The sequence below is a fragment of the Salvia hispanica genome, chromosome 5 (genome assembly GCF_029641045.1).
Source record: "Salvia hispanica isolate PSC_SH4W2 chromosome 5, Shi_PSC_v1, whole genome shotgun sequence".
Taxonomy (NCBI): Eukaryota; Viridiplantae; Streptophyta; class Magnoliopsida; order Lamiales; family Lamiaceae; genus Salvia; species Salvia hispanica.
Window position 1 is genome coordinate 36,458,461 of NC_142696.1, and position 124,014 is coordinate 36,582,474.

The 124,014-nt window shown below is 36.2% G+C and overlaps 17 protein-coding genes, 1 non-coding gene and 2 pseudogenes across 22 annotated transcripts; 12 read left to right on the top strand and 8 right to left on the bottom strand.

The window, feature by feature from the left end:
* Positions 1 to 8,716: 8,716 nt before the first annotated feature.
* On the top strand, positions 8,717 to 10,848 carry LOC125187394 (uncharacterized). 2 transcript variants are annotated; one of them, XM_048083980.2, is made up of 5 exons: positions 8,717 to 9,090; positions 9,602 to 9,678; positions 9,766 to 9,848; positions 9,949 to 10,006; positions 10,623 to 10,848. In XM_048083980.2, exons 1-5 carry the CDS (start codon positions 8,993 to 8,995, stop codon positions 10,661 to 10,663), a joined length of 357 nt encoding a protein of 118 aa, XP_047939937.1. In that variant the 5' UTR covers positions 8,717 to 8,992; the 3' UTR covers positions 10,664 to 10,848. The 2 variants fall into 2 exon arrangements, with proteins under 2 accessions (XP_047939937.1, XP_047939936.1); XM_048083979.2 differs by having other exon boundaries at positions 8,721 to 9,090; positions 10,646 to 10,848.
* Positions 10,849 to 24,371: 13,523 nt separating this feature from the next.
* Positions 24,372 to 26,202, top strand: LOC125186895 (two-component response regulator ARR9-like). Its single transcript, XM_048083381.2, has 5 exons — positions 24,372 to 24,768; positions 24,912 to 25,015; positions 25,093 to 25,170; positions 25,469 to 25,539; positions 25,648 to 26,202. Exons 1-5 carry the CDS (start codon positions 24,663 to 24,665, stop codon positions 26,006 to 26,008), a joined length of 720 nt encoding a protein of 239 aa, XP_047939338.1. The 5' UTR covers positions 24,372 to 24,662; the 3' UTR covers positions 26,009 to 26,202.
* Positions 26,203 to 29,450: 3,248 nt separating this feature from the next.
* LOC125191406 (uncharacterized) lies at positions 29,451 to 32,548 on the top strand. 2 transcript variants are annotated; one of them, XM_048088959.2, is made up of 7 exons: positions 29,451 to 29,602; positions 30,516 to 30,653; positions 31,031 to 31,136; positions 31,328 to 31,510; positions 31,639 to 32,028; positions 32,112 to 32,195; positions 32,285 to 32,548. In XM_048088959.2, the coding sequence occupies exons 2-7, from the start codon at positions 30,606 to 30,608 to the stop codon at positions 32,344 to 32,346; spliced, it is 873 nt and encodes a 290-aa protein (XP_047944916.1). In that variant the 5' UTR covers positions 29,451 to 29,602; positions 30,516 to 30,605; the 3' UTR covers positions 32,347 to 32,548. The 2 variants fall into 2 exon arrangements, with proteins under 2 accessions (XP_047944916.1, XP_047944915.1); XM_048088958.2 differs by lacking the exon at positions 29,451 to 29,602 and having other exon boundaries at positions 29,609 to 30,653.
* A 1,859-nt stretch (positions 32,549 to 34,407) lies between these two features.
* Positions 34,408 to 37,374, top strand: LOC125190861 (uncharacterized; annotated as a pseudogene). The gene is made up of 6 exons (XR_016130385.1): positions 34,408 to 35,328; positions 35,694 to 35,799; positions 35,986 to 36,249; positions 36,375 to 36,845; positions 36,925 to 37,008; positions 37,098 to 37,374. The product of XR_016130385.1 is annotated as an uncharacterized LOC125190861 (transcript).
* A 116-nt stretch (positions 37,375 to 37,490) lies between these two features.
* Positions 37,491 to 40,840, bottom strand: LOC125186079 (cystathionine beta-lyase, chloroplastic-like). Its single transcript, XM_089058289.1, has 13 exons — positions 40,731 to 40,840; positions 40,039 to 40,189; positions 39,829 to 39,958; positions 39,555 to 39,626; positions 39,363 to 39,466; positions 39,090 to 39,167; positions 38,875 to 39,005; positions 38,688 to 38,784; positions 38,520 to 38,601; positions 38,268 to 38,385; positions 38,081 to 38,188; positions 37,896 to 37,998; positions 37,491 to 37,822 (listed from the first exon to the last, which is right to left on the bottom strand). The coding sequence occupies exons 1-13, from the start codon at positions 40,797 to 40,799 to the stop codon at positions 37,647 to 37,649; spliced, it is 1,419 nt and encodes a 472-aa protein (XP_088914415.1). The 5' UTR covers positions 40,800 to 40,840; the 3' UTR covers positions 37,491 to 37,646.
* A 2,274-nt stretch (positions 40,841 to 43,114) lies between these two features.
* On the bottom strand, positions 43,115 to 44,520 carry LOC125186047 (large ribosomal subunit protein uL2mz, N-terminal part-like). The gene is made up of 2 exons (XM_048082355.2): positions 44,314 to 44,520; positions 43,115 to 44,214 (listed from the first exon to the last, which is right to left on the bottom strand). Exons 1-2 carry the CDS (start codon positions 44,394 to 44,396, stop codon positions 43,323 to 43,325), a joined length of 975 nt encoding a protein of 324 aa, XP_047938312.2. The 5' UTR covers positions 44,397 to 44,520; the 3' UTR covers positions 43,115 to 43,322.
* A 2,353-nt stretch (positions 44,521 to 46,873) lies between these two features.
* On the top strand, positions 46,874 to 47,670 carry LOC125190306 (uncharacterized). The gene has a single exon (XM_048087577.2). It carries the CDS (start codon positions 47,288 to 47,290, stop codon positions 47,432 to 47,434), a length of 147 nt encoding a protein of 48 aa, XP_047943534.1. The 5' UTR covers positions 46,874 to 47,287; the 3' UTR covers positions 47,435 to 47,670.
* A 167-nt stretch (positions 47,671 to 47,837) lies between these two features.
* Positions 47,838 to 51,902, top strand: LOC125190305 (putative disease resistance protein RGA1; annotated as a pseudogene).
* Positions 51,903 to 53,545: 1,643 nt separating this feature from the next.
* Positions 53,546 to 53,774, top strand: LOC125191463 (small nucleolar RNA U3). Its single transcript, XR_007171145.1, has one exon. It is a non-coding gene; the product is annotated as a small nucleolar RNA U3 (small nucleolar RNA).
* A 2,863-nt stretch (positions 53,775 to 56,637) lies between these two features.
* LOC125191341 (Calcium-binding EF-hand family protein) lies at positions 56,638 to 57,613 on the bottom strand. Its single transcript, XM_048088882.2, has one exon. It carries the CDS (start codon positions 57,421 to 57,423, stop codon positions 56,821 to 56,823), a length of 603 nt encoding a protein of 200 aa, XP_047944839.1. The 5' UTR covers positions 57,424 to 57,613; the 3' UTR covers positions 56,638 to 56,820.
* Positions 57,614 to 61,241: 3,628 nt separating this feature from the next.
* LOC125190680 (triacylglycerol lipase SDP1-like) lies at positions 61,242 to 64,090 on the bottom strand. The gene is made up of 3 exons (XM_048088033.2): positions 62,524 to 64,090; positions 62,223 to 62,366; positions 61,242 to 62,139 (listed from the first exon to the last, which is right to left on the bottom strand). Exons 1-3 carry the CDS (start codon positions 63,934 to 63,936, stop codon positions 61,375 to 61,377), a joined length of 2,322 nt encoding a protein of 773 aa, XP_047943990.1. The 5' UTR covers positions 63,937 to 64,090; the 3' UTR covers positions 61,242 to 61,374.
* A 560-nt stretch (positions 64,091 to 64,650) lies between these two features.
* LOC125190438 (N-acetylglucosaminyl transferase component family protein / Gpi1 family protein) lies at positions 64,651 to 68,706 on the bottom strand. The gene is made up of 9 exons (XM_048087753.2): positions 68,324 to 68,706; positions 67,599 to 67,970; positions 67,366 to 67,506; positions 67,184 to 67,284; positions 66,885 to 67,106; positions 66,070 to 66,564; positions 65,390 to 65,811; positions 65,172 to 65,265; positions 64,651 to 65,057 (listed from the first exon to the last, which is right to left on the bottom strand). The coding sequence occupies exons 1-9, from the start codon at positions 68,507 to 68,509 to the stop codon at positions 64,919 to 64,921; spliced, it is 2,172 nt and encodes a 723-aa protein (XP_047943710.1). The 5' UTR covers positions 68,510 to 68,706; the 3' UTR covers positions 64,651 to 64,918.
* Positions 68,707 to 71,239: 2,533 nt separating this feature from the next.
* Positions 71,240 to 73,253, top strand: LOC125189162 (protein EARLY RESPONSIVE TO DEHYDRATION 15). The gene is made up of 3 exons (XM_048086409.2): positions 71,240 to 71,390; positions 72,078 to 72,445; positions 72,876 to 73,253. The coding sequence occupies exons 2-3, from the start codon at positions 72,106 to 72,108 to the stop codon at positions 73,022 to 73,024; spliced, it is 489 nt and encodes a 162-aa protein (XP_047942366.1). The 5' UTR covers positions 71,240 to 71,390; positions 72,078 to 72,105; the 3' UTR covers positions 73,025 to 73,253.
* Positions 73,254 to 74,441: 1,188 nt separating this feature from the next.
* On the top strand, positions 74,442 to 75,372 carry LOC125186407 (putative F-box protein At5g04010). Its single transcript, XM_048082766.2, has one exon. The coding sequence runs from the start codon at positions 74,529 to 74,531 to the stop codon at positions 75,279 to 75,281; it is 753 nt and encodes a 250-aa protein (XP_047938723.1). The 5' UTR covers positions 74,442 to 74,528; the 3' UTR covers positions 75,282 to 75,372.
* LOC125186406 (zinc finger CCCH domain-containing protein 39-like) lies at positions 75,330 to 77,178 on the bottom strand. The gene is made up of 3 exons (XM_048082764.2): positions 76,929 to 77,178; positions 75,868 to 76,635; positions 75,330 to 75,720 (listed from the first exon to the last, which is right to left on the bottom strand). The coding sequence occupies exons 2-3, from the start codon at positions 76,598 to 76,600 to the stop codon at positions 75,482 to 75,484; spliced, it is 972 nt and encodes a 323-aa protein (XP_047938721.1). The 5' UTR covers positions 76,601 to 76,635; positions 76,929 to 77,178; the 3' UTR covers positions 75,330 to 75,481.
* A 251-nt stretch (positions 77,179 to 77,429) lies between these two features.
* Positions 77,430 to 80,912, top strand: ARP (apurinic endonuclease-redox protein). The gene is made up of 12 exons (XM_048082762.2): positions 77,430 to 77,580; positions 77,653 to 77,827; positions 77,939 to 78,021; positions 78,099 to 78,160; positions 78,254 to 78,520; positions 78,594 to 78,901; positions 79,279 to 79,389; positions 79,768 to 79,905; positions 79,979 to 80,026; positions 80,165 to 80,245; positions 80,359 to 80,518; positions 80,668 to 80,912. Exons 1-12 carry the CDS (start codon positions 77,534 to 77,536, stop codon positions 80,787 to 80,789), a joined length of 1,602 nt encoding a protein of 533 aa, XP_047938719.1. The 5' UTR covers positions 77,430 to 77,533; the 3' UTR covers positions 80,790 to 80,912.
* Positions 80,913 to 80,946: 34 nt separating this feature from the next.
* Positions 80,947 to 82,793, bottom strand: LOC125186405 (AAA-ATPase ASD, mitochondrial-like). Its single transcript, XM_048082763.2, has 2 exons — positions 82,347 to 82,793; positions 80,947 to 82,206 (listed from the first exon to the last, which is right to left on the bottom strand). The coding sequence occupies exons 1-2, from the start codon at positions 82,695 to 82,697 to the stop codon at positions 81,103 to 81,105; spliced, it is 1,455 nt and encodes a 484-aa protein (XP_047938720.1). The 5' UTR covers positions 82,698 to 82,793; the 3' UTR covers positions 80,947 to 81,102.
* Positions 82,794 to 82,995: 202 nt separating this feature from the next.
* On the bottom strand, positions 82,996 to 85,450 carry LOC125187454 (uncharacterized). 2 transcript variants are annotated; one of them, XM_048084049.2, is made up of 4 exons: positions 85,062 to 85,450; positions 84,914 to 84,982; positions 84,684 to 84,734; positions 82,996 to 83,959 (listed from the first exon to the last, which is right to left on the bottom strand). In XM_048084049.2, the coding sequence occupies exon 4, from the start codon at positions 83,898 to 83,900 to the stop codon at positions 83,316 to 83,318; it is 585 nt and encodes a 194-aa protein (XP_047940006.1). In that variant the 5' UTR covers positions 83,901 to 83,959; positions 84,684 to 84,734; positions 84,914 to 84,982; positions 85,062 to 85,450; the 3' UTR covers positions 82,996 to 83,315. The 2 variants fall into 2 exon arrangements, with proteins under 2 accessions (XP_047940006.1, XP_047940004.1); XM_048084047.2 differs by lacking the exon at positions 84,684 to 84,734.
* Positions 85,451 to 87,586: 2,136 nt separating this feature from the next.
* LOC125187724 (putative UPF0481 protein At3g02645) lies at positions 87,587 to 89,518 on the top strand. The gene is made up of 2 exons (XM_048084350.2): positions 87,587 to 88,238; positions 88,533 to 89,518. The coding sequence occupies exons 1-2, from the start codon at positions 87,660 to 87,662 to the stop codon at positions 89,400 to 89,402; spliced, it is 1,449 nt and encodes a 482-aa protein (XP_047940307.1). The 5' UTR covers positions 87,587 to 87,659; the 3' UTR covers positions 89,403 to 89,518.
* Positions 89,519 to 90,201: 683 nt separating this feature from the next.
* Positions 90,202 to 91,952, top strand: LOC125187855 (putative UPF0481 protein At3g02645). Its single transcript, XM_048084504.2, has one exon. The coding sequence runs from the start codon at positions 90,436 to 90,438 to the stop codon at positions 91,831 to 91,833; it is 1,398 nt and encodes a 465-aa protein (XP_047940461.2). The 5' UTR covers positions 90,202 to 90,435; the 3' UTR covers positions 91,834 to 91,952.
* The last annotated feature ends 32,062 nt before the right edge of the window (positions 91,953 to 124,014 follow it).

The window sequence follows — 124,014 nt, forward strand, 5'->3', positions numbered from 1 at the left end:
CAAAAGTCACAAGGGAGCACAGCGAGACAAACTAGACCCCAAACCCTAGGAGTCTACCGTTTGCTACTTTGCACCGGCCACCTCTCACACGAAATCACAATCACAACTCAGAATCACCTCCGTAAGATCTAGAGGTCACAGATCTCTCAACGCACAAGGAATCGCCAGAAGATCTTCACCCAAATGCCAGATTCGAACTCAACCGTTCAAGATGGCTAACCGATCTATCAACACAGGAGTTGAAGGATCTACACTCTTCGCTCACTTTACCAGAGAGAAGAAGTCACCGGAGAAAAAGGTCGGCAAGAACAGAGATGAGAGAGAGATAGTTCTAGAGAGAAGGAGGAGCTCAAGCGTCTGAGAGAGCGAGAGTAACTGAATGAATGGAATAATAGAGAAGTCTCAAGACTTATCTCACAAAACAAATGTAAGAAAAACGTGAGGAAATTTGGAAAGCTTTAAGCTTTTCATTTTCCAAGTCTCTTGGCCTTTCATATGATGTAACCTCCAATATGTTTATGAGGTGCCTTAATGCCGAGACTTCTCGTGTGGCCACTCCTATCCTATAAATGGGTGTGGATTTGAGAGATGAGAACACACCAACAATCATTCTCTCTTCTCTCTAAGCTCAAGCATTCTAGTTCGCATCTTAGGAGCACTACATTGCTCGGTTCTCGCCTCCAATTCAAGTTCGCCGGAGCCTACGAGTTTAAGGTGCTTCAACTCGGTAGGAGGAAAGTCGTTTCATCTTTGGGGACGTTGCGCCAATCCGTGAGCACTAGCCGGGGCGTATCTCGTCTTGCGGAGAGAGGGTTACCTCGACTCGACTTGAAGAAGACAATAGTTTGCATCTTGTTCTCTTATTGTTTTTCTTTTGTTTTATTTACCTTCTAGTTTTGGTTCTTTTGTAATAGCAAGAGTTGCCCGTGTAAAGGCTACACTATTTCCAACAATCGCAAGACGAGATAGTGTACTCTTGCCGAAATCATGTCGACCGAAGCTGGAGGGAACGGAAACAACAACATTGGATCGTCTTCTGCATCCGCTAACACCTCAACGATGGCACCTGTTTCGACCTCAAGGGTCATGGCTCAAGCTGACAAGCCTGAAAAATTCAAGGGCTTGGATTTCAAGCGTTGGCAACAAAAGATGTTCTTTTACCTAACTACGTTGGGTGTTGCTAATTTCCTCAAGGAGGATGCTCCAACTGTACCGGAGGAGGAGACGGACTTTAATGTCCGGGCTGCCTATGATGTTTGGCATCAAGGAGATTTCTTGTGCAAGAACTATATCTTGAACGGCTTGGGGGATAGTCTCTATTCCATCTTTGCCGGGGCTAAGACCTCCAAAGCTTTGTGGGAGGCTCTTGACAAGAAGTATCGCGTCGAGGACGCCGGTACAAAGAAATTTGTAGTCGCAAAATTTCTGGACTACATGATGGTGGACTCTCGCTCTGTGGTAGAGCAAGCTGAAGAATTGCAAATCATTATTCATGATGTCCACGCTGAAGGGATGGCCTTGCCAGACCAGTTTGTTGTTGCATCAATGATCGAGAAGCTTCCTCCGTGCTGGACAGATTTCAAGAACTATCTAAAGCACAAGAGAAAGGAGATGAAGCCAGAAGACCTGATTGTCCGTCTTCGTGTAGAAGAGGATAATAGGCGTTACCATCAGAAGTCAGGAGGGCCTGAACATGCCAAGGCAAATCTGATGGAAAAGGGATGATCTTCCAAGCGTCCCCGCCCAAGGGAAAATGACAAGGGCAAGGGGAAGGTAGCTGCTGTCCGAAAGTTTGAAGGCAACTGCTTCAACTGTGATAAGCCGGGCCACATGGCGAAGGACTGCCGAAAGCCTAAAAGGATGAAATTCAAGAAGAGTGCTAACATGGTCGAGAGAGACTTCAACGATGATGACTTGGCTGCTGTGGTTTCTGAAGTGAACCATGTTGACAATCCGAAGGCTTGGTTTGTTGACACCGGAGCTACAGTGCATGTGTGCTCTGATCGTAGCCAATTTTCGACCTACAAGCAAGTAGAAGGGAAGAAGCTCCACATGGGAAACCAAGACTCGTCTGAAGTTGTTGGGATGGGAGAAGTGAAGCTCTTAATGACATCTGGTCGTGAGCTGAAGCTGAAGGATGTGATGCATGTCCCAGACATCCGCAAAAATCTTGTTTCTGGTAGTTTGCTTGTTAGTCATGGCTTTAAGCTAGTGTTTGATTCTGACAAGTTTATGTTATCTAAGTTTGGTACTTTCCTTGGAAAAAGTTATCTTTCCAATGGCTTGTTCAAACTTAATGTAATGGCCACTGGTCGTGTACCGAATCAAGTGAATGATAATAAAAATGCTTCTTCGTCTTACTTGCTTGAGTGCTCTGATTTATGGCATAAAAGATTGGGAAATGTTAATCTAAATGCTATAAAAAGATTAGTAAATCCTGATTTACTAAAAGTTGATGAGTTTAATTCACAAAAGAAATGTGAAGTCTGTGTTGAAGCAAAAATGACCAAGCTGCCGTTCCGCTCGGTAGAACGGAGCACCAAACTCTAGAGTTGATCCATACAGATATATGTGATTTAAAATTTGTGCAAACTAGAGGTGGTAAAAAGTATTTCATCACATTCATTGATGATTGCACAAGGTATTGTTATATTTACTTATTAAGAAGTAAAGATGAGGCAATTGAAGCGTTTAAAGCCATAAAAAATGAAGCCGAAAATCAACTTAATTGTCGAATTAAGTGTGTTCGAAGTGATAGAGGTGGTGAATATGTGGCGCCGTTTGCAGAATTATGTCATGCAAGTGGTATAATTCACCAAACCACGGCTCCATATTCTCCTCAGTCGAATGGTGTTGCTGAATGCAAAAATCGAACACTGAAAGAGATGATTAATGCTCTGTTGATTAATTCAGGTTTACCCCAGAACATGTGGGGGAAAGCTTTGCTAACCGCAAATTACATCTTAAATAAGATCCCACTAAAAAATAGGGATGTGACTCCTTATGAATTGTGGAAGGGAAAGAAACCTTCATATACATACCTCAAAGTGTGGGGGTGTTTAGCAAAGGTACAAGTGCCGCCTCCAAAACAAGTTGCAATTGGCCCTAAAACAGTCGATTGTATCTTTATTGGATATGCATTGAACAGTAGCGCATGTCGCTTCTTAGTTCATAAGTCAGCTATACCTGATGTAGCTGAAGGAACAGTAATTGAGTCAAGGAATGCTGTATTCTTTGAAAATGTGTTTCCTTGCAAGAAGCAAGATGATCATTCTAGTGAAAGAATGATGGATGAAACCACTAGTTCTAATTCTCCAAAAGTGACGAGGACAAGTCCCGAGGATGTAGAACCAAGACGTGGTAAAAGAGTTAGAGTTGCTAAGACTTTTGGTCCAGACTTCATAACTTTTATGTTGGATGGTGAACCAAAGTCACTATCAGAAGCATTGTCTGGCCCAGACGCAGTGTGGTGGCTAGAAGCTATCAACAGTGAAATGGAATCCATTAACACATGGGTGTTAGTAGACTTGCCGGAAGGCTACAAGGCCTTAGGATGCAAGTGGATTCTGAAAAAGAAATATAAACCCGATGGTACTGTAGATAGGTACAAAGCTCGCCTAGTGGTGAAAGGCTTCAAGCAGAAAGAAGGGCATGACTTCTTTGATATTTACTCACCTGTTACGAGAATAGCTTCCATCCGGGTGCTTCTTGAGATTGCTGCGTTGCACAATCTTGAGATTCACCAAATGGATGTGAAAACTGCGTTTCTGAATGGTGATTTAGAAGAAGAGATATACATGGAGCAACCTGAAGGGTTTGTTGTGCCCGGGCAAGAACGCAAGGTATGTAAATTGGTAAAGTCTCTTTATGGATTGAAGCAAGCGCCGTTGCAATGGCACTTGAAGTTTGACAATGTGATGTTGACAAATGGATTCACTATCAACGAGTGTGATAAGTGTGTTTACATTAAGAACACAGATAACGGGTTTGTTATTGTGTGTCTTTATGTTGATGATATGTTGATAATGGGCAGCAATAGTGTCATTATTAACGAGACAAAAAACATGTTGAAAAGAAAATTCGATATGAAAGATATGGGTCTAGCTGATGTGATTCTCGGAATCAAAATTTTGAGGACTAATGAGGGAATTGCCTTAACGCAAACTCATTATGTTGAGAAAATGCTTAAGAAATTCAACTCGTTTGATTGTAAGCCAGCAAAGACTCCTTTGGAGCTCAATGTCCATCTAAGCAAGAATATGGGTGAGCCTGTTGCTCAAGAAGAGTATGCAAATGTTATAGGAAGTTTGATGTTTATCACAAACTGTACTAGACCAGATCTTGCTTGTACGGTGAACAAGTTGAGCCGATTCACGAGCAATCCAAGCAAGGAACATTGGAAAGCTCTGTGCAGAATTTTGAGATACTTGAAGTATACTATTGGCTTTGGATTGCACTACACAAGATATCCCCAAGTACTTGAAGGGTACTGTGACGCAAATTGGATCTTTGATTCAAAAGACTCATTTTCGACGAGTGGGTATGTGTTCACTGTGGGGGGTGGTGCCGTTTCGTGGAAGTCAGCAAAACAGACGTGTATTGCTCACTCCACCATGGAATCTGAGTTTATCGCTTTGGATAAAGCAGGGGAAGAAGCCGAGTGGCTCACAAATTTCCTAGAATGTATTCCATGTTGGAAGAAATCAGTGCCCACAGTAGTGATATACTGTGATAGTAAAGCAGCTATAGGTAGAGCACACAGTGGCTTCTATAATGGTAAGTCTCGACACATTCGTCGTAGACATAATACCGTAAGGCAGTTGATTACAAGTGGTGTTATCGCAGTTGACTATGTTAAGTCAGTGGATAACATAGCGGATCCATTAACAAAAGGTTTAAACCGTGATCAAATGCATAGATTGCTAAAAGGAATGGGACTGTAAACCACATCTTAAAAGATGAGTATAGTGGTAACCCAACCATACGATTGGAGATTCCATGGGATTGGTTCAATGGGAAACAAAGCTATACAAATCTAGTTGTAACACTCAGAAGATTTTAATCTTCGCCCATTCTTCAGAAAGCATTGAGTGTTGTAACCTGCACGTGGTAAGAGGTTAAGTCTTTTGACTTTTAATGATTCTTGAAATCTCAGGGAGATGAAGTATGGCAGGATACTCATGAAAGAATCACCTATGTAAGTGAGAAGTGGGGCCGCTTCGTGTGTGTGAGTCACTTATGAATTCCAAAGAGGTGTTCCATGGCCGAAACGGACACAAACGTGAGAACTGATGGAGTTGAAACAATATTGTGTTGATGCTATTGACTAGGCATACACCAAGGAGGAATAGTTCAAGGCATCGCGTCCACTAGCCCGCCGGTATGTCCGATAGTGTTGGCTATGGAAGGTTCAAAACCACAAGTTACCTTTCCAAAGACAGTATCGTTTCTCGAGAACTGAGCAAAAAGTCTGCATACATGCATTTGTGTCTGGTGTTGGTTTGAGCTTGCAGCGCTCTAACCAATGTGGGGGATTGTAAGAAAAACGTGAGGAAATTTGGAAAGCTTTAAGCTTTTCATTTTCCAAGTCTCTTGGCCTTTCATATGATGTAACCTCCAATATGTTTATGAGGTGCCTTAATGCCGAGACCTCTCGTGTGGCCACTCCTATCCTATAAATGGGTGTGGATTTGAGAGATGAGAACACACCAACAATCATTTTCTCTTCTCTCTAAGCTCAAGCATTCTAGTTCGCATCTTAGGAGCACTACATTGCTCGGTTCTCGCCTCCAATTCAAGTTCGTCGGAGCCTACGAGTTTGAGGTGCTTCAACTCGGTAGGAGGAAAGTCGTTTCATCTTTGGGGACGTTGCGCCAATCCGTGAGCACTAGCCGGGGCGTATCTCGTCTTGCGGAGAGAGGGTTACCTCGACTCGACTTGAAGAAGACAATAGTTTGCATCTTGTTCTCTTATTGTTTTTCTTTTGTTTTATTTACCTTCTAGTTTTGGTTCTTTTGTAATAGCAAGAGTTGCCCGTGTAAAGGCTACACTATTTCCAACAACAAACATATCTCCAGATCCAATGGCTCAGGAGCATGATCCTCATGGAGTTGCCACGCGGCAGCAATCGGTTCTCCCAGGTAAGTAACAGGCCATAAAACAATTGGGCCATTGCACAAATTCTGGGCCTAGAATTAAATCAGTCCAAAGCATTTAATTCACCAAGCCCAAACATTTCATTGGGGTCCATTTATCTCACAATGTGGTTTTGGGTAATGAAACAAAACTATCTCAAGGGATATGATATCTTTTATGAACGACAAAAGATAATAAGACCTCAATAAGATAGGGTGATATGGTGTAATTCAACATTTGATAATCCTAACGTTATGTAGGAAGAAAAATGGACAAACAATAAAATATTTATTAAGTTGTACACATTACAAAATGTTCGATTCACACTAGTTATGTAGTTGATCCCTTAAGAACAAAAGTCTAAGTTAAAAGATTTGACAAAGCATGAATAGTTAGATTTCCCTTTGTCAAATTATAATACTACTACTTGATTAGCTGACATTATGACGAAGTTGTAACTTCGAGGAATTTCGTAAGCTTGTCGAAAATCTTGTTACTTAACTTGAGGTGGAGTGTTGGAAAAACTAAAGAAAATTCGGAGGCGACCAAGACAATTAGGTCCTTTATTTGTCATTAACTTAATGTTGTTGGAAATTATGATTAATCAAATTACGATACTAAGAAATATGATAGTGAAAAGAATAATATTTGTACGCAAATATAAAAAAAAATATTGAATTTCGAAAAATAATTAAAATACCACTTGGGAAATAAGAATCTTTTAAGTAGTGCCACTTTACTTATTTTTAGGATCAGTAGTGATTTAAAGACATAATGTCTCCAAGCCATAATACCCTTATGGCATTTTGACATAGATATATTTTTTATAATGACTACTTTACCCAATATCATATTAAATGGATACAAATCTAATTAAGTAATATTAAATCAAATTAAATATCTTTATCTAAATGCATATTTATTGATTTGATTAGAGATAAGCTACAATCATGCTCGAAACTTTTTACATGTTTACATATCATTTTTTTCATGTTAATTTTATACTATATTCATGAATTCAGATTATAAATTATTGATTATAATGCATACTAAATTATTATTTAATAATTAAATAATTTGATAACTTCATATATTATTATTTTTTTAAATAAATTTTTATCTAATCAGTGGATAATTTAATTATGAGTTATTTTCCTTTTTTTATGTAATACTTTTATAGCCGGTTAATTTTATTATTATTTTTTGTTAAATTTCTTATTCAAATTTGAATTGTATGATTAAATAATAATAGTAGCTATTATGATGAATCATTTATTTGCGTTATCTTTTGTATTTTTGTATTAATTTTCTTAACTTTTATCACATGTAATATTCTTTTTATGTTTTGATTGACAAGTACTAGTTAGACTTCGACTCTATAAAATGGGGAGTGTTAGGGTGCCACCACCTCTTAAAATAACACCATACCACTATTTCTAGCCAATCATTTGTACACGTGGACGAATAGTAAGCTGCCACGTGGCAAAAAAAATTTGAAAAAGACGGCCAGCAATTTCCTACACTATATACAACAATTTTTCTCGGACAGCAATATCCAACACGCTATACAGCAATCTATAGATTGCTATGTAGCGTTTATGATATTGTTGTGTAGCGCTTATAATATTGTTGTATATGTGGTGTCACGGTGTCACTTTAAGAGGTGTTGTCATTTTAACACAAACCCTATAAAATTATGCTTAGAAAATTAACTTTATAATGTTTCAAAAATAAAAAATTATTGTATTTTTGAATACGAAAATAATTGGATGAATCAACTTTTCCCATTTTAGATTATTTAATATATCGTACATCAACTAATATAATTAAGAATTAAGAAAATTAAGAATCGTAAGCTCCATTAATAATATCCTTTTTCAGTTAGTAATATTAATATAAGAAAATGAGAAGATTTTAAATATATAGCTTTAAAATGTTAAATATAGGAGTATTAGTTAAGAACATGTGATTTTTTTTTGTTGAGTTGTAATTTCAGAAATAATAGTAAAAATGAAATGTACAGGATTAATATTAAATTTTAAAAATTTTAAAATCAAAATTACGTACTCAATTAGTATTAAAATCAAAACTGCATCTCAAATAATTTTAAAATCAAAATTGCATACTCCAAATTTGTTGCTACATGGTATAGTAAAATTTCAATATTTAATAGTAAAGAAAAGTAAATATTAATCATGGTCAATAGAAGCATTAACAATGAAGTAAAAATAATAATAATTTAAAGTAAATATTATTTATAGTTTGAAATATAATTTAATTTTTCTTGATACAGTAAATTTAGTTAACAAACTCTATATTTTACAAATAATCAAATTAACCTTATCAAGATCTTAATTAATTACTACTTCCATATATAAATGCATGGACAACAAAGTATATATATAAAATTTAAATTTAATTTAAAATTAAATGTAAAATAAAATTACTACTTTAACCTCGTTATGTCTTATACATTATGTCTCCAAAATATTTTTGTTTTAAGATTTTGATTAGTGTTACCATAATCATACCAAAACAAACATGCCTTTAGAATTTTCTAAAATTATTTATTGATTCCTTGGCTACTCCTTTCCTTGTAGGATATGAATTAGGCTTATAAAACAGACGTAAATCTCCTTCCAAAAAGATCAAGTCCTGTTAAAGATACATAAACAATCGAAAAAGCTCTCCAAATCCCAACGTGTGAAGAGAAAGATTGTCGTCTTATTCTAGTGGAGAAATTGTATTTGTAGCTGAATTAGGAAAACCTTGAAGATGAATGGGCAGAAAAGGAAGAAATACGATAGCGAGGAAGAGGAATTAGTCGAAACATGGAAAAAATTGAAGACTGTGGTTGATGATATGCCCGGAATTCCGATTGCTCCGCTGGATACTGGGAATAACAAGCAGGGCGTCATCTTTGTCCTCGAAATGGAGTTGGGCAAAGTTGGCAAGGTTTGTTTCCAATTCAAAATTGTAATCGTCTAATTGATTTTTGTTTACAGACTTATCAGCTATTGAGATCAGACGAGCATGAGGAACAAAAACCGGAACCCCGCTGATTATCGCCCTGATATTGCTTTTCAGGTCTCAAAAATATTAAAATAAAAGTTTTATGTTTTGCTATACAATTTTAGGATATTACTCACATGAAAATACAATCTAGGAGCTGATGATAATACTATTTCTTCACCTTGTGTTCTCTAACATACTCAACATATTGTCAATTTTAGGCAATCCAAACAATTTTAGATAGTCGTGTGAACAAAACTGGGAGGCTTAAAGCACTATATGTAAGCACACAGCAAGGTGATCTTATAGAGATCAAACCTCATGTGCGTATGCCAAGAACATACAAGAGCTTCGCGGGTCTCATAACACTTTGAGCCACCACATTTTGCTGATCAATGTATTGTTTTTGATAGACAACACTTGTGATCTTTCTTACAGCACCACATTAATGCAGCCGCAGCGGTGAAAGGCTTTTACAAAATATCAAGAACCCTGTGACCAAGTACTTACCCTCCAACTGTCGTAAAATAGGTGGAGTGGATTTTCTATGCCCATCTGTGTTATTAGTGTTTTCTATTTGGTACTGAATTAACTGCAGCTGGTTTCGTTGGACCACAGGCTTATCACATAGTTCGGAAAAATTGGTGGATATGCACAGCTGCATTGCTAATATCAACGAAGAGATGGATATAGTTTTTGTGGTACGTTATCTGGCTTCTTCAAAAATTTATTCCTTGTTTCGTTTCACTTTCTTTATCAGTGCTGTTTATTCATTACTATCCTTCTATGGTGCATTGACAGTTAGGAGCAATGGCCTATGGGAGAATTGATAAAGATTATGTTGAAGATTATGTTTCAAGTAAGTGCCATACAATCCGTGCAATGTGCAAGTTAACATCTTTTGCAGTTCTTTGCTTGCATTTTCTGTTCCTTACATTTGTAAGGAAGAAAGAGGTATAAAAGTTGTCACTCATCTCATACCCGAGGGGCACATATACCTCTAAATTTTTAGGGTCCATTTAGAATGATGAACAACAGGACTTATATTTTCAAAAGACAAACAATAAGACACTTCTGTTGGATTGATACAGAAGACAACTTTTGCAGGCTGGGCAGGAGATATTACCATTGTCATAGCGCCTTTGCTTTACTTTCTACAAAATTGATTAATGAATTTAATTAGAGAAGGATAAGCCATGTGATTGATATCTAAGTGGAAGGAATATGCCTAAAACCCAACATGATCACGGGCCTTTTGGTGATCTACTCATTTAAAATCAAGAAAGTGAACACTAGACACAGGGGAATGTTAGTGATTCACCCGTTGTTTGTGCAGTCACTTCTCTTGTTCAGATTACTTGTTTGAATAACTACTCTTGGTACAGTGAAGCAACATATGCTCTTGATTAAAATATATCCAAATCCAGATTATCTAGTTTAGAAGTTATTCAGCCATATTACTTAATTAGCCAAAGATTATCTTGGTTTCTGCTTGCAGTCTCCGAATGCAATTTGAGTGCTGTGTACGCCATTTCGATGATTACAAATGCCGCAGAAAGGAAGTTCAAGATCTTGTAAGGTCGTAGTGAAAGCCCGGCTGTAGCTTGGTTTCATATACATCTCTTTGTTTGGTTATGACTTATGAGTTTTAGGTCTGTGGTTAATCTTTAATTGAAATTTTGCACATTTGTTTGTTAGCCATTCTGCTCTGGCGTTTTGGTAACCAGGTTTTGGTACTTTATATTTATAGTGATAAGAAGTCACTACACATGTAAATAAGACCCTCACTCAACTCAGACACCATTGATCATATTTTTTAAAAAGTGAAAAAAGTGATCGACAAACAATGCAGTATTTTTTCAATGAGTGAGAAAGTACATGTCCGACGATCTTTGGGTCCAAATGTCCATAGTTTTGCATGTTTGAAGTTCTTAATAATACAAATTTGTAAGTCCATAGAAGCAATTCTGCATTTGTAGGTTTTCCCATCCCAGTGACAGATTTTTCTTTAACTATATATAGAAACAAAAATAAAAAGTAAATGTTGTCTCTCAAATTCATAATATTTTATTGATCATCATTTGAATCACCAATCACTTAACAAAATAACATTTTCATGATATTATTTTAAATGTATGTATATTCTTGATATAAAGCAAAAGATAAGGGATTTGGTACAACAAACAAATTGCCCTCATGAATTGTACAAGGCACAGCATCTTTGCCCCAACATCTCTCCTTAAGGGCAACGTTAAATCGGAAGTATTATAATGTCTCCAACAATAAAAAGGTACCATATTCTCCCTTCCTAAATTAAATATTCTATATATTTATTACGATGGCAAAACACATTTATAAGTTTAATTAGCTGCGTTGCTATTGTCTAAATGCTATAAATCAAAATTTGTCATATAATTAAATATTCATTATTTGAATAACGTGGCATACTCTAAACTTATTTTTCATAGATTTTCTAGAATGACCTAGTTGGAGGAAAGCCCCCAAGAGAAAACGTGAGAAGAATAAACAAGCTGGCAACATTATTTTGTGGGTGGCCCTAAGAAAGATTTCCATTTATATTAATAATATTTGGAGAAATAACAATACAAAAATATGTATTTTACCACGCCAAAAGAAAAAATCAATATGCCATTCCTTATTGAATGAAAGTGTCTACAATCATTTCAAAAGCAAAAGTGATCTATTTTGTGCTATTTAAAATTAAAAAAAAACATTTATCCAATTTTTGTGAGAGTAATTTGGATTTGGTGAAATTTGAGAGTAATGTGATCAATTTAGGGGTGGCGAAACGGGTTACCCGCAGGTACTCGCGCCCGATAAGTCGGGCACCCGTATCCGATTTCAGCCAAATTTGTTGTCCCAATATCCGCCCTGTAACATATTGGGATTACCCGTGTCGGGTATCCTGTACCCGACCCGAAAATAAATTTATAAAAGAATAAAATTATGGGACATAAAATATTTGTTACTAGTTAACTAAAATAGAAAATTTGAAAACCCTAATAGCCGATAATATTTTCTAATTAATTTACTGTATTAATTTTGATGATAAGCTTTGAATAGATTATGAATAAAAGTGAGGGGAAACCCTATTGCTAGTTCCAGTGAGTTTTCAACTAAATATTTGTTGAAAAATATAAAAATGTTTTAAAAGATATCTTAGAACACTTAGATTCTATAAAGTATTAAAAGATTGTATATAGCTAATACTAATAATATCGGGTATTCTCGGGACGGGTATACCCGCTAGTCGCTACCCGCAAAACTCTAAAACATACTACCCGATCCCGCCCCATTTCCCGTTATCTCCAGATAGCGGGTACCTAATATCCGGCGGATATCGGGTAAAAATGGGTATTACACGTTACCCACTACCCATTTTGTGACCGCTAGTGATCATCATAAATTCTTGAGTTGAATGAATAAACAATTTATGTGTAGGCATATTGTTGGAAAGTAAATGATGATAAATGGATAGATGTATATATATTGGGGTGTATAGACATGGACACCTCATACCCCATAAGGGTAGGGCTTGGGGCATATTCTTGAAGGAAAGCCGACCTGACCCACAATACCCGGCAAGAATCATGATTTTGAAAACTCATAACCAAACAAACGAATCCTTCATTTTTAAGATCGAATCCTTTCTTGGAATTGGAGTTTCTTTGGACCATCCACATTTACCTTTTTTTTCTCTTTTCATCTTCTTCTTTATTAGTCAGGGTTAATTTACTAGAATTTGTTGTCCAAATTTTTAATGAAGTTTATTTTATGGTTTCAAATTTCAATTATCCAAATTATTATAAATACCTTAAATTTTGCTACCAATTTAATTTATAGTCTCAACTCTCAACTATTGAAAGTATTTTAAATAGTCACAACTTTGCTCTGTAATTTGGCTCATGGGTCAAAGTAATTTTTCGTGTGATTAGGATGTTCAACTTATTGATATAGAATTTTTTTTCTCATATATCATAACCAATATTTATACTATCAATGTGCATTAATTGAGCTTATTTATTGGCGATTTAGTTAGCTATATTATATAATTAATAATAAAATTTAATCATAGTAAGTTAGTAAATAATACTCCTATGTACTAATGTTATAACTAAAACGAAACTCGAACCTTTCTTATTATAATACTTCATATAGTTGTACCTTCTAGGTCTCATCCTGTCATCCAGGTGTACCACTTACAAATTACTATTAGTAATATTTATTTAAGTATTACTACAGTATAATTTGAAGTTAATAGGAATCACTTACAAAATAGTTGAACTATTTAAATCTAAAGTTTAATGCATGTGACAACGTGACGGGTTTTGATGCAATGAATTTGGGCCGTTATGACTACGCATATAACTCGATCGATTATTGTTGAAGAATGTCACGCATAAATTTTCATGACTAAAAAGACAAAACTCAAAAACAATATTTGAAATATTTAGGAAACGTAAGTATTCAGACAAAAAATATGAGTATTCGTATGCGTGCACAGTGCATATATAATTATATAATACAAACAAAAATGAATTGTTGGAAGCAATCAATTTCAATATTATACAGGTTTTTGGAGGATATATGTTGTATATTACCGAACCCAAGTTATTTAAACATTTACAAGTTTGGTTGGGAGCTACTAATAATGATCATATACAAAGTTTGTTGTACAAAACAAAGGTTTTTCCATTATATTGTTAGATTAGCTTTAGTTTATAGTTAGAATAAATAAAACAATAATAATTAAGTCAATCATATAAATATATAGTAAAAGAAGATTTCATGCACAAAGCATATCTATTAAAGAAAACTCGGATGAAGGAAGGTTCAATGCATCTCATTTGTTAAAATTTGTTTATTACTTTAAGAAATCGGTTCAACAGCTCATCTTAACATTTTATTGTTTTGTTACAACTTAAAAAAATACGATAAATTATTTAATTAAGTGCTCTATACACGAAAACATGTATGTTAGTGCGTGCGTGTGTGTGAGAGTGAGATAGAGATTAGATGGTTTGCTTTAATAACCTCGTAATGTAATTTCAAGCCTATTTACGCGATTCGAGACTTAAATTACTTAATTAAATTCTTTAGACATTTTGTCATATTTACTATTTCCTCTTTTTTCACAAGAATATGCACTATTTCCTTACAACAAGAATATGCATTTTCCAATGTTAAAAACTTTTTTTTCACTAATGAGATGAGACTCGTTTTCCACTAACAATATCTTTTTTATGGTAATAAACCGCAGGTAGCATCCGAAACAACTTAGCGAATATAAGAGCATCCCCCTCCGTGCTCTTAGCTAAGAGCACGGAAGTGGGCCCGGACCCACTTTTACTCCTTGTCCTTACCTAAGAGCACAACACCCACATCCGTGCTCTTAGCTAAGGACAAGCTCAAGGGTCCCACCATTCTATTATTCAATTTAAATACTCCAATTATTAAAAATATGTCTACATTATAAAAATACATTAAAAAATAAAAATTACATAATTAAAATACTAAAAAATAAAAATACATAATGTGATTCTGGAAAAAAGATGAGAGAATGTAGATGATGATAGAATAGATGAGAATGTGAGTTTTTTTGTATTGAAGTGGGGGTATTTATAGATGAAAATGTGAATTTTGGGGGAAAAAAATTTAAAAATAAATTAAAAATGGGGAGAAAACGGATATATTTTTTTGGGAAGTGGGAAAATATTTTTTTTATTTAAAAACATATTTTTTAATTAATTTCGCATTTTTTTAAAAATAAATAAATTAATTAAATAAGCTAACGGCTATGCCGTTGGCGAATAAGGCGACGCCACGTGTGCTGCTCAGCGGCACGGACGTGCTTTTAGCTAAGAGCAGCGCCATGCCGTTGGCACGGACGGACGCGCTCCATCAGCAGACGGACGAGGCGGTGCTCAGCGGCACAGACGGACGAGCACGAAAGTGTTTACCGCTGCGGATGCTCTAAGAAATATTAATCTATCATGAAGAAGCCAACTAACTACGAATGTCTTGTGGCGCCATCTCTAGAGCATGGAGTCCTCTACCAAACCCATAAGCAAAATGTGACAAATAATTGGCACCAAAATTCTCTTCTCAATGCACATGATGGATGACCATCGAATCAAAATCTTGAATCAAAGAACGTACCTTTTGCACAATGGCTCAACAACTAATAGAGACATCATAACGTCTCAAAATCATTGATACTCCAACAAAGTTGTCACTCTCCACCTCTAACTTTCGAAAACCTAAATCCGTTGCCAGTTATAGACCATATAAGATGCACCAAAGTTTTGCATACTTTAATTACTTTTTCTTTTTATCTCTCTCTTACTTTACAATTTTGCATTATAACTGTGCCGAACCTAAAAGTGCATATTCTTTAGGGACGGAGGGAGTAGTATTATTTGGGATCTAAACTGAATGAATAATTAAATACCATTAAAGCCTATTTAAGCAATGATTTTTATGTTACTATAACATAAAAATATACAGATTCTCTTAACCACATCCTCCCTCCCGATTTTCATGTATTTGCAGAGTAATAAATCATGAGGTATTTAATTTTTTATTTGTGAGCAACTCGTAACTTCAAATAGATGTGATAGTATATTTGATTTGATATTTGATTTATCATAGTCGTAGGCATCAATTGGATATTCCTCATAACAAAGTCCACGCCTATCTTTTCTTTCTATTCTGAATAATACTTTACGTACTAAAAATATTAAGGACGAACATTATACTTATACTAGTGTAACACCCGTGCTATGCACGGATCATTAATTTGTATATTTATCTAAATTTTAAAAAATTAAACAATACCTACATGCTATAAAGAAATTAATACAAATAAATATGTATGCAATAATTTAATCTAATACTACAAAATAATAGTAATAAATTTAAGAAATTCATATGGAATATAATACACAAATATTATGTATAAGTAATAAACCTAAAATTAAATTAAATTAAATTTTTGTATATTAATTACAGAAATAAGAATTTAAATTTCATAAATTCATATATTCATAAATTATAGTTTAATTCATTTATCACTCTACTTAATAATGTACACATACTTATCAGTGCACAAAGGTTATCAGAATGATAATTCTAATCACTGGTTAGGCAATGTCCTAATCCATTCGTGTAATAAAAATTTGAGATTTTATTCTCTTTCTTATGTTACATATTTATAATTCTATTTTTCATTATATAATTTATTCTTAATTGATTTCTCATTAGTCACCTATATAAATAGGTCATTCTATATTTATTTTGCATTAACTAATTTTCTTAATTTTTCTATATTGCTCCAACATTATTTTGATATACTATTTCGTATGTTAAAGTTAGATATCCATATAATATGTACTCTGTTTTTAGTACAAGTCACATAGAAATACATTGAATAAGATAATCAGTAAATAATATAATTCTATTTATTTATGTATTTTATGTGCTTTTAATATATAGTACGGAGTAATATTTAAAAGTAATATTACCTTTTATTACATATAATTCCCTATTTTTTTTCAAAATATTATAAATGGAAACCCAAATCCATATGCTAAAACTCAAAACCTGAATCTATATAGAAAATTATGGAAACCCAAAACTCTAAGACCTAAAACCTTCTACAATAATTTCTTAGCATTAAATAATTAATTAGCCAAATACATTTATATTACAAATATAAATTGAATTATATAAATTGAGCTAATTTATATTGAAACCCATTAATTGAATTAAGTTAACTAACAAATTGACCTATTTCTATTTAGTAGAGTCATCGAGGTTAAATAAATGATATACAACTTCCTCTTCTTCACGCTTAATAGCACCTCCATCTTCTGCCTCACGGTTAATCTTCTGCAATGTTCAAATCAAACATGAAATAGTCTAAATTAGATTATGTCAGGATTCACAAGTAATAGATGGTTATATTAGATTTTCAAACATATAAAGTATTGATAAGAAACGGAAACACAATAAGATATGAGCACCATTTTGACATCATGGACCATGAATCCTATTTGTGTTGTTATCGCATGTACTACTAACCTTGCAAGACGTTGCCATTTAATGCTCATTTTTCAATATCGTCGACATGGAGTGCATGCTTATTTGCATTAAGCCTTGCACATTAAAAGGACAACAAAACAAAATTTAGATAATAAAAAAGATAACACCCTCAAAAAATACGGAGACTGCTGCCACACAAAACTTCCTCCTTTCATTGCTCTCTCTTTTATTCCAATGTCATATCAATTGTATTCGTAGCATAATCCCTAAGCTCTAAAAGAAGACATAAAAGTGAATAAACCTAATTAGAAACATAAACAATTAAGAAAAGAACAAAAGAGAGAAAACTTGAAAGAAAATTACCATAAAAATGGAGGTTGAAAATGAGGACTCGATATTTAAATATATATATGAAGCAAAACAGTGAAATAATTGGGCATTATTAGCATTTACTAATATTAAATTTAATTGCGCAACAGCATCACATTGATTTAATCATTAATATGCAAATTATATTTGCAAAAAAGACGTGCACGATAGATTCAATTAAGTTTGGAAATTTGTAACGTTCAAGGGCGCTAAAATTGGTGTATAACAATATTTTTTGTGTGTCACCATTTTTCATCAATCATGTAAGTATATTTAATTGATAAATCTTGCTACCCACGTGTTTAATCTATATGATTTTTCAGTTATTCAATTACAAAAATCTATAGTACTCTTTTTTATAAATTAATTAGGATAATATTTCAAAAGTTTTCATTTACTCCACTTACAATAAGATTAAAAAATATTGTAATTTCCTAAGTTTAAAACTATTTTATTCCATATTATACATTACAAATTGGAATAAAGTTTAATATAATTTCAAAGGCTGATAGTCATGTGTGTATTTAATACATTATACTAATGAAAATTAATTTTTTATTTGAATGTTCTAAATGTGTGAGTGCGGAAATTAATACTACTGCATAATACATGGAGTATTCATAAACGGATGATTGGAAAAATTAATGCACATAGTGGATTACAGGATATATGAAACTGCCGTAAAAAATTAATGCACATAGTGGATTACAGGATATATGAAACTGCCGTATGTGATTTTAAAGTTGTATCTAAAATTAAATTTTGATTAATTGCAATGACACCCAAAATTAATAAATATTCAAAATTGTGCCCAAAACTCGGCTTTTATATTAGTATAGATTAACTGAAAAATAAAATAAGTGCTGACTTTCACCGAATCAAATCTTTATGAATTTTTTAGCTAAAATTTGTACGACTATGCTACTTTAGAGCACTCCCAATGGAGTTCCCTAAAAACTCCCTTATTTCTCCCTAACTCCTGCCACATCAGCGCCACATCAGCACCAAAATTTATCCCCAGTTTTTAGCCAAGTGCTACATTGGTTTCTCCCTTATTTCTCCCTTATTTCTCCCTAACTCAACATTTCATTTTTACATCATTATTTTTTATATTATTTAATTTTCCCTACAAATGTATTTAATAAATAGACTAATAATGAACAATTCATCGTTGTATTAATCATTGGAAAATATAATACAACGAGAAAAAAAAAACTACAAATAAAAAACGCAAATAAACAAAGATTTAAAAAAAAAAAATCTAAGACGGAGGGGCCGGAGGGGCGTCGGGATCGAGCCCCAGCGTACTCTGCAGGTGTTGGATGCATTTCCAGAGGGCCGCCTTTTCTTCAGGGGTCCCGCCGCCGGTGAAGTACAGCGTGTACATCTGGGTCAGATTGGCGACATTGCTCGAATAAGTGGCTTTTTCTAAGTCGATGACGGATTCCGACGCGACTTCCGACGTTGCGCCCTTCCCCTTCCGCCTCCCCTTCGCCTTCTTCACTCCCTCCGGGCGCTCGTGCGGACCATCCCCACTCAAGTCGATGTGGGCCGCGCTCCCCTCGCTCTCCGAAACGCTAAGTCGCGAGCGCACCGATTTCCCGTGCAGCGCGTCGTGCATTCCCGTCCGGAATTTGGGGAGATCCTTCAGCTTATCGTAGATGTTCCAATACTTGAAGCCCTTCGTCGACAAGTACTGGCTACTATACATCCGGATGGCCTCATCTCGGACCATGTGCTCGTTCTGGCCACTCGTCATGTGAGTCATCAAGTTAGAATAAATACCGTTGAAGTGCCCGCAGTCCCTCATGAGGCGCTCCCAATGCCGACGGATCGCCTCGCTGCCATGGTCCTTCATTGAGGCAGTCTTGTGGCTCCTGTACTTCGCGGCAATCCGCTCCCAGAATATGATCTCAGTCTGGTAGTTGCTGCGCTCCGCGTCCTGTGACGTGTCCGCCCAGCAGTCGGCTATCAGCTCGGACTCTTGCAGAGTGTAAGTAGTCCTTACCCGCTTCGGCCTCTCATCGGAACCCGTATCAGTCGCAGCCGACGACGCCGGCGCCTTCCCCCTCCCGCTCCTAGAAGGCGGCTCGGTGGGCGTTTCTTCCACCTCGAAGTCCTCCGCGCTCAGTGTCGCGGCCTGAGATTCTTGGTCGCCTGGGGTTGATCCGGGGGTGTCGAACTGGGGCCGATACACATCGTCGGCTGGAAAGGGCATTCTGCCGGCAGAGTTGAAGTACGGAGAAAGTCTCCGCGCCGGAGGAGTCTGCAAAGGAGACGGACCCCCGTATGGAAGTTGGCCGGGAGGAGAACCCATCGCCAACAACGACTGCATCCACTGCTCGTTTGCTTCATCCGTGTTGGGAATTTGTGAACTCGACTCTTTCCCCTTACCCTTATCCTTACCCGATCGGGAACTTTTCTTCCAAAAGCTCATAATTTTGATGAAAATTGAAGATTGGGAGAAGAGATTGAAAATGGAGAGAATGAAGATTGTGGGTGATGAATGGAGGAAGTGGAGGAAATATTTATAGGGGTGGAATGTAAAATAGCCGTTGGGTTCAAAAAAAAAAAAAAAAAATTTTAATTATCGCCGATTATCGCCGAGCGTCGCCACAGTGGCCGGCGATCGCTCGGCGATAATCCGGCGTTAGAACGCCACTCGGCGAAGCAACGGCAACATTATCGCCGAATTATCGCCGACTTCGCCACAATGGCCGGCGATAATTCGGCGATAACCGGCGATTTATCGCCGAGAATTCGCCACCTCCATTGGGAATGCTCTTATCCCCATTTGAGACACATTTATTCATCAAACAAAGAATGTAATAAACAATATCTTTATATGCATAAAAAATGTGACTTTTGGAAGGGAATATGATTCAGTAAACATTATTCGAATGCCTACGCAAGAATATACATTTTCAAATGCGCCCTTTTTATTGCTTTCCAAATTTGAGGATCGATCTAATTTATTTAAATTTTTTGACCAATCATTATTCTGTTACATAAAATCCACATACAAAGATGCAAATTAAATGATAACAATGTTTAGTATGATAACATTTCTAATGTTCCAATTGCTCACAATCCAAATTCTTATCCAGTACAAATTCTTATCCAGTATCACACACACATGATGATATGACATAAAATCTTAAATCTTAAAAAACAGTTCAATTTTTAGCTCACATTAAAATGATTATCTAGCTACTTATTCCACCTAACTCAAATCTATGTATAATCCACCTGGAAATTTTGTAATATCAGCTATAAATTGAACACATTTAATTTTAATTAGGATTTTAAAGTGAAAACAGAAATCGGCAACATTTTTAAGAGTTAAAAATTGCGTATACAAACTATATGTATGTAGTATATTTAACCCTATATATGTGCATATTTTTTGTATATCAATTATCAATTACTACATTGAAACGGATGAGTGCGATTTTACTCTCTAGATCCACCATTATACGCATCACATATATTATTATGGATAAACTTGAAATGGTTGAAAAATATATTACTCCTACGTTATAATTAGTAGATAATCATTTTTTCATAAAAATCAATTCTCGGTGGGTGAATGAATTGGGGAAGTGAATTTCTAGACTAAAATAAAGGACATATCATTATACTACTAGTATAATACTTGAAATTTTCAATATCACTAATAATAGTAACAAAACACATACACAAAAACACTTGGCATGGGCATACGAATGTCATCATCGTTGGTAAAATATTGTAGGGACAAAACAATGATGAAATTTGATAGAGAAATTTATGTAAGTTTCCTAATTGGGTGGACACAAATCTAGTGAGGGAATCTACTTGTCCTAAACATGGAGGGACACTGCCCCGATTGGGATATATCCATTTCTCAATTATTTTTCCAATTATATAGATTTCTCTCTAGAAGAGCTTCACTCACATCACATCTATTGAATTAAATACGTTCCTTTCCTACTCGTGGCAAATTAAGAAAACTTTATCGAAAACTTAATTTTTGAATTTCATAAAAATTAAAATTAAGATATAGGAGGGACCCCAGTCCCCTCAGTCTAGAATATAGAAAGTTAGAATTCAATTATAGGGGTTGAGACTATGAGTTATTACACATATCAAATTTATCATACAATAAGTTAATTAGGATGAAAAACTATGAGATATTACAAAATACTGATCGAATTAATTTAAAGGGATTTTTTTGCCATTTTATTGGATTCGAAGTTGAATCATGAACTCATTTAGCAAAACAATGAATCAAACATAAAATCTGACTACCTAAGAATTTGAAATGATTCATAATTTGGAGGATATATATATCTAACTCATTTGAGTCAATCGCAATAACGCTTTATATAATTATAAGTCGTAAAAATTTTATGCAATGCAAGAAGGCAATAATCGGATTTTCAATACAATTAATTGGTACATTTATTCTTTCAACAGAAAATTAACTATAATTACTTCCGTTACCATTTACCAACCCAAGTTAAATAAATGAGAAATCTTGGTATTTTATAGACGATGTAAACATAAAAAGACGATATATATATTTAAAATTGTGTATAATAAACTCCACGTTTATGCCGTAAATCGCAAACCACTCGCAATTTCGAATCTTATCTTTTATAATCAGTCACTGTTTTGTGGTCCTCATAAATTGACTTGTGATAAAAATAAAGTTGGTTGTTGCTCGTTTATTTTGATATACAAAACTACATATCTTGTGTAGAATTTCCCAAGCGACTTTTTTCTTTTTTAAATCGTGATATTGAATTTAATTCCCACTAGCTAGTTTTGGCTTAAATTCTTGTTACTCATTCTACTACATTAAAGCATGTGTCTGCGACATATATTTTCAATTTCCACATATGGATCCAAGGGAGGATTATTCCCTTGCACAAAACTTTAACTAGTCGCAAAAATTTTCAAATTTGACCGATGGAATAAAGCGTTGTGAGTTTTGAAAAATAATGGATTTGTGCAAATATTCATCTTTTATGATGTTTCAAGACTTCTCGGCCTCTCATATTTTATTTTATTTTGAACTCAAACTTTTAGATAAAAATAAAATAAAGAAAGAAAAGTCGGGAAAAATCAAGAATATCACTTTTGCCAATGGTCCCTTTGACTAATAAGTAAACTCGAGTCAATGATTCATTAGTAGTATAAATTAACAAAGGAGGCACTAGACATAGTGCAAATGTGAAATGAAATTACTCATGATTATGGTAATTGACATTGGTATTGGATTTCTAGATAGTCAAAGCTAAAATCATGGAGTACAACTTAATGCTTAGTATCTGCATTGCACCCTTTTCAAGGAACATTAATCATTCTAAACATCACTATATTGAAAATACAATTTGAGTTGGTTCTTTTCAATTTTTTTGGCTAATTCGATGGACAATAATAGCTTATAGAGGCAACAATGTCTTTCTAGTATTTAACTATTTTATTTTATTTTAATTTCCTTATAAAGCAACTCCAGCCAGAACAATAAAAATTAAGTATAAATTACAAATAGTGAGTAAAATTTATAAATGAGTATTTTTTTTATCAATTATCCTTTCACATAGAAAGCAAAATAAATACTGGTAGTATTAAATTTCCTAAATTAATGTGCCACGACTGCGATGTAAACAAAATGGCCCACCACAACACATTTTTCTGTGTGTAAATTACGACTTGAGATAACAAAATAAATTTTAAAAGCGATTTTGCCATAGATTTTGTTAGAAAGAAAATCACAAAAAGTATATTTCGATATCATGACAGCAGCGGAAAAACCTCTATATATATTTATTAAAATAATTCAGATCTAGTAGAAGGTTGACGGTTCTAATTGAAAATTTTCCCGTTATTAACGTATGTCATTAATTTGATTAATAGCGTAAGGAAAGGTTTAGTTGATACCTTTATGCGGAACCTGTTGAGAGACCTTCAAACTCTACGAAATTAAAGACATCATTGATAGTGGATAATTAAATTCGACGTTATTTTGAATTAAGACAATATTAACTTTTTACTTAGCACGCAAATAATTATCAATCTATCTATATATATACACGTACAAGTTACAACATATGAAGATGCTAACACTTGCTGATTCCTCTTGAATTTGATTTTCTTAAAAGATTACCACTCTAGCTCGTTTATTACTATTGGAAACATCACTTGTATTTCAGAAGTAAATCTTTTCATAAACCGAAATTTGTATAGTAGATAATCCAACTATCCAAGCAAAATTAAATCCCAAAATAGTTATGAATTAAAATTGAATTGATAACACATTGTTTCCACATTATTATGTTCAAGTCATGACAACGTGTATAGTACTCCATGATACAAGTATGCAATGTAAAATAACAACAAAAATGAGCCAGTGCTTACATCATATGTATCTCAATGGTGGATTTTGGGGGGTCCCCCACACACTCAAAGACCTACCAGAATGACCTTAATTATCAACCTAATTAATCAATTTACTTACATTAAAAGATTAATGGAGGAAATACAATAATGTGGTAAAGTGGTTAGTTATTTATCTTTTCTTGGGTAAATTTCCAAGTAAGGTACATTTTAACTTTTTAGTACTAGAACAAAACTGAGAGCCCTTGCATAGTAGTAGCATAAAAAACAACAAACAGACTTCTATGATTATATATCAAAAAAAGAAAATTAATTATTCTTTATTACTGAATAGTTGAAACACCCCACCTGCCCTAGAAAAATTTTAAAAAAAATGGAGTAATAACTAAATAAGTGTGTGAGAGAGGTGTAGGCTGTGTATATATAACATAGATAGAAAAAAAAAATGTGCAAGGCCACGTTCAAAGTTTTGTTTTCCCACAATTCTTTATTCTTTCTAATCTGTATTGCTTGCCTTGCAGTTCAATTCCAAGCTGGAAATATGCAACAAAATCTTTGGTAGAAATCTGGTCAGATCTTGCCTTCTGCCCCTCTTCATTTTGCTTCATTACAAATCTCCTTTTTCCTTCCCATTTTATCTCCTTCCTCACCTCACACAACCAAAACCAAAATAAGAAAACTTTGTAAAAAAAAGGAAAATGGGCATGGCAGCAACAGATGATCAATTTCATGTTCTTGCTGTTGATGACAGCGTTATTGATAGAAAACTGATTGAGAGGCTTCTCAAGACATCCTCTTTCCAAGGTGTGTATGTGTGTGTTTGAGGTTTCTTGGTTTATTTATGTTTTTTTGAAAGAATTTGATTGGTGGGCTTTGGTTTTTGTGGATATTTTTGGTGTGAATGTTTAAAAGATTTGATTTTGATTGTGGGCATTTTGTTGTGGCAGTCACCACAGTTGATTCTGGAAGCAAAGCTTTGGAATTTCTTGGTTGGCATGGAAATGAGATAAACATGTTCAGTGAAGCCTCTATTTCTCCAAATAATCATCAGGTAGAATTTGCTATCCTCACTCCCTGAATCTGTTTCCAACTTCAACTATCTGAAAATCCCATTCTTTCCTTTTTCAGGAAGTGGAAGTGAATCTTGTTATTACAGACTATTGTATGCCTGGGATGACAGGCTATGATTTGCTCAGGAAAATAAAGGTATTTTTTTCTTTTTCTTTTTTTGGGTTGCTAGATAGGAGCAATTTATCAATAACAAACTTTCCATTTCTGGAAAAACATGCCCCTCATAAAACAATTGATGTTTGTTTAAAAGTTCTGTCCTTTTTACTGCAACTTAATTCCTATGAATAGAAATCTTGTCCAAACACTTGCAAAGTTCTCTGAAATTTAAGTGATGATATTTGTTTTTCCCCAAAGGCCAATTAGATCTAAATTCATCTTCAAGGATTTTTACTTTTTCTTATACTAAATCATCAGCTCTACTTCAACTTGTCAGGAATCTGCATTGTTGAGAGATATACCAGTAGTCATCATGTCCTCTGAAAATGTCCCTTCAAGAATAACCAGGTAATTAACTTATTAAAGTAGTTTATTTTTTTAAATAAAAACAAAATAAATATATATATGTACATCTAAATATCTGATTTCTGATCATAGAAATATTAATGGTTACAGATGTTTAGAAGAAGGAGCAGAGGAATTCTTCCTAAAACCAATGAAATTATCAGATGTGAATAAATTGAGGCCTCATATGATGAGAACCAAATTGAAGAATGATATTATTGAAAATGGAAAGCCAGAAAATGAGGAAAAGCAAGAAAATGGAGAGGAAAAGCAAGAAAATGGAGAGATTATTACAACAGGAGAAGCAGATTCAGAGATGCAGCAGTTTCAGACAGCACAATCTTTGCAACAGCAGACGTCACAAAACAACAATAACAACAATGACAACAACAAGAGGAAATCTATGGAAGAAGGGCTTTCACCAGACAGAACTAGGCCCAGATACAGTGATCTCACTGTGATGTCCAATTAATCTTTTTTTTTTAATTTCTATAATTAAGTTTTTTTTAATTTGGCATGATGAAGAGATATATATGTATGTACAGGGCTAAAGACAACTATTTGAGAATCTTACTTGGGAAACTTTTGGTCCCAATTTTTTGTATTTACTAATTTTAGTGTGGAAAATGGGAAAAGACACGAGAAATAGTTGTGATTGTGGATCAATATGCTTTTTTGGATGCTGATTTTTATTTTTTTTTATTTTACTAATTTGGAAATTCCATCATTTTAAAATGAAGAAAACCATGTGAAGAAATACTTGATGTAGCGCCTATTACTATCAAACTTGAAATTCAATAATTAATGTGATATATGTACGATTGTTTTGTGTTAAAATGACAACACCTATTAAACTGACACTGTGACACCACATATCCAGCAATATTATAAATGCTATACAACAATATTATAAACAGTGACACCACATATTCAACAATATTATAAACGCTACACAACAATCTATAAATTGCTGTATAGCGTGTTGGATATTGCTGGCCGAGAAAAAATTATTGTATACAGTGTTGTATATTGATAGCTGAGATTTTTATACTTGAGCATTTTTTTATTGCCATATGGCCACTTATTATTCATCCACGTGTACAAATAATTGGCTAGAAATAGTGGTATGATATTATTTTAAAAGGTATTGTTATTTTAAAGCACCTCTATTTAGGGTTAATTTGTAGTATATGACTTTTCAGGGTTAATTTGTAGTATATGACTTTTCGACCCAAATTACTCTTAAACGAGTTGAGCCCAATAGTTATGAGTGTAAGTGGACTTTAAATAGCCATCAAAAAATAAAAGGTGATTGATTGTGCTTTTGGGCGAGTTTATTTATCATTGGGGGTGAGATATAAGGGTGGGTGTAAATATGATGATTATCATAAATCAATTTCTTATATTATTTTATTTTATTATGAATCTTAAGTCAGCTTTAGTGGCAATCAAGATTAGTTGTAATTGGGCATGTAGGGTATATAGTTGCACATGGGGTTCCAACTCTCTCTCTCTCTGCATATATACACAACTAATCATATGTGGATAATCCATTTGTACAATCCTTTTATATCTTCTTAGATTCGTTTTAGCTTTAGTGGATCTTCTCTTGAGAGGGACCTGGGTCTGTAGGGTTCGGACAATCATATTATTTACATATTTTTATATTTTATGTTCATTCTAATTAAAATTTTTGTTTTCAACCTAAAATTTGAATTGTGAGACATCATTACATCAATTCCTTAGCATCATGGTTTGGCTGTTCTGAAAGTTGGATATGTGACTAAAATTTGTGACAAATTTGAATTTCATCACCGCGACTTCATCAAATATTTATAAATCGATAGTATTGGGCTTATTTAAGATGGCGTATCATTTAGGATATGAAAACATTAATAAATCTTGATATGGTTTAAGGTAAATATAAAGAGAGAATTTTTTTTTTGTAATGACACGACTACAACATATTACAAAGAAAAAGTCACATAATTTATTATGAAGAAGCCAATTAAGAGCTATGAGATCCAGCGGGACGCCTCTAAAACATAAACTCCTTTATAAAAATTATTGAAAATGAACTGTGACTCCTATTTGCGGACGAAGGTAGTATTTTCTAATCAAAAGTGGACCATACAACAACAAATTTAATGATAATAACTTATAATCCTTGTTTTTCCTTATGTCTCCCTCTCCCTTCTCTTCTCATTCCTTCAATATTGGAATGGCAGCTTGGCCCACGCTAGATCCGTCCTCGACTAAAATCATGCAATATTCAATCAAATCAATATAAATCTAATTCCAAAAATGTGTAAATTCCGTGTGGTTAAGGAGGTTGTGTCCTCATGGAGTTGGTTAGCTGTTGCGAATGCCCAATTTTTTGTAGAAATTTTTTATAGAGTGTGACACGTCGAGTCGAGGGGCCGGAGCTTATGCAAGAAGGGTGACCCTGACCCACTACTTAATTTAGTAAGCAAGTTTGAAATCGTGCTTTATCCAAGTTGGCGCATGAAAAAGAGTTATCACGCTCGTCTTAGATATTCTACACTTTGGAACGTCGATTCTTAATTTGTACGAATTAAAAAAGTCTTCACACAATCACTTCTTACACCAATTCAACAAGAATTGGGCCATCAAAGTTATGTGCTATGACCTTGTAGGAATCGTACGAATGAAAAAAGTCTTCACACAATCACCTCTTCCTCAACCCAGTGGCTAAAATTGTCTAATTTGGCTCAGCCCATATATTAAATGGATCACTTTTAAAGCCCAATAAGTTTGCTCTACTTTTCTCAGAGTCGACCCCGACATATTTTTCAAATATAATACTATACCAAATGATTTTAGATAGTAGTACTAATTTTTATATACCAAAAACTGAATTTAGTTTTCAAAAAACTTAGTCTAATAAAATTTTATTACAGCCGGATGGTATAACCTCAAATCGAGACATGGCCACGGACGAAAAAGTAATCTTTGGTTTTGAAATTTTTGTCTTCTAATTATGAAATATTTTCATAGTATTTTTCATGATTAGCAGTATTTCATAACTGACGATAAATGATTAATCTAGTTTGATTGAAAATCAGTATGTACAAAAACACACACATTGTTTTTTGGTTAAAAAATGCAAGCAAGCACCCTCAACAATCCATACCCCCTTTATGATATGTGACAAGTGAAATACATCACAATCTTTAACAGTTCAAATTTTTTTAAAGAATGTGTTATTATTCTCAACCCCAATTAGGTACTCGAATTTATTGTATGCTCTAACTCACTCTTCATTTCCAGAAAGATCGATCAATGAGATTAGAACCTTGATTACATATTCATTAACTTTCCATCAAATCAGCAATTTGCAAAATGGGGAATGGGGTTGAATAAGAAATATAAAAACAAAATTACATCATCAGAAAATAGTATAGTCGGTTAACTCATAAATGTGGAGCATAAAATATGAATGAATTCTTGCCTGGCGTTTGTCACTTTCCTTTCAAATGAATGAGTATGCCAGCAGAGTTGACCACGCATAATGCTTGTACCTCCCGCACCTGAGGTTGTACCTTCATTTGTTGATAAATCGGACTGTAGCAGTAATAACAAATTGCATTTTTTGTAATGTGTGCATAAAGTGTGTAGCACTTAGACGTTACTTATTTTATGGAGGATTTAAAATTGATTTATAGATTAGTATGCCACATATTTATTCCTATGCAATAGTTTCGGAAACAATTAGCTTTTTCTTATGCAATAATTTAGGAAATACTAATAGCTTTTCCAAATTAAGTTACTCCCTATTTACAGATTTAGGTCAGGTTAACATATGCGCATATGTAAAATGGAATATTTCCAAACAAACATTATAAAATTAAAATATAGTGCATATAATTAATAAATTGATTTAAAAAAAACATTGGACGCAACCGATTGAGGCTTTTATAGCACTGCCACTCTGCTGCCAGTGCCCGCCATCACTTTCTCGCTCTATATATGAACGTCTCTCTAGATTCCCTCTCTTGTTGCTGCCGCTGCGAAAGAGAGCTCTCATAAACCCAACAAATTATAGGTTATATGTTTTGTAAATTAATGATTTTCCCCCATTTATTAATTGATTTGCGTTTCTGCATTGATTCTTTTGTTTAATCATGCCAGAATTTGTGTGATCTTGTGTTTTTTCCGTGATCCCTTTTTCTTCGCTGACCTAAAACGATGACTGATTTTGTGTGTGTGTTTTGGTGGTTGATCGTAGTTGAGCTTGAAGGCAATTTTGCTCTTTGTTAAAGATTTGATTTTTATGGTTTCGTTGCTTGTGTTTACTGGTGATGTTTTGTGGGATTTGTGTTTGTGAAAGGGGGCATGCTTGGTTTTTAGGTTTGAAGTTAATTTATGTCAAATTAGGAGTTGATGAGAAGAGACATGTCTTTCAAGTGTTTGTTCTTGTTTGGAAAGAGCTGTTTTAAAGCTTTTATTGCAGTATGTTTGGTTAAACTATGTGTTAGATGGAAGTAGGTTAGGTTGAACTTGAGAATAGTTAGTTTTCGTGTTTACACCTATTTCAGTTTATGGCTGAGAGACGGTGAGGTTATCAGTATGTGATTTATTAGAATAAATGATCTATGGGAAGTGAAAAGAGACTAAAACCAGAATTCCTCAGTTTATTTTAGAAACATGAAATTCCTTAGCCAATGGTAGAAGTTCACTTAGGTGAGATTTAAAATGCTCGGGTAAAAGTAGAGCTTTTACTTTCAGTGCAAAAATGGCGGTTTTCTCTTTGCGGGAAATCTGAGCTGAATAAAAATAAGAAAAGGGGAAAGAAACACATTATATTATACGTGCCGGCTGAGGTTGTTTTGATTATATGACACTTAAAATTCTGTCCAGACAAAAGTTTGTCGTGTTACTTAACTGATTCATTTTGGTTGGGGTTTGTCTTGCACGGATCACCTATTGTAATGTCTTTGTGTAAGTTATATGTGTAGGCTTGTGATCGAAGGAGCATCTCAGAACTCTGTGGCTTAGCTATTCGTGAACCGGCCAAAGTATTTAGCCCTCTTTTTGGAACTTGCAAAATGACAAATGGCGAAGTTAGACAAATCTCCGTACAGGACATACAAATGGTAAGTTTCATGATTATTTTTTATTTGTAAACACATTATTTGTCCATGTGGTTTGTCGTGTAACTGTAACGGTCAGGATCAGATGGTTTAGTTATTCTATTGAAGTTAAACATGTCCAAAAAGTACGATGGGTGCTCATGTGGGATCAGTCATGTCATTTATACCGGGAAGGAATAATGATAAGATAACCATTTTTGGCATCTATACTTTTTGAGCTATTATTGTAATTAATGCATATGGTCATATAATGACATTTTTAAGCACTGATTTACAACAAAACCGGAAAATTCCTTATATTTAAAAATCCCGTACCCCTCTTTTGGGTCTGTGGCATTTCTCTACCATATGTGCTAAACTCTTTTTTTAACTCGTACCAGGTTCAAATTCTTATCGAAAGATGCCTTCAGCTTTACATGAGTGAGAGGGAGGTTGTGAATACGTTGTCACGCCAGGCAAAGATTGAATCTGGCTTCACCGAAATTGGTAACTTTTATTTCCTCTTTTATTTGTCGGTCGAATCTTCATATACCTATTATTTCGATATGCACACTTTTTGTATTAATAAACGTTCTTCATCTTGATAATTCTTGAAAAATGTTTGTACCTGTCCCTGACGACTACCTTATTGACTATACTATATGTTCAGATTTATCTAATAATTTTCTTTCTTCCAGTGTGGCGAAAACTCGAATCAGAAAACCAGGATTTTTTTCGGGCGTATCATCTGAGGCTGATTGTGAAGGACCAGATATTAAGATTTAATCAGTTGCTCGAGAGACAGGTTGAGCTAATGCGTCAAGTTGGTCGGACAGGAGACACTTCTATGCCGTTGTCGAATGGATCTCAGATGCATTCAAGTGAGTTTCCTTTAGTCGTCACAGTGAACATATGCCACATTAAGCTTTTATGCATACATTTGTTTCTTTGGATCAAAACAATATGTTATTGGTTTTATTGATTAGTGAGTTTATTTTTCAAACTTCAGTAGTGCACAACAACTCGGGTTATCAAGTTCAACAGCCAGCTGGCTTGCAACCTAACATGCAGGTTCCAATCAACATATCTGGTCATGGTGGTCAGATCGACGTGCCTGGAAATATGCTATTAACTCAAAATTCCAGCTCAGGAATTGTGCAAGGGATGAACAATGTGATGATTAAATCAGAGGATGGCGACTCCCACTTCATGTTTGGCACAGAGAACAATCTTATACAACCTCGCAACACAACTGGAGAAGTGCCCGTTTCACCTTTCACTAGTGGTGATCCGAACAACCCCATGTTGGACCAGGAGACGAGCTCATTTGGATTCTTGGGACAGATACCGCGCAACTTCAGTCTCTCTGATTTGACAGCTGACTTTTCTAATAGTACAGGTGGGTTCTCCCGTCCCCGTTGTCCTTCTCTTACCATGTCAAACGGTTTATTTGTTTTGACTCATGTTTACCTGCTCGTTTAGATATACTCGAGAGCTACTCTAGATCGCCATTTCTGGGCTCGGGAGCGAACTTCTTGGACCCGCACATCAGAAGCGAACAACAAGGTACTATTTTCTTTGTGCGTTCAGTTATTCCCTGTTACTTGAAAATGGCGATCTTTGTTGATGTTTTAAAGCTATAACGCGATGGGCAGATGCTAGGAGATTGGACACCGTATCGGAGGGGTTGAGTTACGATGATTTCGCCAGGGATTGAATCTTCCGAAAGACCTAGCAAACTGGTACAAGCATGAAGACATTTAGATGCAAAATAATTGTTATCTTATCTCGCCCTTGTCTGAGCAAAAACCACAGTAATTTATTCTTCCTTTGTTGCGTTTATTGGTCCTTATTTATATACTACAAGTTTCTGTAAATACATTCAAGAATAATTCAAGGTATCATTGGTGGATTAATTATTTCACTTCTTTGCTTAGTTAGTATGATAAATTATTGTGAACAATTGTACATCTGAAATAAGGTTTTCCTGAATTTTGTGGAACATATTGTGCATGCGTCTTAAATCTTAATAATCAATCAAACATATATCTTGCCAAATATTATTCAATTACATGTTTTCTTGTGTAGTTGAGTGCATTAATAGCCCAATTAAACAAGCCAAAACACATTGCATATTTCTCAAACTTATTTACTAGTAGTAGTACTATTTGTTATCAAATTATCATTTTTTTTTCAAATCATCATCTTGTGTACACTCTATTTTTCTTCTCTAACATCAAATTTCACACACTAGTTTAAGTACAATATAGATTCCAAATTATACGTAAATGACTATATAGTGCGCTACCCTTCCAAATTATAAGTAAATGACAAAATTACAAATTCTAACACCAATATCTGACTAAATTACAAATTCTATCACCAATATCTGACTAAATTACAAATTCTAACACCAATATCCAACCAACTATGAGTCACATTGTCTAATATTCATACAAATTTTTTAAATTCAAATTCAACCTTAAAGCATTGTTAGACTCATTTGTACATAATATTTTGTCTTCATATGTTAGCCATACATATTGCATAAATGCTACTCTAGAATATGTATATGAAATATCAGAATTTTGAATTTGACGTCACTTCAATTTAAAATGTAATACTCCCCCAATCAAAAAAAAATAATTTTATTCGTGGACAACACAAGTTTTAATGCTAAATTCGTAAAGTAAGAAAGAAGAAGAAAAAAAAAATCGATAAAGTAAGAGAGACATGAAATTTTTTGTAAAATACTATGAAATAGAAACTTTCTATTTTTATAAATATAATTATTTGTTTAGACATCATAAAATAGTAAAATAACATTATTTTTATGTAGACAGAAGTAGTAGTACTAGTCTAAAATAATTTTGCATAAGGGATATTTTCACTTCACATGTATAAAACGGCACCTAAAACTCGATTTGCTTGTGTTATGAGACTTCCATATTTCACAAATTGTGTACAAAATTAGAATTTCATGTTTCCATATAAAAACGGAATCCTTATTATTGTGTTGGTCTTATTAATTATTCTGGCATACTATCATCCGTTTTATGCCTACACTTTGATAAAGATATCTTTACCAATATATAAAGGATGATATAATAAGATAATAATAATTATAAAAAAAAAATCGGTTTGGATAAAAAACAGTTTAAAATTTAAGGTAATTATGCATTTACAATTAATGTAAATTTTTCTCTATTCTAACAAATTTCATTCTGGGATTATTGAGTAAGGGGAAATTATAGAGTAGAAGTAATAAATGTTATATATTGTATAATCGGAGGTTTTGGTTATTTTGCACTTAAAATTGATATATGAATATTAAATAATTTAAAATGTATTAGTACATCATATATTTATTCTTATGGAATAATTTAGGAAAACAGTTGACTTTCTTACGCAATACTTTAGGAAATAATTAACTTTTCCAAATTAAGTAATTACATATTTAGGAAAAATTAACTTCCGCATTGCGTATTTTCAATCAAAATTAAAATCATATCTAATTTTATCTAAAATATTTCCACAAACATTTTAAAATTATATACTACAGATTTTTGGAAATATATTAAAAAGAGAATAATAAATAATATTACAACAATTTTAATAAAAAAAATTGATCTATATAAAATACATTGGTTGCGAGCGATTGAGGCTTTTATAGAAGAGCCCGCCATCACACTCTCTTTATATTTGATCGTCTCTATAGATTCCCACTCTTTCACTCTGAGCTGTGACAAACTCGGCAAATTACAAGCCCAGGTTAAAGAATATACTCCATGTTTTGTAGAGTAATAATTTTACCTCATTTTTAATTGATTTGTGTTTGTGTTTGTGTTTGTGCATTGATTCTTATGTTTAATCTAGATGATCTTGTGTTTTTCCGTGATCCTTTTTTCTTCGATGACCTAAAACGATGACTAATTTTTGTGTGTGTGTTTTGGTGGTTGATCGTAGTTGAGCTTGAAGGGCAATTTTGCTCTTGGTGAAAGATTTGATTTTTATGTTTTCATCGCTTATGTTTACTGGTGATGTTTTGTGGGAGTTGTGTTTGTGAAAGTTGGCATGCTTGTAGTTTAGGTTTGAAGTTAATTTATGTCAAATTGAGGTTTGTGTTTGTGAAAGTTGGCATGCTTGTAATTTAGGTTTCAGAGTTAATTTATGTCGAATTGGGATAGAAGAGAAGAGACATGTCTTTCAAGTGTTTGTTCTTGTTTGGAAGGAGCTGTTTTAAAGCTTTTATTGTAGCATGTTTGGTTAAATTATGTGTTTGATGGAAGTAGGTTAGTTTGAACTTGAGAATAGTTAGTTTTTGTGTTTAATTCCTTCACCAATGGTAGAAGTTCCTCGGATATGACCCCTATTATGAAGTGCCGGATGAAGTTTTCTTGATTATATGACACTTCAAATTATGTTTAAACAAAATTTTACTGTTGGTTGTGTTACTTAGCTTATTCTTTTTGGTTGGGGTTTAACTTGCACAACTCACCTATTGTAATGTCTTTTCTTGATGAACAATAATTTCACGCACTGTGAGTTATATGTATAGGCCGTAAGCGACGGAGCATCTCAGAACTCTGTGGCTTAGCTATTCGTGAATTAACCAGCCAAAGTATTTAGCCCTCTTTTTGGAACTTGCAAAATGTCAAATGGCGAAGTTAGACAAATCTCTGTCCAGGACATAGACACGGTTAGTTTTAATGTTATTTTTTATTCATAAACACATTATTTGTACATGTGGCTTGTTGCGTAACTGTAACTGTCGGGATCAGAAAGTTCAGTTATTAGGTTGAAGATATAGATGATCTGAATGTACGACAGGTGTGCACGTGGGATCAATCACGTCATTTATATCGATAAGATAACCATTTTTGGCATCTATACTTTATGAGCTATTATTGTATTTAATGCAGATGGTCCTATAATGGCATTTTGAAGCACTGATTTATAAGAAAACAGAAATTTTCCTTTTATTTTAAAATCTTGTGCCCTTCTTTTGGGTCTGTGGCATTTCTCTATCATATGTGCTGAACCGGTCTTTTGAACTCGTAACAGGTTCAAATCCTTATCGAAAAATGCCTTCAGCTTTATATGAGTGAGGAGGAGGTTGTGAATACGTTGTCACACCAGGCAAAGGTTGAACCTGGCTTCACAGCAATTGGTAAATTCAATTTCCTCTTTTATTCGTCTGTCCTGTCTTCATCTGCCTATTATTTCGAATCGCACTATTTATAACGGACTTGCTTCGTCTTGATGATTCTTGAAAAATATTTCTATCCGTCCCTACAACTACCTTATCGACTATACTATATGCTTAAATTTATTCTGATAATTTGCTTTCTTCCAGTGTGGCAAAAACTCGAATCAGAAAACCAACAATTCTTTCGGGCGTATCATCTGAGGCTGATTTTGAAGGACCAGATATTATGATTTAATCAGTTGCTTGAGAGACAGGTTGAGCTAATGCGTCAAGTCGGTCAAACAGGAGTCACTTCCATGTCATTGTCAAATGGATCTCAGTTGCTCGAGAGACAAGTTGAGCTAATGCGTCAAGTCGGTCAAACATGAGTCACTTCCATGTCGTTGTCAAATGGATCTCAGATGCATTCAAGTGAGTTTCTTTTATTCGTCATAGTGACCATATGCCACATTAGGCTTTTATGCATACATTTGTTACTTTGGATCAAAGTTTGTTATTGGTTTGATTGATTAGTGAATTTTGTTTTCAATCATCAGTAGTGCACAACAACTCGGGTTATCAGGTTCAACAGCCAGCTGGGCTACCTATAAATCCGGAAAACATGCACCAAGCTGTTACATTACCCAATGTCTACACTAATGGCGTGTCCGCCTTGCAACCTAACATGCAAGTTCCAGTCAACATATCTGGTCATGGTGGTCGGATCGACGTGCCAGAAAACATGCTTGTAACTTAAAATTCCAGCTCCGGAATTGTGCAAGGGATGAATGGTGTGATGATTAAACCAAAGGGTGGCTTTGCGGGCGACTCCAACTACATGTTTGGCGCAGAGAACAATCTCATAGAACATCGCAACACAACTGGAGAAGCGTTTGTTTCACCTTTCACAAGTGGTGATCCGAATGACTCCATGATGGACCAGGAGACAAGCTCATTTGGATTCTTGGGACAGATACCGCGCAACTTCAGCCTCTCAGATTTGACAGCAGACTTTTCCAATAGCTCAGGTGGGTTCACTGCTGCCCTTCTCTTACCACATCAAACATTTTATTTATTTTGACTCATGTTTACCTGACTTGTGTTCAGATATACTCATGAGCTACTCTAGATCGCCATTTCTGGGCGCAGATGCGAACATCTTGAACCCCCAGATCAGAAGCGAACAACAAGGTACTGTTTTCTTTGTGCGTTCGGTTATTCCTTTGTTATGTGAAACTGTGATCTCTGTTGATGTTTTAAAGCTATAACTCATTGAGCAGGTGTTAGGAGATTGGACACCATATCGGAGGGGTTGGGTTACAATGATTTCACCAGCAACTGAATCTTTCGGAATGATCTTGCGATGGCGCCAGTGACTGAATCTTTAGAATGATCTAGCAAATTGATTCAAAGTGATTCTTATCTAGCCTCATCTTTGCAAAACCACAGTAATTTCTTTTACCTTATTTAGCTACAAGTTTTTGTAAATACATTCTAGAATTATGAGTCTACAGAAGCTTGATGATTGCAGAATAATTCAAGGTATCATTGGTGGTATTTTTAGGTGAATATTTAGTCTTGACGTGATTCAGGTTAGGGAACGCAACGACCAAAAGCTAACGCGTTGCTTCCAACGCTTTGTGCTGTAGTTGATATGTTTATAGACATTGGAATCATGCAAAAACTAATTATATCAACTGTAATTATTAACATATCTGCAATTGGATGAACTGGTATTGAAAAAAAAAAAAAAACTTCATCTACAATCATGTTTTGAATTTTATCTCGAATAAATTTTCTAGAAACAAAAAAGGCCCGATGCAGATGAGTTATGCAGGCCCTGTTCGTAGGGCGTGGTCAAGATCAGCGATCAAGTCGTCAACATCCTCAATCCCGACGGATATACCTACGAGATCCTCGGTGAGGCCTCGTACCTCGCGTACTGCTACTGGTATGCTTGCGTGAGACATGAAGCAGGACAAGCTGATGAGGGACTTGACACTTCCTGGAAGTTCAATATTGTGCTAAGTTAAAATGACTGAAGAGCGAATCGGATAATGAACCAAGAGTGATCTTACCGAAGCTCACAGTTATGCTGAAATACTTTGTCGTTTCAACAACATGCTTGGAGAGCTCCAACGACCCCGTTAAGAAACTCAGCACGGATCCAGCACCCTTCGCCTGCACAATTTAGAGTAATGCAAAGATTGTAAGAATGCACGCTTTTATAACAATACTGGATATATACGACTCAGATTTGTACCTGAGAGTAATGCAATGATCGTCCCGGATGATCGGGAAGACCAGCATAATAGACCCTTTTCACACGAGGGTGAGGTGCGAGGAACTCAGCGATCTTTTTTGCATTTTCCTGCAAATTCAATGCTACTGAGTTGTAGCCATATAAGAAACACATTTGTTCAGGTTCGAAATCAAGTTCGTCTTACAACCTGTTGCTTTTCGACACGTAGAGCCATAGTTTTTATGCCTCTCAAACATAGCCAACAGTCGAACGGAGCTAACCATGTCCCCTCTGCATTCTGTAGGAAATATAGGTCTTTCGCCAAGCTAAGAAGCATAAAAAATGTGAATCTATGGATCAGTAACTAAAACTTTTTATTGAATGATACAAATGAAATTATCTCGAATTTTTTTTCTAGAAAGTTCATAAAAGCGTGTGTATACGCGTTTCATAGACGGACCTCTCGCCTTTGATAGCAAGCACACCAGCCATAAGGTCGCTGTGACCAGCAATGAACTTTGTAGCTGAGTGCATCACAATATCTGATAATTAATCGGAGACGCTAAGGTTCATACCTCATCCATTCGTGCATTAGCTCAAACTATTACTTAAGAAAATGTGTTGTTACCTGCTCCGAGCTCTAAGGATTGAGACAGCACAGGAGACATGATGCTGTTGTCCACCAACACAAGAGCGCCACGAGCGTGTGCAAGCTCGGCGATTCTCTAAAAACACAATTAGGAGAAGAGACGCACAAGTTAGTGATGTTGATGAGGGACGTAGTATACAAGGATTTTGGAGTTGAAGCAGCTTACACGAAGGTCGGAGATCTGCTGGCGAGGGTTCGTTGGACTCTCCAACCACACAAGCTTTGTGCGGGGGGTAATTGCAGAAGCAACATCTTCCAACTTTGTCGTATCTATTCGCCTGCAACATATATGTATATCTTAAGGTTTGCAACCGAATGGCTGAAAATTTCAGTTAATTTGAATGAAAATATTAACTTAACCACAATTCCAGATTTTGGAACTACCAGATTTTGGAACTACTTGCGACAATAAACGATCCGAACCACCATACATGTCACCACTAGAAACAATCTCCTCGCCTGTCAATTCATGACAAAAATAGAAAAGAAAAAATTTCCTATCAAAACCATAATCTCAAAAGCTTGAAACAGTTCAGCAAAACAAAATAGTAGTATGATAGAATGAATCTTTGATATTGCTTTGAGCAATGAAATCATAATTGGAAAATACTACTAATAAACATGATGTTTGAAATGGATAAAAAAGCCATATGCCACATGATGTAACTGTTGCAACAAGACGAGTAATAGCTGCTAAAGCTGCCATTCCACTGGTGAAGCATAGTGCCCGGTCTGCTTTGTCGAGCTTCGCAAGAAGTCTTTTATCAGATAACGAATTTTTAGACCTTGGTAAAGAACTAGAGCATTGATCATTGCTAAAAATGAGCATCTTGTTAAAGTTGAGACCTTTCTAGGGCATCCCGAGTAGGATTTCCACTTCTTGTATAATCATATGCTCCACCTTCCGTGGCTGAAGGCAGCACAACAACAGAGTCCATTGCAAAACAAAACCCGAAGTTTTTATAAGCATAACTTTTGATTTAATTTACTAATTCAGATACATTTTCTGATTTTCTAGAAGACTTCAATAACCCCCTAAACTTCAGAAATCATCTCAGTTTTCCTCCATCAGTTTACAGGAAGCCAAATAGATCTCAAAACGTTGAAGTGAGAAATCAGCTGCTTGAAAGTTGTTGTTTGATATAGTGGCGTGCTTAAAGCCTCGTAAGGATCAAAGTCATTGGAAAAATTCATCAACATTGTGGAAACACTTGGCTCCACTTGAAGATTTGTCTGTCTGATTTCTTCTTCTGTCACAAATGCACAATCTACTGTAAAGATAAAAATGTGTATTTTCTTTGAACAGCTTGAATATGTAATATACAGCTACCAGTTGTGCACTCGGAAACTCCATCAACCAAAGCAGACGTGCTGACGTCCATCTCTTTGTCTCTCGAGCACTTCAATTTAAGGTTCCGCCTGCCCACAGGCACTGTTGGTTTGTGCTCATAAAGCAATGAGAGGTGACTATCGAGAAAACCCTAAAGACCAATCAAGTTCTGTATCAGATTTAAACACCAGTCTTGAAGCCAAGCAAACACTCAGAAAGAGTAAGAACACGAGCCAAATGATCTAATATTAGAGCATGCATTGTGTCACATTGCACCAATTAAATATATATAAAGTAGTTATGTTTGTCACAAGATCATCAATATATGAATTAGGCTTAAAACAGTTCAGCTACACACGGATAAGATTTCAATCGTATTACGGCTTCCCATCCCCGATCTATTCATCTCTGAAATTTCTTGTCAAATATACAAATCTACAATTTAATATAAAAAAAATGAACCACAGGCTAAAATTTATACATCAGAAAAGATATAAGCTAAGAAACAGTGATTGCCATCAGCCATTATAAGTTTCAGAAGTTAACACTACAATTCTAGTTTCCAGAAAGTCAGTTCTTGAATAGAAATTCCTAATTTGCATTTGAACATTCTAAAGGTTGGTGTTGCCATAGAACTTAACCTAATATTTAGTGATGATATACACATTCGGGATAGGCAAGTATGAACTTACATTTTGATCAATTTGGTTGTTTTGAAGAGAGGTGAAGAATGATCTGAGAGATGGAGTAGCAGCCGCCATAATCGTCACTTGAGAGAGAATAATGAGTAGGAAACCAAATACTGTATTGTTAATGTATAGTACTCCCTCCGTTTTCGGCACGTAGATTAAGAAAAATTGTGTTAGGTGAGTTAAGTAAAGAGAGAATAAAGTAGAAAATGAAAAAGATAGAAAGATAAAGAGAGAAAAAAGTAAGAGAGAGTAAAGTATGTGTGGAAAAATGTGTTGACTTTTACTAAAAAGAGAAATGACTCTATTATTATGGAACGTACTAAAATTGCAAAATGACTCTATTACTATGGAACGGAGGGAGTAGTTATTTTCAACCCAAATCCATTCAGAATTTCATTTTTTTTCAAGCTGTCACAGTGTAAACCAAATTCTCTAGCCTCATTATTAACCATAAATGATTAAATTCAACCATAATTCAATTTTTTATTGTTCTCCAATATCATATAATACTAGTATTATTTAATTTTTATATTTATTACTAAAAATAAAAAATTATATAATGAAATTTCTTAAATAACATTAATTAAAAAGTGAACTACATAGAAATGAGCAAAAAATAATCTGACTTTAAAAATAGCATTCTCAGTATTTTTCACTTTTTGACTAATTTTGGGACCAAAATACCCAAAGGCATGGAAGACATTTTTTGGTCATTTAAAAAATTGGATAAATTTTGGGTATCTAGAATGATGGAGTAGTATTATAACGATTCACCCAAATATTGAATTTAATATTTTACTCGTATTTGGATACCTGAAATGGTATTTCAAATTTATCCAAAAAATTATCTAAAAATTTCTTTAATACACAAATAAGATTAATATAGTCATATTATTGTGCTTATTATTATTTATTAATACTATATGTATAATATTTTAATATGTAAAATAAAGTATGATGGAGATGCATCTAAGAAGATGTTCATCTTTGTTCAATCACTTATCCACAATCCATATAAATTGTGACTCTTTTTTCTTTCACACATGAAATAAAACGAAAAATCAATGGGTCGCAGCGCAGTTGACAGCGCGGAGCTGTGGTGACCATGAGGTCTAGAGTTAAAATCCCGCCACCCGCTGGGAGACTTTTGGCCTTAATCCGCAAGCCCGATCGAGCAAGATTAGTCGGATTCGGTATACCTGTGGTTAAAATAAAAAAAAAATAAAATATAACGGAAATAATTAAACATTAGAAAGGGGGATACGGATTCTTCAAGAAAAGCGCGGGAGCGAGAAATCAACTAACCATTGTTCTGTATACATAAAATTCTTTCAAATATTGTGTATATCAATATGCATAAAGTATAAATTGCGAGAAAACGCTTCCTTGGAGTTTGGCAAGGTTTGTTTGGAGTTAAAAATTGGAAGTTTTGTTCATTGTTTGTGTTTTGATGAGGATTTTCGTTTGATTTTTTTGGTGACAGACCTATCAACTTTTAAGATCGGACGAGCATGCCCCTTATTTGTAAATGAAAAGCTACATGCTTGAATAATCTTTCTTCAGCGACAAAATTAACTAAAAAAGCTCACTTTTAAACATTTGATAAACTTATTGTAAGCCAAATAAGACCACAAGAATTAAAAAAGCTTTGTGCATGAGCCTACCTATCATACAATCTCCTATTGCTCATGAAAATAAAACTTTGCTCAAACAATCCAACAGTCATCATACATCATCGTTGGTATCTGATGAACACAATGTATTAGGATTATTGTACAAGACTAAATATCAACAGGTTTCTCAAAACAACTAGAATCTTTGTCCACGCAGAAAATCTGCTAAAATCTTGGCATTTGAACAATCTAATTACAAGAGACTGGTAAATGCTTTTATTAAACTTCATTCAAGTAATCCAACAGTGTCATCATCATACACCATCACATCAAATTGATGTACACAACGTGCCAGGATGATCCATCGAAAACCAAGTTAACAAAATGTGATTGTTTATACTGAATCACATTTCATAAACATGATTAGACACTAAAATATACTAATAATCAATGGAAGCCACATTATACAAGTTTAAGCACTAGTTTTAGACTATTAAACCTAATGCACCAACACTTCCAGAGACAATTCATGAACAACAATTCAGAGAAAAAAAGAAACACCATAAATTCACCTCAACTGTTGCAAGATAGCTATGCATTTATGTAACCACTCTCTCCAGATGAATTAACCCAGGATCCAATATCCATACTAGATCAAGCATATCAGTATTCCCTATTCCACAGCATTTGGGTCAGAATGCCAAACCATCCACACCATGAAAGGGAATTCAAGAAAAAAATACTGTTACCACGAGAAGAAACAGAGAACGATGAAGCCAACACAATCTTTGCTTTCGCTCCACGATTGTTCCCCAGTGGCAACCGAGAAATGGTAACACAAGGCAATAAGGAAGTGCTAAAACATTGTGTATTACAATCATATAAAGATAGGTTCAACTAGAAAGCTTAACCAAAGCACAAGCAAAATTGGCATTTGTTATTCTTCTACTCAGTTCTCAATTTGCAATAAGAGTTAGTACTATCTATTACCATATTGAGCATATTGAGACGAGCTGCTACTCGAAGCTCCGGACCAATTCATCACCAGGTTGCCCTCTCCCAATTGATGACTAGCTATGATATAAGTGACAGGAACACGATCATCACCGATCTTCCCAGTCTTTGCCTTGCCACCATTCCTCGGCTTCGATCCCTTAGTCCCTAACTTCTCTTGCCCCATCAAACTAGACCAAGAAACTGCCCCCTTACGCTTGATCCTATGCATCCATCGAGCGCTATCCTTCTTCCACTTCTGTACCTCCCCAAGAGAGAACGCATCCTTCCCTCCTACTTCCTCTTTCTCTCCCAAAACGAAGTAAGCCGGCCTCGACCCAGCCACCGCTATCCTTGGGAAACCATCCGCATTCTCTCCCTTGGCCTTTGTAGAGAAAGCAGAGACGATAACATCCTTCCCGTTAGTAATTCTGCTTCTTGAACCTTCACTAAAGAAGCTTTTCGACGAAGGTACTCCAACCATTACATATGTAGACTTGGCAGTTTGCTTATTTCCTCCTTTGGAAGAGTAAGCTGAGCTTCTGTCATCCAGCAACCCCGGCAGGGAGGAGAAGTTGAACGCACCGGTGGGTGGGGCAACAGTGGATTCGAGGCTCTCCGCCGGCAGCGCGATATCCTCCGCCGCCTTGGATTTTCCTTGGAGAGCTCCGCCTTCCCATCGTACTAGAGCGATCCGCGAAGTTCGATTAGGATCGTACTCTATCCTTTCCACGATTCCTGTAGCCGAGGTGCTTCGCTTCATATCGATTCTGCGCTGAAATCGAAATTTCCTCGTCTTAGTTGAGAAGTTTCTTCCAGCTAAATTCCCGAATTGACCGAGGTGCGGAGAAATTGAAGTGCTCGTCTCCACAGGAGATCTAATTGCAATAATTCAGGTGTCAATTTGTGAGATCTGGTGATGAAAGTGCGATTATTGAAGGAGGTATGGGTGGAAGGCTCGGTGAGTAGACACTAACCTGAAAATGGAGGCGGATTGTGTCGCCGAGGCAATGCGAGTTGATGTGGCGGCGGAGCGGAGGAGTGTTCTGGCGGCGGCCATGTTGTATTGACAGTGCCCGACGATCGGAAAAACCGACGAGAAATGTAGGGTTTGTACTGTAGATTACCAGAGCGATCCCGTCTAATTTCCTAATATGCCAAAGAAATCCAAATTTTTGCCAATTTTAGAGAATATACTAGCAGTACAACTATGTCGATGATAGAAAAAAATATTATGGTGCAATATTTTTTACTTTTGAGAGTTTTTTGGATTATCGCAGTAAACTAGATTTTTTGGTTTCATTTTAAATTCTTGTAAAATACTAACTTAATTTTAGTTATTTAATGTCATTTACTTCAATCAATAATAGTTTTAAAAATAATAAATTGAATTAATAAATGAAAATAAAAATATAAGGAATTATGTAAAATTCACATAACATCAAGCAGAGAAGTGCAGTGCTCGGAATATAATATGGTGCAGTCACAATGATGAGAGTCTATCTCACAACCTATCTCATAGCCTATATCATTTCCTCCTGCCACATTAGAATTTTATTTCACAATCTATCTCCGTGCAATGGTATAGCCTATCTCGCAGGTAGTCCACCTCATTTTTACATCAGTACTAATTTTAAAAAATTTTATAGTAATTCTTTTTAAATACTTAGTATGTTATTAAGTTAGTTAAATTAAAATATCAAAATAATATATTCCATCCGTCTCACAAGAATATGCATTATTTTATTTTTCGTCCGTCCCATAAGAATCGATACTTTTAAAATTTGAAAACTTTTTTCTCTCTAACGAGGTGAGACTCATTCTCCACTAACATATACTTTAATTATTTTTCCTTTCTACTTCTCTCTTATTTTACCAATTATACATTAAAATTCGTATCCAACCAAAAATACATATTCATATAGGACGGAGGAAGTAAAACATCGTGAAATGCATTTTAGTTGAGTACACACATGCAATATATAATATCACAAATTATTAAAAAATTAATAATTACTATTGTGAAATGAATTTTATTTGAGTACAAACATGCGACAACTTATTAATTAAATAGATGGAAACCTAAATTGGGCTATCTCCAATCTAATTAGACCATAATATACTAAAATATTACTAGTATTTTCTCCATACATAAAAAAAATTGTCTTATTTTACCATTTTAAAATATACACAAAATATTGTCTCATTTTTACTATTTTGGAATGTACACAACTCTGCTTTATATCTTGTAGTAAAAAACTTCATCCATCCCCTATTAATTCACACCAATTACATCAAGGGATGTCAATGCATGTAGCCCACGATGCGTGGGCCGGCCTGAATAGCCGCCAAATTTACAGGGTTAGAGCTGAAAATTTCTAGCCCGATAAAATTACAGCCCGATTAGCCTGCACCCAATTAACCTACAACCCGTCAGGGCCAGATCCGAAAATCCGATGGGCTGGCCCGAAAACCCGATAAAATTTTTATCGTTCTATTTGTTTGACTCTAATTCGACACTTCATTGGTTATTTTATAATATAGATTACTAAAAAAATAACTTTTATTTTTATATATTAAATATATAAATTATATGTTAAATTTTTATTAACATAATAATAGATATATAAATTGGAAACTTCAAATTCACTAAAAAAATATATTTAAATTTCTAAAACATGCTTTAAAATTTCTTGATGTTTATGTTTTATTTTACATAAATCTCAAATATTAGTATTTGATCATGTTTATATTTGAGTTTAAGCATATATCTCAAATTTATCATAATTAAATATTTTACATTCTATAAATATAACTAATTTTCACCACTATTTATTGGATTGAACGCATGTTATGTTTATCGGTAGCAACCTGATTAGCCCGCTACCCTAGCCCGAAATCCGAGCTTTTAGGATTAGGGTTGAACTTTTATAACCCGAAAAAATCACAGTACGATTAGCCTGCACCCGATTGACCTACAACCCGAATAGAATTGGCCTGAAACCTGATGAACTAGCCCGATTGACATTCCTAATTACATCCCTAATTAATTAACACCCTTATTTTTCCATTCACTTTAATTCAAGTATATTTATTAAAATGACGTTCTGTGGGTGGAGGGAATATAATAAGTACTGGAATAAATCATACTCTATCTAGATCTACTACAATCAATACATATAGGTGGCGTTCGGTTGCCATGACTAATTATCATAGGCCTATCTATCTAGGATTAAGTTGTGGCTACAATCAATACATATAGGTGGCGTTCGGTTGCCATGACTAATTATCATAAGACTATCCATCTAGGATTAAGTTGTGGGATTATTTTAGTTGGAGGGGAAGGCTAAGACTAATTATCATGAGACTATCCATTTAGGATTAAGTTGTGGGGGTTAATCTTATGAACCAAACATGATACATATTTAATCATGAGATTTAGTCTTGCCAACGGAACACTCTCATGCTGGTTTATCATTAAATATTGCTAAAAATGTAAAATAAAAAGTCAATATCCAAATTTATTGGTAGGGGCCAATCGGAAAATTTCCAAATTTCCCATCAATCTTGACGCTATGGATATATTTTCCAATCAGCTTCCAGAAGTGCTCACAAATCACAATTTAGCTACTTTGGAGTTCTTTTTGATCGAGTGTTCTTCAATTTTGGATGAAAAAAAAACTGTTTCGAGCTGATTGAAATTATTTGAATGGGTTGTTTGTTAAATCAAGAAATGTCGCTTGCAAGGGTTTGATTCATAATCTCATTTGAAGAAATTAGAGAGAGAGATACATGAAGCTGCTGCCTTGAAATTTGTTCGACGCATATGGAGAAAAGCTTCTCGATTTCAGCTCGATACTTTCTGGCTAATTGAAAGAAAATAGAATTAGGGTTTCGGTTGAATCTGGTTTAAGATCTTGCATAATTGGGAAAGATTGAATTTTGGGGGCCATGGCAGTGGGATGGAGTGTGACACTCTGGATGGCAAGAATGGTGTGGTTTGCATTGTCTGGTTGGGTGGTTTCTTGCTTGACTGTTGCCGATGAATTGGCCGGCTCTCTGCGCTCCGGAGACATCGGCCCGTTCCATGTCGGTTAATTCGCAGGCTATTGTACAGAAACAGAGTTTATCGTTTGCAAGGATCTGGTTTCCCTAAATAGAGTTTAATAGAGTGCTTTTTTTTTTTTTTTGTCTTAGTTTGTGTTGATTGTGAGTAGCAAATTTGTGGTGCTTTGTTTTGAGTACACGTTAATCAGATGTTGGAATGTGATGTTTGATTAAGGATTGTTAATTGTTAATGCCTTAATGGTTAAATTGAGCTACATTTTCACTTATCTTGTTCATTGCAAAAGACAAAATTATTGATGATTTTACTAATTGTCCTGGAACTAATATGCAGAGCTATTGTGCAATCTATCTTGTGGAATATAGTTTCATTTCCTTTTTTTATTGCTTTATTGATTATGAATTCCAGTTGATGTTTAAGGATGCACTCTCCTTGAGTATTAATGATAAAGCTCAGAAACTTCGAGTTGATTGAGATCTCAAATTTGTCTTCTAGTCTTAGGAAGATTGAAACTAGAAGATTGAAGGCATGATAAGTTTGAGTTTCACTGATCAGAATTGATATCTGCTATATCAGTAAAGATGGTTGAGACTATACTGTTAATCATCCAGAATTTAGCTTTGACAGCCAAGTGAAAATGGAGAATTTATCGTTCAACTTTTCAATTCTAAAAGTGGAAACTTCTGTTTCCTAGTTAGGTCTAATCATGCTGTTCAGAAACCCCTTGTTATTTTGCTTATCCTATTCGGTCTATATGTGCATAAAGGATTCTATGTTTTTAGCTAGTTCTGGTGATTTTTTTAGAATAGTTGATCCTTTTTCTATCAAGGATATATCATTTGTCTAATCGTCTATATGGAGGCTCTCAGTATAAGTGTCAATATTTGGGATATACATTAAAAAGCATGTATACTTTTCTCACTATATATGTTTCATAATTGGTCTATTTATTATAGTTTCCAAGTGTGTATCTAGAGGAGCTCAGCTCAATCTTTGCCTAATAAAAGGGCCATGTTTCTTTAAATATCCATGTAATTTGACTATTCATCTTGTTTTGACTGAGATTTCTAACACCTGAGCTGCTGCTGTTAAGTGTTTTCGAGCTAGGATCATGATTTTCCTTCTTCCAACAATTAGGTTGGTCTATGAAAGCTAGCTAGAGTTGATTTATCTGCAGCTATGAACTCTCTGCCAGGTGAGTCCTCTGCCTTTTCCTGTGATGCACTTCTCGTTACCATGAAGCTTTCAGTAAGGAGAGTTGCGGTTGTGGTTTCCATTGATGAAAAACGAGGAACCCGATTGAAGTCCCCAAGGGTTTTGTTAGAGAAGATGGAAGATCTAGTGTTGTTAGCCACCTAATGTTTCTTAATTTTTGTTATTAATTTTTTTTAGTTGAGAAATGATAAGAATGAAGGTTTTGTCCAAGTTGGTAGTTGAGAATTTTCTACTGTAAATGCTAGCTTTATTGAGTTTGATTTGTATAAATTTAAAGTTGTGTCGTGGGTTTTTAAAAATCCTATCAGAAAAAGGACGTTTTGGTTGAGTTTTAGCTATATTTCATATTTTCATTTGATTCGTTTGATTGCTAATTATAGAATCTGGACTGAATTTGGTCTATTTCTGGATAATTTATTTCATTGGAACCTAACCAGTTGAACTTATACTGTATCAATATATAGTAATCTTTTATTTCTTTGATTGATGTTAATTTTATCATGATTTTTTTTGGCAGTGTAAAAAAGTAACTTTGGTCAGTTTGTTGGCCATTTTTACAAATTTTGATTAGTTTGTTTTTAAATCAAGCCTAACTAATGGTCTTTGGTCATCAATGACTCGCCATACAAAGGATTGTTGACTTGTCAAAGTCCACACACTCTCTATCTAATTGCATTAAGCTTTCTTCTTTCTTATCCATAAAGTTGCTGAAAGAATTCTGCAATTTGGAGGAACATGGCAGAAACATTCTTGTTCAACATCACTGAGAGTGCTCTTTCCAAACTTTCATCCCTTGCTGCTGAGCAGATCAGTCTGGTTTGGAACATCAGATCTGAGGTGAGGAGGCTCCACAACACTCTCTCCACCATCAAAGCAGTGATCTTGGATGCTGAAGAGCAGCAGTTGAAGAATCACGAGGTTCGGGATTGGCTCCAGAAGCTCAAGGATGCTGTCTGCAACATCGATGATTTGCTGGATGATCTCACTGTACGAGCTCCTCCGCAGAGAGACATGGAGATCTTGAACAAGGTAACAGGATTCTTTTCTGGCTGGAATTCTGTTGTATTTAGATTCAAGATCGTCATAGAATAAGAGGCCTGAGGCAAAAACTAGATGAGATTGCAGCTGATAGGAGCAAGTTTCATTTCACTGAGAAAACTCATACTGTGATATTCATGGATAACAATGTGAGAGAGCAAACCCACTCTTATGTAAGAGCTTCAGACATCATTGGTAGGGAAAGTGATAAAGAAAGCATCGTACAGATGCTCCTGAGCTTGGACAACTACAATAATGATGATCATCTTGATGTTATTCCTATAGTTGGGATCGGAGGTCTTGGAAAAACTACTGTTGTCAAGTTGGCGTATAATGATGAACGAGTGATTCAAAGGTTCGGTCTTCGAATGTGGGTTTCTTCTTTCTCTGAACATTTCACTCTAGGCAAAACTGTTGAGAAAATCCTGAAATCTGCCACTGGTGAGAGCTTCGGGCATCTTGATATGGACCAGATGCAGCGTCGTCTGGCTGCTGTGTTGAATGGCACGAGATATTTGCTTGTGTTGGATGATGTGTGGAACGTGGACCGGATCAAGTGGATGGATTTGAGGGAGCTGCTGATGAACTGCAGCTCAGGGAGTAAGATCATTGTCACGACTCGAAGCAAGGCTGTAGCTGTGGTTACGAGCACCAGAGACGCTTATGATCTGACTGGCCTCTCGGATGGTGACTGCCTCTCTTTATTTCTAAAATGTGCTTTAAGAGAAGGTGGTGATCAGCCTCCCAATCTAGTGGCAATTGGGAGGGAGATCGTGGGGAAGTGTGGAGGAGTTCCACTTGCTGTCAAGACGTTGGGGAGCTTGCTCTATTTGAATAGAGACGAGGATGAATGGGTACGTATCAGGAACAATGACATATGGGAGATTGATCAGCAGCAAAGTGGCATCCTGCCTATTCTTAGGCTCAGTTATGAGCAGTTGCCTTCCCATTTGAGGCAGTGTTTCGCGTATTGCTCCATGTTGCCTAAGGGTGTCCAGATTCCCAGAGAAATGTTCATCAACCTTTGGATCGCTCAAGGCTTTGTGCACTCAGACAACGCAGATAGGCAGGTTGAAGATGTTGGGAATCACTACTTCAATGAGTTGCTGTCAAGATTTTGCTTTCAAGAAGTGGTGGTGGCATTTGATGGGGAGATCTTGGCTTGTAAGATCCACAACCTCGTCCACGATCTTGCACAGTCTGTAGCAGGGATCGAGTATGGCAAAAAAGCCGTTTCTGATAGGGTTCGTCATATTTTTCTCCAAGATGAAGATCATCAGCCAGGAAAAGAAGAGTCTAAAGCATTGCTCGGATTGAGAAATGTGAGGTCTTTTAGGTGTGTGTTCAAGGTTAGGTCTCCTGATAAGGCCTTTGTCCGCGCCATTGCAACGAGCTTCAAACGCCTGCGCGTCTTGATCTTGATCTCACTGCAGCTCGAGGAGCTGCCTAGCTCTATAGGCAACTTGAAGAGGCTAAGGTATCTCGACCTCAGCCAGAACAGCAATCTCACATCTCTTCCATCGTCGTTCTGCAAGCTGGTGAATCTGCAGACGCTGAACCTCATCAACTGCGAAAGCCTTCGAGATCTGCCCAAATATCTCTTGCATTTGATCAACATCAAAACTCTGTACCTAACTTGCCAGAAGCTGTCTTTGGGAAAGAAAAGGTACCACAGCTTCAGCTCTCTAACGTTCGTACTGCTTTACAACTGTGACTTTGTGCAGTTACCATCAGGGCTTGAAAACCTCACTTGTATTCGTGTACTACATATATATGACTGCCCGAGATTAGCTACTCTTCCAGATAGCATGAAGCAACTGGTTTCTCTAGAGAAGCTGTGGGTCTGGAACTGTGAAGAGCTCGATTTTGGTGAGGGAGCCAGCGTTCAAGGGCTGACCAGCCTTGTGTCGTTGCTCTTGATGGGGCTGCCCAAGTTGGCCAGTCTTCCGATGGGGCTTACAAAGAATGTCGGTAGAACACTCAAATTTCTACGAATCGCAAACTGCGTTGGTTTTACAGAACTGCCAGAGTGGGTCCTGAGCTTCGGTTTGCTTCAAGGGCTGTATGTTGAAGATTGTCCAAATTTAGTGATGCTTCCAACCTTTACCCATACTCATATAGCAAAGGTGCATGTTAGTGGTTGTCCTAATATCCATTAACTTTCCACATTTTCAATCAATCTGCATCTAAGCCACTGGTGGTCTGAGAGATTCATGAATATTTTTGATGGAATTTGAGAATTTTGAATATGATTTGTAATGCTAATTTATATAGAAATTGCATCAAGTCAAAGACCATAAAAGGAAAGAATCTCAACACTTACAATAAATTGGGACATATAGAGATTATATCCACATCGGATTCATAGCTAAGGGCATCCACAATGGGACGCCCTAAGCATTTTACTTCTATTTTGTATTTATATTTTTAGGTTTGCAAATTAAAGGGAAATACTAAATTTACTTAATTTAAAAAAAAAAGTTACAAATTAAGAAATAAAAAAAACACTAAATACAAAAAAAAGGAGGCTAGTCTAGAGTAGTCCCAACTTGCGGCTGAGGCCATCGATCATCCGCTGGATGCCTTCGATTTGAGCCTGGTTGGTCGCCTGCATGAGGGCGGTGTGCGCGTCCAACAACGTCCTATAGTCGGAGGAGGCCGCCAAATCCGCGTAGGCATGGGCCGCAGTCGAAGTCGCGGACGGCGTCGAACTCGGGGTCGGCGACGGGGCCTGGTCAGGCGGTGCGGCGGAGGAGGATGTGGCCTTGCCCTTGCCCTTGGCAGCCTTGACGCTAGGGAGACGCCGGGAGGACATCGGTGTGCCTGAACTCTCATCCTCGAACACCGGACTGTTGAGGTCCATTGGAGACGCGCCGCTATTGCTACTTGTATAATCAACGGGGGTGCGCTTCGACGCCCTCCTCCTCGCCGCCGTCGATTGGGGAATCACACCACCAACGAACTTCTGCTTGTCCCTCAACAGCGCCCAGGACTGGTAGTGCTTGAAATCGCCGTACAATGAAATGTACGACTGCATCGCTTTGTCCCGCACATCCGCGAGACTCTCGCCACTGCCTTGCTCCCTCTCGCACTTCTCGTACTCCCCCGCGAACAAATTTACCTGCTTCTTTATTTTATCCCAGTGCTTGTGGAGCTGCTCCCTGTGGCGCTTGTACGCGTACGCCGGCTTGGCCTCGTTGTATTTCTCGGTGATGCGCTCCCAATACGCAGTCACCTTCTGGTTGTTGGCGTGCACCGGATCCTCCGAAACATCAATCCAACAACTCGTCAAGACAATGGATTCGGGGTCAGAGTAGTTCGTCCTTCCCGGGGAGAACTCTTCACACACCTCCGTTGTAGGCAACTTCTAGGGTCGTGCCTTGGTCCGCTTCTTCTTGGTGGCGGACCCAGACGCGGCGGCGGCGGCGGATGGGCGGTGGGGAGAAGGCTCCATGTCGGACAGCCCGTACGAGTCGGTGCTGAAGTCGAGATCGTACTCGGCGTTGGTGTCGAATGGCCGGTATTCGTCGGGCTATTCGGATAATCTCCGGAATCAATTTTGCTTGAAATGTAGAAAATGTAGTGAATTTGAGAGTGAAGTGAGTGAAAAATGAAGTGAAAATGAGAGGAATATATTGGTTTTGAAAATTTAATAAAATTAAAAAAAAAAAACGGAAACACGTCGCATCGTCCGTGACCCATCATCCGCGTCGTCCACAGTGGCGGACGATACAACGGACGATGGGTATCCTCCGCGCATCTTCCGCGGACGATGTATCGGGTGCAGACGATGGGTAACCCATCGTCCGCGATGCTGCAGTTGCGGACGATGCGACGGACGATCCTAATACCAAGTACTTAAGGAATAAGGATAGAAGAATATAAGTATCACGACCTTACTTGAACATGATCTGTTATATAGGCTCGTACCTCAGTATCCTTGATTTCTAAGGAGACGAGAAACCAAGTCTGGTGGATGAACTTGAACCATGGTTACTTGACCCGAGGAGTGTGATTAACTTAACCTTGTTGTAGCTGAAGTGTGCCCATGGTATAGTAGAGGATAGTTCTTAGTTCACTTTGTTGAGCTGTGTGGTCAAGTAGCTTTCTTAACAGACTAACTTTACTTTACTTTTTGAGTGTTCATAGCCTTGACTTTTCTGACGGAGATGCTTCTTTTGTGCCCTAATCACATTCAGTGTTATAACTAATACTTTTTGGTTGCCCATAAAAACATTTTTAATTTTATAAAAAAATCATAATCTAGATAAGAAATTCATTGAGAATTTTCTAACATAATATACAAGAAGTATTTGTATACTATAGTATCTAACCTTCCCTCAAAACTACACAAATTCTACAAGTCATACAATAATTTCAGACCTAAAATTTCTTTATAATGGGGAAATAAAAGAGTAAAATCAGTTGAACGAAAATTTCGTGGACCAAGTCGATACAATTTTGGCTTTAACTCATTAATTTTGATTTGAAATGAAGAAAAAAAGAGATGACCAATGGGTATATTTTGAAGTTTATCAATATCAGACAAAAATGCATTATTTGGTGTCATCAACGGCATTATTTGAAGAAAAATAAGGGTCAAATTTATTTCTACTATTGATAAGCACACAAAATATTCAAATTAAGTTATTTGATTCATGAAAGTATTAAATATCCTAAATATATTGCATTTTGTACTGTATTTTCAATATGAGTATTGGAATTTAGATATAAATATGTGTTTTAAACTCAATTTAGCTACGACTATATATTGGGTCCAATTTTTTCATAAGGGAAACTGTGTTGTGAGCATTGGTGTCCACATAGTTCACCATATTAGAATTTTAGGTCATTATTTTATTAAATTATCTTATGTTAGGGTGAATTACATATTTGTTGGTGGCAAACATGTTGTCACCAAACATGAAAAAGAGCACGTTAGCCTCAGTTCACGCCACACCCCCTTTTTTAATTTTTCTAAATTTACGACAAAAGGACAAAATGTGTTATTAATATTTTAATTAAGGTAATTAATAGCAGGTACAGCTCATAATATTTTGGATAAACTAGTATTGACTAATAATTTAAAATATTTAATTACTACTATCACTACACATATAACGGCATGTGTTGCACCGACCTAGAGATGATAAATTTTAAACTCCTATGTGTCTTTTGACGTTTATGAATGTGAATTTTGTTCTATTTGATCTACATTGACATTACTTTTTTTTTCCCCCCAATTTTAATGCTTTAAGAATATTAACAAATAACAATAAAGATCAACTATTAGAATTAAATTAAATGGATAAAATAAAAAAAAAAAACTAATAGTACTACTATATGAACTCAAATATAACTATATATGTTAATAAATCACTCGAAGGAGTACAATTTTTTTGGCCTTTATGCTATTATACTAATTTATATTCCGAATTACTACTTGATATTGACTTTGTGAAAACTCAGGTTGGCTTTTATGATATTATGATACATGCATGAATAAGTTGAAAAATTAATAAGTATAGATATGAGAATTCATAAGAAAAACACAATTATTACATGGCATGATGGCAAGTATCTCTTCCTCGTCTCATTATATATAAACTTCTAAGGAAAAATAAAATAAAATAAATATATAAACACGTCTTAAATAATCTTTTGGGGTATTTAACATTTTCTTAAATACTACTCCTATATTTCAAAATTATTGATAGATGATAGTACTAGAGAAGTTGTAATACAAAAGTAGTCAGTGGTAACTGGTAAATACATATACAGATATAATATTTATTAATTTCTGTATGCGAAGAGGAATCTTTTTGTGAAAGAAGTTAAATATAGAGTATTTAGATAATCTACTTTGGTTATATAAGAATATCTCTTCAAACATTCTCGCAAAGAATATATGTAACTTTATAATACATCCATCATTTTTTAAGCTAGGAGATTGATTATCCAATCTATGTTCATGCATTTGCTAATTCCGCGTGTGGTTGGTAAGGCGAATTTTCTCATTAATGCTACCCGCCACATGCCATTTCTTATTTAATTAAAATTCATCTATTAATAAATTTTAGAGTATATATTTTGAAACGGACATAAACTGCATTATTTGGATAGCTCTGAACCTGATCGTTACAAATTCAACTTCTTTCCTAATCTTCTTTACAAGAATAACATGTTCAATTCGTTAACGAAGTCCACGATAAAGTGAGAGCCAAGATGATGGTAAAAAGTAAAAACTAACATATGAACAAGAGATAGGAGGAAGGAGTGGAGTTGGGGGGTCCTCCACTGAATCCACCCGAGGGGCTTGAGAAGATAGGTGGGCCGTTGATGGGGAAGATTCTATTTGAAGTTTTTTTAAAAGGTTGTGATATTTAATGTCATTATTAATTTTTGAATCACTAAATTATGAATAGTACTCCAATTAATAGTGTCAATTACACATATTTAAGAATACTAGTGACTAATATTCTTTTCATTCTAACAAAAATGACTTCGCCTATTTTTTTTTAGGATGGAAGGAATATTTGTTTCAAAAATTACTCTTATTTAATGACACTTATTGGTTTTTAAAACATTGTGTCTTTTTTAGAATATTATTAATGGAGTACCTGTTTTCATCATTTTACTTCTAATCAGTATAGTTAATGTGAATTTTAGTATTTTTAAAATATAATCTAGAATTGAGTTATTTAGTTATAGGAGTTAGCTAAGATTAATTATTTTATGATTATTTATTAAGATAGAGTTCTCAATTTATGATTATTTATTAAGATAGAGCCGTGAGATTGAATTTCAAACAAACTACAAATTTAATCGAGAATATAATCTTGTTACGCTCTGGATTGATTCGTTATGTGGACACCTCATGCACCGGATTTTGACCGAAGCGCCCATTGGTTGGACCTTTAAATACATCAGCATAGCAAATTATTATTAACAATTTATTAGGAGTAGTATATAACAATTCAAATCAAGACAACGGAAAATAAAATCCCCAAAAAACAATTGTTACAGAAAAACAAATGAAAATAGAAGACTGAAGATCTATAGCAGCAAATTCATGGAGTACGAATTTCTTTTCTTTTGTTTCCCGGAAAGAAGTGGTAAAATGAAAAAAGAGGATTATATATTTATATATGAAAAATTTGAATAATCATACTTGCTGCACGTCCATCATTCTAGTAAAGTCCTGGAAGCACACGAACCCATCCCCGTTTCTATCTACCCCTCTTATCATGCGCCGGCACTCCTCTAACGTGCACCCCGCGTCGCCGATCGTCTTAAAAACCTCCAGGAGCTCCTCCGCCGTGATCCTCCCGTCGCGATCCGAATCGAAGAAGTCGAACGTTTCTCTCATCTCGCCGTCACACGCTGGCGAGCTGATTGCGTAGAATTCGTCGAGGCTGATGCAACCGTCGCCGTCGCTGTCCACCTCGTTCAGCATGAGCTTCAGCTCCTCCTGGCTCGGCGGCTCGGCCCCGATCCGGCGCAGGAGCCGCTCGAGCTCCCCCTTCTCGATTTTGCCGTCGCCGTCGCGATCGATCATCTGGAAGGCCTGTTTCAGGTCCAGGTGAAGGTCGGAGGGGAGCACGCTGTTGGGCGTGGTGGAGCCGATCGGCTTCTTAAACACGTCCTCCGACGAGGAGGAGGAAGAAGACGTCGCCTGAGAGCTGAAGGAGGGCGGATCGGTGTCGGATCTGGAGACGGAAGGGGATTTCCGGGTCTTGAAGAGCTTGTGGATTTTGGCGAGCTTCATGGCGGAGTAATCGGTGTTGGTGATGGTCCAAAAGCGCTAGTGCGTAGAGACGATGCGATGATAGAGATGAATTGAGAGAGGGTTGAGGCGTGATGGCTGAGACAAGGAGTGTGAAGGAGGGTTAAATGGAGGGAGGGAGTAGGAAGCCATAGTGAGCTTCCACGAAGCTTCGTTAGAGAGAGAAAGAGCTCTGGATTTTGATGAATTATAGTTTGATTTGATAGTCTTCGCATTTTATTTTATTTTACTTTTATTTTTTAAACGGACATATTGAATATTAATTAAAATCAAAATACTCACATCATTCCATTAAGAATTTAAGATTGTCTTTTTTTACCCTATAAAACTAATTTACTTATATTCTTTAATAACTTCTTCTCAAATCAACTTCATTCTCTATTAATAATATTTTTATTATTCTTTCATTCTACCTCTATTCTATTTAAATAATTATACATTAAATTCATATTATATCTAAAATTTCTATTTCTATCGAACAAAAAGAGTATTTATTTTTACGTCATAAATTTGAAAAGTAGCGTCAATAAAGAATCAATTATTTCAAGTGTAAGTACGATTTTTTCTTAATTCAAAACTACTACTGCTATTATCGTCTTGATTAATGATTATTGTATCCAAAACGATTAATAATCGTTATAAGAAAAATATGAGTAACTAATTATCGTCTTGATTAATGATTTTTGTATCCAAAATAGTTAATATGGTAAACTCCCGATTATGATTTTTGTTGAGTGTGAATATAGATAAAATGCTCAATTAACGACTAAGAAATGTCTTGATCATGAATCAATTATAAGCAAAATATATGGTATGTGAGGCCTACAAAGTTTCTTCATTTTGAGTAGTAATCAAAGATTCAAAATATAATCTAGTCAGTCGTCACGACTAATAAGCTTATGATTATGGATTAAATTAATACTAAGGGTAAAAGTGCCAAACTAAGTATATTTCATTTCATCGTGGTTGGCATATTTATCATCACAATAGCAGAACAAATTACAAATTATATCAATTAATACGGACAAAAGAATCAGCAAAGTATATTTCGATTTAAAATATAAATTTAGTAAACTACTACTAAGGGATTAATCTTTGCTTAAAATAGCCAATAGATAACCGCACGCCGGAAAAGGCAAAATCGACGGCGCCGTATGTTGCAAGAAGACGGTGGGCGTGGTTAACCAGTATTTCTCTAGATGCTATTTCAATATTCATCTAGAATGATGTTGTGACGTTATTCTAATTAGAAGAGGTATTTATAATTTATTATTATAATATTATATATTTAAAAATAAGTTGTGAGATTTAAATTCATAAATTATATATATACATAATCAATTACTATAAAATATAATCTTTTAAATTGAACATATACAATTTACTATAATATTAAATAATAGTAGTAATTAAAATAGTCCTCCCATTATGGAGAGCACCTTCCTCCTATCTCCCTCTTTACGAATGCTCTAATTAATTAATCTTTCCGCTTCAATTTTTTTTTTTTTTTTTGGAGTAAAGTAAGAGAATAATTATGTTATATTTTTATGGAATACTAAAAATGTTTAAGTCGAATACTCTAAAGAAGGTGGGACAGATGGGTATATACTATTTAAGTACTCCATTTAATTTGTTGTTTATCTATTTGTATTGATTATAAAATCTATTATTGCAAATTGAAGACATTTATATACTCCCAAACAATTTTCACGAAAGCACGCAGAAATTATGGCAGTCACCATCTAGGAGTTCCCTCATGTCACGTCCGAATCAAAAATTTATTTGGACATGTATGTGGTGCAAATAAATTTTACTATCATGGAATAAAATATCTATTTTATTTCATCTAGTTAAATTTGGAATGATCTACTGCATGTATTCATTAAAATATACTACTGCCAGGTGGTGTTCGGTTGCCATGACTAATTATCATGAGACTATCCATATAGGATTAAGTTGTGGATTATTTTAATTGGAGGGAGAAGGCTATAACTAATAATCATGAGACTATCCATCTTGGATTAAACAAGTTGTTGGGGTCAATCTTATGAATCAAACATGATACATATTTAATCATGAGATTTAGTTTTGTCAATCAAACACTCCATAGTAGATGGAATACATCGATCGGAGATCGAAATTATGATCGCCCGTAGGTATAATTATCACAATATCAAATCCAAAATAATGCTACTACTCTAATACAAACAAATCCATGGCATATATGCATTGACAAACAAAAACAAAAAATATACACGATGATTTGTTTTGTCCATCCCTACTCTTTGGAGTTTGGAGTATCTCACTTTGAACTTTCTTTTGATTGAGCCCTTCCACGTTGCTTGATATTTTAATATAGCCAATGAAAGAAAACCACAAGCACATAACATTTCTTAATTTTCGAATATTGATAAATCGAACATCATTTTTCTTAATTAAATATATACTATTTCATAAATTATTTGTTTTATCCTATTTACAAGTTATATTAAAACCAAATATTAAATGCATCCTTTTCCTCTATCCTCGAATTGATTAATATGGAGTAATAAATTAATTTTTTATGTATTTATAATGATTTTCTTATTATAATAGTATAAAATATAAATGAAAATGACAAATTATCAGAAAAATTATGAAATTTGATTAAACTCTGTCCCGTAATTTTGACTATCAACTAGAAAAATTATAAATTTAAAATTATTTTTAATTACTCTCTCCGTCCCACAAAGATAGTCCTACTTTGACCCGGCACGGGTTATAAGAAATGTAATGAAAAGTGAGTTGAAAAAGTTGGTGGAACGTGAGTCCTACTTTTAAAGTATTAGTTTCATAATAAAATGTTAGTATGAATGAGTTGGTGGAATATAAGGTCCACTACCAAAAATGGTGAAAGTGAAATGCAAACTTTGTGGGACGGACGAAAATGGAAAAATGGGACACTCTTTGTGGGACGGATGGAGTATTTTATAATAAATTTTGTTTTTGAAATTATATGATAACTATAAATTTGTACGTAGATGTCACTATCAATGACTAAACACTATTACCCGTTCACAAGAACAGATCTAAATTTCATAGTTTTTTTTAGTTGATTTTCAAAATTGCAAGTTACGAAGTAGAATTTTATCAAATTTTATGATTTTTATAATAATGTAACCTAGGAAAAAAGGATACAAGATGAAAAATGTAAAATCTATAGACAAGATGTTAGAGATAATCACATGATATGATAGCATAGCATGGATGACCAGTCACTTAGTTGTGATACATTGACAATCTAGTAGCATGTCCCAACTTGTCTATTCGTGCACCCCATTTGGACTTTGCTTCCTAATTATTTGTTCTAGTCCTGTGATTTGATTAAGATTTTTGTGGTATATATTGCCTTTGTTTGACTGGTTGATGAGAAACATACTTAAAATTAAGTTGCGTGATTAAATTGGATAATTTATTATAGAGCTATAGTCTCATAAATTTTCATGTACTTTCTTGACCATCGTTAACAATTGGTCTCCACACTTGGCACTCGATGCAAAACAAGCTATAAACTCTTATAACTACAAAAACTTGATCGACAACTACTATACTTTATCGAAGACATCGATTAATTCAGCACGAAAAAATTCATGAAAGTCCTCAACTAAGATTTATTTCGAGTCAGAATTAGGTAGCCTGAAATTTCGAGTTTTGACAGTAAATTATATTAATAATAATTTTTGTAACATAAATATTGCAATCTATTTCCATAGCTACTTACTAGTACAAAAATCCCACGGCATATTGGATGTGGTATGTACTTTTTCAAATATAGACTCACAAGTTATAATAAATAGGAGAGATATCCAAATCAAATTCATTTAATTTGTGACAAATTATCTTCTAGTCCTCAACCATCTCTCGCATGCCGATCAAGCGGAGCCCGGAGGCCGGTCAGAGTACATTTTCTCCGTCAATGCAGTCGTCGTCGCCGGAGATTGAACTACCTTCATCCATCTCATCATGTTGCAACAACTCAGCAACCGGCGACTCTTGAGGAGAAGCGCTATTGTGCTCGGAATCCAAACTCCGTGTCGGAGGCGACAACGTCACCGCCGACCTCTTCACGACGTTGAACACGATGCTTCCATTGTCGACCCTCTCCGGCTGCAGAAGATCCCCCTCCGCCACCACAATGGCGCTGGCGCTGGGGGGAACTCTCTCATCATCCGAAGTCGGGTTGGTTCTTGAATTCACCTCCAAACTCTGCACGTAATCCACGAACTTGTCCGCGGAGGTCGTCCTCATGAGGGGGCCGCCAGACCTCGTCCACGACTGGACGAGGTCTGAGCTATCGGACTCGCTGTCGCTGCCGTCGTGGCTGCAGCGGAGCGTGTGCCAGTTTCTGGTTGCGTGGTCCGCCATGAGGTCTTCCTCCAGCGACCCTGTTGAGTTCTCTCTGGCAATCACATTCCATGAGGGGATCCTCTTGGAGGCACTGAACCTGGCTAGGCGCGGAGAGGCGACAGCTGCGGCCGCTCTCTCCGCGCTCCTCTTGAGGCGGCGCATGTGGTTGAGCACCGCGACGCACTCGTCGAGGGCGAGCTCGATCCCGCAGTTGGCCCGCATGGCTGAGAGCTTCTCCCAAGTGCATCTCCTCCCCTGGTTTGCTGACTTCTGAAGCTCCACATATGAGGGATTCTGTATCACCTTTGATATCTGCAGATCCACACAACCAAGAATCAATAAAATGGATACTCCATTTGTGAGACCAAGAGAATAGATAAATATGGTAGTAGTACCTGAGCCAGAGTAGCAGGCATGACAACAGTGATATCACCCTCCCAATCCTGAGCAAAGAGCTTTGCCACTCCTCCAAGAGGAAATCCAAGCTCCAATATCTGGTTACATCTATGCTTCACCTCCATCTCAGCCAGCTGAGCAATCTACACAAAACAGAGGAAGGAACATACTAGTATGAGGTTCGACAATCCACACCCAAACTCACATTAGTATTAGTATGATATTGTCGGCTCAAAGTTACATTTATATATCACATTTTCTAATATTTCGATTTGGGATGGTTTGAACGCCAACACGTACCTTAGCACCGAAGCTGCCACCAAAGCCCCTGACCATCTCCTTCAACCTGAGCAAAGGCGCAATGTGCGGATTGGCCTGGCTCACAATATAATGGTTCACATTAAAAAGCTCCTTCAACTGCTTGATCGGAAGGTCAATCTCCAAGCTCCCATCCCTCCACCGCCGCGGCGCAACCCCCTTATCCGGATCCAAGTGAAACGGCGGGTGGTACGGCACTATATTCCCGCCCCTGTCCTTGGCCATGAGCTCCTGCGCCTCAAACAGCCCCGGAAACGCACAGGACGCGGTCACCGCGCTCCATATGACCACGTGAGGCGAAGTGAGGTAGTTGAGGCACCGAGGCGGCTCGTGGCGCCTGGGCGAGCACACGGTGATCCCGAGGATCCTCCCCGTCATGTCGTAGGCCTCCTGAAAGGTGAGGTTGTTGGTGAGGTGCCTCAGCATCATCTGCAGCTGCCTGATATCGTGAACCGCGCCGTGCGTCATGATCCGCTTGAAGACGGTGAAGATCCCTCCGATCTGGTCGAAGAACTGGATCGAGTGCCACGAGTCCTCGAAGAAGCTCTGCAGTTCTGGCCACGACCTGGTGGCCAGCACAGAGCACATGGCGGACCCCACGCTGGAGCCGGCGATGATTCTGGGGAGCAGCTTGTGCTCCACCAGAGTCTTGACGACTCCAACGTGGAAGGCGCCGAGGGAGGCGCCGCCGCTGAGGAGGAGGGCGGTGCGGCCGAAGGCGTGGCGGGTCTCGTGCATGAAGGCGAGCTTCTCGTCGAGGAGGAGGTCCTCGGAGTCGGAGTCGCAGACCATTCTGAGCTGGGTGGTGACCTCGTCGATGTAGTCGTGGATGATGCGGGGGACGTGGAGGCGGCCCTTGTGGAGGTCGGGGTTGCACATGTTGCCGAGGTTGCGGATGAGGTCGGCCCTCATGTAGAACATGATGTCGCGGATGGAGCAGTCGCGGCGGCGGTGCCGCAGCTCGTGGAGCTTGCTGAGGACGAGCTCCTCGTCGTAGAGGTCGGCGTCGTGGGGGCGGGGGTTGTCGCGCTCGAGCATCTTGGCGGCGTGGGCCCACTCGTCGTAGGTGAGGGCGGAGCGGGTCATGTTGCTCCAGAACTTGCGCTTGTATGCCATCTCGGCTTTGGCCCTCACGTTGGTGAAGCGTTTGAGGAGGAATGCCATGGCGGTGACGATGACGAGGATGCCTTGGGGGTTTCTTGGGTGGAGCCATGCGAGGTGGGATTTTAGGCTGTTTTTGAGTTTGGACAAGTGGAGGGAGAGGGATACAAGGATTTGGTGGCGGAGGAGGGAGAGGGACTTGCAGAAGAGGATGCGGAAGGCGATTGTGCGCCCGAGGAACGTTGATGGTCCGATTGAAAATTGCTCCACACTCGCCTCGTTGCTTATGTCCATTTATACTACTACTCACCTCTAACTAAACCAGATTTATTTTAGTGTTTCAAGAATCTTCAACCAAAGAAAATAACATCAAGAGTTGATTTTGAGAGCTACTCAGGGTTCACAGATCCCACGAAAAAGAATCGGATAATTGATATTTTTGTTTTCTTGAATAAGAAAGGAATTTGAATTATTGAAGGGAGTTAGATCGGAATTTTGCATTGGGATTGTGAACAAACAGAATAGATAAGTCTATCCTCAAATTGCAAACGTCACGTCTGCTGCGAACAGCGGTGATGACTGATGATGAATATACTAGAAACTGATTTAGCATGCATGCAAGTGCAACACAGTCGGCGCTTAGGATAAGAGATATAAATTCTTTTCCACCTCTAGGACTCTGTGTATTCTTCACAAAGTTCGTTAGTCATGATTTTTTTGGACGGTTTAAGGATTACTCACTTTCTTGATATCACCACGCTTTCTTGATGATGAGGATTGTGCCAACTCAAAATGCTACAATAAACAATTGAAAAGCAATCTTCAAGCCATAATTTGATTATTGTATATTGGTAAACAAGGGTGTTCATTTGGGGCTATATTTAGAAAAAAAACTTAATTAAATCATATATAGATCTTCATTCAAGAATATCTAGGCTTTGACGGGAAGAGAGACTCATTCGAGAATGGATGAAGTAACAATTACAAATAGTTTGAATAACAAATGAATTGAGGGCAGTACCAAAGTTCAAATATGGTTGGGAACATCAATGATACGTGTACATTAGGCATTAAGAGAACAAAAAAATTATATATACAAAAACGAAGTTCAAAAAAACGAGGAGGCCAACAAGTAGAATTATGCTATCGCCTACCAAAAAAATACAAATCCTCCCCAATATCAGCAGGTTGAGGAAATAAATGTCAATGTGCACATCTCAGCATTGGATGAAGGTGGCAAAGAGAAAACTAGAGCGATAGAATGTATAGTCCTTTGTCAATGAGGCAAAGGGTTATGATAAGGATGTTTTCTGCATGCATAAACTGAATTACGGCATAGATGCCAATATTCTTTACAAGGGATCACTATCCATGGCAGCTTCATAGGGAGACTAGCAGCAGGAGCATGCAGCGTGCTGTAGAAAGTGAACCGAAACAAACTCAGCAAGAACACGGAAAGGTAAAACTGAGTGGGGAGTTGGATATCACAAAACAATAACTTGTGTGAGTTCGTGGTGATAGAGGAATACCTTCTCCCAGTGAGAAGCCCGTAGGCAGATGAGCGTATAGCCGAGCTAGAGAAAGCCGAATAAATGTTTTTATAGTGCGGCAAGACAACCTCTCCTGAAATGTTATCAAAAACAAAGAATGAATATTTATAGTATGTAGCCTTCAATTTCATTCTTCCTTTTTTGGATCTTGATGCTGAAAGTCATGAATAGTAGACCTCTGTGGCTCGATGGCTTACCTAATTTCAAGTGATTGCTGTCAAGAAATGTAACCAAAATCATAGATTTGCTGCTACTGCCACTTGAAGAAGCTGTTTTATGCAGATCCACAGTGGACGAATTACTGTCAGCAAAAGCTTCTGTCTCAGAATGTTGACATAATGTGACTTTCAAAAATATCCCAGATGGAAATCTTTTCCTCATCTTCAACCAAAGGAAAATTTTAGCGTAAGGAGTGGAATGGATAAAAGACACGGTGGCCCCAACAGCTATGGAGACGAAGCACACAACTGTGTGCAAAATGGTGAAGAAAATATAGAAAGCCGATGTCGTCGGTAGAAGGAGTAATATAGGAGTGAAGAGAAGAGAACCAACTACATGTTGCTCAACAGTATAGTCATAGCTGTCCAATCTGTGGCGCAAAGGATTCAGCTTTTTACCCCTGCAACCGATAACAGCATTCATGTCATGAGATTGAATAACTGAACATAAATTAATACCTAAGAATTTCAATAGAGCTAGCATTTTTTTTCCAGAATGATCAACCTATCAAACACTTTGTAACGACTCAAATCACTCGATAAGAATATAAGATGAAGTTATATTACTTGTTCCACTACCTTAGGTGACATAGTAAATGTTTTCCTATCTACGTACAAAATTAAAGGCAGGTAAGATTCTTCATAAAAAAGTGTTTTACCTGAATAGGCGCCACAAAGCTGATAATGCCTGTATTTGAGTCGAATAGAGAAGTGAAAGGAATAAATGAAGAATCAGAACATGCATTGTTAGTAGAGAGATTATGTCAACAAGTAGAGTTGCTGCACAAGTTGAACCAAAAAGAATCCCACATAGAGCAAGTCCTTTGAAGAAATGAATGAACAGAAAACCCACTGAAGCCCAAAGGGTAGACCAAATCTGAATTGCATTCAAAGAAATCATCCCTAGAACCCCAGCTAGCTCAGTATTCAACTTAAAACCAGCAGGATTGCCCATCAGCCATACACACCCAGTACGTAACCAACCATTTGTGAAGTCAAGTGAAAAGTCTGAAATCCATATGTATGCCAATTCTGCTTTAAACCAAAGGGGAATGCCAAGTAGAGTCCCAAGAAGAGAATCAAATACAATACTTGACCATATTGAGTGCTTGTGAGATGCGGCTTTCTCTGCAAACTCCACACATGACCAATCCCTATATAAGTAGCGAAAATAATGAGGATACATATCTTACATTTCATTTCTTAGGAGATCAGAGTGGCAGAAATGAAGAGGGCATGGCTTGATTAAAATAGATAATAGGTGCAGAAAGTCATGATTTCATATGAAAGAATTGTAGATTTGTTTCTGGGATGAAAACATGGTATGTGAATCGGCTCGTAACCACACTACTAAGAATGTTTTTGACACCATGCGACTTCATTAATTTTAAAAGCATAAGTCTAGAATACATCTACTGTCATGAATTCTGATACCTTTATACAAATCAAATACATAAACCAATTGTCAACATACCTCATGTTTTGATCCTGGAGAAAGACAGGCCAATACAAGAGCTGACAGCAGCGGAAGTGAACATTTTTTGATGAATTGCTAAATAATTTAGTGAACAGAACATATATGCTGGTGTGGGACAACCAACTAAAAAGAATACGAAATAATTGGAGAACAATGTAAATCATAGTCGAAATGGAAGCAACCGATGCAGCAAATATCTGCCACGCGAAGGTAGAGAACCTGACAAGACATAATGAACTGTTAGAGTGATTGAAATATAAATGAGTAATGTGTAGGGTAAGTGTTGTCTCAGTTACATGTGGAGAATGAAGAGTAGTGGCCCAGACTCAGCACATTGATGTCCATCAAACAAAATTTGGGCAGCATTGGCACTGTTTATTGCCTGGATCACAGTATCCTTTTTCCCAAGGATATTAGAAGTACCGATTTAGAAAAAGTGAAAGGTAGATTTTACATTTTAGTAGTAAAGAATATTTACCAAATCAAGGCGTGAATCTCTCCGGTGGAGATCCTCAAACCACTTGGGTTTCTTGCTAGGGGTTTCTACTGGATTGGATGAAAACTGAGCACCCAAAGAATAATGGTGACCACCAAAAGTTGGTATTTCATAGAATATTACCTATATATATCAGGAAGCAAGATAGCATTATAAGAGAGAGAGAAAACGAAAAGAACAGAAGCTCGTTGTACAGGTCAACATGACTTACATACGTGGAGGTCTAGATGGGACTCAATGTTGCCATTCAAATGTAGATGATCCATTTTCGGTATAGCAAGAACTCTTCCGTCCATTCTTTCGGAAAGAACATATACAAGTTTGATAAACAAATGATCTGGAGCAGCAAGTCTACCTTGTCCTAAGATCCTATCCCTGACGCATCCACAGCGCCGGTTCTCTTGACTACTCAAAAGTGAACATGAACTTTGTTTTCCGTTTCGTTTCATATCTCCATTTCTATCATCTCCACAGCTGCCCATCTTGCTATTGCCACTACAATCCACTTCTAAATATCCGAGAAGAGACAATTTGCTTTTATCTTGGAGAACCGTAGGCATGTTCTCATCAGTCCGTCGAAGGATTTCCTTAATGAAACGAGGCGCAATGCGCAATGAGGATGTTACAATACAAAAAGGATAGCAATAATTATCAATAAATTTTAATATCAAACTATGGCCTTTCAACATCCAAAATTCAACACCCCCCTTATAAAATCGCGCACAGCTGAGCTCACAAGACTAAAATTGCCAGAATGCAACTAGGGTTCCCAATTACGAAAATTGAATCAAAATAGCACACCCATTGACCTAAATCAGTGACAAAAATTTCGACGTTCAGTCCATATCTAAGCCAATTAACAATCAAAACAACTAAGTATACAGCATAAGAACAACTTGAGAACTACATTTACAAATCCAAAAGAGGAAACGCAGCGTACCATGAGATCCAAACCGGAATTAAGTGAAGAAGCGAGTTTGTGCTGATCGCAAGCGAAAGCCACAACGACATCGATGGAAGCTTCGGAAGAGGGGAGGAACCATCCAAATACGAAGCTTGGATTGGGCGGGGTTTGAGAAAAGAGATCAGTCGGCCACCAAAGCCGGCAATTTCTTCTTGTTGTCATTGTTGAACCTCAATCGGCTAGCGTCATTCGTCGCGGAACTGTGAGATCCGGAAAAGAGCGATTTGCTGTAGCTGGTGGCGACGGAGAAATTTGGGGGCTCCGCAGCCGTCAAATTTAGTCTAGGTTCGAGTTTTGAACTCAAGCTCAACTTCCCATTTCTTCGATATGAAATGTTCTCTTTAACACCCCGCAATTTAACAAGAATTTAAAGTTTAAACCTTCTTTAGTCATACTTATACAACAAAATCTTAAAAAGTGATTTGAGTATATAATACTTGTATCGTTTTAAAATTAATTTATGTTTTAGTTATTATAAACTATTTTCATGCTCCTTTCTAATTTTGGAAATCCTTTTCTCTTTAATGAGGTGGAATGAATAATTAAATAGTGGCGTACGTATAATTTATATACTGAGGTCCAAATTACTACTATAGTATTTATTTCGTCCATAAAAAAAGTAGTTTCAAGTTCCCATTTTCGTTCGTCCACCAAAATTAGTCTAAAACTAAAAATGAAAAATCCTTCCTAGTTTATACTCCTTCCGTTCCATAGTAATAGAATCATTTTGTCATTTTGGCACGTTCCATACTAATAGAGTCATTTCATTTTTTAGTAAAAGGCAAAACATTTTTCCACACATACTTTACTCTCTCTTACTTTTTTCTCTCTTCATCTCTCTACCTTTTTCATTTTTCACTTTATTCTCCATTTACTTAACTCACCTAACACAATTTTTCTTAATACATGCGCCGAAAAGAAACGTCTTCATTACTATAGAATAGATGGAGTAGTAATTGCTCTCTCAAACTTTACTAGTTACTGTCCGCTAATAGGAGTCCTGTTTTTTCATTCTGGTCTGTCCGCGAATAGGAGTCCCGGTTTGTAATTACCATAAATGATAAAGAAGCCCAACATTCCACTAACTCATTTCACTCACATATCATGTAAAACTAATATACACAAGTATGACTCCTATTTCACTAACTTTCTTCCACCCACTTTTCTTAACACATGTGTCAGAAAGAAATGAGACTCTTGTTCGCAGACGGAGGGAGTACAAATTAAAACCCGTGCTGCTCACTAATGAGAATATTTTTTGTAGATGGAGGAATATTAACAATAATTTCATAAATATAAATAAATAAAAATTACTAGTGTGAGAAATTAAATATGTATAACTAAATTAATTAGTAGCTAATGAATTAATCATGGAAATCATAAAAATAAATTGATTAATAGATAATTAGATATATGAATTAGTATAAAACTTTTAAAGGAGCAAAAATAACTTAACTATGGTAATCATAAAAACAAATTAATTAATAGATGTACGAATGAATATAAGAAAAAAAATTCAAAGAGCAGAAATCTCTTACGGTTGCAACTTGCAAGGCAGCTCCATTAGCCAACTAAGCTATCGGGTGAATTTATAATTTGCCGTATGTATATAGTAATGACACGAGTTTTAAGAAATATCTCCTCCGCCTATAATAATTGTATTCCAACTTTGCAATTCAAATACTATCTTCATCCTCCAAATTTTGACACAATTTACTAAATACTATCTCTTATGGTTGCAATTTTGACACACTTCACCTTTTACTATATTTGATAGTGGATCTCATATTTTACTATCTCATTTCTACTCACATTTTATTATAAAACTAATATTTTAAAAGTAGGACCCGCTTCTACTCACATTTTATTATAAAACTAATACTTTAAAAGTAGGACCCGCATTCCACTAATTTTTTCAACACACTTTCCATTATATTTTTTAAAACCCGTACCGTATAAAACTGTATTAAAATTTGAGTGACGTAGGTAGTAATGGACAGTACTAGTATAAATTAGATGAGAGGCGTGAGAAAGGGTCCGATTGTGGTTTAACACAAAAAGATCCGATCCAATTTATGATTGAATGGGCGATATTTTCATGCTGTGGTGCAAAAAGGAACAGTCCTAATTAATACAAGCACTTAGGCGACATAATTCCATCTTTAATCATAGATTAGGGCCTAATTGCCCAACGCGGATTTGGAGCTCCTAACCAGGTCCCACCACCAATTACACATTTCACCCTCAACGCCGTTTGATCAGCCGGCCTAATCATCCAGGCCGTTAGATTCTCCATTCCCTTTATAACACGACAATCATTAGAATGCGTGGTGGGACCCACAGCTATTCCACTCTTATCATCATCCGTCACCGGCTATATCCGGTTACAACGCGCCACCTCACTATTGGATATTTGTGGTACCACTCACGATGCACGGCTTACAACTCCCGGATGAGGTGGTCGCTCTTGGCGTGCTAGAGCGTGTTTGGCTTTGTTTTATTTATAAATACGACAAAGCTATTTATTTTCTTCATTATTCTTATTTCATATAAATAAACTATTTTAGCTCATTGTTTCATGGCTATCCAATTTGACGTTTCACGTTGTTTGGCAAACCATGGGATATAAAGTTAGTTTAACAACTTAGTTTAGAAGATTTTGTTTATTTTAATTAAAGATGATTTATATGCATGTCTTGAAAAAAACGTCAAAATAACTAAAGCATCTTGAACGTCTTAATAATAAAGGTTGCAAATTACTTTAGATACATGGGTGATAATAATTTATTTAAATATACTTTGATTAAAGCGAAAAAGTATAACCAAACGAGGCGTTAACTTTAAAATTTGGAGTCGTTTGAAGGGTCAATCAGTGGGCAGGTTCGGCCTAACCAAACCCGAGGCTTGACTTCCAAACCGCTAGGCTCGGCCGATATCTTCTTCGCCTATATATATCTGACGCTTTTCCATTCCTTGAGCAAGTCATAGCTCAATACGTGTTAGCTGAAAATTTGACATTGGATAAGGATATTTTTCTCGGAAGGTACTGTTTGGACTCAATTTCTTCAGTTTTTATCAGCTTTGACTACTCGAATTTATCGATCGTCTTTTTAAGCTCTTGACTGAGTAGATCTGGTTATCAGATGCTCGGATAGTGAAAAAAGTGTGAATTTTGTGAGGTATTTTGCTCGGTTGGTAGCGATCTGATGTTAAATTCACGTAGGATAATTGTTTTGCTTTTGACACTAAAAGCTATAGCCGTTTTTAGCTATAGATGTTTTGGATCCTTGATTTCAGTATAAGTAAGGTGTGAATGAAAATTGATCAGAGATTCCGATTGAGAGAACAATACAGAGTTCACAGATATCCTGTTATTTTGTCTCTTTTCGGTTTGATAATGAAGGCGAATTGATGTGAAATTGTATAAAGAGATGCAGGAGAGATTGCTTGGATTTGATCTCAAATTAGTTTTAAAAATGTTTGCTGTCTCTGAGATATTTTATAGTCCTATTCACTGGAAATTGAAGCGATTGTTTATAAATTTGATTCTGATTTTTTGGTAGTGAAATATAGACAAATATGATCTTCAAAAAAAAAAAAACTTCAATTTTAAGAAACTTATAATAATCTGTTTTTAAAGTGAGTGTTTGCTTTATTCTTACGGTTTCAATTGGATGAATAAATTATCGATTACAATCTTCTTAAATTTTCATTTATCTTCCAATTTCAGGTAATTTTGATCTGAAAACCAAGGAACCATGGCTCTTGTATCCGGAGGAAGGTCTTCACTGAATCCCTATGCCCCGCTGTTCATCCCGGCCGCAGTGCAACAAGTGGAGGACTTCTCACCCGAGTGGTGGAACCTCGTCACCACTGCCACCTGGTTCAAGGACTACTGGCTGAACCAGCATCAGGGGGAGGACATCTTTGGGGAGGAGACCGATGGTAACGACGTCGTTGGATTGTTGCCCGATAACTTTGACCTTGGTATTGATGAGGACACCCTAAACATGGAAGCACAGTATGAGGAATTCCTCCAGTCTGCTGAGTGCCAAAACTACCATGGAAGCAAGGCTGCCATAGGAATCACTGATAATGGTATATACTTTTGATCTAACTTTGTGCTTATGATTTATAGTAGGAGTAATATTTTATGATATTAGCACTAATCTTTTCATACCTGTTGGCTGTCACTATCATATTAGCTTTTAATTTCAATTTGGAAAGGAGAAAAGCCACCATCCCATTATGGCATAATTGGATCCATTTATTATCTTTAGATATATGCCCAACCCTTAATCTTGACTTAGAAAATTGAAAAGTCTTGAGCTGTTGAATCACACTTTATGTCACTCTCATTTGCCATGTAGCCTGAATACCTTTTTAGCCACTCTCATTTACTACTGCAATCAAAGAATTCATTGCAGGGTAGAATAATTTGGCTCTACTTGATGGGCTTTGCCAAAAATATTTGCTCTTGCATTCTTTCATATATTAGTGACTAATTGTTGATGATGTTTGTGATCAGGTTTCAGCAAGAACGCGGCGTTGGTGAAGACTCTGAGCATGCCGAAGGAGAGAGGCTACTTGTCGCCACGAGATGTGATGAAGTGGGAGAAGCCTGCAAAGATTGTGAGCCCAAGGTGCAGCCCTCGATTCATCCAGCAACCTCGTTGAGATCCAAGGTTGGATTAGGTTGTTAGCTCTCTACAAATCTGCAGCAGTCTTTGTTTTCGTGTAGCTTTTTTTTCTGTATAGAGCAAGGTTTGGCTCTGTCTTTGTACTTATAGCCTTGTTCATATCCTGACGTCCCTTGTTTAGCATTGACTATGATGAAAATGTAAAAAAAAGAATGAAAAAGATATTTGTAAGAGCTCTACTTATATGAAGAAAAGTAATTCCAAAATTTGTCTCCTTTGATGCGCAAGATCATTGATCAATCATGTGGCTTTTGTCAATATGAACGTTAATAGCAATGTAGTGTCAGAATCATGTGGTGTCAGTAAAAAATGTACATTGTGATGTGTCTCATTACAATTAGTTTTGTACCGTGGGTTAGATTTGTTGTTGTGTGGAGTAGTTTTTATTAAATTATACTAGTACTACTATTGACAAGAGTAATAGTGTCATTAATTACATAATTTGATTGGTGACTCGTAGATTAGGGAACATAAATATTTCACAGAACTAAAGTGGATCTCAATTTTGATACAATAAACAAACGGACGAGAAACATGAGGCTTTTTCTAAAGAATAAGTTAGTCCTTATTTGAATATGACAGAGTGACTCGGCAAGAGATGCTACTCGCGTCAAAAGTTGTAATTTTGGCTAACTGAGTATAATTTTAAATGTAATTAAATTTTAATATTTTCTATAGCTTAAATATATTGAAATTAATTATAAATATTTCATTTACTAAGAGTCACAAACTCACACTCTGTGGCACAAGGCGCCGCGATTTTAAATTCTAAATCTATAATTATTATTTAATTAATTAAAATCAGCCATTATTAATTCTTTCCATGCATGAATTTTCCATACACAGTGATTGGAAATAATTAAGTTTTCATGCATGAAAATCGGTCATAATGAATTATTCCATATTTTCCATAATACTCTTTAATTAATGAATATTTCGTTCACAAAAATTTAGGATTAATGGGAATAATTCTGTTAATTAGGTAATTGGAATAAATAGTGGATATTAACAGGCTCTGGATTGTGGATATTGTGACCTGACGCAGAAAAATAGAAAAATAATAACGGTGCGAGGAGTTGTGGCGTGACACTGATTTTGGACTGTGGATGATCTAAGAAGTTCAGAAACAAAATATTGGATGATTTTCTTAATAATTTGCTAGTATAAAAATATTAAAATTACAAAATTAGTAAATTATTATAATATCCCAAAATCTAAAATTGAAGTGGCACGTGGCAGATGGATTTAAGGTGCACGTGTCGATGACCGTTTTCTGATGTGGCCAACCATCCCAAAACTTGTTAAGCAAACAACACCTGTCATTTGTGAATGAATCACTCATCCCTCCCAAATCCACCACCTTCTTCACAATCACACACATATATATACATGCATCATATTTGACTGCCTCAGACAGAGTTATTAGTAACAAAAAATCAAGACCACAGTTTCAAACAAACCAGTCCTAACAAATCACAGAAATGATGCGAAAGCTGTCTCCGCCGTGGCAAGTTCTTGAACTGGTGGCCCACCGCCTCGAACCCGAAACCCTCGCCACCGCCGCCTGCGTATGCAAATCCTGGTCCGCTTCCCTCTCCTCCGACCACCTCTGGCAGCCCTTCTGCTCCGCCGCCTACCCCTCCCTCTCCAACCTCCATCCCGCCGCCGCGCCGGCATCCGTCCCCTACTGCAAGCTCTACTCCCTCGGCCGCGCCGCCGAGAAGCGCCGCCTCCAGAGCCCCCCCAAGCCCGACCTCTCCATGCACGACCTCGTCTTCGCCGTCGACGTCCAGAACGGCCGCGGCTGCGTCGCCACCGTCGTCTGCCCCGGCGCCGACCTCAAGCCCGACCGCAGCGGCGTCTTCCGGTTCGACATCGGCGTCGAGAGCGACAACCTGGTGGCGTTTGAGGAGCTGGATAGTTTGAGGATCACATGGAATGTTGTGCTTCAGGGATTGAAGGGTGTGTTTACTATGATGGATTGTAGGGGGAAAGGGAGCTTCGTTTTGGGGTTGGAGGGATGGTTCTCCAAGGAGCTTCCGCCGCCCGGGTGCTGCTCGAGTGGAGCTGCGAGCGGGCTCGTCTCCGATTTGAGGCTCGGCCTGAGAGAGGGCGGCGGCGGGAAGGTGGTGGTGGAGAAGATAAGTGTGGGAGTGTTGAGTATTGTGAGTTGGAGATATGTTTGTATTGATGATGCTCTAAGGTATTTGCAGCATTTTCTTTTACCATTTTGATGTATTAGTGTATAACAAAATATGATGTAGAAGTACATGAGAATTGAGTAATAGTAGTAATGAATTAGGAACAAATTGCATTCCTATGTTATTTGAATGTTACTACATTACAAATCAAGGATCAATCAATGGTAAAGTAAACATGACAAAATTTATAGAGGGGTGGAAAAACCTCACCCCTTCTATTTGTAGACATGATTTTAGTTCCTATCCTCCGGGGAGAGGTGCGGCGGCGTCAGATCGTCGAGCCAATCCGCGTAAATGCGGTTGATCTTCTTCTTCGCATTCCACTTCGATATCCTCTTCTCTCCGGCCACCGGAGCAGCAGCTGCCTCCATTGCCGGAAATGCAGAAACGGAGGCAACTTTCCCTGGTGCAGAAACTGCATTTGTAGTGGCTGCAATCTCTCCCTCATTGATTGAACCACTAAATCTCAAATCTGTTTAACAAACAAAGCATTGCATACATCATGAAACTATAGGACTCGAACTTGAATCACAAAATCAAGAAACTATAGCTAAGTAAGCACTAACAAACCACATTCCAACTAAACAATTGACATCCTAAATCAGTAACAAGATGATACCTGAGTTACCATGAGCAAAATGGCATCTTTCACCATAGTTACACAGCCCCATCTCCCATCTACTACAGATCTTCATCTTCCACCCGGACGCCTGATCAAGCTCACCGGCATTCCCCCTAACGTCCCCTGTCACGCCAATGCTGATAGCCGAGCTCTCCCTCTGCCCCGGCATCTCAACCTTGAGCTTATTCAAGGAGGGCGAGGGGCGGTCGTGCAAGAAATTGCATTTGTCCCCATAAGGACACTCCTCCCCATTGTAATACTTCTTGCATATCTTCATCCTATGTATCATCCTCTGATCATCTCCCCAACCGCCACCGCCATTTCCCCTCTCCTTCTCCCTGATTATCTCCTGCCAATTCGGGGGCGGCTCTCGCAGATCATCAGGGCCGTGAGCGAATGTGCATTGCTCACCGTTCCTGCAAGTTCCCTCCGTGAATTTGGCACAAATTCGAGTTTTGTAGAATATGTTGCTTGTCCCTTTGTTGATGATGGGAGGGTTTGTTTGGTTGATTCTTTGATTCATTGGTTGGAATGGTGGGAAATTTGGTGCCTTTTCGGAAGTTCTTGGCTTCTTAGATTGGTGGAATTGATGCATCATATCGGGATGTTGCTGCATTTGGTGCTGGTCGGAGCCGGCCCAGAACTGCGGCCAGTATGTGGCGGCGTCGCCGCCGGAATACGGTGGAGATACGAATGGATTTGGTGGCTGTGCCGGATCTGGAAAACTCATTCTGCTTCTATTGGTGATCTCAGTAGCATCAAATTCTGAAAAGAGAATTTTGTTAATCAAGATTCCATTTTTTTTTCTCATTTGAACAATTCAAATCCAAATGAAACGAAAACCTTAAGAATTAAATTTAAAACTAATGCTAACAGAATAGAATGAAGAGATTATTAACATGCAAATGCCGGTTCAATGGAAGGAAAGAGTCAAGATTCAAACAGCCAGAAATAATCAACCGAATCTGAAAACAATAGGCGGAAAGAGGAATTCCAATAACAGAAAGGTCGATGAAGATTGGATTATTGAATATAAAGTGGAGTAAGAGAAAACCAACCTTGATCGAATCAATTCCCCAAACTGAAACAAATAAATCTTGCAGACTGGTGTGTATAACAAATTTTGATTTGAGAAAATAATACTAATAATAAACCAAAAAGAGTGATTATATATATACAAAAGTGAATATAGATGGTCGCCGCCTCAAAAACCTAAATCAGAGAAAATTATGGAAATCCAAAACCCTAAGACGGCTAAACCCCCACTACAGTTTCCTATCATTAACCTTAATTACGCGGGGATTAAAATTGGGATTAACTTTCTAATAGGGCTGTTGTAATTAGTGGGCCCTTCCCAGAAAATCTTAACTGTCCGAATTTGGATTGGAAAATTTATTCTGTTTTTCCATGGCTTATTTTTTGGTTTCTTTTATTTAATTTATATATACAAACAAATTTCACTGATAAATTATTGGTAATTTTGGGATATTAATTTGGGCCTTAATGCGGGCCATATTTATGGGCTGAAATGGTAAAATTAGGCCTAATCTAATATCCTGGCGCCACGAAGTTTTGGCGGTTTAATGTCGATTCGGAGTGATGCTAACGTGCGCACCTTTCCCCGCTCTCTAACCTGCGCGCTCGCCATTTTTCTGGAACTCCGATGATTCAAGCCCTAAAACTAGCATTATCCTGTTCAATTACCGGGCGGTACATTCTATCGACGGAAGTCCATAATAATTTGAAAGAGATTTGCATTTGTCTGACTTTTTATTATTGCAGTTTCTGTGCGGCAAATAGCTGTAGGATACCTAAATTCAGCGGCCGATTTTGCCTGAGCTTAAGAATGGCATCGAGGCGTCGTCACCGTTCATTTGCATCGGCATCAGCGGCGGCAGAGGGTTCGGGCAAGGAAACTAGCATTGATGAGCCGAAAATTCGGAAAATTGCTTCGGAGGTTCATTTCGCTTTTTTTTTTTTCAATTGCGCGCAGATGTGAAGGGCAATTGATTTTGCTAATTGAAGCTCTGGTGAAGTGTGAAAATAATGTTTTTTAGCTGGAATGTAGGCAAGTGATGGAAGTAGTGGGGTTGAGGATACGCCTCTTGTGTTCGAGAAAATGACTCTTCAGCAAATCCAATCTAGTTTAGGGTATGTCTACGTTTATGGTTTTACTCTCCCTCTCTTTTGTGTGTGAATGTTTTCTAAACTGATGAAATCTTATATAGGAGCAATGGAGCTCATGGTGAAGGCTGTAAACATGAACATGTAGTGATGAGTAAAACTGATGGTATTTTACTACAGAATATCAATCAAATTGTACATTGACTACTGAGAATTCAAATATATTGAGGACATTATTTGATTTAGTAGTGTCCTTTAGATGCAGCTGAAGATTTTCCACCTCAACAAAATCTAGCATCTCTTGAGGAGAAGCCAGCCGTTGCTAAAAGAAATCCCAAAAGAAAAGCTAAAGCCATACCTGAAGATGAGCCTGTTGCATCCACAACCACAACCAAGAATTCTGAAATTTCTGGAGGCCGAAGGTCAAAGAGGCAAGTAAAACAATCACCTAAGGACAGTGTCGACATCCGAATGTCACAGAGCGTTACTGAGCAAGAGCTGATTGTTGAATCAACTGAACTGGGAGGTGATTGAACTCACTTTTTAGACCGTCTGCATTTGCATAAATCTCTCATGGTTTGATTCGACAATGATGGCAGGTAAGAAGTCCACTCAACTGAAGAAGAAGGTCTCTTCAAGGGTCACTAAAGCTAATGTAGCTGAAAATCCTTGTGTGGATGAGCCTTGGACTGTGCTTACTCATAAGAAACCGCAAAAAGGGTGGACTGGTTATGATCCTAAAACTATGAGGCCACCTCCAATTGCTGCGGATACACCGCATGTGAAGTTATTATCGTGGAATGTCAATGGGTTGAGGGCTTTACTGAAGCTGGAAAGCTTTTCTGCTCTTGAACTTTCGAAAAGGGAAGATTTTGATGTACTGTGCCTGCAGGAGACGAAATTACAGGCAAGTTCTTGTTTTGTTTATTTTGAACTTGAGAAGGCAACTTTGGTTTTCTGATTCTATGGATAATTTCCTGGATATATTTTATAGTATTTGACAAACATAGAAATGATATCATCCTTCCCTTTTCCATTCTTGAATCTAAAGACCTGATATTACATAAAAACGATGCACCTACCCTCTGTTTGTCCGTTGCTATTAGATAGCTTCACATATGTTTTTGCAAGGGCTTTCAAGAACCATGCAATCTACTCCAATGGTTGTTTGCCCTTTAATTTTTTTTGAAAAAATACTAGTACTACTCATGAAATGTCTGATTGCGTTGGTATTGATATAATACTACTTTTGACTAGTTTCTCTTACTTTGCCATCTGAATCAGGAGAAAGATGTTAACGCAATCAAAGAAACTCTCCTACAAGGTTATGACAATAGCTATTGGACATGTAGTGTATCAAAGCTGGGATACTCAGGAACGGCTATCATTTCTCGTGTATGTACCTTGTTCTCTTGCATAGTACTGTTGCATATCTTCTTCTAGATTTTTCACTTAAAGATGCTTCTTACTGACTACTGTGAGAATGGTTTTTCTTGTTGACTATACAACTCAAAATGTTATTTTAGTATAAAAGCATACACAGCTTGCCATGGCTCAAGCTACTCACTATGTGTAAATATAAAATTCCTTTTCAGTGCTTACATAATGCCTCTACGATCAATTTCTTTATGACAGGTCAATTTTTTCCTTCCTAGTAATTTTGTAGTTGATTTTTACTCCATGATGACATGATGTAAAGCATTTTACTTCTCCGAAATAGGAGAAACATGTGTATCATTCTCTAACCTTTTTAATTTTTTTTACTTCTGACAGATTAAACCAATCTCTGTGAGATACGGATTGGGCATATCAGATCACGATAGTGAAGGGCGCCTTGTCACACTGGAGTTTGAAAATTTCTACTTGTTGAGCTGCTACGTTCCCAACTCTGGTGATGGTCTGAAACGACTGGTAAGACTTATTTCTCAAATTTTCCTCATATCCACATCTCTTGGAGAAACCTTGACAATTCCTTTTCCCTCAGCCATACCGGATAGCAGAGTGGGATACTTCGCTTGGTAACTACATGAAAGTAAGTCTTATTTAATGAACAAGAACAACTTGAGCTTAGAAACTGTATTCTCGTATATAGCATATGTGTAAGGAACATTTACAAATCATCTTAGAATGTCCAAGCTAGTGGAATTTACAATTGAAGTATGCTTTACAGGACCTGGAACAGTCGAAGCCTGTTATTCTCACGGGTGACTTGAACTGTGCTCATGAAGAAATGGATATTTTTAACCCAGCAGTTAGTTAACTTATCCCAACTTGTCCCATTTCAGTCGTGTTTTTACTCTTTGTTCATATAAGGAGACGCTTATCTATTGGAACCTAGATCCTGACCTTCATGTGATGGCTCAGGGGAACAAAAGAAGTGCAGGTTTTACAGAGGAAGAAAGAAAGTCATTTGAAATCAACTTTCTGGATCGGGGCTTTGTCGATACTTTTAGGAAACAACACCCTAATGTTGTCGCCTATTCGTACTGGGGCTACAGGCATGGTGGACGACGAACAAATAAAGGTATGTTAGGCCTACTAATACACAATCAGATGATGTAGAGTGCTTTCACACAGTTTAGTTTAACTGTGTCTTTTAAAGATACACCGTCTAGATGGACGTCTAGCTGGTATTTCCATATGTTAATTTAGTGTTTCTGTGTGTCTAACCAGGGTGGCGCCTCGACTATTTTCTCGTCTCAGAATCGATTTCAGAGAAAGTCCACGACGCGTACATTCTCCCGGATGTGGGCGGAAGCGATCATTGCCCTGTGGGTCTCATTTTGAAGCTGTAGGTTGGTCATTGCTCGACCCTTTTTTGTAAGCTATAGTTTCTGTTAGATATAAGCACTGCTCCACGAATATGAATTTGTAGTTGATTTTTAGATTATTATGATAGCAGTATTTTGGTCCCAAAATCATTTCGAGAATAGTTTTGATAGTATTCTAAAATTAAAATGACAAAAAAGAATTCGATTCAGTTTTTTCGAGACAACACGACTCAGTGCAGTTTTATTTCTAAAATAAAGCAAATTTGAAACAAAAATCAAGAATTAGAAGGGATCATTCCTCTGTTTCATAAAAGGTTTGACAGAGGAATCCTCTGTTTCAAATCGCATTCCATCTATCTTCTCCTCCGGAGACGAGGATCCCGTTAATCTTCTCCGCTGGAGAGGTGGTTTCATCATCGTTGGTGCTCGACTTCTTCTGCTCATCCTCGAGCGCCTTCACCAGACTCTCCAAGCACTCCTCTGCATCTCCAGCCAAGCTCCTCGGCATCAAATTCTCCGCCACATCTGCTGGCGTCATCTCCACCTCTCCCAACAACCTCTCGATCCTCGGAAACAACTCATGCCACTCCACCCCAACGTAGTTCTTTGCCAAAACCTTAAACCCTTCGAAGCTGCAATACGACAGCTCGATGTGCTTATCCATCCTCCCTCTCCTTATCAACGCCGGATCCAACTTCTCCACATAGTTGGTCGTGAAAACAATGATTCTCTCTCCTCCACAAGCAGACCACAGCCCATCTATGAAATTCAGCAGCCCAGAAAGAGTAATTTTGCTGCTCTTCGCCTCATTCTCCTCCATTCCCATCCTATGCAGCACCTGGTTATTCTCATTCTCTTTCTCCTTCTCTCTCCTCTTCACTCTCTGCCCCGTGAGGTCGACAGAGCAGTCGATGTCCTCGATCACGATCACCGCCCTGCTGGAGGTCGCGATCAGGAGCTTCTTTAGCTCCGTGTTGTCCTTCACCGCCGTGAGCTCGAGGTCGTAGACGTCGTAGCCCAGGAGGTTCGCCATGGCGGCGATCATGGTGGACTTCCCCGTCCCGGGCGGGCCGTAGAGGAGGTAGCCCCGCTTCCACGCCCGCCCGATCTTATTATAAAACGCCTCCCCCTTGCTGAACGCCAAGAGGTCCTCCACCACCTCCCGCTTCCTAGCCGGCTCCATCGCCAGAGTCTCGAACGTCGCCGGGTGCTCGAACGCGACGTGGGTCCACGCCGGGCCGGAGTTGGTGTAGAGCTTCCGGCGACGGTTCCTCACCTCGATCGCCTTCCCTTCCTTCATGACGTGGTTGAGGTAAGTGTCGATGATGAAGTTCCTGTGCTTTTTGTGGAACCGGAGGTTGTAGAAACGCTTCTCGTCGTTCATCGGCTGGAAGGAAAACGTCTGGTTCTTGGTGATGTGCATGCCGGAGGACCACCACACCTTTGTCACACAAGAGAAAAACCTCTCGTTTGAATTTTATTGAAATTTGGAAATAATAAAATCTAACCAAATAATTTCTTAAAACAGATCATTTAATGCATTGCTAGTATAGAAGTAAAATAGCTTGGGTTGGAGCTGACCTTGACGCCGGCGTGCTCGTCGGCGACCTCCTCGTTGTCGTCCATGCTGAGGGAGACGGGGCGGGCGCTGTCGCGGAGGGAGTCGGCCTTGAGGCGGCGCGCCTGAGCAGCGGAGGTGGAGCTGAGGTAGGTCTCGATGGCGGCGTAGACGTCGCTGCGCTTGAAGCGCTCGCCGGTGAACTCATTGAAGGTGATTTGGATGTAAGGGGAGAGCAAATTCAGCAGTTTTTGGGAGTTTTTGTCGAGCGAGGCCTTGAGCTGACGAGGGAGGTATTGGTCGAAGATGGCTTTCAAGAACATCAAACCTGCAATCAACGTTCCCAACTGCCCAAATATTGATCCCAACCTCATTTTTTTGACTTTTTGTTTTATCAAGTTTCACAGAGATTTAATTATATATATAGGGAGGTAGATGTATGATGTCGGCAGAGAAGAAAAAAAAATGAGATGAAAATGTTGAGTTTTCAGTGTTCACATGTTTGTTATCTATATTAAATACTTACACGTTAAGGATGACAAGTCTTTGTCTAAGTATTTACTTCTACTACATTGGGAAACGTTTCCAACACATGTTTTTCATTTTTCTTCTTTTGTGCTCTGATCGTGGTCGAGGAGTAGATGTATATATTCATTATTGTCATAATTCTGGTTTCGAATTTCAATTCATATATTTTTATTCAAATTACGAAAATTTGTTGACTACACATAACATATCGGCCTAAACAAAAAATCTCAAGATGCTGCACAAAATTCAAATTTACAATTCATCACAACCATTGCTAGCGTTGTTCACGGACCAAACCAGACCAGGATGAATCCAATATGTTGCAGCAACAGGCCCGTGCCTTCTGGGACGGCCCACTCTCGGTTTACCGTGTTTGTCCAACGGTTATCGACTTCGAATTTATCACGATCATCACTATTCGTTCCTCTCATTCGCTTCAACCCCCCAACTCAACATAAATCTGGTCATTGGGTTCTCGTTCCAGCGCCCATCGCGTCTCTAGTGTTGGCTCCTACATAGTTATAACGACGATTAGCATAGTTCCGACTCCAATTGTTCCCGTCACCTGCCCGTGGCATGTACCTATGCCCGCTCCCGCTCCTGGTGCTGTTGTATTGCCACGCATCGTCGTTATGATACCCTGACCACTCGTTCCACGGATCAGCATAATTGGCAGAGGAACAAGCGGCCGGGCCCACTAAGTTCTCTTCCAAATCACCCCAGCCTACGGTAGCCAAAATATGGTCCGGAGCAGCATAATCACCAAAGATTACTACAGGATCGTGATCTTCCTCTGTCTGGGGACTCGTAGCCGGGCTCTCGACATCTGACAACAGCATCTCGGGATCATTGTGTGAATCCCAATCGATCTTGTCAATGTAAAGATCGGGATCAGGCAGTGATATGTCACAGGATAAGCCCTTTCTCTTAGCCCAGTATCGTTTTTTGGCGTTGCTGAATGCTTCCTCGCCTGCAGAGTCGTTCCAATCCAACACATTATCGTATAAGTGAATATATCTCTTCAGTTGCAGCAATGTCTCCCAGTCCATTGATCCAACCACTTTGCAGAATTCTTTCTCCCACACAGGTACAGTAGGCTGCCAATACCCTGCAGAAAGCAATGAAACACAAGTGAGGAATCGAAGCAGCGGTAAATAACACTACACAAAATCTTCAGCCGAAAAAGAAATGTTTCGCTTTGAATGGGACAAAGGGAGTACTATATCATAACAACATCTATTGAGGTGGGAGAAATAAAACGACTCTAGCCAGAGAAACAAACAAATGCTAGGAACATGAGTAATAAACGTGTATGAGCTCGACAATCAGTTACCAAAAGTGCTGATATAAACAAAACAATCATCCACTTGATTCACATCCAGTCAAAAATACACCACAGAAGAAGAAAAATGACAAAAAAAAGCCGTATAGAAGCACACAAAATCGAGTGAGTTGATCAAGCAGCATTGTCATTCTGAAATATACTGAACTGATAACCACCAACCCATTCCATTCCTACGAACTCAACCTATTAAGCCTATGATTTTTCGATCATGTCATGAGACGTAGATATTTTGTGCTTAAATTAAACATATGTAGGATTTAGGAGATTCACATATAAACTGCATCGGCCATTAGGCCTATATCACTTGAGTTTTAAGTACACAATACAACAAACACCGGTGAACAAGGCAAACAGAAGGACCACCAAATCTAGAAAGTAAACAACCACAACCAAAACAGAACTCCACTGCCTAAAACAAGTATAGACAAAATATAAATAGAGTAGGACTCCCAACTCCAAACACAGTAAAGCATCAAATTCTGTAAACCTTAATTGACAAAAACTGATCTCTTTTCAACATTTGTGGACCCTGCACCTCCTAATAGAAACATAAAATAAAACTAACAGTTAATTTTTCACATTCTGAGCTAAATGAAAAAAGGATCCATAAAATAATGAAAACTCGAGTTAAAAAACTCAGACCATGCAAAGACAAACAGTGAAAATATATATTAATTCAGTAATACTTAATAATGTAATAAAGAAATTCAGATATACCACGCGGCGGCTTCCTGTTTTGTGATCTTCTCTGACTGTCCTTCCTTCTATCCTCCATGATCGCAATCTCTAAAAAAACCCAGAAAATCAAGTTAGTAAATTACCACAAAATAGGGAAATGAACAAGAAAAATTCAGTAGCAACGTACAATTTAGGAATTGAGTTAAGCTGTTAAGCGTTTTCTGACTATCACTAAGAAACAGAGCGAAAAGGGGGGGAATAAAAATGGAATCTTTTATTTTTTCCTGGGAAGGGTAAGAAATCAGAGAGGAATTGTTGTCAGAGAAGGGAGATTGAAATGGTGGAAAATGGGAAAGAGGGTTAAATGGATTTTGAAGGGAGGTTTGGCAGTGATCATAAAAGGGAAAAACTTCCGTAAATTGTTCAAACGATATTGAAACTTGAAAGCACAAAATTGAAAATGTAAATTATGGCAACCGATTGAACTACTACAATACAAGAGAGGAGTAGCAAATTAAGGTTTGCTGATCTCTCTCTCTTACTGGACGCATGTTGGTTTGGTGTTTTCAACTTTTTATTGTGTTCTTCTATTTTGTAAAATTTGGAATGTTATTAAACTAATAAGACAGATAATAGTAGAATTATTTTCCAATAATTTTAAAAATAAAACAATGTCTCGTGGGCAGTTATTAGTGGCTCAAATTCTATGAATGGGCTTGGTAGCTATTATTGGCCCATAAATCATAAATCCAAATTAGTGTTACTACAATACTCTTATTCAGTTAAATTAACTCGGTTTATTAATAAAGCTCGAAACATTTTGTACAGTTATTTAGGAGATTTGAAAAGTAGTCTAAAGTAGTACTTCCCAATTCTATTTGGAAGTTAGTATACAGTAGTACTATTCTGTTAATTAAGTGAGTGCTATTATTTTGATGAATTTTCTATTATTGAACATGTACTATTATTTTTAAATCAGATTTTTTAAAAAGAAAAAAAATATTATTTTAAGTTAAATAGAGAGTATAAATAATATTTATTCCATTTTCTTTAATTTAAATCATGAAATAATATGAGGTCCACTACCAAAAATGGTAAAAGTGAAATGAGTCAAATTATCTGGGACGGACCGAAATGGAATACTGGATCAAATTATCTGGGACGGAGTAGTTTGGTTTTAAACCTTGTGTCAGTGTGAACTCATCCATATGTATGATGTTGGAGTGAGAGAGAAGTACACTTTCGATTAGCTTATACTCCCTCCGTCCACGATTAATATTCTCATTTCTAAATGGCGCGAGTTTTAAGAAATGTTAAGAAAAGTGGGTGAAAGAAAGTTAGTGGAATAGGGATCCCACTTGTATATATTAGTTTTAAATGATATGTGAGAGGAATGAGTTAGTGGAATGTGGGGTCTCTTTACTATTTATGGTAATTATGAACTGGGACTCTTATTCGTGGACGGACTAAAATGGAAAAACGGGACTCTTATTCGTGGACGGAGGGAATACTTAGGGGTGGGAAAATACCAAAATACCAGCTTTATTATACCAAAAAATATCGAATTTTCGGTATACCGTATGATATGATTTTTGTAAGGTAAATGTATGATTTTATCACATACTGAAATTTCCAGTATATTTTTTCCGATAAAGTATATACTATACACGATATGTTGGTTTTGATAAGGTATCGTACTGACCCACCCTTACTTATACTATGTTCACTTAGAATTATTGCAAATAGTAATTAGTTACTGTTTATATCTATGATTTGTTTTGGTAGACTAAGAGCATCTCCAGTGGTAGGCTAGCCATCGGCTAGCCGATTGACGTGGCTAGCCGATCGGCTAGCCGAACCATTGGAGTAGGCTGGCCGATCGCGTGTGGCTGGCCGATGCACTGGCCGCCATTGTGGCGGCCCGATCGGCCAGCGATCGGCCAACGCTATTTTTTATTTTTATTTTTATCCTTTTTTTTAATTTTTTTTAATTCTTTTTTTTAAAATTTTTATTTTAATTCTTTTTTTTTTATTTTTTGAAAAACTATATAAACGCGATTTTCTCTATCTCTAAATTTCTGTACAAGAGAAACATCTAGCCCCGTTCGGCTAGCGGCAAACTATAACGGATTCAAGGCATACTAACATTTTTTAATATATTTTTTTAATAAATTAGTGAGGAGTAGAGTGGGGCGGTGGCTCGTGTGTGGAAGCCCGGATTTTTTTTTATTATGTAATTTTTTTGATTTTTAGTTAATGTACTTTTTTTAAAAAATAAAATTAATGAATTTTTCCGTATATGTCTCGTAAATTTAATTCGGTAATTTAATCGTGATTTTAATTCCGTAAATGTAGTATATTTTGAATTATTTTTATTGCGGCTGACCTAAATCTGATGTGGCAGGTAGATTTTTTAGTGCTACTGACGTGGCAGGGGAGAGAATGACTAACTTATTGCTGACCTATTGCTGGCCTATACTCAACGCATTTTATATTTCCATGTAAAGTTAAACTATTTGGAGAGTGTGATTGCATCCACATTACCGAAATTGACTCTAGTATTTATTCTGCATTTCTGCTTGAAAATAAAAATCACGTCAAACTTAAATTCAAACCGAATATTATAGGATTCAGTTGAAGTAGACATTTACGATAAAATATGCTATCACATTCAAGTTTCAACAAATCATCTTACGACAAAATAAATAATCCAATATAGTTGAAGTAGTTAAAACATGAGCATCCGCAATCATCCAAATTTTATTGTTGACTTTTGATATAGAAAATGGAGAAGCACCACCACGGCGGAGGAAGCCGCCGCCAAGACTTTGAAATAGCGGTGGACATCGCAACACTCCAAGACTTGTCAGACCTCCTCCACTCTCAACCCAAGAAGCTCTACTCGGAATCACGCCACCGCCGCCAAATCCAAAAAATCCCAAACCAGATACGTTGCCGGAATTTGCGGCGGAGCCAGCAAGTGTACGACCCAGTTCTGGTCTCCATCGGCCCTTACCACCACGCCAAACCCGGGCTCCGTCGCGCCCAGGAATTCAAGCACCTCTGCCTCGACCGCTGCGCCGGCGGCGATGACAAGAAGAAGGCCTTCTTCTACTCCAAGATTGTGGAGCACGCCGCCTCCATCAGAGACTGCTACGCAGAGGCGAAGATCGTGGAGAAATACGACGACAAATCGCTAGCGTTGATGATGCTCTTGGACGCAAGCATCATCATAGACTTCATCCACAACTACTTGGGGATGCAAGGAAACAGCTTCTCGGACTGGCAGCGATGCCTCGGCGCCGGATCTGGACCGTTGATGGTCCGCGACATCATGCTCATGGAGAATCAGATCCCCTTCCAGGTCACTTGAGATTATATTATACTACTACTAGTAATAAAATTTATATTTATGATAAATACTTGTAGTATTACAATAATTAACTTTATAGGTGTGACACGGTTGAATGGAATTCCTAGGCCTTTCTTGGTACGATGAAATGAAACGAGAGTAGAATGACATGATAATTTCTTTTCATTTCTATTACATGCTCTCTTCCATTCCATAATACGAGCATTTCATTCCATCACACTACGCAAAGAAATCACAATTCATTCCATCATACTAAGAAGGGCGTTGAACATTGTTTCGACTCAGGTCCTGCAACTGCTTATCACCTTGCAGTACGAGAAAGGAGAAGCTGCTTCGTTTCTCCCACGTTTTTTCTCGACATTTTTATCCTACAAAGGGCGTATATTAGACTTGGACCTCAACAATACCGAGATCCTTCGAGAAATTGAGGATCCTCCGATTCACTTCCTCGAAGCTTTTCGAAGAGTTGTAGTGCTGAAGAATAAGAAGAAGATTAAAGAGGAAGACAGAGTTATGTCTGTGTATAGCTCGGTTAATAAGAGCGTGTTCTTGCAGTCTGCAATGTCGATGAAAGAAGAGATGGTGGATGCTGGCATATCATACATGCATCGTTCAGTAATGGATCTCAAGGCCAAGGGAATACGCATAAGGCCTGATCCCGACTTATCAGCCGCAGACATAACTTTCGTGCCCGGTTTCTGTTTCAGCGAGCTCCGCCTCCCAGTTCAGTACCTCTCCGACCTAACTCCGATGGTGATAGCAAACATGATTGCCTTTGAAGTTCTTCCACACGGATGTTCTAGTCTGGTGGTGTTGTCGTATGCCATTTTCATGAAGTCGCTGGTGCAGAGCCCACAAGATGTGAAGGAGTTGCAGGACAATGGGGTGATCTTGAATAGGCTTGCTAATTTAGAGAAAGTGGTGGAAGTGATAAAGGAGATCGACACGTTCGGGCTGCACGATCAAGATATATTCAAGGATGTGAAGATGAGGATTGAAGAGCATTGCAGGAGCAGGGCTAGGACGTGGCTTGCTGACCTGATTTATACCCGTTTTCGAACTCCATGGACTGCAATTGCCTTCTTTGCTGGAGTGCTCCTTCTTTGCCTCACTTTTTTGCAGACTGTTTTCACTATCAATCAAAGACCGCTTTAGTTTTGATTTTAACAAGTATGATGCCATGATATTTACTCATACTTACCTATTGGAAATGCTAGACTATTTGAGTGTAAATCATTCATTTCACAAAAGGAAAAGAGTGTTCAGGTACATGTCTTTGTTGCCTAAAAGCTGTGACTCTGTGAGCTTTTTTTTGCTGCAGAAACAGTTGCTTTGTGTTGAACTATGCGTGTGACATTTCGTATTTTAGTTGCAAAGGGGTCTTAATGTCAAATTGTGGGAATTTTGTCATAACAATTGTGTGAGTAATATATTTCTAGAATTTAAATACTACAACAAGGTACCCTCCCGAGAATGAACAATTCATTTGCAAATAACGCTCGATTATTATTAGTAACTTTCAGAATTTATTTTGCAATGTGTCATTATTTTGCACAAAACACCAAACACACTGGTGAACAAGGCGAACAGAAAGATGAGAACACCACCAAATCTAGAAAATAAACAACCACAACCAAACCAGAATTCCACGGCCTTAAACAATGAGACAATAAAAGTAAAGATAATACTGGAGTAAGCATCAAATTCTGTGAATAAGAAAATAAGGATAGTTGGAGAAGAGAGGGGAAAAAAAGAATGAAGAGTGAGTAGCCATGCTTCAAAAAGAATTCATAATTAACGAAAATCCGTTGAACAACCTTTTATAAAGTTGCATCCGTTCTCCTATCCCATTCTCGCCATCTCCAAGTGAATATTATACCTTCTTCAATTTTGAAAAGATATCTTTACATCTTCTTCTACTACTACTAAAATATTATACCTTCTTCAATTTTGAAAAGATATCTTTACATCTTCTTCACAAAAAATGTAAAAAGTTTAGTTATTTTGTTTGTCTTTACAAATTTATTAAAATATGTTACTACTATTTTTAAGAATGTACCGTAATTTTTTAAAGAAAGTAAAATAGATATACATTCTCAGTGCTCTTACTATTTGAGTTTCTTTATATCCGCGACAATATAATTGGAATGGAGTCGTTGAAACTTGTCCGTCCACCATAGGAAAAAAAATGGAGCACCGCCGCAAAGACTTTGAGGTAGCGGTGGACATCGCAACGCTCCAAGACTTCTCAGACCTCCTCCACTCCCAACCCAAGAAGCTCTACGAGGAATCACGCCGCCGCTGCCAAATCCAAAAAATCCCACCACAGATACGTCGCCGGAATAAGCGGCGGAGCCAGCAAGTCTACGACCCAGTTCTTGTCTCCATCGGGCCCTTCCACCACGGCAAACCCGAGCTCCGTCGCGCCGAGGAATTCAAGCACCAGTGCCTTGACCGCTGCGCCGGCGGCGATGACAAGAAGAAGGCCTTCTTCTACTCCAAGATTGTGGAGCAAGCCGCCGCCATCAGAGACAGCTACGCGGAGGCGAAGATCGTGGAGAAATACGACGACAAATCTCTAGCGCTGATGATGCTCTTGGATGCAAGCATCATCATAGACTTCATCCACAACTACTTGGGGATGCAAGGAAACAGCTTCTCGGAGTGGCAACAATGCCTCGGCGCCGGATCCGGGCCGTTGATGGTCCGCGACATCATGCTCATGGAGAATCAGATCCCCTTACAGGTCCTGCAACTGCTCATCCCCTTGCAATACGATGAAGAAGAAGCTGCTTCGTTTCTCCCATGTTTTTTCTCTGCTTTTTTAACCTTCAAGAGGCGTGTAGTAGATGTAGAAATCCCTCAAGAAATTGAAGATCCTCCCATTCACTTCCTCGATGCTTTTCGGAGAGTTATAGTGATGAAGAGAATCAAGATCAAAGAGAAAGACAGAGTTATGTCTGTGTATAGCTCAAATAGCAAGAGCATGTTCCTGCAGTCTGCACTGTCGATGAGAGAAGAGACGGTGGATGCTGGCATATCATACATGCATCGTTCGGTGATGGATCTAAAGGCCAAAGGAATCCGCGTAAGGCCTGATCCCGATCTAGCGCTCGCGGACATAACTTTTGTGCCCGGTCTCTGTTTCAGCGAGCTTCGCCTCCCAGTTCAGTACTTCTCCGACCTAACTCCGATGGTGATGGAAAACATGATCGCCTTTGAGGTCCTTCCGCACGGATGCTCTAGTCTGGCGGTGTTGTCGTATGCCATCTTCTTGAAGTCGCTGGTGCAGAGCCCACAAGATGTGAAGGAGTTGCAGGCCAATGGGGTGATTCTGAATAGGCTTGCCAATTTAGAGAAAGTGGTGCAAGTGATAAAGGAGATCGACACGTTCGGGCTGCATGATCAAGATATATTCAAGGATGTGAAGAGGAGGATTGAAGAGCATTGCAGGAACAAGGCTCGGACCTGGCTTGCTGACCTCATCTATACCCGTTTTCGAACTCCATGGACTGCTATTGCTTTGTTTGCTGGAGTGCTCCTTCTTTGCCTCACTTTTCTGCAGACTCTTTTCACTATCAATTAAACACCGCTTTAGTTTTGGACTCCAAAGGTGAGTATATAAGGTTCAAATTAACCAACTTGTGATGCGTTTTGCAGCATAATTGGAGCGAGTAAGTATCAAATTAATACTCTCTTCTCCCTCTAACCTCAGCATCTCTTCATATATCAAATTAATGTGATTGAGTTAAGTATTGGTACTACTTAAATTGCTCAATGGAGTATTTACAATTAGATTAAGACTTTTAGAGTTTTTATAATAATGCGGCTATAACAAGCCATATCTCCAGTATTTACACAACGTATGATTCCAATTTTGGCGAGGTCATGTTGCTTATGGTCACTATTTCCAGAGAGGCGGCTGAAACCAGCCATCAAATTGACACATCATTGTGTTCTTTTAGAGAGAATTTTAAGGGGATAGATTTGTTAGTGTGAAAAAAATTATGGGTTGAATAGTTGAGTAAATATTCCATAGACCCGACATAAAAAGGTGGTTATATGATGTGGTATGCCCCACTGATAATATTTGGACAAATAGAATTCCTTCTCCAGCCGGAAGAAATACACTCCCACGCATTAACAGCTCAAATTCTTGAATATGGAAAATTTGGATGCCCCATATATAAACCATACACAACTTAAATCTCACATCATATTTCAAATCAATTAAAAAAAGGAGTTTTCATTGCTATCAATGGAGTACAAAGATTAGCCAATTTTTTTATTCTTTGTTTACAATATATACAATGAGTAGTATATATACATATTATAGATCCAATTTTTACGACTTAAATCACCCATTAATTATCTTTCAAATCAATTAAAATAATTGAATACTACTAAAATACTAGTACCCTTTATTATATTAGATTTGAATTATGTATAATTTAATATGAACGATCAGACAATTAAAATACTACTCCTTCCGTTCTATAGTAGCGGAGTCATTTTGCCATTTGGTACGTTATGTAGTAATGAAGTTATTTTCCCTTTTAATAAAAGTAACACATTTCTTCATACTTACTTTTCCCTATTTCTTACTTTATTCTCTCTACTTTTTCATCTCTCTTGCTTTATTATTTTTTTCTTAATACATTACACAACATTCTTTTAATCTCCACGCCGAAAAGAAATGTCTCCACTATTATGGAACAGATGAGTACTATTATTAGGTTTAAATTAAAAGTCACAATCTTATTTTTATGCCATTAAAATGATATTGTACTAGGTTAAAAAATGATCATAAAACCAAGAAGATAAAACTTTAGCAAACCAACATGCAGTATTCAAAATAATCAATTAAGAAAAGATAATTATAAAACAAAGAAAATAAAAAATGTGGCGAATCTTTGAACTCTATTAATGGCAATGAAAAGTCTTTTTTTAATTGATTTTGAAAATGATGTGATATTCTAGTATCGTATGGTTTATATATGGGCATTAAAAGTTTCCATATTCAAGAATTTGTGCCGTTAACTGCGTGGGAATGTAATTCTTCTAGTTGGAGAGTGAACTCCATTTGTACAAATATTATTAGTGGGCTGCCACATAATATATCCACTTTGGTATGCCGAATCTATGGAATGTTTTCTCTGAATAGTTTAGAAGTACTAAAATTTAGCCAAAATTTAAGAGATTAGACCATGTTTATCACCAGTCACTCAACCTGACTCAAGTACGAACCATTACATTTTTAATATTTAATTAATTTATATATCCAACACATCGTCTTTCATATCATCAATATTCATCCAACTCAACCACATCTTTTTTGATGATTTATCAATGACCACCAAACCACACCATTATATATTTATTTTTATATTACTTTTTGATAATAATATTATTGCACAATAACTGTTTATAAAAAATACATTAAATTACAAACTAAAATTTTGAGGAATTGAAAAATATACTCACCTCATCTCCTAAAAATAGAAATTCTTTTCTTTTTGATCCGTCCCCAAAAATAGAAACCTTCCATTTAAGGAAAATTTTTCCCCTCTAATGAAGTGAGACCCATTTTCCACTAACACACTTTTCTTTTTATTTCTCTCTTACTTTTCTAATTTGGCATTAAAACCTGTGTCTTTTCAAAAGTTCATATTTTTATGGGATGGAAGAAGTATTATTTTCATCATCCTCCATATTTAGCAGCAAATATATTACTCCATCCATCCCTAAATAGTAGATGCGTTTCATTTTCAGCACTATTTTTGAAAAAATGGAGTAATAAATAGTTAAGGTAGAGAAGAAGTATAGTAAAAGAAAGAATAATATAGCGAAGACTCTTATCTATATGATTCTCTCTCTCTTATTTTACTCTATCTTCACTTTAACTAATTAATAGTATTATTTTTTTCCAAACGAGAACTCAAAATGAAACGCATCTACTAAAGAGGGTCGAAGAGAGTACAAATAGTACATTTTGTACTATCAAAGAGAAGGATTATATGAGGAGAAAAGATAAGATTTTTTTAATTTACAAAACTATAGCAAACGTGGTCTTTATTTATAAAGGATGAAAAATTATGAATTTTGGTATAATTTTTAGAATTTTATAATATAATACATAAAAGATATATACATTTTAAAAAAATATTTACTAACCAACTCATTGGCTGAATGATTATATGAATTGGAAGATTTCGTCCACTAAGATCATCTCCAATCATACACCAAAAGTTATTTTTGGTATACAATTTTTGGCGAGGATCGGAATCTTATTCTTGCTAAGAATATTCTCCTTCCATTCTCTCTGCATCTCTTCATAAAAGCTTACTAATCTCAAAACACTAGTAAAAGAAACCTGGTTCTCTTTTCTTTATCCAAACGGAATTAGGAGGTTGAGTTAATTCATGGTTGTTACTACTTAAATTGTTCAATACTACTACTTGGCAAGAGTTCTGTACTACCTTTGTCCCCCAAATTTTGACACAGTTTACTATTTCGGTCTGTCCCTGAAAATTTGACACACTTCATTTTTTACCATTTTTGATAGTGGACCTCATATTCCACCAACTCATTCCTACTAATATTTTATTATAAAACTAATACTCCCTCCGTCCCAATAAATATGAAAGGTTTGCTTTTTGGCACATGATTTTATGTAGTGTTGTTCTGTGAGTTAAAGAAGAGAGAGTAAAATAAGAGAGAGTGAAAAGTAGAAATAAAGTTATTTCTATTTTAAAAAACGTTTCATTTATAATGGGACAATCCAAAAAGGAAAGCGTTTCATTTCTAGTGGGACAGAGAGAGTACTTTAAAAGTAGGACCCACATCCCACTAACTTTTTTAACTCACTTTCCATTACATTTTTTAAAACCCGTGATGAGTCAAAGTGTGTCAAAATTTGATGGACGGGAGCATTAATAAATTACAATAAGCATTTCGAAGTTTTTATATGTAATTGAGTTGACACGACGCTAAAGGAGAATAATTCATTGAATAAAATGCATGGGTTAGTGAAATTTTTTTTATGTTTGGAAAATACAAGCAAAGAAAAAGAACATAAACGTGTTGAATATTTGGTTCAGCAATAGTCACAATGGGAAAATTGACTCTAGTATTTAAAGGTTAATTAATCAATCTGCTTGAAAATTTTAATAAACGGGCCAAACTTCAATTCAAAAGTTATTATAACTCTGAGTTGCAAAAACTCGAGTTCCATAACAATAATTGTTGCATTACTTTTTACTCCCTCCGTCCCGGATAATTCGGGTCATTTTGACCGGGCACGGGTTTTAAGAATTGTAATGAAAAGTGGGTTGAAAAGTTAGTGGAATGTGGGTCCTATCTTTATATATTAGTTTTATAATAAAATGTGAGTAGGAATGAGTTAATGGAATATGGGGTCCACTACCAAAAATGGTAAAAGTGAAGTGGGACAAATTATGTGGGACGGACCGAAATGGAAAACTGGGACGAATTATCTGGGACGGAGGGAGTATTACAGAGAAAAAATGGAGAAGGGCGGAGGAAGGCAGGAAGCCGCGGCGAAGTAGCTGTGGACATCGCAACACTCCAACACTTCTCCGAGCTCCTCCACTCTCAACCCAACAAACTCTACTCGGCGTCACGCCGCCGCCGCCAAATCCAGAAAATACCACCTCAGACACGTTGCAGGAATTTGCAGCGGAGCCAACAAGTGTACGACCCGGTTCTGGTCTCCATCGGCCCCTACCACCATGGCAAACCCGGCCTCCATCGCGCCGAGGAATTCAAGCACCTCTGCCTCGACCGCTGCGCCGGCGGAGATGACAAGAAGAAGGCCTTCTTGTTAGGGAGATTTTGAATATTGAACAAAAACGGATTATCTGAAAGTCGTGATAAATCACTTTCAGATCAAATCACTTTCGGTGGTTCTACCAAAATATTTGATCGGATACAATTCAGAGAAATCAGAGTTTCTGTATGTTGATGTTCGAGAAGTATATTGAACCAAAAGAATCGATCAGATTAAGAAGAAGATGAACCAGTGCATCTGTAGATGAACCAGTGCATCTGTTGGGGGGAAAACCGAAAATAATTAATTTTCAAAAGGTTTCCGAAATTGCAAATTAGTCCTTTGACTTTCAGAAATTACATTTCCGGATGAATTTCTTGCACAGCAACTTCGTTGGAAATAAAGCCAGGGGCTCTACCCCTTGGACCCCGCTACCCAGGGGCGCTGCCCCCGGACCCCCGTCCATCATAATGAATTCAAATAAGCGTGCACTCCGCACTTCCATACTTATATGATGTATCATTATGATAATACTGATCAATCAAGTTAACCCAATTACACTAAAATATCCAACATTCCTCCCCTATTTTAGTGCAATCCTTGATTAACTAAAGCAAGTCATCTCAAACATTCAAACTTTTGCATAAACGAAATATCGTAAGGATTGAATTCCACCTTAGTACATTACACATTCCAAATATTCGAATACCCCGGGTGTCTCTAAGGATTGAACCCTGGGAACTCACATTGAATACACGAAGATAATGTACACAAAAGTTTACATACGAATATGTTCTTTCTTGACACTATATTTTACTAGCCTATGTCCTTATCCTTCATAAACATGTCGAAACCAAGTCCCAGCTTCTTGAAGCGGCTAAACTTATGCTTATATAGGTAGCTCCTTTATTCTGCACCTACATTTGCAATTTTTCAAAAGAACTATTAAGAATATATACATTCAACCTCCTTAACTTGTAGGTCCGAACACATACCTTGGGACGATTTTCAAATGTGTTCCAATCTCCAAATATTAAGTCTTCCACATTGAATTCTGCATCTAGTGTCATACTAAATGGGAATTGGGTATCTTAATATCAGAGATTTGTAGTGGACTTTAATCCCATCCCTATAGCCGATTTGTGCACAAGATCTCTACTTAACCCTTTGGTTAAATGATCGACTAAGTTATCATGAGTTCTCACAAACTCCACAGATATCACACCATCCATAATGAGTTCACGAATCATGCTATGTCTAACACCTAAGTGTCTAGACTTTCCATTATACACTTGACTATATGCCTTAGCCAAGGTAGCTGCACTATCACATCTGATAGATATAGGTGATCTTGGTTTAGGCCACAATGGAATTTCATATATTAGATTTCTTAGCCATTCAACTTCTTTACCAGCTGCTGCTAATGCCACAAACTCCGATTCCATTGTTGAATTCGTGATACAAGTTTGTTTCTTTGATGCCCAACATATAGCACCACCTCCAAGACAGAATACCCAACCACTTGTGGAAGAATGATATTCCATATTGGTGATCCAACTTGCATCCGAATAACCTTCAAGAACAGAAGAAAATCCAGAATAAGTCAACCTATAATCCATGGTACCTTTTAAGTATTTAAATACTCGATTCATTGCTTGCCAATGGATTAAAATTGGATTATGAGTATATCTTCTCAATTTTCCAACCGCAAAGGCTATATCGGGTCTAGTACTAATCATAGCATACATTAGTGATCCAATAGCCTTTGAATATTCAAGCTGATTCACAACAACTCCTTTATTAGGCACGAGTTTTGCACTAGGATCAAAAGGAGTCTTAACTGAAGAACAATCTTTGAAGTTAAACTTTTCCAACACCTTCTCAATATAATGTGATTGAGAAATGGAAATTCCTTATTCTCCATGTGTGATCTTAATTCCAAGAATCACATCAGTCTTCCCCATGTCTTTCATCTCAAACTTAGATGACAAATATTCCTTTGTCTTATCAACTTGATCTTGGTCAGTACCAGAGATCAACATGTCATCCACATATAGGCAAATGATAACCCATTTAACGGTAGCATCAAATTTGCTATATACACACTTGTCTGCTTGGTTTAATACAAAACCATTCGACAACACCACGTCATCAAACTTCTGATGCCATTGCTTGGGGGCTTGCTTTAGTCTAGAAAGAGATTTTACCAACTTACAACTTACAAACATTATGTTCATTACCAGGCATGACAAAGCCTTCTGGTTGTTTGATATAAATCTCTTCATTTAATTCACCATTCAAGAAGACAGTCTTAACATCCATTTGGTGAATTACAAGATTATGTATAACAACAAGTGCTAACAATAATCTAATTGTGGAAATCCTAGCAACAGGAGCATAGGTGTCGAAATAGTCAATTCCTTCCTTTTGTCTAAAGCATTGGATAACCAATCTGGCTTTATATTTGTCTATGCTTCCATCCACCTTCATCATCGTTTTGAAGATCCATTTACTATTCAAAGCTATACAACCAGGTGGTAAATCAGTCAGTTTCCAAGTACCATTTTGGATTATAGAATCCATTTCCTCTTGGATTGCCTCTTTCCAAAATGCAGAATCCCTTGAAGCCATAGCTTCTTTGTAGGTCCTTGGATCATCACCAATAGTAAAGCAATATTGATATTGAAAATTAATTTCATTTCTTGATCCTTCTAATAAGTACAATTGGAAATCGTTTCCAAAAGACTTAGTTTTTCTTGCTCTACCACTTCTCCTAGCACTAGGAGGTGTATCAATCACTTTTTCAGTTACACCAGAGTTACTAGACCTTGCAATCATGTCTCCTGGTTTGGATATAGATGTGAATCTTGCTGGGGATTGAAGCCCCTTGCATAGCGGAAGACATGCATTCACAAATAAATCATACATATGGATCTATTTGACAGATTATGGGATCAATTTATCACGTGTTAAACAATCAATTGCATGCTAGAACACACATAAATCATGCTTTAAGGAATTAAACCCTAATTCATGATATTCTACGGATTAGGGTTACCGATCTGATTCTCCAAAGAATCGACGATTGCTTGCGCCTTCTCCACGTGATGTTCTTCGTACTCAACCACGAATCTTCTAATCTGTATCCCGAACTCAGAATCTGACCTTTGGGTGGGCAAAGCTTGTCAGAATCAAAATGACTTGACTAGAAAGAAGACTGAACTTCAGTTCCATGAAACTGAAAATTTCGTCCACCCCCTGGAAGAGGGGGGCACGAATTTTTAATGATTAAAAATCAATTAATTAGTCTTCTATTTAGTCTCCTTTTAATAGAGTTATGTTGGGCCAGATTAGGGATCCATGGAGGTTAGACTTGGGCCAAACCTGTTGGTCTTTTACTAATTAAATTGAGTCCCAATTTAATACAAGCCCAAACAGAATATTATTATCATCCACTATAGTATAATAATATTGACTGCCCGTCCAATCCCAAATTACGAGTAATCCGGGCTTTACCTCTTTAATTTATTATTTCCCGTGTTTAAGATATAAATATCCATTAATTAATTTAAGTCTGCTATTTGACTTTAATTAATTAATATCTTTTTCCAAGAGTTGTCTAGTTCAAAATCTTTATTTATTTTTCTGGAATAAATTCCAATCGGCCGGGTTTCTGAATAATAAAACCTTTTTCGAACACCTCTTGAGGATATTATCAAACTGGACTCACCCAGCACACGATTCATTGCAATAACAATACTAGCACCTCTAGACATTGATCACCACTACCCAAGATATCAGGATTCTTGGATTGCGAAAAATCCGCACCATTTGATAAATCAAAGTAGTGCATAATCAATATCGTATGCTCAATGTTATATCAACAATGATTAAGAAATAACAATCACCGAGACCTCGTCTTTCAGTAAATAGCAAGAAAGACTTATCTCAACAGTTAGATCCTTCAGTGCTATACCACACTAGTGTCGTTTATTTCCTAAGGTAAGGAAATATGCGGACTGACACTGCAACCTTTCACGATAGGTAGCCAAAGCCTATCTAGGTTGTGAAATTCTATTTCTCTTTTACAAAGAACCGACTGCGTCACCTTCTGTGAACGTCGTTCGCGACCAGTCTACTATGTAGAAGAATTAGACTTATTTGCTTCTTATACATTTAAATGTTTGAGAAACATCTTATAAATGCACAAGCAAACATCAATGCGATAAAATTACTACTTCTCGCCTTGGGTTAAAAGTGGATTGTAGAATTTATTGTATCCAAGCAGTTCTATCCGTGCAACATGCTCGAAATATGCTTTTTAGTATACCAATCCTAACAATCTCCCACTTATACTCAAAATCATGCTTTCGAGTATACCCACTGCCAAAACTCTCCCACTTATACTCTAAGCAGGTCTCGGACCATGATATATCGAACCACCATACTTTTCACCTCATGTGTAAAACATGTTGCCATATAGGCATTTTGTGAATAATTCTGCCAGGTTGTTCTCTGATGATATCTTGGTAACCATAATGTCACGCTGCGCACTTTTTCCTTAATTAATTTCATACTTCCTCTCTATGTGATTGCTTAGCTTTATCAGATCGTGTTTCCCTCGAGTTAGACACATGTCTAGAGTAACCACAATAAAATATAATACTCATAGGCATACTCGGAATCACGGTCAAAGCTATTAGGAAGTAACTGAGATGAATAACTACCTTAGTAGTTTCCAATGAAACCACACTTGTAATTATCATGATAGAGCTTGTGATGTAATCACACTCCTTCATGACTCAGTTTTCAACTCCTAATGTGAACACATAGTAAGAGGATAACTCGATCACCGATCAATAATAAAATCGAGTCGATGTAACCTAAAGGACATAACATGGACGTCTGGTAAACTAGAGCATACCGTTTAGCCTTCTTCAAGTACTATAGTATATTCTTTACCAATCCAATGTCCTTTGCCATGGTTAATATGATATCAAGCTTCTATGCCAACGGCAAAGCTAATATCTAACTTAATTCACATCATAGCATACATGAGTCTTCCAATTACAGAACTTGTCTCATTCTTCTTGATCTCATTCAGTGTCGAAAAACACTTGACTAGAGACAAGATAATTCCATCCAGAGAAGTAAAAACTTTTCTTGGAATTTCCAATGCTAAAGTGTCTAAGTATGATGTAGATGTAGGATTCTTTAAGAAAACTTAACATTCTTTTTCTAGCAATCTAATGACTTAGATGCTTAGAATGTAACTAGTTTATCTTAAATCCAGCATCCTTAAACTGGGTAGACGACCAGTTTCCTACGCTAGATAACCCTTTGCTTTGAGTTGTTTATCAACTTTTATAGATGTCATCATCGTAGAGTACCAAGAATACCATATATAGTGCACTTTCAACTTTCTTGTACTTGTAGCACATAACCATTAAGATGTTCCATGTAGATGATCTCCTCAAGACTTCTACTTAAAGAAAACTGTCTTGACAATCATAATACATACATCCTAATTTATGTAAGCTACAATAGACAATATGATACAGATCGTCTTAGGCATAATGGCAAGCGAGAATATCATTCTTTCTGGGTATAACCCTTAGCCATTGTTCTAGCCTTTCAAGATCCATGTTTACACTTGCAAATCCACTAGCTCCCACTGGCTAAAATAGTCTATGGGTAGTATCGCAAGTCTTGCAAACATTCTTGTCTATCTTAGATTATTATTCATAATCTATCATCTTATCAAGAACGATTATCTGAATGAGTCAATGTGTCCTTGTAGTTACAGGGTTTAGATTCAAGTCGATCTAAAACTGAGTCTAAAGACTCTCTTAGACCCATGAACTTGTTATGTTCGCAAGGAACGCTCCCACTACGACATGACTCTTATAATCTTAGGTACAAATGTTGATTTTCTAAGTGCATAAGCATCTAATGGTATGACTTCTTGGTTAAGATGGAAAATAGATATTCTCATTATCTTGAGAATTATCATGCTTGTTAGGCTTGTAGTTCTTCTCATAATCTTCATCAAAGAATCTAGTATTGATGTAAACAAACACTTATCTTGCCGTGAAGATTATAGAACCCGTATCTTTTCTATCAATTGGGACAATCTTAAAACATACCTCAGTACACAACTCCAATTACTTGGATACCTTTTCCAAAACATGTGTTGGAATAACTCCACACCTTGACATGTGCTGGACTAGACTTACCTCTAGTCCACAACTCGTGTGTTGTAGAAGGTACTGATGTTATGGTAGTTTCTTTAAGATAAAACTCGTTGTTTCCAACGTAAATCCCATCAATGATAAGGTATCATTGAGTGAAACTGTTCCCATATCGAACTTGTCTTAGAGAGACTTCGATATCTTCTTATATGACTATCCCATTCTTTAGAAGAATGCTTGGAGTAGTCAACTAGGATTTAACTCCCACTACTGATCTTAACTCATTGCTCGTCTCCCATGGTGTAGACCATTGAGACTTGCTAGTCTTTATATGTTGCATCTCTATAAGTATTCTGAATCCCTTGAACCACCAAAGGATCCTTACTTATAGTGCATCAACCAGACTTACTTGACTTTCGAGCTATTTAACAAGCAAGTTGTTAAAATCTCGATAGTCACTTGAGTTAGACAAAATCAGTTTGAACAATTACTAAGTACTTTCTCGGCCTTATGTCTAAGTGCCATAAATACTTTATCATTCATTGTATAAGAAGTTGAACTGTTGTTCGAAACTCAACCTTGTTGCATTTATATTGTTTAGATACTATGATGTATAATTTGTTTTTCTATGGTATTATGATAGATATTCGAATCACATTTCTTAATAATGCACGCATTATAAAATGACATCGAACATCATTTAATCATAAACAAGTTTAGAAACTGAAACTGAATTCTTTCTAAACTAAACTGTACCAATAAAACAAAACTCTAACATCAAAACAAAACAATTAAGTGATCATAAATAAATAGCTCCCACTGCAACAACTGCCCAACTGGATTGAGATTTCTCCTTTAGAAGTTACATTGTTATCTAAGTCATTGTCCTTCTTTAGAAGAGGTCAATCCGATTTACAATGCATCTTCACTTTGCCTTTTCACCTAATTTATCTTGCCTTTCTTGCTTTCAGCAGGCATTGATGACAATTCAGCTCTTCCCTCTTTCCATTGCTAGTCTTTTGTTCGATTGAACTAAGACATAGGAAGGATGCAGCTTTAACGAATTTGTCATCTATCATGTTATCTTCCTCTATTATTAATAAAGTGAATATCATGTAAAAGGTTTCCAACTTTGAAGTAACAACCTTCATACTATCACTTCCTTACATTTGATGAAGAACTGAGTGTAGAAACTATTTGAGTAACTGAATCAGAAGATTCCTCAAAATATTCTATCTCTCGTGAATATTCCAATAGAATCTGGACATCGTCCTTATTGTATATTCTTCTTTCATCAATATAAACCAAGACGTGTCTTACTACTTAAAAGAAAGTAGTTTGACCTTCTATCTCAAAGAACTTGTCAAGTACATGCATAAAATGCATTCTTGAATTTTCTTTATAGAATTTTGTCAAGGAAATAGAGGATATGAATTGGTGAATACAAACTTTAAGTTTTCAGCAATGAGAATCTTATCCATTTACATTTTCAGTCTACATAATTTTGGCCTTCGAGTTTGATTTCTTTAAGGTTCGCAGACATTATTAAGAATTTGGCTGACAAGAAATAAAACTATTTATCACATACTATGCTTGATACATAATCGCAAACAATCACAAAACAATTTATGTATCTCGCAACTGCCAAAACCAAAATAAGTACGCCTCTAGGGAGGTCATACAAATTCGGATTCCAACAATTTCCTGGTCACAATACCGACGAATAGTCCAGAGACCACTAAGGTGGCATGGCCGTCAAATATTGCCTAAGCTTTTATCATAAATATTTGCATCTAGGAATTTCATTTCTGTTTTGATACTCCTTCTAAGGAAGGTCGTACGCCACTAACAAAATTCCATAGCTATCTCATAAATATGTTTAAACATACGAACTTGCAATTTCACAGGATTATGGCTCCCACTAGGGTGGGTCGCGATAATATTAGAAACATGCTTCTAGTTTAAACAATTTACTATTAAGAAGTCTAATCTTATGAACTTGCTATTTCGTAGGATTATAGCTCCCACTAAGGTGGGTCGCGATAATATTAGAAACTGCTTCATATATAGACCAATTTATGGAGACCATATACAACGCATTATTGTAATTATCGCTTAGTTATTTTGAACATGGTTTTTGCATAATTATCACATAAGCAGATAATGCAGATTAATCCACTTATAATAGATAATCACCAAATAAATAGATAAATCCATTTACTTCATGGTAATTATCACACTGGATAATTATTTAAATTATTTAATAAATCTAGGGAGATTTAATTAAATAATTAATTCCTTATCTTATTCCAAAATAAAAATTTCGGATTAGATAAATTTATCTTGGATAATGGTTATCCAAATTAATTTGGGATTTACCTAGATAGAATTTAATCTATCTAAATCCTCTTAGGATTATTCTAGATTTTACATGGATAAAATCAAATCCTAAAACTCAAGATAAAACCGACTTTGGATTATCATTATCTAAATCATACTAGGATATTTCAGGATAGAAACAAATTTATCCAAATCCATAAGATGGAGATAAAACCCAATCTTTCTAAGATTAAACAAATCTTAGATTATATAGAATAAGAAACTAGAATATATCATATCTATTAGGATTTATTCTAGATAAAATTAATTTTATCAAAATCCAATTAGATAAGGATTATCTTGTATTATCTTTATCCAAATTTATCTAGGATATTTTCTAAATAGAAGTAAATCTATTTATATCCATAAAATTAGGATAAACTAGAATTAATATTAATTAATTCTACAAGGATTTAACTAGATAGAACTAAATCTATCTTAAACCCAAAAGATAATTACAATACTGGATTAATAATTATCTAATTCTTATAAGATATATTCTAGATAGATGTAAATCTATCAATATCTATAAGATAGAGATAAACTTAATTATCTAATTCAACTAGGATATTTTCTAAATAAAAATAATTCTATAAATATCCACAAGAAAAAGATAAGCATGGATTTTAACTATCCAAATCTACTAAGATATATATTCTAGATAGATATAAATCTATCAATATCTATAAGATATGGATAAACATAATTAAAATTTGTCTTAGTCTATCTAGGATTTATTCACATAGAATTAAATCTATATAAATCCATAAGACAATAAAATTAATTATTATCCAAATTTATCTAGGATTTGTCTAGATATCATTAAATATATCTAAATCCATAAAAATAAGGATAAAATCCAAACTTAATTAATTATTTATCTAGTCTATCTAGGATTTATGTACGTAGAATTAATCTATATAAATCCATAAAACAAAATAAAAAATTAATTATTATCATCCGAATTTATCTAGGATTTATCTAGATAGAATTTAATCTATCCAAATCCATAAAATAAGGATAAATTCCAACTAATCCAAGATTTAAGATATGTCAAATCTTATTCTAAATTATATCTTAAAAAATATTCAAAATTAATTCCTAGGGCCTGGGAAACCCTAACTAATTTTGAATGATTCTCCAAATTTAGTTCCTAGGGTTTAGGAAACCCTAACTAATTTTGAATTTTCTCCAAATTAGTTCCTAGGATTTAGGAAACCCTAACTAAATTTGGAAATCTGCGCCGCCACACGAGTCCGGGAAACGCCACCAACGGGCTCCCACTCGAACCGCAGCCGCTGCTGGATGCCTCTGGTAACCCTCCTGGGCAGTTCGTGTGGGCTGCCCAGCTCGCTAGGTAACCCAGTCTGAAGCGCCTCCGATCCCAGACTGCCGCTGCAGCTGTTGCCCGTCGAAGTGCCAACAACGCTGCTATCATTGCTCGTGCTCCCATATCGCGATCGATATTACAATTGTAATTCAATTCACCACAATTACGTAAAAAAAATACGAATTGAGAATTAAATCACGTCCATGTAATTACATATGATTTCATGTAATCATTACAATTTCAGAATGAAACATTCACATACAAAAACGATGCAGATACATGTTTTAGGGAAAAAGTCAATCAAACTTAATTCCATGTAATGATTACCAACAAAACAAATTTGTTAATCAAAACATTAATTCAAGTAAGTAGAGAATTGATTTTCCCAAACAGCGGCGCTCAATTCTTCTCCCGACGCTATCGTCGTTCTTTGTGTTCTTAGGGTTTTCGAACTATGCAAATTGTAAAACATATATCAAGCAACGAAAACGCACACAATCATGCAATTCACATAACATGAAATTAATCCACATAATCAGAGCCAAAAATTGGCTCTGATACCAATTGTTGGGGATTGAAGCCCCTTGCATAGCGGAAGACATGCATTCACAAATAAATCATACATATGGATCTATTTGACAGATTATGGGATCAATTTATCACATGTTAAACAATCAATTGCATGCTAGAACACACATAAATCATGCTTTAAGGAATTAAACCCTAATTCATGATATTCTACGGATTAGGGTTACCGATCTGATTCTCCAAAGAATCGACGATTGCTTGCGCCTTCTCCACGTGATGTTCTTCGTACTCAACCACGAATCTTCTAATCTGTATCCCGAACTCAGAATCTGAGCTTTGGGTGGGCAAAGCTTGTCAGAATCAAAAGGACTTGACTAGAAAGAAGACTGGACTTCAGTTCCGTGAAACTGAAAATTTCGTCCTCCCCCTGGAAGAGGGGGGCACGAATTTTTAATGATTAAAAATCAATTAATTAGTCTTCTATTTAGTCTCCTTTTAATAGAGTTATGTTGGGCCAGATTAGAGATCCATGGAGGTTAGACTTGGGCCAAACCAGTTGGTCTTTTACTAATTAAATTGAGTCTCAATTTAATACAAGCCCAAACAGAATATTATTATCATCCACTATAGTATAATAATATTGACTGCCCGTCTAATCCCAAATTACGAGTAATCCGGGCTTTACCTCTTTAATTTATTATTTCCCGTGTTTAAGATATAAATATCCATTAATTAATTTAAGTCTGCTATTTGACTTTAATTAATTAATATCTTTTTCCAAGAGTTGTCTAGTTCAAAATCTTTATTTATTATTCTGGAATAAATTCCAACCGGCCGGGTTTCTGAATAATAAAACCTTTTTCGAACACCTCTTGAGGATATTATCAAACTGGACTCACCCAGCACACGATTCATTGCAATAACAATACTAGCACCTCTAGACATTGATCACCACTACCCAAGATATCAGGATTCTTGGATTGCGAAAAATCCGCACCATTTGATAAATCAAAGTAGTGCATAATCAATATCGTATGCTCAATGTTATATCAACAATGATTAAGAAATAACAATCACCGAGACCTCGTCTTTCAGTAAATAGCAAGAAAGACTTATCTCAACAGTTAGATCCTTCAGTGCTATACCACACTAGTGTCGTTTATTTCCTAAGGTAAGGAAATATGCGGACTGACACTGCAACCTTTCACGATAGGTAGCCAAAGCCTATCTAGGTTGTGAAATTCTATTTCTCTTTTACAAAGAACCGACTGCGTCACCTTCTGTGAACGTCGTTCGCGACCAGTCTACTATGTAGAAGAATTAGACTTATTTGCTTCTTATACATTTAAATGTTTGAGAAACATCTTATAAATGCACAAGCAAACATCAATGCGATAAAATTACTACTTCTCGCCTTGGGTTAAAAGTGGATTGTAGAATTTATTGTATCCAAGCAGTTCTATCCGTGCAACATGCTCGAAATATGCTTTTTAGTATACCAATCCTAACAATCTCCCACTTATACTCAAAATCATGCTTTCGAGTATACCCACTGCCAAAACTCTCCCACTTATACTCTAAGCAGGTCTCGGACCATGATATATCGAACCACCATACTTTTCACCTCATGTGTAAAACATGTTGCCATATAGGCATTTTGTGAATAATTCTGCCAGGTTGTTCTCTGATGATATCTTGGTAACCATAATGTCACGCTGCGCACTTTTTCCTTAATTAATTTCATACTTCCTCTCTATGTGATTGCTTAGCTTTATCAGATCGTGTTTCCCTCGAGTTAGACACATGTCTAGAGTAACCACAATAAAATATAATACTCATAGGCATACTCGGAATCACGGTCAAAGCTATTAGGAAGTAACTGAGATGAATAACTACCTTAGTAGTTTCCAATGAAACCACACTTGTAATTATCATGATAGAGCTTGTGATGTAATCACACTCCTTCATGACTCAGTTTTCAACTCCTAATGTGAACACATAGTAAGAGGATAACTCGATCACCGATCAATAATAAAATCGAGTCGATGTAACCTAAAGGACATAACATGGACGTCTGGTAAACTAGAGCATACCGTTTAGCCTTCTTCAAGTACTATAGTATATTCTTTACCAATCCAATGTCCTTTGCCATGGTTAATATGATATCAAGCTTCTATGCCAACGGCAAAGCTAATATCTAACTTAATTCACATCATAGCATACATGAGTCTTCCAATTACAGAACTTGTCTCATTCTTCTTGATCTCATTCAGTGTCGAAAAACACTTGACTAGAGACAAGATAATTCCATCCAGAGAAGTAAAAACTTTTCTTGGAATTTCCAATGCTAAAGTGTCTAAGTATGATGTAGATGTAGGATTCTTTAAGAAAACTTAACATTCTTTTTCTAGCAATCTAATGACTTAGATGCTTAGAATGTAACTAGTTTATCTTAAATCCAGCATCCTTAAACTGGGTAGACGACCAGTTTCCTACGCTAGATAACCCTTTGCTTTGAGTTGTTTATCAACTTTTATAGATGTCATCATCGTAGAGTACCAAGAATACCATATATAGTGCACTTTCAACTTTCTTGTACTTGTAGCACATAACCATTAAGATGTTCCATGTAGATGATCTCCTCAAGACTTCTACTTAAAGAAAACTGTCTTGACAATCATAATACATACATCCTAATTTATGTAAGCTACAATAGACAATATGATACAGATCGTCTTAGGCATAATGGCAAGCGAGAATATCATTCTTTCTGGGTATAACCCTTAGCCATTGTTCTAGCCTTTCAAGATCCATGTTTACACTTGCAAATCCACTAGCTCCCACTGGCTAAAATAGTCTATGGGTAGTATCGCAAGTCTTGCAAACATTCTTGTCTATCTTAGATTATTATTCATAATCTATCATCTTATCAAGAACGATTATCTGAATGAGTCAATGTGTCCTTGTAGTTACAGGGTTTAGATTCAAGTCGATCTAAAACTGAGTCTAAAGACTCTCTTAGACCCATGAACTTGTTATGTTCGCAAGGAACGCTCCCACTACGACATGACTCTTATAATCTTAGGTACAAATGTTGATTTTCTAAGTGCATAAGCATCTAATGGTATGACTTCTTGGTTAAGATGGAAAATAGATATTCTCATTATCTTGAGAATTATCATGCTTGTTAGGCTTGTAGTTCTTCTCATAATCTTCATCAAAGAATCTAGTATTGATGTAAACAAACACTTATCTTGCCGTGAAGATTATAGAACCCGTATCTTTTCTATCAATTGGGACAATCTTAAAACATACCTCAGTACACAACTCCAATTACTTGGATACCTTTTCCAAAACATGTGTTGGAATAACTCCACACCTTGACATGTGCTGGACTAGACTTACCTCTAGTCCACAACTCGTGTGTTGTAGAAGGTACTGATGTTATGGTAGTTTCTTTAAGATAAAACTCGTTGTTTCCAACGTAAATCCCATCAATGATAAGGTATCATTGAGTGAAACTGTTCCCATATCGAACTTGTCTTAGAGAGACTTCGATATCTTCTTATATGACTATCCCATTCTTTAGAAGAATGCTTGGAGTAGTCAACTAGGATTTAACTCCCACTACTGATCTTAACTCATTGCTCGTCTCCCATGGTGTAGACCATTGAGACTTGCTAGTCTTTATATGTTGCATCTCTATAAGTATTCTGAATCCCTTGAACCACCAAAGGATCCTTACTTATAGTGCATCAACCAGACTTACTTGACTTTCGAGCTATTTAACAAGCAAGTTGTTAAAATCTCGATAGTCACTTGAGTTAGACAAAATCAGTTTGAACAATTACTAAGTACTTTCTCGGCCTTATGTCTAAGTGCCATAAATACTTTATCATTCATTGTATAAGAAGTTGAACTGTTGTTCGAAACTCAACCTTGTTGCATTTATATTGTTTAGATACTATGATGTATAATTTGTTTTTCTATGGTATTATGATAGATATTCGAATCACATTTCTTAATAATGCACGCATTATAAAATGACATCGAACATCATTTAATCATAAACAAGTTTAGAAACTGAAACTGAATTCTTTCTAAACTAAACTGTACCAATAAAACAAAACTCTAACATCAAAACAAAACAATTAAGTGATCATAAATAAATAGCTCCCACTGCAACAACTGCCCAACTGGATTGAGATTTCTCCTTTAGAAGTTACATTGTTATCTAAGTCATTGTCCTTCTTTAGAAGAGGTCAATCCGATTTACAATGCATCTTCACTTTGCCTTTTCACCTAATTTATCTTGCCTTTCTTGCTTTCAGCAGGCATTGATGACAATTCAGCTCTTCCCTCTTTCCATTGCTAGTCTTTTGTTCGATTGAACTAAGACATAGGAAGGATGCAGCTTTAACGAATTTGTCATCTATCATGTTATCTTCCTCTATTATTAATAAAGTGAATATCATGTAGAAGGTTTCCAACTTTGAAGTAACAACCTTCATACTATCACTTCCTTACATTTGATGAAGAACTGAGTGTAGAAACTATTTGAGTAACTGAATCAGAAGATTCCTCAAAATATTCTATCTCTCGTGAATATTCCAATAGAATCTGGACATCGTCCTTATTGTATATTCTTCTTTCATCAATATAAACCAAGACGTGTCTTACTACTTAAAAGAAAGTAGTTTGACCTTCTATCTCAAAGAACTTGTCAAGTACATGCATAAAATGCATTCTTGAATTTTCTTTATAGAATTTTGTCAAGGAAATAGAGGATATGAATTGGTGAATACAAACTTTAAGTTTTCAGCAATGAGAATCTTATCCATTTACATTTTCAGTCTACATAATTTTGGCCTTCGAGTTTGATTTCTTTAAGGTTCGCAGACATTATTAAGAATTTGGCTGACAAGAAATAAAACTATTTATCACATACTATGCTTGATACATAATCGCAAACAACCACAAAACAATTTATGTATCTCGCAACTGCCAAAACCAAAATAAGTACGCCTCTAGGGAGGTCATACAAATTCGGATTCCAACAATTTCCTGGTCACAATACCGACGAATAGTCCAGAGACCACTAAGGTGGCATGGCCGTCAAATATTGCCTAAGCTTTTACCATAAATATTTGCATCTAGGAATTTCATTTCTGTTTTGATACTCCTTCTAAGGAAGGTCGTACGCCACTAACAAAATTCCATAGCTATCTCATAAATATGTTTAAACATACGAACTTGCAATTTCACAGGATTATGGCTCCCACTAGGGTGGGTCGCGATAATATTAGAAACATGCTTCTAGTTTAAACAATTTACTATTAAGAAGTCTAATCTTATGAACTTGCTATTTCGTAGGATTATAGCTCCCACTAAGGTGGGTCGCGATAATATTAGAAACTGCTTCATATATAGACCAATTTATGGAGACCATATACAACGCATTATTGTAATTATCGCTTAGTTATTTTGAACATGGTTTTTGCATAATTATCACATAAGCAGATAATGCAGATTAATCCACTTATAATAGATAATCACCAAATAAATAGATAAATCCATTTACTTCATGGTAATTATCACACTGGATAATTATTTAAATTATTTAATAAATCTAGGGAGATTTAATTAAATAATTAATTCCTTATCTTATTCCAAAATAAAAATTTCGGATTAGATAAATTTATCTTTGGATAATGGTTATCCAAATTAATTTGGGATTTACCTAGATAGAATTTAATCTATCTAAATCCTCTTAGGATTATTCTAGATTTTACATGGATAAAATCAAATCCTAAAACTCAAGATAAAACCGACTTTGGATTATCATTATCTAAATCATACTAGGATATTTCAGGATAGAAACAAATTTATCCAAATCCATAAGATGGAGATAAAACCCAATCTTTCTAAGATTAAACAAATCTTAGATTATTTAGAATAAGAAACTAGAATATATCATATCTATTAGGATTTATTCTAGATAAAATTAATTTTATCAAAATCCAATTAGATAAGGATTATCTTGTATTATCTTTATCCAAATTTATCTAGGATATTTTCTAAATAGAAGTAAATCTATTTATATCCATAAAATTAGGATAAACTAGAATTAATATTAATTAATTCAACAAGGATTTAACTAGATAGAACTAAATCTATCTTAAACCCAAAAGATAATTACAATACTGGATTAATAATTATCTAAATCTTCTAAGATATATTCTAGATAGATGTAAATCTATCAATATCTATAAGATAGAGATAAACTTAATTATCTAATTCAACTAGGATATTTTCTAAATAAAAATAATTCTATAAATATCCACAAGAAAAAGATAAGCATGGATTTTAACTATCCAAATCTACTAAGATATATATTCTAGATAGATATAAATCTATCAATATCTATAAGATATGGATAAACATAATTAAAATTTGTCTTAGTCTATCTAGGATTTATTCACATAGAATTAAATCTATATAAATCCATAAGACAATAAAATTAATTATTATCCAAATTTATCTAGGATTTGTCTAGATATCATTAAATATATCGAAATCCATAAAAATAAGGATAAAATCCAAACTTAATTAATTATTTATCTAGTCTATCTAGGAGTTATGTACGTAGAATTAATCTATATAAATCCATAAAACAAAATAAAAAATTAATTATTATCATCCGAATTTATCTAGGATTTATCTAGATAGAATTTAATCTATCCAAATCCATAAAATAAGGATAAATTCCAACTAATCCAAGATTTAAGATATGTCAAATCTTATTCTAAATTATATCTTAAAAAATATTCAAAATTAATTCCTAGGGCCTGGGAAACCCTAACTAATTTTGAATGATTCTCCAAATTTAGTTCCTAGGGTTTAGGAAACCCTAACTAATTTTGAATTTTCTCCAAATTAGTTCCTAGGATTTAGGAAACCCTAACTAAATTTGGAAATCTGCGCCGCCACACGAGTCCGGGAAACGCCACCAACGGGCTCCCACTCGAACCGCAGCCGCTGCTGGATGCCTCTGGTAACCCTCCTGGGCAGTTCGTGTGGGCTGCCCAGCTCGCTAGGTAACCCAGTCTGAAGCGCCTCCGATCCCAGACTGCCGCTGCAGCTGTTGCCCGTCGAAGTGCCAACAACGCTGCTATCATTGCTCGTGCTCCCATATCGCGATCGATATTACAATTGTAATTCAATTCACCACAATTACGTAAAAAAAATACGAATTGAGAATTAAATCACGTCCATGTAATTACATATGATTTCATGTAATCATTACAATTTCAGAATGAAACATTCACATACAAAAACGATGCAGATACATGTTTTAGGGAAAAAGTCAATCAAACTTAATTCCATGTAATGATTACCAACAAAACAAATTTGTTAATCAAAACATTAATTCAAGTAAGTAGAGAATTGATTTTCCCAAACAGCGGCGCTCAATTCTTCTCCCGACGCTATCGTCGTTCTTTGTGTTCTTAGGGTTTTCGAACTATGCAAATTGTAAAACATATATCAAGCAACGAAAACGCACACAATCATGCAATTCACATAACATGAAATTAATCCACATAATCAGAGCCAAAAATTGGCTCTGATACCAATTGTTGGGGATTGAAGCCCCTTGCATAGCGGAAGACATGCATTCACAAATAAATCATACATATGGATCTATTTGACAGATTATGGGATCAATTTATCACATGTTAAACAATCAATTGCATGCTAGAACACACATAAATCATGCTTTAAGGAATTAAACCCTAATTCATGATATTCTACGGATTAGGGTTACCGATCTGATTCTCCAAAGAATCGACGATTGCTTGCGCCTTCTCCACGTGATGTTCTTCGTACTCAACCACGAATCTTCTAATCTGTATCCCGAACTCAGAATCTGACCTTTGGGTGGGCAAAGCTTGTCAGAATCAAAAGGACTTGACTAGAAAGAAGACTGAACTTCAGTTCCGTGAAACTGAAAATTTCGTCCTCCCCCTGGAAGAGGAAGGCACGAATTTTTAATGATTAAAAATCAATTAATTAGTCTTCTATTTAGTCTCCTTTTAATAGAGTTATGTTGGGCCAGATTAGGGATCCATGGAGGTTAGACTTGGGCCAAACCTGTTGGTCTTTTACTAATTAAATTGAGTCCCAATTTAATACAAGCCCAAACAGAATATTATTATCATCCACTATAGTATAATAATATTAACTGCCCGTCTAATCCCAAATTACGAGTAATCCGGGCTTTACCTCTTTAATTTATTATTTCCCGTGTTTAAGATATAAATATGCATTAATTAATTTAAGTCTGCTATTTGACTTTAATTAATTAATATCTTTTTCCAAGAGTTGTCTAGTTCAAAATCTTTATTTATTATTTTGGAATAAATTCCAACCGGCCGGGTTTCTGAATAATAAAACCTTTTTCGAACACCTCTTGAGGATATTATCAAACTGGACTCACCCAGCACACGATTCATTGCAATAACAATACTAGCACCTCTAGACATTGATCACCACTACCCAAGATATCAGGATTCTTGGATTGCGAAAAATCCGCACCATTTGATAAATCAAAGTAGTGCATAATCAATATCGTATGCTCAATGTTATATCAACAATGATTAAGAAATAACAATCACCGAGACCTCGTCTTTCAGTAAATAGCAAGAAAGACTTATCTCAACAGTTAGATCCTTCAGTGCTATACCACACTAGTGTCGTTTATTTCCTAAGGTAAGGGAATATGCGGACTGACACTGCAACCTTTCACGATAGGTAGCCAAAGCCTATCTAGGTTGTGAAATTCTATTTCTCTTTTACAAAGAACCGACTGCGTCACCTTCTGTGAACGTCGTTCGCGACCAGTCTACTATGTAGAAGAATTAGACTTATTTGCTTCTTATACATTTAAATGTTTGAGAAACATCTTATAAATGCACAAGCAAACATCAATGCGATAAAATTACTACTTCTCGCCTTGGGTTAAAAGTGGATTGTAGAATTTATTGTATCCAAGCAGTTCTATCCGTGCAACATGCTCGAAATATGCTTTTTAGTATACCAATCCTAACAATCTCCCACTTATACTCAAAATCATGCTTTCGAGTATACCCACTGCCAAAACTCTCCCACTTATACTCTAAGCAGGTCTCGGACCATGATATATCGAACCACCATACTTTTCACCTCATGTGTAAAACATGTTGCCATATAGGCATTTTGTGAATAATTCTGCCAGGTTGTTCTCTGATGATATCTTGGTAACCATAATGTCACGCTGCGCACTTTTTCCTTAATTAATTTCATACTTCCTCTCTATGTGATTGCTTAGCTTTATCAGATCGTGTTTCCCTCGAGTTAGACACATGTCTAGAGTAACCACAATAAAATATAATACTCATAGGCATACTCGGAATCACGGTCAAAGCTATTAGGAAGTAACTGAGATGAATAACTACCTTAGTAGTTTCCAATGAAACCACACTTGTAATTATCATGATAGAGCTTGTGATGTAATCACACTCCTTCATGACTCAGTTTTCAACTCCTAATGTGAACACATAGTAAGAGGATAACTCGATCACCGATCAATAATAAAATCGAGTCGATGTAACCTAAAGGACATAACATGGACGTCTGGTAAACTAGAGCATACCGTTTAGCCTTCTTCAAGTACTATAGTATATTCTTTACCAATCCAATGTCCTTTGCCATGGTTAATATGATATCAAGCTTCTATGCCAACGGCAAAGCTAATATCTAACTTAATTCACATCATAGCATACATGAGTCTTCCAATTACAGAACTTGTCTCATTCTTCTTGATCTCATTCAGTGTCGAAAAACACTTGACTAGAGACAAGATAATTCCATCCAGAGAAGTAAAAACTTTTCTTGGAATTTCCAATGCTAAAGTGTCTAAGTATGATGTAGATGTAGGATTCTTTAAGAAAACTTAACATTCTTTTTCTAGCAATCTAATGACTTAGATGCTTAGAATGTAACTAGTTTATCTTAAATCCAGCATCCTTAAACTGGGTAGACGACCAGTTTCCTACGCTAGATAACCCTTTGAGTTGTTTATCAACTTTTATAGATGTCATCATCGTAGAGTACCAAGAATACCATATATAGTGCACTTTCAACTTTCTTGTACTTGTAGCACATAACCATTAAGATGTTCCATGTAGATGATCTCCTCAAGACTTCTACTTAAAGAAAACTGTCTTGACAATCATAATACATACATCCTAATTTATGTAAGCTACAATAGACAATATGATACAGATCGTCTTAGGCATAATGGCAAGCGAGAATATCATTCTTTCTGGGTATAACCCTTAGCCATTGTTCTAGCCTTTCAAGATCCATGTTTACACTTGCAGATCCACTAGCTCCCACTGGCTAAAATAGTCTATGGGTAGTATCGCAAGTCTTGCAAACATTCTTGTCTATCTTAGATTATTATTCATAATCTATCATCTTATCAAGAACGATTATCTGAATGAGTCAATGTGTCCTTGTAGTTACAGGGTTTAGATTCAAGTCGATCTAAAACTGAGTCTAAAGACTCTCTTAGACCCATGAACTTGTTATGTTCGCAAGGAACGCTCCCACTACGACATGACTCTTATAATCTTAGGTACAAATGTTGATTTTCTAAGTGCATAAGCATCTAATGGTATGACTTCTTGGTTAAGATGGAAAATAGATATTCTCATTATCTTGAGAATTATCATGCTTGTTAGGCTTGTAGTTCTTCTCATAATCTTCATCAAAGAATCTAGTATTGATGTAAACAAACACTTATCTTGCCGTGAAGATTATAGAACCCGTATCTTTTCTATCAATTGGGACAATCTTAAAACATACCTCAGTACACAACTCCAATTACTTGGATACCTTTTCCAAAACATGTGTTGGAATAACTCCACACCTTGACATGTGCTGGACTAGACTTACCTCTAGTCCACAACTCGTGTGTTGTAGAAGGTACTGATGTTATGGTAGTTTCTTTAAGATAAAACTCGTTGTTTCCAACGTAAATCCCATCAATGATAAGGTATCATTGAGTGAAACTGTTCCCATATCGAACTTGTCTTAGAGAGACTTCGATATCTTCTTATATGACTATCCCATTCTTTAGAAGAATGCTTGGAGTAGTCAACTAGGATTTAACTCCCACTACTGATCTTAACTCATTGCTCGTCTCCCATGGTGTAGACCATTGAGACTTGCTAGTCTTTATATGTTGCATCTCTATAAGTATTCTGAATCCCTTGAACCACCAAAGGATCCTTACTTATAGTGCATCAACCAGACTTACTTGACTTTCGAGCTATTTAACAAGCAAGTTGTTAAAATCTCGATAGTCACTTGAGTTAGACAAAATCAGTTTGAACAATTACTAAGTACTTTCTCGGCCTTATGTCTAAGTGCCATAAATACTTTATCATTCATTGTATAAGAAGTTGAACTGTTGTTCGAAACTCAACCTTGTTGCATTTATATTGTTTAGATACTATGATGTATAATTTGTTTTTCTATGGTATTATGATAGATATTCGAATCACATTTCTTAATAATGCATGCATTATAAAATGACATCGAACATCATTTAATCATAAACAAGTTTAGAAACTGAAACTGAATTCTTTCTAAACTAAACTGTACCAATAAAACAAAACTCTAACATCAAAACAAAACAATTAAGTGATCATAAATAAATAGCTCCCACTGCAACAACTGCCCAACTGGATTGAGATTTCTCCTTTAGAAGTTACATTGTTATCTAAGTCATTGTCCTTCTTTAGAAGAGGTCAATCCGACTTACAATGCATCTTCACTTTGCCTTTTCACCTAATTTATCTTGCCTTTCTTGCTTTCAGCAGGCATTGATGACAATTCAGCTCTTCCCTCTTTCCATTGCTAGTCTTTTGTTCGATTGAACTAAGACATATGAAGGATGCAGCTTTAACGAATTTGTCATCTATCATGTTATCTTCCTCTATTATTAATAAATTGAATATCATGTAGAAGGTTTCCAACTTTGAAGTAACAACCTTCATACTATCACTTCCTTACATTAGATGAAGAACTAAGTGTAGAAACTATTTGAGTAACTGAATCAGAAGATTCCTCAAAATATTCTATCTCTCGTGAATATTCCAATAGAATCTGGACATCGTCCTTATTGTATATTCTTCTTTCATCAATATAAACCAAGACGTGTCTTACTACTTAAAAGAAAGTAGTTTGACCTTCTATCTCAAAGAACTTGTCAAGTACATGCATAAAATGCATTCTTGAATTTTCTTTATAGAATTTTTTCAAGGAAATAGAGGATATGAATTGGTGAATACAAACTTTAAGTTTTCAGCAATGAGAATCTTATCCATTTACATTTTCAGTCTACATAATTTTGGCCTTCGAGTTTGATTTCTTTAAGGTTCGCAGACTATAAGAATTTGGCTGACAAGAAATAAAACTATTTATCACATACTATGCTTGATACATAATCGCAAACAACCACAAAACAATTTATGTATCTCGCAACTGCCAAAACCAAAATAAGTACGCCTCTAGGGAGGTCATACAAATTCGGATTCCAACAATTTCCTGGTCACAATACCGACGAATAGTCCAGAGACCACTAAGGTGGCATGGCCGTCAAATATTGCCTAAGCTTTTACCATAAATATTTGCATCTAGGAATTTCACTTCTGTTTTGATACTCCTTCTAAGGAAGGTCGTACGCCACTAACAAAATTCCATAGCTATCTCATAAATATGTTTAAACATACGAACTTGCAATTTCACAGGATTATGGCTCCCACTAGGGTGGGTCGCGATAATATTAGAAACATGCTTCTAGTTTAAACAATTTACTATTAAGAAGTCTAATCTTATGAACTTGCTATTTCGTAGGATTATAGCTCCCACTAAGGTGGGTCGCGATAATATTAGAAACTGCTTCATATATAGACCAATTTATGGAGACCATATACAACGCATTATTGTAATTATCGCTTAGTTGTTTTGAACATGGTTTTTGCATAATTATCACATAAGCAGATAATGCAGATTAATCCACTTATAATAGATAATCACCAAATAAATAGATAAATCCATTTACTTCATGGTAATTATCACACTGGATAATTATTTAAATTATTTAATAAATCTAGGGAGATTTAATTAAATAATTAATTCCTTATCTTATTCCAAAATAAAAATTTCGGATTAGATAAATTTATCTTGGATAATGGTTATCCAAATTAATTTGGGATTTACCTAGATAGAATTTAATCTATCTAAATCCTCTTAGGATTATTCTAGATTTTACATGGATAAAATCAAATCCTAAAACTCAAGATAAAACCGACTTTGGATTATCATTATCTAAATCATACTAGGATATTTCAGGATAGAAACAAATTTATCCAAATCCATAAGATGGAGATAAAACCCAATCTTTCTAAGATTAAACAAATCTTAGATTATTTAGAATAAGAAACTAGAATATATCATATCTATTAGGATTTATTCTAGATAAAATTAATTTTATCAAAATCCAATTAGATAAGGATTATCTTGTATTATCTTTATCCAAATTTATCTAGGATATTTTCTAAATAGAAGTAAATCTATTTATATCCATAAAATTAGGATAAACTAGAATTAATATTAATTAATTCAACAAGAATTTAACTAGATAGAACTAAATCTATCTTAAACCCAAAAGATAATTACAATACTGGATTAATAATTATCTAAATCTTCTAAGATATATTCTAGTTAGATGTAAATCTATCAATATCTATAAGATAGAGATAAACTTAATTATCTAATTCAACTAGGATATTTTCTAAATAAAAATAATTCTATAAATATCCACAAGAAAAAGATAAGCATGGATTTTAACTATCCAAATCTACTAAGATATATATTCTAGATAGATATAAATCTATCAATATCTATAAGATATGGATAAACATAATTAAAATTTGTCTTAGTCTATCTAGGATTTATTCACATAGAATTAAATCTAATAAATCCATAAGACAATAAAATTAATTATTATCCAAATTTATCTAGGATTTGTCTAGATATCATTAAATATATCTAAATCCATAAAAATAAGGATAAAATCCAAACTTAATTAATTATTTATCTAGTCTATCTAGGATTTATGTACGTAGAATTAATCTATATAAATCCATAAAACAAAATAAAAAATTAATTATTATCATCCGAATTTATCTAGGATTTATCTAGATAGAATTTAATCTATCCAAATCCATAAAATAAGGATAAATTCCAACTAATCCAAGATTTAAGATATGTCAAATCTTATTCTAAATTATATCTTAAAAAATATTCAAAATTAATTCCTAGGGTTTAGGAAACCCTAACTAAATTTGGAAATCTGCGCCGCCACACGAGTCCGGGAAACGCCACCAACGGGCTCCCACTCGAACCGCAGCCGCTGCTGGATGCCTCTGGTAACCCTCCTGGGCAGTTCGTGTGGGCTGCCCAGCTCGCTAGGTAACCCAGTCTGAAGCGCCTCCGATCCCAGACTGCCGCTGCAGCTGTTGCCCGTCGAAGTGCCAACAATGCTGCTATCATTGCTCGTGCTCCCATATCGCGATCGATATTACAATTGTAATTCAATTCACCACAATTACGTAAAAAAAATACGAATTGAGAATTAAATCACGTCCATGTAATTACATATGATTTCATGTAATCATTACAATTTCAGAATGAAACATTCACATACAAAAACGATGCAGATACATGTTTTAGGGAAAAAGTCAATCAAACTTAATTCCATGTAATGATTACCAACAAAACAAATTTGTTAATCAAAACATTAATTCAAGTAAGTAGAGAATTGATTTTCCCAAACAGCGGCGCTCAATTCTTCTCCCGACGCTATCGTCGTTCTTTGTGTTCTTAGGGTTTTCGAACTATGCAAATTGTAAAACATATATCAAGCAACGAAAACGCACACAATCATGCAATTCACATAACATGAAATTAATCCACATAATCAGAGCCAAAAATTGGCTCTGATACCAATTGTTGGGGATTGAAGCCCCTTGCATAGCGGAAGACATGCATTCACAAATAAATCATACATATGGATCTATTTGACAGATTATGGGATCAATTTATCACATGTTAAACAATCAATTGCATGCTAGAACACACATAAATCATGCTTTAAGGAATTAAACCCTAATTCATGATATTCTACGGATTAGGGTTACCGATCTGATTCTCCAAAGAATCGACGATTGCTTGCGCCTTCTCCACGTGATGTTCTTCGTACTCAACCACGAATCTTCTAATCTGTATCCCGAACTCAGAATCTGACCTTTGGGTGGGCAAAGCTTGTCAGAATCAAAAGGACTTGACTAGAAAGAAGACTGAACTTCAGTTCCGTGAAACTGAAAATTTCGTCCACCCCCTGGAAGAGGGGGGCACGAATTTTTAATGATTAAAAATCAATTAATTAGTCTTCTATTTAGTCTCCTTTTAATAGAGTTATGTTGGGCCAGATTAGGGATCCATGGAGGTTAGACTTGGGCCAAACCTGTTGGTCTTTTACTAATTAAATTGAGTCCCAATTTAATACAAGCCCAAACAGAATATTATTATCATCCACTATAGTATAATAATATTGACTGCCCGTCCAATCCCAAATTACGAGTAATCCGGGCTTTACCTCTTTAATTTATTATTTCCCGTGTTTAAGATATAAATATCCATTAATTAATTTAAGTCTGCTATTTGACTTTAATTAATTAATATCTTTTTCCAAGACTTGTCTAGTTCAAAATCTTTATTTATTATTCTGGAATAAATTCCAACCGGCCGGGTTTCTGAATAATAAAACCTTTTACGAACACCTCTTGAGGATATTATCAAACTGGACTCACCCAGCACACGATTCATTGCAATAACAATACTAGCACCTCTAGACATTGATCACCACTACCCAAGATATCAGGATTCTTGGATTGCGAAAAATCCGCACCATTTGATAAATCAAAGTAGTGCATAATCAATATCGTATGCTCAATGTTATATCAACAATGATTAAGAAATAACAATCACCGAGACCTCGTCTTTCAGTAAATAGCAAGAAAGACTTATCTCAACAGTTAGATCCTTCAGTGCTATACCACACTAGTGTCGTTTATTTCCTAAGGTAAGGAAATATGCGGACTGACACTGCAACCTTTCACGATAGGTAGCCAAAGCCTATCTAGGTTGTGAAATTCTATTTCTCTTTTACAAAGAACCGACTGCGTCACCTTCTGTGAACGTCGTTCACGACCAGTCTACTATGTAGAAGAATTAGACTTATTTGCTTCTTATACATTTAAATGTTTGAGAAACATCTTATAAATGCACAAGCAAACATCAATGCGATAAAATTACTACTTCTCGCCTTGGGTTAAAAGTGGATTGTAGAATTTATTGTATCCAAGCAGTTCTATCCGTGCAACATGCTCGAAATATGCTTTTTAGTATACCAATCCTAACAAATCTATCCTCATTGCCAAAATCAGCATCCCTTGACTCAATAATAGAGTGCACAGATACATAGTCATTGGGTTATATGACATAGAACCTATAACAAGCAGAATTTTTAGAATATCCAAGAAACACACAATCTATACCTCTTTGACCTATGGTTTTCATTTTAGGGTCAGTTAGTCTTACCACAGCTCGACAACCCCAAACTCTGAGATAACTCAGTTTTGGTGGTTTCTTATGCCAAAGTTCATAAGGGGTTATCTTGTTCCTTTTATTAGGAACTCTATTCAACAAATAACGGGCTGTTAACATAGCCTCATCCCAAAATCCTTCACTTAGGCCAGAATAGCACAACATTGAATTAATCATTTCTTTCAACGTTCTATTCTTTCTTTCAACTACACCATTTTGTTGTGGTCTATATGGAGCAGTCGTCTGATGTATTATACCAGTAGATTCAAAATATGCTGGATCATAATACTCACATCCCCTATCAGCGCGAAGAACTTTAATCTTCACACCATGATGAAGCTCTACACTTTCTTTAAAAATTTTAAATTTATCAAGAGCTTCATCTTTTGAATGGCATAAATAGACACAGCAAAATCTAGTAGCATCATCAATAAAAGTAACTACATACTTTTTATTACCAAGTGATGAAGTCGAATGAAAATTACACAAATCACTATGTATAAGTTCTAATACCTTAGTAACTTTATTGACATTCTTATTGAAAGGTTGTCTAGTTATTTTAGTTAACATGCAAGTTTTACACTTTTCATTGTTCAACTCAAATGCTGGTATTAAACTCATTTTCGACATCTCTTTCAATCTCTTATAATGTACATGTCCAAGTCTAGCATGCCACAATTCTGATTTACTAGCATGATTACTCAAAGTAGTAGAAGTCATGCAAACAGAATTATTAATAAAAGAAACATCTAGATTCAACCTAAACATACC

Excerpts from the sequence above, each read along its gene's own strand:
- LOC125187394 (XM_048083979.2), top strand. The coding sequence starts at position 8,993 with ATGATATGCCCGGAATTCCGATTGCTCCGCTGGATACTGGGAATAACA. Across the intron at positions 9,091-9,601 it reads AGTTGGGCAAAGTTGGCAAG|CCGCAGCGGTGAAAGGCTTT; the intron begins GTTTGTTTCCAA and ends ACATTAATGCAG. Across the intron at positions 9,849-9,948 it reads AGATGGATATAGTTTTTGTG|TTAGGAGCAATGGCCTATGG; the intron begins GTACGTTATCTG and ends GTGCATTGACAG.
- LOC125186895 (XM_048083381.2), top strand. The coding sequence starts at position 24,663 with ATGGGCATGGCAGCAACAGATGATCAATTTCATGTTCTTGCTGTTGAT. Across the intron at positions 24,769-24,911 it reads CAAGACATCCTCTTTCCAAG|TCACCACAGTTGATTCTGGA; the intron begins GTGTGTATGTGT and ends TTGTTGTGGCAG. Across the intron at positions 25,016-25,092 it reads TTTCTCCAAATAATCATCAG|GAAGTGGAAGTGAATCTTGT; the intron begins GTAGAATTTGCT and ends TTCCTTTTTCAG.
- LOC125191406 (XM_048088959.2), top strand. The coding sequence starts at position 30,606 with ATGACAAATGGCGAAGTTAGACAAATCTCCGTACAGGACATACAAATG. Across the intron at positions 31,137-31,327 it reads ATCTGGCTTCACCGAAATTG|TGTGGCGAAAACTCGAATCA; the intron begins GTAACTTTTATT and ends TCTTTCTTCCAG. Across the intron at positions 32,029-32,111 it reads TGACTTTTCTAATAGTACAG|ATATACTCGAGAGCTACTCT; the intron begins GTGGGTTCTCCC and ends CTGCTCGTTTAG.
- LOC125186079 (XM_089058289.1), bottom strand. The coding sequence starts at position 40,799 with ATGGCGGCTGCTACTCCATCTCTCAGATCATTCTTCACCTCTCTTCAA. Across the intron at positions 39,627-39,828 it reads CAAACAACAACTTTCAAGCA|GCCTTCAGCCACGGAAGGTG; the intron begins GCTGATTTCTCA and ends TGTTGTTGTGCT. Across the intron at positions 39,006-39,089 it reads AGTAGTTCCAAAATCTGGTA|ATATACATATATGTTGCAGG; the intron begins GTTCCAAAATCT and ends GCAAACCTTAAG.
- LOC125186047 (XM_048082355.2), bottom strand. The coding sequence starts at position 44,396 with ATGGCCGCCGCCAGAACACTCCTCCGCTCCGCCGCCACATCAACTCGC. Across the intron at positions 44,215-44,313 it reads CAATCCGCCTCCATTTTCAG|ATCTCCTGTGGAGACGAGCA; the intron begins GTTAGTGTCTAC and ends TATTGCAATTAG.
- LOC125190306 (XM_048087577.2), top strand. The coding sequence starts at position 47,288 with ATGGCAGTGGGATGGAGTGTGACACTCTGGATGGCAAGAATGGTGTGG.
- LOC125191341 (XM_048088882.2), bottom strand. The coding sequence starts at position 57,423 with ATGAAGCTCGCCAAAATCCACAAGCTCTTCAAGACCCGGAAATCCCCT.
- LOC125190680 (XM_048088033.2), bottom strand. The coding sequence starts at position 63,936 with ATGGACATAAGCAACGAGGCGAGTGTGGAGCAATTTTCAATCGGACCA. Across the intron at positions 62,367-62,523 it reads GTGGCAGCTTCGGTGCTAAG|ATTGCTCAGCTGGCTGAGAT; the intron begins GTACGTGTTGGC and ends TGTTTTGTGTAG. Across the intron at positions 62,140-62,222 it reads TGCCTGCTACTCTGGCTCAG|ATATCAAAGGTGATACAGAA; the intron begins GTACTACTACCA and ends GTGGATCTGCAG.
- LOC125190438 (XM_048087753.2), bottom strand. The coding sequence starts at position 68,509 with ATGACAACAAGAAGAAATTGCCGGCTTTGGTGGCCGACTGATCTCTTT. Across the intron at positions 67,971-68,323 it reads ATTCCGGTTTGGATCTCATG|GAAATCCTTCGACGGACTGA; the intron begins GTACGCTGCGTT and ends CGTTTCATTAAG. Across the intron at positions 65,812-66,069 it reads GCTTTGTGGCGCCTATTCAG|GGGTAAAAAGCTGAATCCTT; the intron begins GTAAAACACTTT and ends TATCGGTTGCAG.
- LOC125189162 (XM_048086409.2), top strand. The coding sequence starts at position 72,106 with ATGGCTCTTGTATCCGGAGGAAGGTCTTCACTGAATCCCTATGCCCCG. Across the intron at positions 72,446-72,875 it reads CATAGGAATCACTGATAATG|GTTTCAGCAAGAACGCGGCG; the intron begins GTATATACTTTT and ends GTTTGTGATCAG.
- LOC125186407 (XM_048082766.2), top strand. The coding sequence starts at position 74,529 with ATGATGCGAAAGCTGTCTCCGCCGTGGCAAGTTCTTGAACTGGTGGCC.
- LOC125186406 (XM_048082764.2), bottom strand. The coding sequence starts at position 76,600 with ATGAGTTTTCCAGATCCGGCACAGCCACCAAATCCATTCGTATCTCCA. Across the intron at positions 75,721-75,867 it reads TTTTGCTCATGGTAACTCAG|ATTTGAGATTTAGTGGTTCA; the intron begins GTATCATCTTGT and ends TTTGTTAAACAG.
- ARP (XM_048082762.2), top strand. The coding sequence starts at position 77,534 with ATGATTCAAGCCCTAAAACTAGCATTATCCTGTTCAATTACCGGGCG. Across the intron at positions 77,581-77,652 it reads TCCTGTTCAATTACCGGGCG|TTTCTGTGCGGCAAATAGCT; the intron begins GTACATTCTATC and ends TTATTATTGCAG. Across the intron at positions 80,519-80,667 it reads TGGACGACGAACAAATAAAG|GGTGGCGCCTCGACTATTTT; the intron begins GTATGTTAGGCC and ends GTGTCTAACCAG.
- LOC125186405 (XM_048082763.2), bottom strand. The coding sequence starts at position 82,697 with ATGAGGTTGGGATCAATATTTGGGCAGTTGGGAACGTTGATTGCAGGT. Across the intron at positions 82,207-82,346 it reads ACGAGCACGCCGGCGTCAAG|GTGTGGTGGTCCTCCGGCAT; the intron begins GTCAGCTCCAAC and ends TGTGTGACAAAG.
- LOC125187454 (XM_048084047.2), bottom strand. The coding sequence starts at position 84,971 with ATGGAGGATAGAAGGAAGGACAGTCAGAGAAGATCACAAAACAGGAAG. Across the intron at positions 83,960-84,913 it reads AAACAGGAAGCCGCCGCGTG|GGTATTGGCAGCCTACTGTA; the intron begins GTATATCTGAAT and ends TGCTTTCTGCAG.
- LOC125187724 (XM_048084350.2), top strand. The coding sequence starts at position 87,660 with ATGGAGAAGCACCACCACGGCGGAGGAAGCCGCCGCCAAGACTTTGAA. Across the intron at positions 88,239-88,532 it reads AGAATCAGATCCCCTTCCAG|GTCCTGCAACTGCTTATCAC; the intron begins GTCACTTGAGAT and ends GTTTCGACTCAG.
- LOC125187855 (XM_048084504.2), top strand. The coding sequence starts at position 90,436 with ATGGAGCACCGCCGCAAAGACTTTGAGGTAGCGGTGGACATCGCAACG.